This window comes from Ranitomeya imitator, chromosome 2 (assembly GCF_032444005.1).
Source record: "Ranitomeya imitator isolate aRanImi1 chromosome 2, aRanImi1.pri, whole genome shotgun sequence".
NCBI lineage: Eukaryota > Metazoa > Chordata > Amphibia > Anura > Dendrobatidae > Ranitomeya > Ranitomeya imitator.
The window spans coordinates 405,495,659-405,639,837 of record NC_091283.1 but is presented as its reverse complement, the minus strand read 5'-3'; the positions used below and the strand labels follow the sequence as shown (position 1 = coordinate 405,639,837).

The 144,179-nt window shown below is 45.4% G+C and overlaps 1 protein-coding gene across 5 annotated transcripts; it reads right to left on the bottom strand.

The window, feature by feature from the left end:
* Window positions 1-45,729: 45,729 nt before the first annotated feature.
* LOC138664194 (uncharacterized) lies at window positions 45,730-118,401 on the bottom strand. 5 transcript variants are annotated; one of them, XM_069750680.1, is made up of 9 exons: window positions 118,208-118,398; window positions 115,957-116,206; window positions 106,859-106,956; window positions 71,019-71,123; window positions 69,536-69,835; window positions 60,528-60,797; window positions 50,840-50,965; window positions 50,534-50,569; window positions 45,730-48,620 (listed from the first exon to the last, which is right to left on the bottom strand). In XM_069750680.1, exons 4-9 carry the CDS (start codon window positions 71,083-71,085, stop codon window positions 48,577-48,579), a joined length of 843 nt encoding a protein of 280 aa, XP_069606781.1. In that variant the 5' UTR covers window positions 71,086-71,123; window positions 106,859-106,956; window positions 115,957-116,206; window positions 118,208-118,398; the 3' UTR covers window positions 45,730-48,576. The 5 variants fall into 5 exon arrangements, with proteins under 5 accessions (XP_069606781.1, XP_069606779.1, XP_069606778.1 ...); XM_069750678.1 differs by lacking the exon at window positions 106,859-106,956 and having other exon boundaries at window positions 118,194-118,397; XM_069750677.1 differs by lacking the exon at window positions 106,859-106,956 and having other exon boundaries at window positions 118,208-118,397.
* Between the last annotated feature and the right edge of the window lie 25,778 nt (window positions 118,402-144,179).

The following is a 144,179-nucleotide window of genomic DNA, read 5'->3' as shown; positions in this document are numbered from 1 at the left end:
AGGAGCTTCCTATGTGGGCTGCGTGAACTGGTAGTCAAGGCTGGTTCTGTAGTGCCAGTAGGCCCAGCTCCCCCTGTAGGACTGTTGGGGTTCGGTAACTGCGGCTGCCTCGCGGCCTAGCTGTTCTCTCCTCTCCTGTGGACCTTGGGGTCCACCACCTGGTTCCAGCACCGTCAGCTGGTTCCGGGCCGAGCCTTTGGCTTAGGTGCCTCCTCCTGGGTATCCGAGTTCCGCCAACGCCAGGCGGTCCTTGGTAGTGCTTTTAAGCGCGGGCACCTACAGCTTAGTAACCGGGTTCCAGCACCGTCAGCTGGTCCTCGGTCGTGCCATTGGCTCTTGCACACTGGGGCAACGCATCCGGGTTCCAGCACCGCCAGCTGGTTCTCGGCAGTGTTTTTGTCACAGGTACTCCCTCGTGCCAAGCCTGGTTTCAGCACCGTCAGCTGTTTCCGGGTTGTGTCAAGCTCACTGAGACACCTATGCTTGCCTCGTCGTGGTGCGGTCGGGTTAGCCAACTCCAGGGTGCCTCCAGTTTAGGAGCTTCCTATGTGGGCTGCGTGAACTGGTAGTCAAGGCTGGTTCTGTAGTGCCAGTAGGCCCAGCTCCCCCTGTAGGACTGTTGGGGTTCGGTAACTGCGGCTGCCTCGCGGCCTAGCTGTTCTCTCCTCTCCTGTGGACCTTGGGGTCCACCACCTGGTTCCAGCACCGTCAGCTGGTTCCGGGCCGAGCCTTTGGCTTAGGTGCCTCCTCCTGGGTATCCGAGTTCCGCCAACGCCAGGCGGTCCTTGGTAGTGCTTTTAAGCGCGGGCACCTACAGCTTAGTAACCGGGTTCCAGCACCGTCAGCTGGTCCTCGGTCGTGCCATTGGCTCTTGCACACTGGGGCAACGCATCCGGGTTCCAGCACCGCCAGCTGGTTCTCGGCAGTGTTTTTGTCACAGGTACTCCCTCGTGCCAAGCCTGGTTTCAGCACCGTCAGCTGTTTCCGGGTTGTGTCAAGCTCACTGAGACACCTATGCTTGCCTCGTCGTGGTGCGGTCGGGTTAGCCAACTCCAGGGTGCCTCCAGTTTAGGAGCTTCCTATGTGGGCTGCGTGAACTGGTAGTCAAGGCTGGTTCTGTAGTGCCAGTAGGCCCAGCTCCCCCTGTAGGACTGTTGGGGTTCGGTAACTGCGGCTGCCTCGCGGCCTAGCTGTTCTCTCCTCTCCTGTGGACCTTGGGGTCCACCACCTGGTTCCAGCACCGTCAGCTGGTTCCGGGCCGAGCCTTTGGCTTAGGTGCCTCCTCCTGGGTATCCGAGTTCCGCCAACGCCAGGCGGTCCTTGGTAGTGCTTTTAAGCGCGGGCACCTACAGCTTAGTAACCGGGTTCCAGCACCGTCAGCTGGTCCTCGGTCGTGCCATTGGCTCTTGCACACTGGGGCAACGCATCCGGGTTCCAGCACCGCCAGCTGGTTCTCGGCAGTGTTTTTGTCACAGGTACTCCCTCGTGCCAAGCCTGGTTTCAGCACCGTCAGCTGTTTCCGGGTTGTGTCAAGCTCACTGAGACACCTATGCTTGCCTCGTCGTGGTGCGGTCGGGTTAGCCAACTCCAGGGTGCCTCCAGTTTAGGAGCTTCCTATGTGGGCTGCGTGAACTGGTAGTCAAGGCTGGTTCTGTAGTGCCAGTAGGCCCAGCTCCCCCTGTAGGACTGTTGGGGTTCGGTAACTGCGGCTGCCTCGCGGCCTAGCTGTTCTCTCCTCTCCTGTGGACCTTGGGGTCCACCACCTGGTTCCAGCACCGTCAGCTGGTTCCGGGCCGAGCCTTTGGCTTAGGTGCCTCCTCCTGGGTATCCGAGTTCCGCCAACGCCAGGCGGTCCTTGGTAGTGCTTTTAAGCGCGGGCACCTACAGCTTAGTAACCGGGTTCCAGCACCGTCAGCTGGTCCTCGGTCGTGCCATTGGCTCTTGCACACTGGGGCAACGCATCCGGGTTCCAGCACCGCCAGCTGGTTCTCGGCAGTGTTTTTGTCACAGGTACTCCCTCGTGCCAAGCCTGGTTTCAGCACCGTCAGCTGTTTCCGGGTTGTGTCAAGCTCACTGAGACACCTATGCTTGCCTCGTCGTGGTGCGGTCGGGTTAGCCAACTCCAGGGTGCCTCCAGTTTAGGAGCTTCCTATGTGGGCTGCGTGAACTGGTAGTCAAGGCTGGTTCTGTAGTGCCAGTAGGCCCAGCTCCCCCTGTAGGACTGTTGGGGTTCGGTAACTGCGGCTGCCTCGCGGCCTAGCTGTTCTCTCCTCTCCTGTGGACCTTGGGGTCCACCACCTGGTTCCAGCACCGTCAGCTGGTTCCGGGCCGAGCCTTTGGCTTAGGTGCCTCCTCCTGGGTATCCGAGTTCCGCCAACGCCAGGCGGTCCTTGGTAGTGCTTTTAAGCGCGGGCACCTACAGCTTAGTAACCGGGTTCCAGCACCGTCAGCTGGTCCTCGGTCGTGCCATTGGCTCTTGCACACTGGGGCAACGCATCCGGGTTCCAGCACCGCCAGCTGGTTCTCGGCAGTGTTTTTGTCACAGGTACTCCCTCGTGCCAAGCCTGGTTTCAGCACCGTCAGCTGTTTCCGGGTTGTGTCAAGCTCACTGAGACACCTATGCTTGCCTCGTCGTGGTGCGGTCGGGTTAGCCAACTCCAGGGTGCCTCCAGTTTAGGAGCTTCCTATGTGGGCTGCGTGAACTGGTAGTCAAGGCTGGTTCTGTAGTGCCAGTAGGCCCAGCTCCCCCTGTAGGACTGTTGGGGTTCGGTAACTGCGGCTGCCTCGCGGCCTAGCTGTTCTCTCCTCTCCTGTGGACCTTCGGGTCCACCACCTGGTTCCAGCACCGTCAGCTGGTTCCGGGCCGAGCCTTTGGCTTAGGTGCCTCCTCCTGGGTATCCGAGTTCCGCCAACGCCAGGCGGTCCTTGGTAGTGCTTTTAAGCGCGGGCACCTACAGCTTAGTAACCGGGTTCCAGCACCGTCAGCTGGTCCTCGGTCGTGCCATTGGCTCTTGCACACTGGGGCAACGCATCCGGGTTCCAGCACCGCCAGCTGGTTCTCGGCAGTGTTTTTGTCACAGGTACTCCCTCGTGCCAAGCCTGGTTTCAGCACCGTCAGCTGTTTCCGGGTTGTGTCAAGCTCACTGAGACACCTATGCTTGCCTCGTCGTGGTGCGGTCGGGTTAGCCAACTCCAGGGTGCCTCCAGTTTAGGAGCTTCCTATGTGGGCTGCGTGAACTGGTAGTCAAGGCTGGTTCTGTAGTGCCAGTAGGCCCAGCTCCCCCTGTAGGACTGTTGGGGTTCGGTAACTGCGGCTGCCTCGCGGCCTAGCTGTTCTCTCCTCTCCTGTGGACCTTCGGGTCCACCACCTGGTTCCAGCACCGTCAGCTGGTTCTCGGCAGTGTCTTTTGCTCTTGTACCTTCTGCTCCCCATCCTGGTTCCAGTACCGTCAGCTGGTTCCGGGCAGAGCCTTTGGCTTAGGTGCCTCCTTCTGGGTATCCAAGTTCCACCAACGTCAGGTGGTCCTTGGTAGTGCTTTCAGGCACGGGTACCTCCTGCTTAGTAACCGGGTTCCAGTAACGTCAGCTGGTCCTCGGTAGTTCCATTGGCTCTTGGACCTTCGGCTACCCATCCGGGTTCCAGTACCGTCAGCTGGTTCTCGGCAGTGTCTTTTGCTCTTGTACCTTCTGCTCCCCATCCTGGTTCCAGTAACGTCAGCTGGTTCCGGGCAGAGCCTTTGGCTTAGGTGCCTCCTTCTGGGTATCCGAGTTCCGTCAACGTCAGGCGGTCCTTGGTAGTGCTTTTTAGCACGGGTACCTCCTGCTTAGTAACCGGGTTCCAGTAACGTCAGCTGGTCCTCGGTAGTTCCATAGGCTCTTGAACCTTCGGGTAGCCATCCGAGTTCCAGTTCCATCAGCTGGTTCTTGGCATTTTCTCAGCCTTCTTGTACCTTCTGCTACATTTCCAAGTTGAAGACCCTAACGTCGACGACCCGGAAGACCACCACGATGACGACGACACGGAAGACCACCCCGATGACGACGACGACGACGGCGGAGACGACGACGGCGGAGATGACGACACTGGAGACGACGACCCTGGAGACGACAACATGGAAGACCGAGAAGCAGAAGAACAAGAGGCTGCAGAACAAAGAGCAGAAGAACATTAAGCATAAGACTTAATATCAGAGCAAAAGATATTATCTAAATTATATGCAGAAGAAGACTAAGCAGTGTATGGGGGTGAGTCCGTTCCTCCTCGTGGTGCCCCTGGATAAAGCCTGATGCTGCAGGCCAAACTGAACGCGGACAAATGTAACTTTTGTGACTGGCAGAACGGAAGGTGTAATCTTCAAACTTTTATAGATAACAACTACGGGAATGCCTGTCACAAATGAGAATATGATGAAGAAGTAGAATAGGAAGAATAATAACAGTGGAATAAAAAGAATATGTAGAATAAGAAGAATAATAATAGTTGAATAAAATGAATATGAAGAATGTAATAAAAAAAAAAAAATAGGTAGAAGATGAAGAAGAAGATGAATAAGGTGAAGAAGTTGATGTCAAAGATGCTGATGATGATGAAGATGAAAGTGTGGGAAAAGAAAAAAAAAAAGAAAAAAAAGAAGGGGAAGGGCGTGGAATAGTGAAACATCAATATCTGACAAAATAAAAAAAAAATTTACATAGTCAATATCTTTGTCACTCCGAACGTCTTAAAAAAAAACAAAAAACATGCTATTCTATTTGATTGGGATAAACCTCTATGACTTTAATGTCTCCGCCACCTCCCCAAATACATCCGGCATTATTCTTAGTTGTTTTCCTTCATGTAGAATGAACCTACAAGGAAAGAAAGGGTTTATTTTAATTCCGATATTTTGGTCCCATTGACTTGCATTGGGATCGGGTATCGGTATCGGCGATATCCGATATTTTTTGAATATCGGCCGATCCAAACCGATACCGATACTTTCCGATATCGGAAGGTATCGCTCAACACTAGTCAAGATAGATAAGTGGATCTGGCAAGATTCAAATTTGCCAAATCCAACAGAATTTACTGGGAAATTCGATTTACTGCAAATTATGCCTGAAAATTGAATGTGCTCTGGGGTCTACAAAGACCCTATGGCGTAATATTTGTAATTTGTAGAAAAAGACCAAAAAAATAAACAACCAAATATCACCTCACAGGTCACCTCGCTGTTCATTGTCCGGTATATATACATGGTTGATTGCTGTCCGTAACCATGGAGACACATAGGTCTGCGGGAGAGCTGTAGATGCAAAATGGTAAAGTCACTTAATTTTATCGAATTACAAAAATAAAAATGTAGTGAAAGTGGACATAGCCTTTAAGGATTGGAAGTCTGGATAAAGTAATGTTACGTGTATGAGCTTGGTTAAATGGGTAAAAGATGTATCTGGATTCTAGTTGCTGAGTGTTGCGCTTTGAATATGGTTATCAGGCTGCAGTACCCTGCAGTGCTGCCACATATAGAGAAATAAGAGTCTTCGGGCTGTTAGAAATATGCAGAAAAATTGTTTTATTGTCATAACATTTTTGCTAGAATTAGACAGTGTAACAGCAAGTTATATACAATGCTGTTAATGCTGCCTCTAGCAACCAATCAGAACTCTGCTTACATTTTTCCAAAGCAGTTAAAGAGATGAATGCTGAGCTTTTATTGGTTGCTATGGTCAACAGAGACCTATTTTCTTTTATTCAGTCCACTGAGGCCTACAACACTTACAGTAAGCCTTGCCATTTTGAATTGTGAATGTGGGTTCACTCATGGTATTATAGAGTGCAGTCATTATTTGGGCTGTTGTAGCGGACGTGTCAGCTCACCCGGTTTTAGCAGGAGTCATACATTTTTTTAAGGCACCTGTTAAATAGTTGTTTTCCAACATCATGACTACATTTTTTTGTCTAACAAACAGGCAATCCCCACATGTATTCAGGCTGTCTAGCAGCTGCATCGACATAAACTAAATCTCCAAGCATGCCAAAATACTCGGAGACCACCCAAGACTCCTCCTGATCACTTTTGCTTCCTTTACTCCAGATCTCGATATCCACTGCCTTGGTCTCCACTTACATCAGGGACTCCCACATCACATGGCTCTGCTGACTAGTCTGCTTCTCTTGAACACTGGGCCTTATCTCACTTTTTGACAGGAAACTGTCTCTGTCCCTGGACCTTACCCCTTCCCACTCTGGGCTAGTCCCAATCATTAACCAAGTTGGATCACAGTCTTAATAATATTATACGAGATCAATTTTACATTAGCTCACAGCTGTCTCTTCTATTTGTACAAAAACCATAACTTTATTAAACAAATATCAAAAACAAATAAATACTAAGCGAATCACATCATACCATACAAGTGATGAAAACAACAGGGGAGGTGCCTACCCCTATACTGGCCTACCTATCAGCAGAGGTTGGCACCTTAAGTGTGCAGGTGTTGGGGTTCCAATCATTAACCTTAACTTTCCATATTGTTTGTCAACCTACAAAAAGTCATCACTAATAATGCATGTCACAATACACATTACAGATCATAACAATACGCGTGTCTTCAAGGGGAACATGGGCAAGATGTCCATCTTGTTACAAGTGTGTCATCAAGTGTGTGTACAGAGCGCACAATAGGGTGATACCCTATGGAGGGAGAGTAGGAGAGTGCTGGTTATGCTCACCTGATGTAGTTGTGATAGGCACAACTCCTATGTAGGCATGAAGAAAACTAGCTCGTGCTGCCCTGTGGCTCGTAGATAAATCCTCCATAAAGGATATTGGATACAGTTGTATGAACACATAGGTGGGTTGCACTGCTGGAGTGAATCAATTCTTCAGAAATGATGATGTGGAAAAGGCTTATTCACAACGCGTTTCAACCCCATGTCGGCGTCTTTTTCAAATGAAAAAATGCTACAGTACGTGCGGCAAAGACTGCACAGCGAGCTATAGAGAGTGTGCAAAGAAGAATGGGCAAACATTTCAGTCTCCCGTTGTGCAAAGCTGGTGAAGACATGCTGTACCCCAAAATACAAATACAGTAATTACAGCAAAAGGTGGTCCTACAAAGTATTAACTCACGGGGGGCAAAACACAAATGCACGTCACAATTTTCAGAGTAATATTTTTAAAATAATTAGGAAACCATGTATACTTTCTCTTACATGTCATAAATACTTGCCACTGTGTGTAGGTATAGCACATAAAATCTCAATAGAATACATTTAAGTTAGTTGGTGTAAAGTGAAAAAATATGGAAAAGTTCACAGGGTATGAATACTTTTTCAAGGCACTGTATGGTTGCAGATTTGCTGCGTTTGTGTGTGATAGGGACATTTGCTGATTTGACTAATTATAATTTCTATCCTGTAAACTTCCTTTTCTTTTTATTGTACAACTCTGTCATGTTGTGCATTTGTCACATGCTGTGCGTCTTCCATAATATTTGATATATGACTGTTGCACCATCTACCGTATTTTTCTGACCATAAGATGCACTTTTTTTCCTCCAAATTTGGGAGGAAAGTTTGGGTGCGTCTTATGGTATGGATGTAGCATGTGGGGAGGGGGGCAGCAGTGAGTGGGATCACACTGTTATCCCACTTCAGGATGTCCCCGCTGCCGGAATCAGTGCTGGGGAAACTGTTATGGTCCGGTGACCTTGGAGCTGCATGAGAACTTTCACTGGAGAAAGTGGCCACTATACTGACCACAAACCTGAACTTAACACCGCACCTAGAAGTAGCCGTGGAGTGTACCTAACACACCTAGACACCTCGTCACAGCCGGAGGACTAAATACCCCTAAAGATGGGAATCGGAATACTATCTTGCCTCAGAGAAAATACCCAAAAGATAGACAGCCCCACACAAATATTGGCGGTGAGTCGGAGAGGAAAAAACATACACAGGCAGAAAACACAGGATTTAGCACAGGAGGCCACTCTAGCTAGATTGGACACAATAGGACAGAGTTCTGTGCGGTCAGTATTAAAACCCTTCAAAAAATCCACAGCAGAATATACAAAAAACTTCCTACATCTAACTAAAGATGTAGGAGCCTATATCTGCAACTCCAGTGAATCCTACAAACAGAGCAGGAATAAACTGAAACAAGCACACAGCAGTGTTCCACAGATACAAAAACAAAACACTTATCTTTGCTGAATTTGGCAGCTAAGCAGGTGAGGCCAGGCAGAGATCCAATACTTCCAAAGAAACATTGCCAACTGGCAAGGGCTAATGAATCCTGCACACTTAAATATCCCAGTCAGAACAGCAATTAGCAGATACACCTGGCCAGGACGGTGACTCAGAGACAACTGCATTCCCACCTACCACCACTGGAGGGAACCCAAGAGCAGAATTCACAACAGTACCCCCCCCCCCCTTGAGGAGGGGTCACCGAACCCTCACCAGGACCTCCAGGACGATCAGGATGAGCCAGATGAAAGGCACGGACCAAATCAGCAGCATGGACATCAGAGGCAAAAACCCAAGAATTATCCTCCTGGCCATAACCCTTCCATTTGACAAGGTACTGACGCTTCCGCCTCGAAAAACGGGAATCCAAAATCTTCTCAACAACATATTCCAACTCCCCATCAACCAACACAGGGGCCGGAGGATCAACAGAGGGAACAACGGGCTCCACATATTTCCGCAACAAACATCTATGGAAGACATTATGGATAGCAAAAGAGGCCGGAAGCACCAGTCGAAAAGACACCGGATTAATAATCTCAGAAATCCTATAGGGACCAATAAACCGAGGCTTAAACTTAGGAGAAGAAACCTTCATAGGAACATGACGGGAAGACAACCAGACCAGATCCCCAACCCGAAGCCGGGAACCAACACACCGACGACGGTTAGCAAAACGCTGAGCCTCCTCCTGAGACAACACCAAATTGTCCACCACATGAGCCCAAATCTGCTGCAACCTGTCAACCACAGAATCCACACCAGGACAGTCAGAAGGCTCAACCTGCCCAGAAGAAAAACGAGGATGAAAACCAAAATTACAAAAGAAAGACGAAACCAAAGTAGCCGAACTAGCCCGATTATTAAGGGCAAACTCGGCCAATGGCAAAAAAGCCACCCATTCATCCTGATCAGCAGACACAAAGCATCTCAAATAAGTCTCCAAAGTCAGATTAGTTCGCTCGGTCTGGCCGTTTGTCTGAGGATGAAATGCAGAAGAAAAAGACAAATCAATGCCCAGCCCGGCACAAAAGGCCCGCCAAAACCTAGAAACAAACTGGGAACCTCTGTCGGACACAATATTCTCCGGAATACCATGCAAACGGACCACATGCTGAAAAAACAACGGAACCAAATCAGAAGAAGAAGGCAATTTAGGCAAAGGCACCAAATGAACCATCTTAGAGAATCGGTCACAAACAACCCAGATAACCGACATCCTCTGGGAAACAGGAAGATCGGAAATAAAATCCATAGAAATATGCATCCAGGGCCTCTCAGGGACTGGCAATGGCAAAAGCAACCCACTAGCACGGGAGCAACAAGGCTTGGCCCACGCACAAGTCCCACAGGACTGCACAAAAGAATGCACATCACGCGACAATGAAGGCCACCAAAAGGACCTACCAACCAAATCTCTGGTACCAAAAATGCCAGGATGACCAGCCAACACGGAACAGTGAACCTCAGAAATCACTCTACTAGTCCATCTGTCAGGAACAAACAATTTCCCCACAGGACAGCGGTCAGATTTGTCAACCTGAAATTCCTGAAGAAACCGTCGTAAATCAGGGGAAATGGCAGAAAGGACCACCCCCTCTTTCAGAATACCGACCGGCTCTAAGACCTCAGGAGAATCAGGCAAAAAACTCATAGAGAGGGCATCAGCCTTAATATTCTTAGAACCCAGAAGATACGAGACCACGAAATCAAAACGAGAAAAAAACAAGGACCATCGAGCCTGTCTAGGATTCAACCGTTTGGCAGACTCGAGGTAAATCAGATTCTTATAATCGGTCAAGACCACAATACGGTGCTTAGCTCCCTCAAGCCAATGTCGCCACTCCTCAAACGCCCACTTCATAGCCAACAACTCCCGATTGCCGACATCATAATTGCGTTCAGCAGGCGAAAACTTACGGGAAAAGAAGGCACACGGTTTCATTAAGGAACCAACAGGATCCCTCTGAGACAAAACAGCCCCTGCCCCAATCTCAGAAGCGTCAACCTCAACCTGAAACGGAAGAGAAACATCCGGTTGACGCAACACTGGAGCAGAAGTAAAACGACGTTTAAGTTCCTGAAAGGCAGAGACAGCCGCAGGGGACCAATTCACCACATCAGCGCCCTTCTTAGTCAAATCAGTCAAGGGTTTAACCACGCTGGAAAAATTAGCAATGAAACGGCGATAAAAATTAGCAAAACCCAAAAATTTCTGAAGGCTCTTCACAGATGTGGGCTGAATCCAATCATGAATGGCCTGAACTTTAACCGGATCCATCTCTATAGACGAGGGAGAAAAAATAAAGCCCAAAAAGGAAACCTTCTGCACCCCAAAAAGACACTTAGACCCTTTCACAAACAAGGCATTGTCACGAAGGATCTGAAATACCATCCTGACCTGCTGCACATGAGACTCCCAATCATCGGAAAAAATCAAAATATCATCCAAATATACAATCAAGAATTTATCAAGATAATCCAGGAAGATATCATGCATGAAGGACTGAAAAACAGATGGAGCATTAGAGAGTCCGAATGGCATCACAAGATATTCAAAATGGCCTTCGGGCGTGTTAAACGCAGTTTTCCATTCATCACCCTGTTTAATACGAACAAGATTATAAGCCCTCCGAAGGTCAATCTTAGTAAACCAACTAGCTCCCTTAATCCTAGCAAACAAATCGGAAAGCAAAGGTAAAGGATATTGAAACTTGACCGTGATCTTATTCAAGAGGCGATAATAAATACAGGGTCTTAAGGAACCATCTTTTTATGCAACAAAAAAGAACCCCGCTCCCAACGGTGAAGAAGATGGCCGAATATGTCCTTTCTCCAAAGACTCCTTAATATAGCTCCGCATGGCGGCATGTTCAGGTACAGACAGGTTAAAAAGTTGGCCCTTAGGAAACTTACAGCCTGGAATCAAGTCAATAGCACAATCGCAGTCCCTGTGCGGTGGAAGGAAACTGGACTTGGGCTCATCGAATACATCCTGAAAATCAGACAAAAACTCCGGAATTTCAGAAGAGGAAAAGGGGCAATAGACATCAGAGGAACATCATTATGAACCCCCTGACAACCCCAACTAGTCACAGACATGGACTTCCAATCCAAAACAGGATTATGTACCTGTAACCAGGGAAAACCCAGCAGGGACACACATGACTTCCCCAGCGCTGATTCCTGCAGCAGCTGGGGAGATCCATGTGTCCGGGGGAGAGGAGGCAGCAGCAGCAGCAGGGTCCAGTGGAGAGGAGATCACTGTACCTTCCTGGGCTGGAGCTGAGTGCTGTGCAGTGTGCACAAGGAGGACCTGTGATGTCAGAAGTGGGCGGGCTGGAGCATCACATGGCAGCACAGAGCCCTCCCTCTTCTTGACATCATCACAGGTCCTTCAGACTCCAACACTAGAATCTGCTGGCTTCCATTACCTGTGCTATGGAAAGGCAACAAGAGGGAGGGCTCTGTGTGCAGTCATGAGATGCTTTTACCTCACCACAGTGTGGCTGGCTGCCACAATTAAGAGGTTAGTCTTTCCAAAACACAATAAAGCACTCTGCCACTCCTTTGGTGAACTATAACTCCCAGCATGTCATAGGATTTGCAGGACATGCTGGGAGTTATATTTCTCCCATTGGATTTTAAAGCAGCACTCCAGTGTTATTTTGCAGTGCTGGAGTGGTGCTTTAAATATAAGCCCTGTGCCCCCCTTCTTACACTCACCCTCCAGCATCTTCATATAGTATTGTACAGACACCACACTGGTCCCACAGCTTCCAACATAATAACATACTATTATATGTGATGTTATTATATATAATAGTATGTTATTAAATATTTTACCACATTGCTCATCAGTGTACAACAAAGTTTGACTGGCAGAGTGAGACGCCCTTGATGCAACATGGAGTATCCAAACTCATTAAAGTCGTAAGGTTCACTAAAGGGTCAGACATTGATTTATAGGGTAGGTACTTACCTTAGGTGGTATTTGCACATGCCGGCAATAAATTTATAAAAGCAATTTGTCACTAATGAAAAAATTGCCAATTTTCACTTGGATTAAAGTGGGTTTCTACTGCTATTACAAGCCCTTCTTAAATACTGTATTCCTCAATGTAAAGTAAAAATAGCAAATACTCATGTCTCACACCATTGACGTACTGAGGATGTTGATGCCAGTTTTTGCTATACCACGTGAGCACTGTAACCAGTCAGCAGTTGCTGATGGTCTGTTTTACTCACACTTCCTTTGGATAAAACTCATACGTCTGAAGGAAGTGCAAGAACTGCAGCCTATTACTGGCTGCTTTCCATTACATAATGATGTGATTTTACGCGGGCTTGCGTTGTACCCTCCTTGGCCTCATGAGATACTGAAGTCTTGGCTTAGCGTGAAGAGGCTCAGGGACTGAGTGCTTGTGTCAATGATAATAAGATAGAACTAAAAAAAAAAAAATGCTTTAACAATGGCCAAAGTAACATTTAAACATTTAACATTTAAAAGATACAAGTTTATTAGTGATGAGCGAATGTACTCGTTGCTTGGGTTTTCCCGAGCACGCTCTGGTGACCTCCGAGTATTTATGACTGCTCGGAGATTTAGTTTTTATCGTGGCAGCTGAATGATTTACAGCTACTAGTCAGGCTGAGTGCATATGGGGGTTGCTTGGTTGCTAGGGAATCCCCACATGTAATCAACCTGGCTAGTAGCTGTAAATCATTCAGCTGCCACGATGAAAACTAAATCTCTGAGCAGTCATAAATACTTGGAGATCACCCGAGCGTGCTCGGGAAAACCAGAGCAACGAGTACACTCGCTTATCACTAAAGTTTATTAAACATTTCATATAAAAGAATAAAAAAAGCAGACAAATTACCACAGGTATCAAGGGAAGAAAGGTGGGTACACCCAGAAAAAATGGTGGTGGAAAAAACCTGGTAAGCCCCCCCCCCCCCAAAAAAAAGAAATATATATATATATATATATATATATATATATATATATATATATATATATATATTACTAGCTGAAGAGCCCGGCGTTGCCTGGGCATAGTAAATATCTGTGGTTAGTTATAGCACGTCACTTCTCTTATTTTCCCATCACGCCTCTCATTTTCCCCCTCACATCTCTCATTTTCTCCCTCACACCTCTCATTTTCTCCCTCACTCCTCTCATTCCCCCCTAACACTTGTCATTTCGACCTCACATCTGTCATTTTCCGATCACTACACTATTTTCCCTCACTCCTCTCATTTTGCACTCACACCTTTTCATTTTCACCTCACACCTCTCATTTTCACCTCAGTATATACATGTTTGTCATCTCCCTTATATATAGTATACACCTGTATGTCATCTCCTGTATATAGTATATACCTGTATGTCATCTCCTCCTGTATATAGTATATACCTGTATGTCATCTCCTCCTATATATAGTAAATACCTGTATGTCATCTCCTCCTATATATAGTATATACCTGTATGTCCTCTCCTCCTATATATAGTATATACCTGTATGTCATCTCCTTCTATATATAGTATATACCTGTATGTCATCTCCTCCTGTATATAGTATATACCTGTGTGTCATCTCCCCTGTATATAGTATATATCTGTGTGTCATCTCCTCCTGTATATAGTATATACCTGTATGTCATCTTCTATATATAGCATATACCTGTATGTCATCTCCTCCTGTATATAGTATATACCTGTAGGTAATCTGCTCCTGTATATAGTATATACCTGTGTGTCATCTCCTCCTGTATATAGTATATACCTGTATGTCATCTCCTCCTGTATATAGTATGTACCTGTATGTCATCTCCTCCTCTATATAGTATATACATGTGTGTCATCTCTCCTGTATATAGTATATATCTGTGTGTCATCTCCCCTGTATATAGTATATACCTGTGTGATCTCCTGTATTAGACCTCGTTAACACGTTATTTGCTCAGTATTTTTACCTCAGTATTTGTAACATAAATTGGCAGCCTGATAAATCCCCAGCCAACAGGAAGCCCTCCCCCTGGCAGTATATATTAGCTCACACATACACATAATAGACAGGTCATGTGACTGACAGCTGCTGTATTTCCTATATGGTACATTTGTTGCTCTTGTAGTTTGTCTGCTTATTAATCAGATTTTTATTTTTGAAGGCTAATACCAGACTTGTGTATGTTTTAGGGTGAGTTTCGTCTGTCAAGTTGTGTGTGTTGAGTTGTGTGTGGCGACATGCATGTAGCGACTTTTGTGAGATGAGTTTTGTGTGGCAACATGCGTGTAGCAACTTTTTGTGTGTCGAGTTGCATGTGACAGGTTAGTGTAGCAAGTTGTGTGCAGCAAGTTTTGCGCATGGCGAGTTTTGCACGTGGTGAGTTTTATGTCTGGTGCCTTTTGAGTATGTGCAAGTTTTGTGTGAGGTAACTTTTGCATGTGTTGCAAATTTTGTGCATGTGGCAATTTTTCCGCGTGTGCAAGTTTTGCGTGTGGCGAGTTTTCCATGAGGTGAGTTTTGCACTTGTGGCGAGTTTTGCGTGAGCCTAGTTTTTGCATGTGGCGAGTTTTGTGCGTGGTGAGTTTTGAGCGGCGACTTTTGTGTTTCGACTTTTATGTGGCGAGGTTGGTGTATGTGTGGTGAAATGTGTGCTGAGGGTGGTATATGTGTTCAAGCACGTGGTAGTGTGTGGCGCATTTTGTGTGTGTGTTCATATCCCCGTGTGTGGTGAGTATCTCATGTCGGGGCCCCACCTTAGCAACTGATTGGTATATACTCTTTGGCGCCATCGCTCTCATTCTTTAAGTCCCCCTTGTTCAAATCTGGCAGCTGTCAATTTGCCTCCAACACTTTTCCTTTCACTTTTCCCCATTATGTAGATAGGGGAAAAATAGTTTGGTGAATTGGAAAGCGCGGGGTTAAAATTTCACCTCACAACGTAGCCTATGACGCTCTCAGGGTCCAGACGTGTGACTGTGCAAAATTTTGTTTCTGTAGCTGCGACGCCTCCAACACTTTTCCTTTCACTTTTTTCCCCATTATGTAGATAGGGGCAAAATTGTTTGGTGAATTGGAAAGCGCGGGGTTAAAATTTCACCTCACAACGTAGCCTATGACGCTCTCAGGGTCCAGACGTGTGACTGTACAAAATTTTGTTGCTGTAGCTGCGACGCTTCCAACACTTTTCCTTTCACTTTTTTCCCCATTATGTAGATAGGGGCAAAATTGTTTGGTGAATTGGAATGTGCGGGGTTAAAATTTCACCTCACAACGTAGCCTATGATGCTCTCAGGGTCCAGACGTGTGACTGTGCAAAATTTTGTGGCTGTAGCTTCGACGCCTCCAACACTTTTCCTTTCACCTTTTTCCCCATTATGTAGATAGGGGCAAAATTGTTTGGTGAATTGGAAAGCGCGGGGTTAAAATTTCACCTCACAACGTAGCCTATGACGCTCTCAGGGTCCAGACGTGTGACTGTGCAAAATTTTGTTTCTGTAGCTGCGACGCCTCCAACACTTTTCCTTTCACTTTTTTCCCCATTATGTAGATAGGGGCAAAATTGTTTGGTGAATTGGAACGCGCGGGGTTAAAATTTCGCCTCACAACATAGCCTATGACGCTCTTGGGGTCCAGACGTGTGACTGTGCAAAATTTTGTGGCTGTAGCTGCGACGGTGCAGATGCCAATCCCGGACATACACACACACATACACACACACACACATTCAGCTTTATATAGTAGATTTTTTTTTTGTATGGCTAGTGTCTGAGAATGCAGACACTAATGATGGTTAGTTAGTCAATTTTACATGTGTACATAAATAGTTACCATATTACATACGATATTAATCCAGTGTATTCGTTATAAAATTGAGCGAATACCTTCTCACTCCAGAAAAGTAAACAAATATAGGAAAAGTGTAAAAAGGTACATGATAGCACCAATCACATCACACAATGCCCCATAGTTATAGCAGTATAGTGATAAGTATGCATATAATATACTAAATATATCAGACAACGCAACAAAACGAGAGACCTGAAGTATAACACATGGGCATCAAAGAGAAGAGGTATAGTTGCCTAGGAATGGTAAATGGGGACCCACCACACCCGACGCGCGTTTCGCTGGAAATGCTTCGTCCAGGGATGGTTGGATACTGGCCAGATACGCATTTATAATTTCGATAGCCAATCAGCTTACTTTCAGTTCCCACTTACTAGTTGTATAGGTTTTCTGTCAGTTTCCACTTCCTTACCTGCCGTGCTGAAACAGTACATCAATGGAGTACTATATATCGGCGGAGACATTTCCTGCACATTCTACTTTAATATACAGGATGCGCTGACAAGGATACCGAAAAATTCACAATATTTTATTGTAATGGGTGAAAAAAATTTTTTATATGACTTAAAATGTCTAATTTTTTTTAGATATTATTAATATGCACTTTCTAATATATATTTGATTAATATTTGTTTATATATTGGGTTTGTTCTGATATCACATGAGCAATTTATATATTATTTCTCTAGTAACCTGTTTTGATTATGATGTTATCTTTGTCATTATTAATAATCTCTTTTGTAAGTATAACTCGTATTATGGTATTCTTTAGTTTTATTTTCAATGTTTCCACAGTAATAATGCTTTTTGTGTTTTCCCACCTACTTTGTGTGACCATTTGATGGACATCCTCACTGTAGTACTTTATTCACTTATTTTGCACCTTTATACTTACCGTACGTTTACTGTTAAAAAACTGTTGTTTTTTCGTTAACTTCTGTTAAATAATCCACCCTTATTTATACGTTAGTCCTTTTAAATATAAAATGTAGGAACTATGTTAATTATTCACTATTATAATAATTATGAATGTGGAATGTGTTATATATGATAGGTTCTGCTATATTCCATGCCCAACCTGTGATTATTTTGTTTAGGATAAAAGTAATCATACTTGTTTTTTCTCCAAGAGCGCTTGGTATAGTCTAATTTAACTACCACACAGCCCATGATGACTGATAACTGAGGAGTGGAAACACAATTTGACCGGCACTGTGATCAACATCAGTGATGCCACCTGGTAACCATGAAATGACGTATCGAGAATTCTCACTCCGGTCACATGATGGCGCACTATTGCAGCACACTTCTTCTGCCACGACGCTTGGTACGTCTCCTCTTCTTGGATACCTGACGCTAATTCCTAGCGATAACAACACCGCCGCATCACTTCCGGTGGTGACATTGTGGTACTTCCTGCCAACAGGGCCCTTTCTTGGATACCAAACACTAATTCCTGTAACTATAACAACGCCGGCACATCACTGCGCGTAGTGACTTTGTGGTACTTCCTGCCGGCGAGCCCATGTGATTCGATTACTTAGGTTATGGCGTCAACCCCGCCCTACATACCAGCACATATTGGTGGTCTAACTAAGTGGGAACAGGGGACACCTGACTGAAAGTAAGCTGATAGCTATCGGGATTATAAATACCCATCTGGCCAGTATCCAACCATCCCTGACGAAGCATCTCCAGCAAAACGTGCTTTGGGTGTGGTGAGTCCCCAGTTACCATTCCTAGGTAACTATGCCTCTTCTCTTTGATGTTCATGTGTTACACTTCAGGTGTCTCATTTTGTTGCATTGTCTGATATATTTGGTATATTATATGCTTACCACTATGCTGCTATAATTATATGGCATTTTGCAATGTGATTGGTGCTATCAAGTACAGTACAGATTAAACCAAACGTTTGGACACACATTCTCATTTAAAGATTTTTCTGTATCTTCATGACTATGAAAATTGTACATTCACACTGAAGGCATCAAAACTATGAAATAACACATGTGGAATTATATACTTAACAAAAAAGTGTGAAACAACTGAAATTATGTCTTATATTCTAGGTTCTTCAAAGTAGCCACCTTTTGCTTTGATGACTGCTTTGCACACTCTTGGCATTCTCTTTATGAGCTTCAAGAGGTAGTCACCGGGAATGGTCTTCCAACAATCTTGAAGGAGTTCCCAGAGATGCTTAGTACTTGTTGGCCCTTTTGCCTTCACTCTGCGGTCCAGCTCACCCCAAACCATGTCGATTGGGTTCAGGTCTGGTGACTTTGGAGGCCAGGTCATCTGGCGTAGCATCCCATCACTCTCCTTCTTGGTCAAACAGCCCTTACACAGTCTGGAGGTGTGTTTGGGGTCATTGTCCTGTTGAAAAATAAATGATGGTCCAACTAAACGCAAATCGGATGGAATAGCATGCCACTGCAAGATGCTGTGGTAGCCATGCTGATTCAGTATGCCTTCAATTTTGAATAAATCCCCAACAGTGTCACCAGCAAAGCACCCCCACACCATCACACCTCCTCCTCTATGCTTCACGGTGGGAACCAGGCATGTAGAGTCCATCCGTTCACCTTTTCTGCGTCGCACAAAGACACGGTGGTTGGAACCAAAGAACTCAAATTTGGACTCATCAGACCAAAGCACAGATTTCCACTGGTCTAATGTCCATTCCTTGTGTTCTTTAGCCCAAACAAGTCTCTTCTGCTTGTTGTCTGTCCTTAGCAGTGGTTTCCTTACAGCTATTTTACCATGAAGGCCTGCTGCACAAAGTATCCTCTTAACAGTTGTTGTAGAGATGTGTCTGCTGCTAGAACTCTGTGTGGCATTGACCTGGACTCTAATCTGAGCTGCTGTTAACCTGCGATTTAAGAGGCTGGTGACTCAGATAAACTTATCCTCAGAAGCAGAGGTGACTCTTGGTCTTCCTTTCCTGGGGCAGTCCTCGTGTGAGCCAGTTTCTTTGTAGCGCTTGATGGTTTTTGCCACTGAACTTGGGGAAACTTTCAAAGTTTTCCTAATTTTTTGGACTGACTGACCTTCATTTCTTAAAGTAATGATGGCCACTCGTTTTTCTTTACTTAGTTGCTTTTTTCTTGCCATAATACAAATTCTAACAGTCTATTCAGTAGGACTATCAGCTGTGTATCCACCAGACTTTTGCACAACACAACTGATGGTCCCAACCCCATTTAGGCTACTTTCACACTAGCATTTTTTTCAATACATCGCAATGCGTCGTTTAGGGGAAAAAACGCATCCTGCAAAGTTGTCTGCAGGATGCGTTTTTGCCCCATAGACTAACATTAGTGACGCATTGCGATGCATTGACACATGTCGCAACCGTCGTGCGATGGTTGCGCCGTGTTGTGCCAGTCCGCCGGGAGCAAAAAGCGTTACATGTAATGTTTTTTGCTGCCGACGGTCCGCTTTTTCCGACCGCACATGCTCGGCTGGAACTCCGCCTCCACCTCCCCGCACCTCACAATGGGGCAGCGGATGCGCTAGAAAAATGCATCCACTGCCCCCGTTGTGCGGTGCTTTCGCTGCTTGCGTTGGTGCGCGCAACGTTGCATAGCGAAGTGCAGTGCACGACGCAATGTGAAAGAAGCCTTATAAGGCAAGAAATCCCACTTATTAAACCTGACAGGGCACACCTGTGAAGTGAAAACCATGACATTAGGTATTCATGATGCCCGTGAGTTTCGCTTAAATTGACCAATACCTTAATCACTAGTATCTACTTACTTCCCACACTGTCGTGGCCCCCACCCCAATAATTACACATAAAACATTTGTTTGGATAAATTTGGCCACAGCAGCCATCTTTTATTAACATTTAAACATAACAGTTTATAAATATTGAAACCCCAGGGAAAGGCGGTCCTCGAAGCCCCAAGAGTCAACCAACTCGTATCCAATCTCCCAAATTTGGCCTCCAGGTCGTGTCCCTGCCCCCAGCCGCTAGGCACCAGCTCAGAGACGTTTAAAGACTCGCCCGGCCAATATCCGCCAAAAATCCCACATCCCCAGTCTTCTCGACTGTATAACCACCAATTCTCTAAGCCACACCAGGGGGAGTCCAGGATCTCACACATCCCCCCCCCCTCCAAGCCGCCATTTCTTAGCACCACCAACTTCGAGGACCTCTTTCCCCCCCCCCGCCTTGCTGCCGCGACGAAGCATAACTAATTCGCTTCTAGCGCCACGAATCTAACCCTCGCTGCCTTCACTAAAATTAACCTTAAAATTCCTAAACTGTCATCCAAACCAGTAATTACCCCATTCAAAAAGGGAGGGTGGGAGCTTGCTATCTAATTCAGAGGGGCACCAAAATGGTTGCTCCTCTAAGATGGGTGCCCCCTTTTATAATCAACCCCCCCCCTTATCGCCCCCACCTTCCTGCCCCCCTTTGCCCTCAGCCAATCCATAATCCCCAATTCAAATAGTGCCCTCACCTCACTCCACAATATTGCCCCCACCTTTTCGCTCACCCCCTATAGGCCCATTCAACCTTGTCATGTCGTCCTCCCTCAAAGGCCTGCGGCCTATTCCGTCCTCACTTGACATTAGGTATTCATGATGCCCGTGAGTTTCGCTTAAATTGACCAATACCTTAATCACTAGTATCTACTTACTTCCCACACTGTCGTGGCTCCCACCCCAATAATTACACATAAAACATTCGTTTGGATAAATTTGGCCACAGCAGCCATCTTTTATTAACATTTAAACATAACAGTTTATAAACATTGAAACCCCAGGGAAAGGCGGTCCTCGAAGCCCCAAGAGTCAACCAACTCGTATCCAATCTCCCAAATTTGGCCTCCAGGTCGTGTCCCTGCCCCCAGCCGCTAGGCACCAGCTCAGAGACGCTTAAAGACTCGCCCGGCCAATATCCGCCAAAAATCCCACATCCCCAGTCTTCTCGACTGTATAACCACCAATTCTCTAAGCCACACCAGGGGGAGTCCAGGATCTCACACATCCCCCCCCCCCTCCAAGCCGCCATTTCTTAGCACCACCAACTTCGAGGACCTCTTTCCCCCCCCGCCACCAACACCAATGTCCTGACACCTCAGACATTTGTGTCCCGCCACACCAGCAGCCCTTTTTCGATGCCCTCCTGCACCGCAAGACACCATAAATCTAGACCGATAGCATTCAAGTGTACTCCATCCTTTCTCCAATATTCACCCGTTCCTGACTCCAGATCCAAATGGCGAATTACCAGAGCCCCATTCCGTACCATAAAACGTGAAATTGCCCTATTAACTTTTATTCTGGCCCTGTTGATACCCTGCACCGACCGTGCTCCGAACCAAAGTTTCCTAGGAACAATATCCGACCAGATTACTAATAAATGCGGGAACATAGCCCACAACCTTAAAACATCAAATTTGATGTCGTTGATCAGTTCTCTACAAGGGCGTTTACCAAGATCGTTGCCCCCCAAATGAATCACCAATAAATCCGGCACCCGGTCCAAACGCCCAAACTTATGAAATTCTGGCAAGAGCTGTTTCCAGTACATTCCACATTTTCCAATCCAACGTATGGTCGCTGATGACTTTTCCACACCGAGCTGTCTCCCTTGAGGGCGAACGTCCGCTCGCATCGCTGCCCAAAATACAAACGAATGGCCCATAATCCATGCAAGTAAAGGCCTTTTTCCTGAAAAGAAAAACAACAAACCAAAACATAGTAATCGCAAAGCACGACCCGGTGAAATCTTCCCCCAACTCAAAACACCCTTCAGACCAAGGACGGGCGAATATAAGACCTAAACCTCATGGATTCCCAACGGCCAATCCTCCGCACCACGTCCTCCCCTAAACCTCTTCTTGCCGCTTCCGTAGCTGCACCTATCCTAAATGAGTGACCCGAAAATTTCTCTGCCGAAATACCTCCTCGCGTCAAACAGCGCTTAAAGATGGTGACAAACTGATACCTAGATAAAAACGATCCATCCCCGTGCAACAACAGTGGCTCATCATCCCAAACCTTCCCCTTCGAAAACTCCCTAAAACATAATACAGGGCACAATGGGGAACCCAACACCTCAAATAGCACAATTTTACACCCTTTACCAGCCAAATCAGTTTTTGATTGACGCAGCCAAATAACGAGTTTATCCCCGTGCAAAACTACATCCCGACCCAGCAGCCCCCACTTTTTATTCTTAGAGGGGCTGACCAGCTCACCCAAGCGAAACGCCCCAAAGAATGCCAAAGCAAATGCCAACTTAAACAAAACCACCTCCGGTTGATTAGCACATATCCTTGGTAATTGTTCGCCTAACTGCAATAAAATCTCGTATGAAACAGGGCGTCGACCATCTAAGCTTTTCCAACCCTTACGCCACCCCTTCATCACCTGGAGGACCATAAATGATTTAGTGACGTCATGTAACCCCCTGAATCTAAAACCAAATGCTAAACCAGCCAAAAATTGATTAACTCTAGATACCGACCAACCTAAATCCCATTTCTGACCTAAAAGCAACAGCAATTTCTCGTCGTCATGCATATCCGATCCCAGCGACAAGTCCCAAACCACCCAAATATCCCAAGCCTTAACATAGTGCGACCAAGTTCCTGGCGCCAATGACCTAGACAGTAACCCTCTTACTGCCCCAACGGAAGCTTCCATAGTTCCTCCGGGCAAAACACTCGTACGAGATCCACTTGAGACATGCCATCTGGAACCCGATCCCACTGTGGATGAAAAATAGCATCACCAGTTAATGATTCATTAGACGGCCGAAATTCCACAGTGACCCATAAGTTAAACCGTAGACCCAACCAAACCATATGCTGCAAAACTCTTAGCAACGCTGAATCCGCGGATGATAGTGAATTTAACGCTCTCACCGCGCCTTCCGATTCACAACCGAAACAAATCTTCCTGTTACAGACCTCAGATCCCCATAAAGATAAAGCAACAGCAATGGGAAAAACCACACACAGCAATCGGTTTACAGATAAACCGTTTTCCACCCATGAAGGCGGCCAACGACACGCCAACCAACTTCCTCGAAAGACCAAACAAAAACCCTGCTTGTCCACTGGGCCGATCTTAAAACCCAAATCCTCCGCAGGCACCACCGGTGCAATCCATAATGACTTCCCGTTATAATAATCCAGAAAAAGCATCCATACTTTCAGATCATCCTTTAAGGCCTTTCGAAGCCTGATAAAATGAGACGGGGATCGAACTCCTACAGTAGCCAAAGACAACCTGCGACAAAAAGCCCTCCCCATTGGCATGATACGGCATGCAAAATTCAACATCCCCAACAATGATTGCACCACATGCAACGTCACCTTTTTTGACTCATAGACTCTCTTCACGTCCAGTCTCATGCTCACGAGTTTATCCATAGGTAACCGGCATTCCATTGCAACCGTATCTATCTCGATGCCTAAAAAACTCAAAGATGTTACCGGACCTACCGTCTTGTCAGCGGCTAACGGAACGCCGAACACTTGACACACTTTTCCTTTCACCTTTTTCCCCATTATGTAGATAGGGGCAAAATTGTTTGGTGAATTGGAAAGCGCGGGGTTAAAATTTCACCTCACAACGTAGCCTATGACGCTCTCAGGGTCCAGACGTGTGACTGTGCAAAATTTTGTTTCTGTAGCTGCGACGCCTCCAACACTTTTCCTTTCACTTTTTTCCCCATTATGTAGATAGGGGCAAAATTGTTTGGTGAATTGGAACGCGCGGGGTTAAAATTTCGCCTCACAACATAGCCTATGACGCTCTTGGGGTCCAGACGTGTGACTGTGCAAAATTTTGTGGCTGTAGCTGCGACGGTGCAGATGCCAATCCCGGACATACACACACACATACACACACACACACATTCAGCTTTATATAGTAGATTTTTTTTTTGTATGGCTAGTGTCTGAGAATGCAGACACTAATGATGGTTAGTTAGTCAATTTTACATGTGTACATAAATAGTTACCATATTACATACGATATTAATCCAGTGTATTCGTTATAAAATTGAGCGAATACCTTCTCACTCCAGAAAAGTAAACAAATATAGGAAAAGTGTAAAAAGGTACATGATAGCACCAATCACATCACACAATGCCCCATAGTTATAGCAGTATAGTGATAAGTATGCATATAATATACTAAATATATCAGACAACGCAACAAAACGAGAGACCTGAAGTATAACACATGGGCATCAAAGAGAAGAGGTATAGTTGCCTAGGAATGGTAAATGGGGACCCACCACACCCGACGCGCGTTTCGCTGGAAATGCTTCGTCCAGGGATGGTTGGATACTGGCCAGATACGCATTTATAATTTCGATAGCCAATCAGCTTACTTTCAGTTCCCACTTACTAGTTGTATAGGTTTTCTGTCAGTTTCCACTTCCTTACCTGCCGTGCTGAAACAGTACATCAATGGAGTACTATATATCGGCGGAGACATTTCCTGCACATTCTACTTTAATATACAGGATGCGCTGACAAGGATACCGAAAAATTCACAATATTTTATTGTAATGGGTGAAAAAAATTTTTTATATGACTTAAAATGTCTAATTTTTTTTAGATATTATTAATATGCACTTTCTAATATATATTTGATTAATATTTGTTTATATATTGGGTTTGTTCTGATATCACATGAGCAATTTATATATTATTTCTCTAGTAACCTGTTTTGATTATGATGTTATCTTTGTCATTATTAATAATCTCTTTTGTAAGTATAACTCGTATTATGGTATTCTTTAGTTTTATTTTCAATGTTTCCACAGTAATAATGCTTTTTGTGTTTTCCCACCTACTTTGTGTGACCATTTGATGGACATCCTCACTGTAGTACTTTATTCACTTATTTTGCACCTTTATACTTACCGTACGTTTACTGTTAAAAAACTGTTGTTTTTTCGTTAACTTCTGTTAAATAATCCACCCTTATTTATACGTTAGTCCTTTTAAATATAAAATGTAGGAACTATGTTAATTATTCACTATTATAATAATTATGAATGTGGAATGTGTTATATATGATAGGTTCTGCTATATTCCATGCCCAACCTGTGATTATTTTGTTTAGGATAAAAGTAATCATACTTGTTTTTTCTCCAAGAGCGCTTGGTATAGTCTAATTTAACTACCACACAGCCCATGATGACTGATAACTGAGGAGTGGAAACACAATTTGACCGGCACTGTGATCAACATCAGTGATGCCACCTGGTAACCATGAAATGACGTATCGAGAATTCTCACTCCGGTCACATGATGGCGCACTATTGCAGCACACTTCTTCTGCCACGACGCTTGGTACGTCTCCTCTTCTTGGATACCTGACGCTAATTCCTAGCGATAACAACACCGCCGCATCACTTCCGGTGGTGACATTGTGGTACTTCCTGCCAACAGGGCCCTTTCTTGGATACCAAACACTAATTCCTGTAACTATAACAACGCCGGCACATCACTGCGCGTAGTGACTTTGTGGTACTTCCTGCCGGCGAGCCCATGTGATTCGATTACTTAGGTTATGGCGTCAACCCCGCCCTACATACCAGCACATATTGGTGGTCTAACTAAGTGGGAACAGGGGACACCTGACTGAAAGTAAGCTGATAGCTATCGGGATTATAAATACCCATCTGGCCAGTATCCAACCATCCCTGACGAAGCATCTCCAGCAAAACGTGCTTTGGGTGTGGTGAGTCCCCAGTTACCATTCCTAGGTAACTATGCCTCTTCTCTTTGATGTTCATGTGTTACACTTCAGGTGTCTCATTTTGTTGCATTGTCTGATATATTTGGTATATTATATGCTTACCACTATGCTGCTATAATTATATGGCATTTTGCAATGTGATTGGTGCTATCAAGTACAGTACAGATTAAACCAAACGTTTGGACACACATTCTCATTTAAAGATTTTTCTGTATCTTCATGACTATGAAAATTGTACATTCACACTGAAGGCATCAAAACTATGAAATAACACATGTGGAATTATATACTTAACAAAAAAGTGTGAAACAACTGAAATTATGTCTTATATTCTAGGTTCTTCAAAGTAGCCACCTTTTGCTTTGATGACTGCTTTGCACACTCTTGGCATTCTCTTTATGAGCTTCAAGAGGTAGTCACCGGGAATGGTCTTCCAACAATCTTGAAGGAGTTCCCAGAGATGCTTAGTACTTGTTGGCCCTTTTGCCTTCACTCTGCGGTCCAGCTCACCCCAAACCATGTCGATTGGGTTCAGGTCTGGTGACTTTGGAGGCCAGGTCATCTGGCGTAGCATCCCATCACTCTCCTTCTTGGTCAAACAGCCCTTACACAGTCTGGAGGTGTGTTTGGGGTCATTGTCCTGTTGAAAAATAAATGATGGTCCAACTAAACGCAAATCGGATGGAATAGCATGCCACTGCAAGATGCTGTGGTAGCCATGCTGATTCAGTATGCCTTCAATTTTGAATAAATCCCCAACAGTGTCACCAGCAAAGCACCCCCACACCATCACACCTCCTCCTCTATGCTTCACGGTGGGAACCAGGCATGTAGAGTCCATCCGTTCACCTTTTCTGCGTCGCACAAAGACACGGTGGTTGGAACCAAAGAACTCAAATTTGGACTCATCAGACCAAAGCACAGATTTCCACTGGTCTAATGTCCATTCCTTGTGTTCTTTAGCCCAAACAAGTCTCTTCTGCTTGTTGTCTGTCCTTAGCAGTGGTTTCCTTACAGCTATTTTACCATGAAGGCCTGCTGCACAAAGTATCCTCTTAACAGTTGTTGTAGAGATGTGTCTGCTGCTAGAACTCTGTGTGGCATTGACCTGGACTCTAATCTGAGCTGCTGTTAACCTGCGATTTAAGAGGCTGGTGACTCAGATAAACTTATCCTCAGAAGCAGAGGTGACTCTTGGTCTTCCTTTCCTGGGGCAGTCCTCGTGTGAGCCAGTTTCTTTGTAGCGCTTGATGGTTTTTGCCACTGAACTTGGGGAAACTTTCAAAGTTTTCCTAATTTTTTGGACTGACTGACCTTCATTTCTTAAAGTAATGATGGCCACTCGTTTTTCTTTACTTAGTTGCTTTTTTCTTGCCATAATACAAATTCTAACAGTCTATTCAGTAGGACTATCAGCTGTGTATCCACCAGACTTTTGCACAACACAACTGATGGTCCCAACCCCATTTAGGCTACTTTCACACTAGCATTTTTTTCAATACATCGCAATGCGTCGTTTAGGGGAAAAAACGCATCCTGCAAAGTTGTCTGCAGGATGCGTTTTTGCCCCATAGACTAACATTAGTGACGCATTGCGATGCATTGACACATGTCGCAACCGTCGTGCGATGGTTGCGCCGTGTTGTGCCAGTCCGCCGGGAGCAAAAAGCGTTACATGTAATGTTTTTTGCTGCCGACGGTCCGCTTTTTCCGACCGCACATGCTCGGCTGGAACTCCGCCTCCACCTCCCCGCACCTCACAATGGGGCAGCGGATGCGCTAGAAAAATGCATCCACTGCCCCCGTTGTGCGGTGCTTTCGCTGCTTGCGTTGGTGCGCGCAACGTTGCATAGCGAAGTGCAGTGCACGACGCAATGTGAAAGAAGCCTTATAAGGCAAGAAATCCCACTTATTAAACCTGACAGGGCACACCTGTGAAGTGAAAACCATGACATTAGGTATTCATGATGCCCGTGAGTTTCGCTTAAATTGACCAATACCTTAATCACTAGTATCTACTTACTTCCCACACTGTCGTGGCCCCCACCCCAATAATTACACATAAAACATTTGTTTGGATAAATTTGGCCACAGCAGCCATCTTTTATTAACATTTAAACATAACAGTTTATAAATATTGAAACCCCAGGGAAAGGCGGTCCTCGAAGCCCCAAGAGTCAACCAACTCGTATCCAATCTCCCAAATTTGGCCTCCAGGTCGTGTCCCTGCCCCCAGCCGCTAGGCACCAGCTCAGAGACGTTTAAAGACTCGCCCGGCCAATATCCGCCAAAAATCCCACATCCCCAGTCTTCTCGACTGTATAACCACCAATTCTCTAAGCCACACCAGGGGGAGTCCAGGATCTCACACATCCCCCCCCCCTCCAAGCCGCCATTTCTTAGCACCACCAACTTCGAGGACCTCTTTCCCCCCCCCCGCCTTGCTGCCGCGACGAAGCATAACTAATTCGCTTCTAGCGCCACGAATCTAACCCTCGCTGCCTTCACTAAAATTAACCTTAAAATTCCTAAACTGTCATCCAAACCAGTAATTACCCCATTCAAAAAGGGAGGGTGGGAGCTTGCTATCTAATTCAGAGGGGCACCAAAATGGTTGCTCCTCTAAGATGGGTGCCCCCTTTTATAATCAACCCCCCCCCTTATCGCCCCCACCTTCCTGCCCCCCTTTGCCCTCAGCCAATCCATAATCCCCAATTCAAATAGTGCCCTCACCTCACTCCACAATATTGCCCCCACCTTTTCGCTCACCCCCTATAGGCCCATTCAACCTTGTCATGTCGTCCTCCCTCAAAGGCCTGCGGCCTATTCCGTCCTCACTTGACATTAGGTATTCATGATGCCCGTGAGTTTCGCTTAAATTGACCAATACCTTAATCACTAGTATCTACTTACTTCCCACACTGTCGTGGCTCCCACCCCAATAATTACACATAAAACATTCGTTTGGATAAATTTGGCCACAGCAGCCATCTTTTATTAACATTTAAACATAACAGTTTATAAACATTGAAACCCCAGGGAAAGGCGGTCCTCGAAGCCCCAAGAGTCAACCAACTCGTATCCAATCTCCCAAATTTGGCCTCCAGGTCGTGTCCCTGCCCCCAGCCGCTAGGCACCAGCTCAGAGACGCTTAAAGACTCGCCCGGCCAATATCCGCCAAAAATCCCACATCCCCAGTCTTCTCGACTGTATAACCACCAATTCTCTAAGCCACACCAGGGGGAGTCCAGGATCTCACACATCCCCCCCCCCCTCCAAGCCGCCATTTCTTAGCACCACCAACTTCGAGGACCTCTTTCCCCCCCCGCCACCAACACCAATGTCCTGACACCTCAGACATTTGTGTCCCGCCACACCAGCAGCCCTTTTTCGATGCCCTCCTGCACCGCAAGACACCATAAATCTAGACCGATAGCATTCAAGTGTACTCCATCCTTTCTCCAATATTCACCCGTTCCTGACTCCAGATCCAAATGGCGAATTACCAGAGCCCCATTCCGTACCATAAAACGTGAAATTGCCCTATTAACTTTTATTCTGGCCCTGTTGATACCCTGCACCGACCGTGCTCCGAACCAAAGTTTCCTAGGAACAATATCCGACCAGATTACTAATAAATGCGGGAACATAGCCCACAACCTTAAAACATCAAATTTGATGTCGTTGATCAGTTCTCTACAAGGGCGTTTACCAAGATCGTTGCCCCCCAAATGAATCACCAATAAATCCGGCACCCGGTCCAAACGCCCAAACTTATGAAATTCTGGCAAGAGCTGTTTCCAGTACATTCCACATTTTCCAATCCAACGTATGGTCGCTGATGACTTTTCCACACCGAGCTGTCTCCCTTGAGGGCGAACGTCCGCTCGCATCGCTGCCCAAAATACAAACGAATGGCCCATAATCCATGCAAGTAAAGGCCTTTTTCCTGAAAAGAAAAACAACAAACCAAAACATAGTAATCGCAAAGCACGACCCGGTGAAATCTTCCCCCAACTCAAAACACCCTTCAGACCAAGGACGGGCGAATATAAGACCTAAACCTCATGGATTCCCAACGGCCAATCCTCCGCACCACGTCCTCCCCTAAACCTCTTCTTGCCGCTTCCGTAGCTGCACCTATCCTAAATGAGTGACCCGAAAATTTCTCTGCCGAAATACCTCCTCGCGTCAAACAGCGCTTAAAGATGGTGACAAACTGATACCTAGATAAAAACGATCCATCCCCGTGCAACAACAGTGGCTCATCATCCCAAACCTTCCCCTTCGAAAACTCCCTAAAACATAATACAGGGCACAATGGGGAACCCAACACCTCAAATAGCACAATTTTACACCCTTTACCAGCCAAATCAGTTTTTGATTGACGCAGCCAAATAACGAGTTTATCCCCGTGCAAAACTACATCCCGACCCAGCAGCCCCCACTTTTTATTCTTAGAGGGGCTGACCAGCTCACCCAAGCGAAACGCCCCAAAGAATGCCAAAGCAAATGCCAACTTAAACAAAACCACCTCCGGTTGATTAGCACATATCCTTGGTAATTGTTCGCCTAACTGCAATAAAATCTCGTATGAAACAGGGCGTCGACCATCTAAGCTTTTCCAACCCTTACGCCACCCCTTCATCACCTGGAGGACCATAAATGATTTAGTGACGTCATGTAACCCCCTGAATCTAAAACCAAATGCTAAACCAGCCAAAAATTGATTAACTCTAGATACCGACCAACCTAAATCCCATTTCTGACCTAAAAGCAACAGCAATTTCTCGTCGTCATGCATATCCGATCCCAGCGACAAGTCCCAAACCACCCAAATATCCCAAGCCTTAACATAGTGCGACCAAGTTCCTGGCGCCAATGACCTAGACAGTAACCCTCTTACTGCCCCAACGGAAGCTTCCATAGTTCCTCCGGGCAAAACACTCGTACGAGATCCACTTGAGACATGCCATCTGGAACCCGATCCCACTGTGGATGAAAAATAGCATCACCAGTTAATGATTCATTAGACGGCCGAAATTCCACAGTGACCCATAAGTTAAACCGTAGACCCAACCAAACCATATGCTGCAAAACTCTTAGCAACGCTGAATCCGCGGATGATAGTGAATTTAACGCTCTCACCGCGCCTTCCGATTCACAACCGAAACAAATCTTCCTGTTACAGACCTCAGATCCCCATAAAGATAAAGCAACAGCAATGGGAAAAACCACACACAGCAATCGGTTTACAGATAAACCGTTTTCCACCCATGAAGGCGGCCAACGACACGCCAACCAACTTCCTCGAAAGACCAAACAAAAACCCTGCTTGTCCACTGGGCCGATCTTAAAACCCAAATCCTCCGCAGGCACCACCGGTGCAATCCATAATGACTTCCCGTTATAATAATCCAGAAAAAGCATCCATACTTTCAGATCATCCTTTAAGGCCTTTCGAAGCCTGATAAAATGAGACGGGGATCGAACTCCTACAGTAGCCAAAGACAACCTGCGACAAAAAGCCCTCCCCATTGGCATGATACGGCATGCAAAATTCAACATCCCCAACAATGATTGCACCACATGCAACGTCACCTTTTTTGACTCATAGACTCTCTTCACGTCCAGTCTCATGCTCACGAGTTTATCCATAGGTAACCGGCATTCCATTGCAACCGTATCTATCTCGATGCCTAAAAAACTCAAAGATGTTACCGGACCTACCGTCTTGTCAGCGGCTAACGGAACGCCGAACCTGCTTGACACACTCTCCATTGAGTGAAGCAAAATTGAACAGTCAGCGGACTGCGCTGGACCCACAAACAAAAAATCATCCAGATAATGGATGCAAGATCGGAGTCCGGATACATCTTTTACCGTCCATTCCAAAAATGTACTGAACAATTCAAAATATGCACACGACAGGGAACAGCCCATTGGCAAACAACGATCCACGTAGAAACCCCCATTCCAGAAACACCCCAACAAATGTAAACTATCCGGATGACAGGAAGCAAACGAAAAGCGGCCTCAATATCGGTTTTTGCCAATAAAGCCCCCTGTCCACAATGCCTAACCCACTCCATAGCTGTATCAAACGACGTATAAAGAACCGAGCACAACTGTGGATCAATGCCGTCATTCACTGACAAACCTTTTGGGAACGAAAGATGATGGATTAGCCTAAATTTGTTAGCCTCCTTTTTGGGCACCACCCCCAATGGAGAAACTCTCAATCCCTCCATAGGGAGAGACTGAAATGGGCCGGCCATTCTTCCAAGTGACACCTCCTTATTCAATTTATCCGAGACCACTTCGGGAAAATCGTATGCCGATTTTAAATTCTTTTTGGACCACTGCACCTTAACGTCCACAAAAGGTATTGAAAAACCATTCCTAAAACCATTTCTCAAAGTTGACGCTGCCTTTTCATTAGGATATCTACTTAGGAACCGCTCCATCTCTGCCAGACGCACTGGAGTCACCCCTTTTGTCAAATCCATCTGACCCTTTTTGTTTCCCTCCCCTAAAGCATCTTGCAGCTCCATGGGTACCTCCGCATGATGAACATTCGTGCTTAAATTTACACTTTGCCCCAAACCTGCATGTCCCTTCGTTGAAGGCAAAACACAGTCCCTTTTGCATAACCACCGAGTGCCCTGACTGTCCTGAACCCCCGGTGCCCCCAAGAAATGACTGAGAACCCTGACTCGGCCTGACCGGTGCTGTCACTCTCATCCACAATGAAATATCCTTGTGATCCCACCGAATATTTGGACGCACCGCTTTACGCTGACGAAACTGTTCATCGTATCTAATCCACCCTTGACCCCCATAAACCCTGTACGCCTCCCCAATGATATCTAAATAGCAAAACAAGGGTGCACAAGTTTCTGGCGATTTCTCCCCTATGACACTAGCAAAAATCGCAAAAGCATGTAACCAGTTAGAAAAAGTACGCGGGATTAATCTAAACCTTCTCTTCTCTTCGTCCTCTTTTTTGGAATCATCCCTACGGGCTTTATCTAAATTGAAGCGCTCTAAAGGGAGCAGGGAAAATATTTCAACATACTCCCCTTTCCAAATTCTCTCTTTCACCTCAGGTTTCAAATGCGCGCCCAAAGGCCCCTCAAAACACACGTACACCTCCCCCTTAGCCGAATCATCAACCCAAACTAATTCATCCTTCTCTTTAGTCCCACTTTCCGCTGTCGCCAAGCTTCCCTGCTGGACTCCTTCACAACTACCAACTGATGCCAACCCCGGTGCCAATGGAGCCCCCTGCGAAATACTAGATCCTGGCCCATGTGAATCGACGACTCCCTCCGCCCCCGGGACCCCCCTCTCCCGAACGTTCCCCAACCATGCCGATAACAGCGATGATTCAATCTGCCTACCCCTCGCCTCCCACATTTGGAACAAATCTTTCAACCCTTGCATTAAAATACCCGCACCAACACTAACCCCCCCTACAGAAACCTCCCCTCTACATGAATCAACACTAGGAGCTAGTGAAGGTAATAAAAAAGGTAAAACGGCACTCTCACCTGGCTGCCTGGGCGCTGTGATCCCAGCAGCCGCAGATCCCGGGTCCAGATGCGCTCCTACAGTCCGTGCTCCTCCGTGTCCGTGCGGGCTTGATGATCCACGAACTTCCATGGGCCAGTCCTGAGATGTCGCTGCGTTGATAGGACCCACTGGGTGGTCCCGATCCACGGATGCTGCCCGCGATGATTCAAGGCGCGCAGCGGGGCGCTCTGTCAACCCGCCCCCGCTAGCTGCCTCAGCCCCCCCATACCCGAATGTCCTCGGCCCCTCCGCAGCTCCTGTCTGTACTCCCCTCTGACTATAATCCCAGGGATCCACATTATCTGCAGTGCTTCCAGCACTGCAACGGTTACTAGCAGCAGCAGCCAGCGAGTGGGCGGGGCTAAACCGGCGCCCATCACTGACCGCTCTGCACTCAGGGGCCTGTGCTGCTGCCGCCTGAGAGTCTCTCATACCACGCCGAGCGGCCGCCCGGATGGATGGGCTCGCCGCCGCTCCTGTCTCAGGCTCCTGCCCACCGGCCGTCCCCGGTGAGTACGCTGACCTCCCGCACCGCGCCGCCGGTTGAGGCACCCGTCGCACAGGCCCCCGCCCGCCCCTCTGCAGTACTTGCCGACGCTGAGCCGAGCCCGTTCCAGGCTGGGCACCGGCCGCTCCTCTCCCTGGATCCGGCAACGCTGGCGTTCCTTCCGATGAAGGGGAGGCCGACACCTCCCCCCGCTGTAGGCCCCGCCGACTGGTGGGATTCCTCCCGGCTCCCTGGCAGCACCCGCTAGAGCCACGGTCTGCTGCCGGAACCGAAGGGTCCTGTTATGAAAGGCAATTCAGAATCACAATGGACATGGAGGTCAGAGCACATACAGTGAACTGACAATAACCCAAAATAATAGAACGAGCTCTGAGACGTGGGAACTCTGCAGACCGCAATCCCTAAGCCTATCAAACCACACTAAAGGTAGCCGTGGAGCGCTCCTGACCAGAACCTAGGCGCCTCGTCACAGCCTGAGAAACTAGCTAATCCTGAAGATAGAAAAATAAGCCTACCTTGCCTCAGAGAAATTCCCCAAAGGAAAAGGCAGCCCCCCACATATAATTACTGTGAGTAAGATGAAAACACAAACATAGAAATGAAACAGATTTAGCAAAGTGAGGCCCGATTAGCTGAACAGAACGAGGATAGGGAAGATAACTTTGCGGTCAGCACAAAAACCTATAAAAAACCACGCAGAGGGGACAAAAAGACCCTCCGCACCGACTAACGGTACGGAGGTGGTCCCTCTGCGTCTCAGAGCTTCCAGCAGGCGAGAAAAACCAATAAAGCAAGCTGGACAGAAAAATAGCAACAAAATAACATAAGCAAAACTTAGCTTTGCAGAGCAGCAGGCCACAGGAATGATCCAGGGAAAAAACAAGTCCCACACTGAAACATTGACAGGAAGCATAGATCAAAGCATCAGGTGGAGTTAAGTAGAGAAGAAGCTAACGAGCTCACCAGATCACCTGAGGGAGGAAACTCAGAAGCTGCAGTACCACTTTCCTCCACAAACGGAAGATCCCAGAGAGAATCAGCCGAAGTACCACTTGTGACCACAGGAGTGAACTCTGCCACAGAATTCACAACAGGGTCCCCTGAGGGGCTCCTCATACGGCGCCGGGCCCTGGGGGTGACCTCGGGGCTCAGGCGCTCCGGAGGCCAAGACCTCCGAGGCCGGCGGCCCTCCGTCATTATAGTAGCTGACCCGGCTCCCCCTTCAGGAAGCAGGCCTTGTAGCGACGCCTGCAGCCAACCTGCGCCCCTAGTTCTAGCTGCATCACGAAGATGCTGAAAAATTGCCTCAACCTCCATCTGAATCTCTCTCCCACAGAGCTTGCTATCTAATTCAGAGGGGCACCAAAATGGTTGCTCCTCTAAGATGGGTGCCCCCTTTTATAATCAACCCCCCCCCCTTATCGCCCCCACCTTCCTGCCCCCCTTTGCCCTCAGCCAATCCATAATCCCCAATTCAAATAGTGCCCTCACCTCACTCCACAATATTGCCCCCACCTTTTCGCTCACCCCCTATAGGCCCATTCAACCTTGTCATGTCGTCCTCCCTCAAAGGCCTGCGGCCTAGTCCGTCCTCACTTTCCCGGTGACTACCTCTTCAAGCTCATCAAGAGAATGCCAAGAGGGTGCAAAGCATTCATCAAAGCAAAAGGTGGCTACTTTGAAGAACCTGGAATGTAAGACATAATTTCAGTTGTTTCACACTTTTTTGTTAAGTATATACAGTAATTCCACATGTTAATTCATAGTTTTGATGCCTTCAGTGTGAATGTACAATTTTCATAGTCATGAAAATACAGAAAAATCTTTAAATGAGAAGGTGTGTCCAAACTTTTGTTCTGTACTGTACGTTTTTACACTTTTCTACTATTTGTTTACTTGTCTGGAGTGAGAAGGTATTCTCTCAATTTACTGTAAGCATCACAATAAATAATACACTGGACTAATATCGTATGTAATATGGTAACTATTTATGTACACATGTACAATGGACTAACTAACCATCATTAGTCCCTGCATTCTCAAACACTAGCCATACAAAAAAATGTTAAAATAAAAAAATCTTTTTTGGAGGTCTTGCCAGTAGTGATGAGCGAATATACTCGTTACTCAAGATTTCTCGAGCAAGCTCGGGTGTCCTCCGAGTATTTTTTAGGGCTCAGAAATTTAGTTTTTATTGCCGCAGCTGAATGATTTACATCTGTTAGCCAGCATAAGCACATGTGGGGATTCCCTAGCAACCCGGCAATGATGAGAGCATTATACTGCCTCTGTACAAATCCCTAGTTAGACCGCACATGGAGTACTGTGTCCAGTTTTGGGAACCGGTGCTCAGGAAGGATATAATGGAACTAGAGAGAGTACAAAGGAGTGCAACAAAATTAATAAAGGGGATGGGAGAACTACAATACCCAGATAGATTAGCGAAATTAGGATTATTTAGTCTAGAAAAAAGATGACTGAGGGGCGATCTAATAACCATGTATAAGTATATAAGGGGACAATACAAATATCTCGCTGAGGATCTGTTTATACCAAGGAAGGTGACGGGCACAAGGGGGCATTCTTTGCGTCTGGAGGATAGAAGGTTTTTCCACCAACATAGAAGAGGATTCTTTACTGTTAGGGTGGGGAGAATCTGGAATTGCTTGCCTGAGGAGGTGGTGATGGTGAACTCAGTCGAGGGGTTCAAGAGAGACCTGGATGTCTTCCTGGAGCAGAACAATATTGTATCATACAATTATTAGGTTCTGTAGGATTACGTAGATCTGGGGATTTATTATGATGGAATATAGGCTGAACTGGATGGACAAATGTCTTTTTTCGGCCACACTAACTATGTTACTACTTACCAGGTTTTTTCCACTACTATTTTTTCTGGGTGTACCCACCTTTGGTTCCTTGATATCTGTGGTAATTTGTCTGCTTTTTTTATTCTTTTATATGAAATGTTTAGTAAACTTGTATCTTTTAATTGTTACTTTGGCCTTTGTTAAAGTGTTTTTTTTTTAGTTCTACTCATGTTCTTGCTTTATGGCTTAGTGCATAGGATAATTTTGGTGTGTCAATGATAATAATGTGCAGCAAGGACCGAACAGGTGGTGAGGAAAAAAGGTGTCGGAGGTGAACGGTAGAGTGAGCATTGTTTTTTTTATATTTTATGTCTTATACTTATTGTGCTCTGGGATAAATTCCTCTTCAGATCCACACAAATAGACTATTTCGAACATTTGCCTGATCCGCTGATGTTACAGCCTCTCATCAGCAAAAATAATTTCCGAGGTCAAAGATGCATCTAAATATTAATGGAAATCTAAGATCATGGATTTTACTAATACGATCTTCTCACATATATTTGAGACCTATCCAAATTTTTTTTTGACCTTTTAGTAAATAAATATTGAGGACAAGATTTCTTAAGTATATGAAAACTTGTGCAGCCAGTTAGACAACGCTAGAGCTCTACTTAGCTACTTAAGGTTCATTTGTCAGGATGCCAATGCTGACTCTTATACATTTCTGAATAACTTAAAAAATGTCAAAAAGCATATACCTGTTCTGTTGAATGTTTATAATTACAGAGCACACAGGGTGACAACCACAAATCTACATAGTCTTGTGCTTTCAGTAAATGATATTAGGCCTTTCTCAAACCAATCATCTTTAACCCTCCCTACAGTAGGCTAAGCCTTGTACATTCACTCCCTGACGAAGCGGCAGCGAAACGTGCGTTGGAGTGATGTGTGCGGGGGCAGCGGTGCGTCATACCGGTTGGTATTTGCGGCTGCTCTATTTACTATTTTGTCTCCCTGTTCATAGTATTGCACCTTTATCAGAAGAGTTTTTAAGCACTGGCACTTTCCTAATGGATACCACTATTATTTTTTTGGTTACATATATATGAATTTTTTCTACACGTGTATATATATATATATATATATATATATATATATATATATATATATATATAAAACGTAAAAATTGGAACAGCACAATGCTCACCGGTGGGTGCCTGGCCTCCTGGGCAGAATGGTCCACTCATCTGCCCACATAAATACAAAAATCAGCAAATGAAGGCAGCACTCCAAATCCTCATGCAGGTAAAAATGTGACTTTTATTGAACCCACATCTCTGTGCGACGTTTCGGCTCACACTGAGCCTTTTCAAGCCTTCATTTGCTGATTTTTGTATATATATATATATAATATATATATATATATATACATATACATTATATTCCCTTCCTTATATGTGCACTTTTGCTGTTCATGAATTGTTTATGGATAATATTGCACTTTATTTAATTATTTAGCAATAGTGTGTTATATTCACATGAATACATTTAATATATTTTTAATACCAGTCATCATTTAAAAAAAATACTAGAACTCCTAATATCTAACATCTTTATATATATATACTAGCTATTGAACCCGTTCTACGCCCGGGTGGCGAGCATTTATATTGGTATATGGTCTCCATCCTGGTATGTGCTGCTCCATCCTGCGTCCCCATCCTGTCATGTGCTGCACCCATCCTGCGTCCCCATCCTGTCATGTGCTGCACCCATCCTGCGTCCCCATCCTGTCATGTGCTGCACCCATCCTGCGCCCCCATCCTGTCATGTGCTGCACCCATCCTGCGTCCCCATCCTGGTATGTGCTGCACCCATCCTGTGTCCCCATCCTGTCATGTGCTGCACCCATCCTGCGTCCCCATCCTGGTATGTGCTGCACCCATCCTGCGTCCCCATCCTGTCATGTGCTGCACCCATCCTGCGTCCCCATCCTGTCATGTGTTGCACCCATCCTGCGTCCCCATCCTGGTATGTGCTGCACCCATCCTGCGTCCCGATCCTGGTATGTGCTGCACCCATCCTGCGTCCCCATCCTGGTATGTGCTGCACCCACCCTGCGTCCCAATCCTGGTATGTGCTGCAATCATCCTGCGTCCCCATCCTGGTATGTGCTGCAATCATCCTGCGTCCCCATCCTGGTATGTGCTGCAATCATCCTGCGTCCCCATCCTGCGTCCCCCATCCTGGTATGTGCTGCAATCATCCTGCGTCCCCATCCTGGTATGTGCTGCAACCATCCTGCGTCCCCATCCTGTCATGTGCTGCACCCATCCTGCGTCCCCATCCTGTCATGTGCTGCACCCATCCTGCGTCCCCATCTTGGTATGTGCTGCACCCATCCTCCGTCCCCATCCTGCGTCCCCATCCTGGTATGTGCTGCAATTATCCTGCGTCCCCATCCTGGTATGTGCTGCAACCATCCTGCGTCCCCATCCTGGTATGTGCTGCACCCATCCTGCGTCCCCATCCTGGTATGTGCTGCAATCATCCTGCATCCCCATCCTGCGTCCCCATCCTGGTATGTGCTGCAACCATCCTGCGTCCCCATCCTGGTATGTGCTGCACCCATCCTGCGTCCCCATCCTGGTATGTGCTGCAATCATCCTGCGTCCCCATCCTGGTATGTGCTGCAATCATCCTGCGTCCCCATCCTGGTATGTGCTGCAACCATCCTGCGTCCCCATCCTGGTATGTGCTGCACCCATCCTGCGTCCCCATCCTGGTATGTGCTGCACCCATCCTGCGTCCCCATCCTGGTATGTGCTGCAATCATCCTGCGTCCCCATCCTGGTATGTGCTGCAATCATCCTGCATCCCCATCCTGGTATGTGCTGCAATCATCCTGCGTCCCCATCCTGGTATGTGCTGCAATCATCCTGCGTCCCCATCCTGCGTCCCCCATCCTGGTATGTGCTGCAATCATCCTGCGTCCCCATCCTGGTATGTGCTGCAATCATCCTGCGTCCCCATCCTGGTATGTGCTGCAACCATCCTGCGTCCCCATCCTGGTATGTGCTGCACCCATCCTGCGTCCCCATCCTGGTATGTGCTGCACCCATCCTGCGTCCCCATCCTGGTATGTGCTGCAATCATCCTGCGTCCCCATCCTGGTATGTGCTGCAATCATCCTGCGTCCCCATCCTGGTATGTGCTGCAACCATCCTGCGTCCCCATCCTGCGTCCCCATCCAGGTATGTGCTGCAACCATCCTGCGTCCCCATCCTGGTATGTGCTGCACCCATCCTGCGTCCCCATCCTGGTATGTGCTGCACCCATCCTGCGTCCCCATCCTGGTATGTGCTGCACCCATCCTGCGTCCCCATCCTGCATCCCCCATCCTGGTATGTGCTGCAATCATCCTGCGTCCCCATCCTGGTATGTGCTGCAATCATCCTGCGTCCCCATCCTGGTATGTGCTGCAATCATCCTGCATCCCCATCCTGGTATGTGCTGCAATCATCCTGCGTCCCCATCCTGGTATGTGCTGCAATCATCCTGCGTCCCCATCCTGCATCCCCCATCCTGGTATGTGCTGCAATCATCCTGCGTCCCCATCCTGGTATGTGCTGCAATCATCCTGCGTCCCCATCCTGGTATGTGCTGCAATCATCCTGCGTCCCCATCCTGCGTCCCCCATCCTGGTATGTGCTGCAATCATCCTGCGTCCCCATCCTGGTATGTGCTGCAATCATCCTGCGTCCCCATCCTGTCATGTGCTGCAATCATCCTGCGTCCCCATCCTGGTATGTGCTGCAATCATCCTGCGTCCCCATCCTGGTATGTGCTGCAATCATCCTGCGTCCCCATCCTGGTATGTGCTGCAATCATCCTGCGTCCCCATCCTGCGTCCCCCATCCTGGTATGTGCTGCAATCATCCTGCGTCCCCATCCTGGTATGTGCTGCAACCATCCTGCGTCCCCATCCTGTCATGTGCTGCACCCATCCTGCGTCCCCATCCTGTCATGTGCTGCACCCATCCTGCGTCCCCATCTTGGTATGTGCTGCACCCATCCTCCGTCCCCATCCTGCGTCCCCATCCTGGTATGTGCTGCAATTATCCTGCGTCCCCATCCTGGTATGTGCTGCAACCATCCTGCGTCCACATCCTGGTATGTGCTGCACCCATCCTGCGTCCCCATCCTGGTATGTGCTGCAATCATCCTGCATCCCCATCCTGCGTCCCCATCCTGGTATGTGCTGCAACCATCCTGCGTCCCCATCCTGGTATGTGCTGCACCCATCCTGCGTCCCCATCCTGGTATGTGCTGCAATCATCCTGCGTCCCCATCCTGGTATGTGCTGCAATCATCCTGCGTCCCCATCCTGGTATGTGCTGCAACCATCCTGCGTCCCCATCCTGGTATGTGCTGCACCCATCCTGCGTCCCCATCCTGGTATGTGCTGCACCCATCCTGCGTCCCCATCCTGGTATGTGCTGCAATCATCCTGCGTCCCCATCCTGGTATGTGCTGCAATCATCCTGCGTCCCCATCCTGGTATGTGCTGCAACCATCCTGCGTCCCCATCCTGGTATGTGCTGCACCCATCCTGCGTCCCCATCCTGGTATGTGCTGCACCCATCCTGCGTCCCCATCCTGGTATGTGCTGCAATCATCCTGCGTCCCCATCCTGGTATGTGCTGCAATCATCCTGCATCCCCATCCTGGTATGTGCTGCAATCATCCTGCGTCCCCATCCTGGTATGTGCTGCAATCATCCTGCGTCCCCATCCTGGTATGTGCTGCAACCATCCTGCGTCCCCATCCTGCGTCCCCATCCAGGTATGTGCTGCAACCATCCTGCGTCCCCATCCTGGTATGTGCTGCACCCATCCTGCGTCCCCATCCTGGTATGTGCTGCACCCATCCTGCGTCCCCATCCTGGTATGTGCTGCACCCATCCTGCGTCCCCATCCTGCATCCCCCATCCTGGTATGTGCTGCAATCATCCTGCGTCCCCATCCTGGTATGTGCTGCAATCATCCTGCGTCCCCATCCTGGTATGTGCTGCAATCATCCTGCATCCCCATCCTGGTATGTGCTGCAATCATCCTGCGTCCCCATCCTGGTATGTGCTGCAATCATCCTGCGTCCCCATCCTGCATCCCCCATCCTGGTATGTGCTGCAATCATCCTGCGTCCCCATCCTGGTATGTGCTGCAATCATCCTGCGTCCCCATCCTGGTATGTGCTGCAATCATCCTGCGTCCCCATCCTGCGTCCCCCATCCTGGTATGTGCTGCAATCATCCTGCGTCCCCATCCTGGTATGTGCTGCAATCATCCTGCGTCCCCATCCTGTCATGTGCTGCAATCATCCTGCGTCCCCATCCTGGTATGTGCTGCAATCATCCTGCGTCCCCATCCTGGTATGTGCTGTAACCATCCTGCGTCCCCATCCTGCGTCCCCATCCTGGTATGTGCTGCAACCATCCGGGGGCCTGAGCAGGCGGGGACACCGGCGCGCTGTGGGGGTCAGGTGCCGGTATCGCCGCCAGCTCAGGCCCCCCAGCACTTCCTATACTCACATGTCTGTCCCGTTCCAGCGCTGCGCGCCGCCATCTTCCCGGTCTCCTGGCTGTGACTGTTCAGTCAGAGGGCGGCGCCGGCGCGCATTAAGCGCGTCATCGCGCCCTCTGAACTGAAGGTCACAGACCGAAGACCGGGAAGATGGCGGCGCTCAGCGGTGGAACGGAGGACAGGTGAATATGGCCGATACTCACCCTCCTGGCGGTCCCTGCTTCTCTGTTGGAGATCGCGGTGTGCGTTCAATGTGAACGCATACCGCGATCTCCCGGGAGCGTCACTCTGTGAGGCCCAGACTGTCTATAGAGGCTTCGGACAGAGTGACGCTCCCAGCGTTATATTATAGATATATATATATATTTGGATATATATTTTTTATTTTTTTATTTTTTTTATCAATTGGTCTGACGTACCCTGCCCTCTGCATACAGGTCTTATTATTTTTCTTTGTATTTTGGTTTTTTAAGTATTTTAATAAAATTCCTTGCTCTTGTTATATTTTTTCTTATGTATTGTTGTGTCATTTTTGCCTTATATGCTAATAAAATAATATAACTTTTACGTGCTTGATGAATACTTTCTTGGGTTTATATTTGATTTATATTCATTAATTTTATATTTATTAGATATTTTTTGTATTTCTTTTCTATGTAGGATTAAGCTTTGTACATTGCCTGTGACATGCATGCTGCTGCATTAGGCACTGTCCGGAGCCTTTACTGTGCATTAGCATACAGGAGGCAAAATGAACCTGATAAAAGTGGCAGGACTGGCTGACCAGGTAATGTATATTGGGGTGTCATGACTTTTCCCTGTCAGGCAACAGAAGAATAAAGCCATTAGACTTAAACATGCCTTATCCTTTTGTTTTCAAGGAAGAACAGTTGCAAATAGAGGTCTAGCAGCATCTTCCTCCCCTCTCTCCATTTTGAACATATTTGTCCAACACCAATCTAAAGAGTATAACCATCAGTAGATATGTGGTTTTCCAGCTTCTGGCTCACAATTTGTGAAAATATCTTTAATTATAGCTTCTGTGATCTAGTTTCTCCCCAGTTGATATCTGGACGATGTATCAAAGCTACTGCCTACAGGCAGCAATCTTACAGTCAAAATGGAGAACGTATAGGCTTAAAAACAATTACGAGGTGGTTTTGAAGTTGAAGCAATATCATAATGAGGGGGTTAATAAAGCGGTCATAAACTCATAATTATTTCTTGTAGCTGCTTGAGCTTCTCTTCAAGATGAGGACAAGTGACTACTGCCTCATGGTGTTGTGTTACCTTCGCGTAGGTCAACGCTGCAATCCTACAGGTTAAACTAGAGGAGTTTGAGATCTTTTTATGCCCCATCTCCAGGACTGGAGCAAAAGCACCCAATTTTAAGTGACGTTTACATAAACTCTTCCTCTTTTGCTCCCATGGGTCTTTATTTTGGCTCATATTTAGGAGGAGACATCATATGTGACTTTCTGGTCTTTTGGGCTGCTCAGTAAGAGGAGGAACTGGGAAAGGGGCACAAGATCAGAAATCAAAACTTTACAGACCTCATGCACGCAGGGGGAGAGCAGTTACGTGATAGGCTTACAAATTATCCTCCAGGGAAGAACGCTATTAGTTGCATAAAAATAGTCTGCTGATTGAATTAAATATGACTTTGAAAGACCGGATAAGCTCTTTAGCGTAAGCAGGATATTTAACCAGTTTCCTGAAAAGAGGAGACAATGCAGAATATCTGCTGCTGAATAATATTGTGGACCTAATATCATTGTTATTCATAGTTCTACAGAAATGTCAAAAAATGATGTGAAAATTGAAAATGAAAGAGGTTGTAATTAGCTAAAGTACTTGTGTCTAAGGGTATGAAAGTTTTTTTCTTAATATAGATGTTGGGTGATTTTCCATTACATAACTGATAACTCAGACAATTTGAAGTTTTACAATAATGTATACTCCGTGACTACTTTATGATATAAATGTCATGATCTAGGTCAGGGTTTGCTTCTTGCTTTTCTTTCCCTGGCCTAGTTATGGTGGGGTTAACCTTTCCTGCCTCTCTTTGGTTCGTGGGTGGCTATTTATTGGTGACATTTCTGGTAGTTGTGTCAGTGATAGTTCCAGCCTCTGGCTTGAGCAGCTTACCCATATGCCCTACTGATCCTTCTGCCTCTGACTACCCGTATTTGTGCCTGACCTGTTCCCTACCCCTAAGTGTGTCTATGGTGATTTTCTACAGTGTATGACTCAGCTTGAATTCTGAACCCTGCCTCCAGCTTTCTGTCTCTGTTACTACGTTTCCCGTCTGGCTTTGACTCTTTGGCTCGTACCCCGACTATGTCTTCTGTCTGACGTTTTGGATCCCAAGCTCCCGTCTGGTTCTGATTTTTGGCTTGTCTCTTACCACGTGCATTTGCTGTGACCTCTGGTACTTTATCTTCCTGTTTGTTGCTGACTGGCCTGTCTGACTACTCTGCCACCTCCTAGTGGCGCTCTGTGCTTTGCACTCTGGTGCTACACAGTTAGTGCTACCTTTTATCCCTTACCTACTCCCCCTGGTGGAGGTTACGTGCAACTGCCTTGCAGTTGCATTACAGTAAAACAGCTCTATTGCACTGACCAACATTATTCCTGCCCTCAGGACCACCATGGTAAAATCCTTCAAGAATGTTCTAAATTTTTTTCTGAAATATCAGTACAGTCCTGGCAATTTCAGGACAGTTGGCAATGATGCAATAAGAAAAAAACCCTAGTCATAGCCACCATCAGTGATGGAAAAAAAACAGTAAAAGGCATCTGTTAAAATGGATAGTCCCATGATATCCAAAAGCTCATGATAAAGCAACTCTTTTATTCTCTAAAAGTCATTGCCGAAAGTGTTGGCACCCTTGAAATTATTCCATGAAAGTGAAGTATTTCTCCCAAAAAATTATTGCAATTACACTTATTTTGTTATACATACAGTATGTTTAGTTACTTTGGAACAACATAAAAAAAGACGAGAAAAAAAGGCAAATTGTACATAATTTCACAAAAAAAACCAAAGATGGGCTGGTCAAAATTGTTGAGACTTTTTTAAAATTGTGGGTAAACAACTTTGTGATGCTCATTCAATCTCGTTTGTGCCTGTGGACCTGAGAACCAGAATTGTTGAAAAATGTCAACAATCTCAAGGTTGCAAGTCCATCTCCGAAGATCTTGATGTTCCTTTGTCCACGGTGCTGAACATAATCAAGAAGTTTACAACTCATCACGCTTGTAGCTAATTTTCCTGGACGGCAGAGAAAAAATTGATGACAGTGGACCCCTAACCTATTGAGCCCCTGTGTGCAGAGGTTGTACCGATGGTATGTCCACCCCTGGCCACTGTGATTTTTAAGGAAATGTGAAGACGAAAAAAATGAAAACACATAAAATACTTAACTTTATTCAATACAATTCATATTCAATAGAAAAAAATATACGCAAACATTTAGGATGTGAGATTGCAAACATACATGTGCATGATTATACAAATTCACTATACAGTATATACACTCGTATATTAAGTGCTCAATATTAATCATTTACCCGTAACCTGTTTGATATTTGACTTATTTTAGGAGACTTTTTCTAATTTCTTACTATTTTTGAAAAAAATAATGTTCCTAAATTTTTTATAGACATTTTTCCAGAGTACTTCTTTACACAAAAATTCACATTTTGGGATTCCTATACTTATATATCCTGTGCCTGCTACCACGTGCAAACTTTCAGGGTTATTTACAGTGGAATAACTATATTGTCCTATTACATGATTTAAAGATTTGTCTGCCATTTCTTGTTCTTTGGGAGGCGGCTGGCTGACAAATCCTTTGCAGGCATTCATCAAAACAATGTATATCTAGTAGTGATGAGCGAATGTGCTCGGATATGACGTTGTCTGAGCATGCTTGTGTGCTAACCGAGTGTATTCAGCGTGCTCGAAAAATATGTTCAAGTCTAACTAAAAGGCAATCCCTACATGTGTAAAGGCTGTCGAACAGCCGTGAGACATGCAGCCGCGGGGACTCGAACATATTTTTCGAGCACTCAGTTAGCTCCTTAGCATACTCGGATAATGCCTTATCCGAGCACGTTCTCTCATCACTAACATCCATTAAAAAATGTATATGTTAACGTATACCTTTTTATAACATGGGACCTTTGAGCTGATGGATGGCCGATAGATGGCATCCATTGGATATATTTTATGGCATGAATCTCTAGATTAGTCAGGTTTAGAAACAAATTAAGTAAAGCATGTCTGTAGGTCCTATTATAAGCATCCATGAGCTTGTACGCTACAATAACAGCAGTGGTGGGCATACAATTGGTGCAACCAGTACAGCTACACAGGGGCCCAAGAGATAAAGGGACCATTTCCATCTCGAAAGGAGCAAGCAAAGACACTTAAAGGGGCCCATGAACTGTTCTTGTACAAAAGCCATTTTCAGCCCGTGTCCAGCACTGAATAACAAGGTTGTGTAGCTACACTATTTGCATTTCATCCACAGTGAGAGTGAATGGTTGCGTTACCTAATAGTGTAACACACTAGTGATGAGCGAGTATACTCGTTGCTCGGGTTTTCCCGAGCACGTTCGGTGATCTCCGAGTATTTCTTAGTGTTCGGAGATTAAGTTTTCATCACGGCAGCTGAATGATTTAGAGCTATTAGCCAGCTAGATTACATGTGGGGATTCCTTAGCAACCAGGCAACCCCCACATGTACTCAGGCTGGCTAGTAGCTGTAAATCATTCAGCTGCCGCAATGAAAACTTAATCTCCGAACACTAAGAAATACTCAGAGATCACCCGAGCGTGCTCGGGAAAACCCGAGCAACGAGTATAATCGCTCATCACTATAACACACCAATGCACTACGCTATTAACTGTGAACGCCAGCTACATCTGTTAGTTCATGAGACCCAAGGCTACACCCTTTATAAATTCATATTATTTAATATTAAAATGTAAGATACTTTTTTTAAATCTTGCGATACATGACATTGAGTTACATAACATACGTGACTTTAGTTTATAAAACCATTTCATGGCATACAGATACTGTACATAATATGCAATTGAGGCAAGATTCTCTAATTTTATGGGAAAACATACATCTTATGAATTAAGACCAGCAGACACTAGATGTATTGCCAAATATGAAAACTAATGCAAAACTAAGGCATCATAATGTAATACTTTATACTACTTTGATGCCCCACTATTCTATGTATGATGGCAGGTAGGTACTAAATGAATATTTGCTGATCAGCCTGATTCACATTAATAAAAATGAGCTGACACTCCTGACACAGCCCATGAACAGAAGTAACAGTGTTTCTGGGGAAAAAAAGGAAATTCCTTTTTTTTTCAAAAAATACCGGACCTACCCCCAATTTATCAGATTGAGCAGTTTGACACATTTCTGCTGGGTATGTTGGAAGATTTGATGGTAGTATTCTATTTTTTTCGTTATGGAGATATGGTGGAGGTGCTTTCTTTTCAAGTCAGGAGGCAGATAAGCTTAAAGTAGCTCTTCAATGAAAATAAGTTATCACCTATCCACAAGATAGAAGATATCTTGCTAATTGGACCTCCCCGACCAGAAGAATAGGAGGCTTTTTTCCCTGATGGAGATGAAGGTGCAGGACAGGGGCTCTCTGAAAAAGCTGAGGTTAAATGAAGAGCTCAACAGCCTCATAGGGAATGAACGGAGTGCAGGTCGCATTTGCGCACTGCTACACATCCTAACAGGGACAAAAAGTCTCCCATTCTGCCAATTGATGCAGATCTCAGCACTTGGACCACCACCAGTCAACAAGTAGATAGGTGAAAACTGTTTATTTCAAAGGACAGCCCCCTTAAACCATCGGATTACTAAAGAGGGTGGATGAAGGTGACTCCTTTAGGTAACAAATTTAAAATATATCTTTACAAAAAGTAGAGATGTATCAACTTCATGGAATAGGTTGCACCATTTAAGATCACCAGTCCTATGACTTTCTTTAGTCCAGTGTAAAGTGCCCATTTTCTACCAACTTAACATGGGTCACACATGGTATTTTCTTAAAGTAACCATGATTCTTCTTTGATTCTGCACACGTTATTTCTCTTATACAGTTTGTGGTTGCTATGTGGATCATACAATGTGAGGGGCTATGAGGACCATCATACCATGTATGGGTGGCTGTGAGAACCATAATATTGTGAGTATGGGGGGGCTGTGGGGGCCATCATACTGTCGGTGGTATGGGTGTATTCTCTTCTTGCGGGACTTCTGTTTAAAAAGAAAAGAAAATACCATTAGGAAAGTGATATATAACCCGAGCTGCCTCATGGGTGACACAGAGTATTGTATGGTAAGATTCATTGATCACATATAACCATATTTTTTTTCAATGATCCCGTCTTGACAGGTGTTCTCCATTATTTGAAGGATTTTTGGAAAATCCTCCAAACCAGACCTGAGCAAAATGTGGGCCACATCCAGTACTTTGGTTGTTCCTGTATGTCCCTTGGAACAGAATAGCCCTCAGAATAAGATAGCCAAAGGACTGCACTATTCGGTTGCCCTCCACTGCCCCATGTCTCAATTTCACCAGTATCTGCATTTTTAGGATGCAGATATTGATGATTATAATTATGGAGCAGGCAGTACAGGCTCCTTCTTCCACTATTTAGCATGTGTAACTGAGTCGTGGGCAGGAGAAGCGATGACGTCACTAGATGGCATCTATTATACGGAGCCTCAGTGCACACAGCAAAGACCCGTGAATAGCGCCAGGGGAACATGAGCAAGGTTAGTATATATTTTTTCTAATTGTCAGTAGCTTAAGGGTGAATATGTGAGATCATTATACTGTGGGATGGGTGTGCTGAGGTCTGTGCATAGGGCTGCTGTGAGGACCATCGTACCATGTATGGTGAGCTGTGAGTACCATCATACAGTGTGTGGGGCACTGTTAGGTCCATTATACTGTGTGGGGGGGCTGTGATGAGTGTAGCACCATGTGTGGAAGGCTGTAGAGACTGTTATACCATGTGTGGGGTCTGTGAAGACTGTCATACTGTGTGTGGGGCTCATTATATAGGCTGTGGGGGTCAACCTATTGTGTGGGAGACTGTGTGGTCATCATTAAAGGGAAGGCTGAGGGGATCATACTTTTTGAGTGGCTGTGAGGACCATCATACTGTGTTTGTGGGCCTGTGGGGTTTATCACTCTTTGTGTTGGGGGACTTAATGTGAGGGGCTATGTGGATCATACAATGTGAGGGGCTATGAGGACCATCATACCATGTATGGGTGGCTGTGAGAACCATAATATTGTGAGTATGGGGGGGCTGTGGGGGCCATCATACTGTCTGTGGGGAGTTGTAAGGGCTACCATACTGTGGGCTGTTGTGGGAGCCATCAGACTATGTTTGGAGGCTATGGGGGCCATCACACTGTGTTGGGTGTCTGTGAGAACATCAAACTGTGAGTGGGGGGCTGTGAGGTCCATCACACTGTGTTGTAGACTGTGTGTGGGGGAGGACTGTGGGGATATCATACTGTTTGGGGGCTTGTGTGAGCATCATATTGTGTTGGGAGAGCTACTGATTCCGGTACAAAGACTAAATAACATGAGCATATGATTTATAAACTTTTTAAAAATCAGTAAAATTATATGGTTCTGATTAGCTGTTACTGGTAAGAACACAAGGTACAATAAAATCTCCCCTCAGGAGAATTAACTACCTATCCTTGCTCCAAACAATGGGGCATTTAGCATTGGACTTTAAAGCTGGGGTCATAAATTGTCTGGCTTACCCTTACAAAATTGGCTGTCTACCAGGGCTGGACCTTGACCAATTAGGTGAACAGCCATGGCCGATGTAAATGTAGGATGCCAAAAGTAAGTTTTTAGAACCTAATAATTGATATTGTCTCATCTTTCCACTACTAAAGAGACGTAGCTTTTAATTATTTTAATAAAGCCTTAAAAATATTTCCCATTAATCTAAAAATTTACATGTAAATTTAAGTTTTTGGGTCATCCACATATGTCAATTTGGTTGTTTTTCTTAGTTATATGGGTTTTTGAGAAATCTATATATTCCCATCTGTGTGCTTACTGTAATGTGGGGTCTTTTTTGCCCCAGTTTTTCTTTGGGAAGGTGAAAATTAATTTTATTAACTGTGGTACTCACCTTGCCCCAGGAGGGATGCTATTGAAAGACGTTGAGCTAGAAGGAATTAAAATACTATGTGAATGATATATAATAGTTATAATAAAGCTCGTAATTTTATTTTTGTTTTTTTAGTGGATTTTACTTTTTTTTTAATCAATCTGATTGGTCAGGTTGCTTGGCATTAAACCTCATAAATCAGGTATTGATGGCCTTACCTAAGGGAGGGCCATTCATTTTATAGAAAATTTCTTAAAATTAATGAAAGCTTGTTGGTATAACAGTTTAAATCATTTCAAAAATTTGTGAACTGTAGAATATATTTACCTCTCATAATGATCCCATTTCGCCTTTTTATTAAGTAACCAACTGCAGCAGCAACCAAAACAACAACTACAAATATGGCGACTATTGAGACAGTAGAATTCTTGCTGTTTAATGGGGATAGTATTGCTGAAAAGAAAGGTTCAGGTTGTTTAATACATTTTTCTATTCACTGTAGTCCATTGGTCTTAATAGTAAGAGACTATTTGATAGGCTACGTGCACACGATGCGGATTTTGCTGCGGATCCGCAGCGTTTCCGCAGCTGCGGGTCCGCAGCAGTTTCCCATGAGTTTACATTACAATGTAAACCTATGGGAAACAGAAAACGCTGTGCCCATGCTGCGGAAAAAAACGCGCGGAAACGCAGCGGTTTACATTCCGCAGCATGTCACTTCTTTCTGTGGATTCCGCAGCGGTTTTACACCTGCTCCAATAGAAAACCGCAGTGAAATCCGCACAAAAAACGCGGTAAATCCGTGATAAATCTGCAGCAAAAACGCAGCGTTTTTGCCCTGCAGATTTATCAAATCCGCTGCGGAAAAATCCGCAGAGGACCATTCTACGTGTGCACATAGCCATATGGTTATTTGTTCACCACTTCTAATACTTGAGTATTGTATGGTAGTGTGGCACTTAGAGATGTGTGGATATTTTGAAATTTGAATTTTTATATTTCCCTAAATTTTCCCTCAAAAATTAGATTTGCGGTGAGTAAAGTTGTGTGAATCTCAATACTGGAAAGCTTGTAATTGTTCAGAAAACACATGGGGAGAGTAGAAAGGACCCTGCAGATCTGCTGACCATAAGAGATTACACACTACTAGAGAAAGATTGTGAGAGGACCCTGCTGATCATAAGAGCTTGCATTCTACAGGAGAAAGAAAGCACCACACTGATAAGAGCTTACACTCTACAGGAGAGAGAGATAAAGAAAGAGGTGATACCGCTGACCATAAAGGCCCCTTCACATTAAGCGACGCTGCAGCGATACCGACAACGATCCGGATCGCTGCAGCGTCGCTGTTTGGTCGCTGGAGAGCTGTCACACAGACCGCTCTCCAGCGACCAACGACGCCGGTAACCAGGGTAAACATCGGGTAACTAAGCGCAGGGCCGCGCTTAGTAACCCGATGTTTACCCTGGTTACCATCCTAAAAGTAAAAAACAAACAAACAGTACATACTTACCTACAGCCGTCTGTCCTCCAGCGCTGTGCTCTGCACTCCTCCTGTACTGTCTGTGTGAGCACAGCGGCCGGAAAGCAGAGCGGTGACGTCACCGCTCTGCTTTCCGGCTGACCGACGCTCACAGCCAGTACAGGAGCAGTGCAGAGCATAGCGCTGGAGGACAGACGGCTGTAGGTAAGTATGTACTGTTTGTTTTTTTTTACTTTTAGGATGGTAACCAGGGTAAACATCGGGTTACTAAGCGCGGCCCTGCGCTTAGTTACCCGATGTTTACCCTGGTTACCAGTGAAGACATCGCTGGATCGGTGTCACACACGCCGATCCAGCGATGTCAGCAGGAGTCCAGCGACGAAATAAAGTTCTGGACTTTATTCAGCGACCAACGATCTCCCAGCAGGGGACTGATCGTTGGTCGCTGTCACACATAACGATTTCATTAACGATATCGTTGCTACGTCACAAAAAGCAACGATATCGTTAACAATATCGTTATGTGTGAAGGTACCTTAAGAGCTTACACTCTACAGGAGAGAGAGGACCCCGCTGACCATAAGAGCTTACACTCTACAGGAGAGAGAGGACCCCACTGACCATAAGAGCTTACACTCTACAGGAGAGAGAGGACCCCACTGACCATAAGAGCTTACACTCTACAGGAGAGAGAGGACCCCGCTGACCATAAGAATTTACACTCTACAGGAAAGAGAGGACCCCCCTGACCATAAGAGCTTACACTCTACAGGAGAGCGAGAGGACCCCACTGACCATAAAAGCTTACACTTTACAGGAGAGAGAGAGGACCCCACTGACCATAAGAGCTTACACTCTACAGGAGAGAGAGGACGCCACTGACCATAAGAGCTTACACTTTACAGGAGAGAGAGAGGACCCCACTGACCATAAGAGCTTACACTCTACAGGAGAGAGAGGACCCCGCTGACCATAAGAGTTTACACTCTACAGGAGAGGGAGAGGACCCTGCTGACCATAAGACCTTACACTCTACAGGAGAGAGGACCCTGCTGACCATAAGAGCTTACACTCTACAGGAGAGAGAGGAGCCCGCTGACCATAAGCGCTTATATTCTACAAGAGAGAGAGAGAGAGGACCCTACTGACCATAAGAGCTTACACTCTACAGGAGAGAGAGGACCCAGCTGACCATAAGAGCTTACACTCTACAGGAGAGAGAGGACCCCACTGACCATAAGAGCTTACACTCTACAGGAGAGAGAGGACCCCGCTGACCATAAGAGCTTACACTCTACAGGAGAGAGAGGACCCCGCTGACCATAAGAGTTTACACTCTACAGGAAAGAGAGGACCCCACTGACCATAAGAGCTTACACTCTACAGGAGAGGGAGAGGACCCCACTGACCATAAGAGCTTACACTTTACAGGAGAGAGAGAGGACCCCACTGACCATAAGAGCTTACACTCTACAGGAGAGAGAGGACCCCGCTGACCATAAGAGCTTACACTCTACAGGAGAGAGAGGACCCCGCTGACCATAAGCGCTTACATTCTACAAGAGAGAGAGAGAGAGGACCCTACTGACCATAAGAGCTTACACTTTACAGGAGAGGGAGAGGACCCCGCTGACCATAAGAGCTTACACTCTACAGGAGAGAGAGGACCCCGCTGACCATAAGAGCTTACACTCTACAGGAGAGAGAGGACCCCACTGACCATAAGAGCTTACACTCTACAGGAGAGAGAGGACCCCGCTGACCATAAGAGCTTACACTCTACAGGAGAGAGAGGACCCCGCTGACCATAAGAGTTTACACTCTACAGGAGAGGGAGAGGACCCTGCTGACCATAAGAGCTTACACTATACAGGAGAGAGAGAGGACCCCACTGACCATAAGAGCTTACACTCTACAGGAGAGAGAGGACCCCGCTGACCATAAGAGCTTACACTCTACAGGAGAGAGAGGACCCCGCTGACCATAAGAGTTTACACTCTACAGGAGAGGGAGAGGACCCTGCTGACCATAATAGCTTACACTATACAGGAGAGAGTGAGGACCCCACTGACCATAAGAGCTTACACTCTACAGGAGAGAGAGGACCCTGCTGACCATAAGAGCTTACACTCTACAGGAGAGAGAGGACCCCGCTGACCATAAGCACTTACATTCTACAAGAGAGAGAGAGAGAGGACCCTACTGACCATAAGAGCTTACACTTTACAGGAGAGGGAGAGGACCCCGCTGACCATAAGAGCTTACACTCTACAGGAGAGAGAGGACCCCGCTGACCATAAGAGCTTACACTCTACAGGAGAGAGAGAGGACCCTGCTGACCATAAGAGCTTACACTTTACAGGAGAGGGAGAGGACCCCGCTGACCATAAGAGCTTACACTCTACAGGAGAGAGAGGACCCTGCTGACCATAAGAGCTTACACTCTACAGGAGAGAGAGGACCCACTGACCATAAGAGCTTACACTCTACAGTAGAGAGAGGACCCCGCTGACCATAAGAGTTTACACTCTACAGGAGAGGGAGAGGACCCTGCTGACCATAAGAGCTTAAACTATACAGGAGAGGGAGAGGAACCCACTGACCATAAGAGCTTACACTTTACAGGAGAGGGAGAGGACCCCACTGACCAAAAGAGCTTACACTCTACAGGAGAGAGAGTACCCTGCTGACCATAAGAGCTTACACTCTACAGGGAGAGAGGACACCGCTGACCATAAGCGCTTACATTCTACAGGAGAGAGAGAGGACCCTGCTGACCATAAGAGCTTACACTCTACAGGAGAGAGAGGACCCTACTGACCATAAGAGCTTACATTCTACAGGAGAGAGAGAGGACCCTGCTGACCATAAGAGCTTACACTTTACAGGAGAGGGAGAGGACCCCACTGACCATAAGAGCTTACACTCTACAGGAGAGAGAGGACCCCGCTGACCATAAGAGCTTACATTCTACAGGAGAGAGAGAGGACCCTGCTGACCATAAGAGCTTACACTTTACAGGAGAGGGAGAGGACCCCACTGACCATAAGAGCTTACACTCTACAGGAGAGAGAGGACCCCGCTGACCATAAGAGCTTACATTCTACAGGAGAGAGAGGACCCCGCTGACCATAAGAGCTTACACTCTACAGGAGAGAGAGGACCCCGCTGACCATAACATAGTAACATAGTAACATAGTTAGTAAGGCCGAAAAAAGACATTTGTCCATCCAGTTCAGCCTATATTCCATCATAATAAATACCCAGATCTACGTCCTTCTACAGAACCTAATAATTGTATGATACAATATTGTTCTGCTCCAGGAAGACATCCAGGCCTCTCTTGAACCCCTCGACTGAGTTCGCCATCACCACCTCCTCAGGCAAGCAATTCCAGATTCTCACTGCCCTAACAGTAAAGAATCCTCTTCTATGTTGGTGGAAAAACCTTCTCTCCTCCAGACGCAAAGAATGCCCCCTTGTGCCCGTCACCTTCCTTGGTATAAACAGATCCTCAGCGAGATATTTGTATTGTCCCCTTATATACTTATACATGGTTATTAGATCGCCCCTCAGTCGTCTTTTTTCTAGACTAAATAATCCTAATTTCGCTAATCTATCTGGGTATTGTAGTTCTCCCATCCCCTTTATTAATTTTGTTGCCCTCCTTTGTACTCTCTCTAGTTCCATTATATCCTTCCTGAGCACCGGTGCCCAAAACTGGACACAGTACTCCATGTGCGGTCTAACTAGGGATTTGTACAGAGGCAGTATAATGCTCTCATCATGTGTATCCAGACCTCTTTTAATGCACCCCATGATCCTGTTTGCCTTGGCAGCTGCTGCCTGGCACTGGCTGCTCCAGGTAAGTTTATCATTAACTAGGATCCCCAAGTCCTTCTCCCTGTCAGATTTACCCAGTGGTTTCCCGTTCAGTGTGTAATGGTGATATTGATTCCCTCTTCCCATGTGTATAACCTTACATTTATCATTGTTAAACCTCATCTGCCACCTTTCAGCCCAAGTTTCCAACTTATCCAGATCCATCTGTAGCAGAATACTATCTTCTCTTGTATTAACTGCTTTACATAGTTTTGTATCATCTGCAAATATCGATATTTTACTGTGTAAACCTTCTACCAGATCATTAATGAATATGTTGAAGAGAACAGGTCCCAATACTGACCCCTGCGGTACCCCACTGGTCACAGCGACCCAGTTAGAGACTATACCATTTATAACCACCCTCTGCTTTCTATCACTAAGCCAGTTACTAACCCATTTACACACATTTTCCCCCAGACCAAGCATTCTCATTTTGTGTACCAACCTCTTGTGCGGCACGGTATCAAACGCTTTGGAAAAATCGAGATATACCACGTCCAATGACTCACCGTGGTCCAGTCTATAGCTTACCTCTTCATAAAAACTGATTAGATTAGGAGAGAGAGGACCCTACTGACCATAAGAGCTTACACTCTACAGGAGAGAGAGGACCCCGCTGACCATAAGAGCTTACACTCTACAGGAGAGAGAGAGGACCCTGCTGACCATAAGAGCTTACACTTTACAGGAGAGGGAGAGGACCCCACTGACCATAAGAGCTTACACTCTACAGGAGAGAGAGGACCCCGCTGACCATAAGAGCTTACATTCTACAGGAGAGAGAGGACCCCGCTGACCATAAGAGCTTACACTCTACAGGAGAGAGAGGACCCCGCTGACCATAAGAGCTTACACTCTACAAGAGAGAGAGAAGACCCTGCTGACCATAAGAGCTTACACTCTACAGGAGAGAGAGGACCCTGCTGACCATAAGATCTTACACTCTACAAGAGAGAGAGAAGACCCTGCTGACCAAAAGAGCTTACACTCTACAGGAGAGAGAGGACCCTACTGACCATAAGAGCTTACACTCTACAGGAGAGAGAGGACCCCGCTGACCATAAGAGCTTACACTCTACAGGAGAGAGAGAGGACCCTGCTGACCATAAAAGCTTACACTTTACAGGAGAGGGAGAGGACCCTGCTGACCATAAGAGCTTACACTCTACAGGAGAGAGAGGACCCCGCTGACCATAAGAGCTTACACTCTACAGGAGAGAGAGGACCCTGCTGACCATAAGAGCTTACATTCTACAAGAGAGAGAGAGGACCCCGCTGACCATAAGAGCTTACAGTCTATTGGAGAGAGAGGACCCTGCTGACCATAAGACCTTACACTCTACAGGAGAGAGAGGACCCCGCTGACCATAAGACCTTACACTTTACAGGAGAGAGAGGACCCCGCTGATAAGAACTTACTCTCTACAGGAGACAGAGAACCCAGCTGAGCAAAAGAGATTGCACACTACAAAAGAGAGGACCTCGCTGATGATAAGAGCTTACACACTACAGTTGAGAGAGTGTGAGAGGATTCCCCTGGCCATAAGAGCTTGCGTTCTACAGGAGAGAGAGAGGACCCCGCTGATCATAAGAGCTTACAACCTACAGGAGAGAGTGGGAGGACCTGTTGACCATAAGAACTTATACTCTACAGAAGAGAGAGACTTAGCCAGTGCGTATGGTGATGGATACTGTGCTCCACTGGCATCTGCTGATGTCTGATGGCCCAAGTACAATCCACCACTGTACAAGATATTATAATCCACAATCCACTGCTTCAGCAGTGTTGGACATGGTGCCAGGCTAACTTGTTTTTGTGAACAGTTAAACGAATTTCAAAATATTCAAACTGTGATTTTTAGGAAATTCAATTCAAATTTGATCTTCCAAAGATCAATCCCTCTCATCTCTAGTAACAATGTTACTTATTGTGTCAAGCACTGCGCAGTTTATGAATTTTTTAAATTTAGGCAGCTGTATGGAAGTATTATTTGTTTATTATTTGGCACTATAATTTGGACACCATATTGTAGTATGTTTTAACTTAGGTACTGTTTGATATGGTTATTTTGCACTTTATGTAGATATTCGAGCACTGTATGGTATTATTTGCATAGACAGTCTGTGAAATCACTAATTGTATAACATATCACTTTAAGACTAAGTTCACACTGGGCGTTTTTGCTGCGTTTTTTTATGCTATTGTTCAGCTGCTTTTTACAATACCAGCAAAACCTATGAGATTTAAGAAATTTGCATGTTTTTTTGGACATAGAGCGTGTCACGTCTTTCAACGTAGTATCATTTTTTGCAGCGTTTTTTGCTGCAGAAAAGTCAATGACAGCAGGATGAGACCTCACAGCTCTGCTACATGTAGATGGAAGGCTGCATGGTTGATGGTTACATGATGCGACCATACAGCCGGTCATCCAGCAGAGACACTGAGCAGCGTCTTCTATCGCTGCTCAGTGTCTCGCGGAGAACTCTTATGACCTTCCTGATGGTACCCCGATGCCTCCCCATTACTAATCTCTGGGCTTGATGACACTTGACAATACAAAGGTGACCTCAAGCCCCCCAACTATTACCTCACTTGCCACTGCATCAGGGCAAGTGGGAAGAGTGAGGCTAAGTGCCAGAATTGGCACATCTTAGGCTACGTTCACATTATCGTTTTGCGGGGCTGCGTCGGGCGCAGCCACGGGGACGCATGCTCTATGCGCCCCTATATTTAACGGGGGGGCGCATGGACATGCGTTGTCTTGCGTTTTGTGATGCACGCGTTTTTTTGGCGCAACAGAAAACGCTGCATGATGCAGTTTTTTCTGCGCCAAAAATCATGAAAAAATTAACGCATGCATCACAAAAAGCTGCGTTTTGCATGCCGACGCAGCACCGCACAACGGAAATGTGAACGTAGCCTTAGAGATGCGCCTTTTCTGACAAAGACCGTGTTGTGAGGTCGAACTGCTTGGTGCTGGATTAAAGTCCACAATTTTTCTTGAACTGAAATGCTGCCTGATTTTTTTCTATCTATCTATCTATCTATCTATCTATCTATCTATCTATCTATCTATCTATCTATCTATCTATCACCTATCTATCTACTTATCTATCCCATATCTATCTATCTATCTATCTATCTATCTATCTATCTATCTATCTATCTATCTATCCCATATCTATCTATCTATCCCATATCTATCTATCTATCTATCTATCCCATATCTATCTATCTATCTATCTATTCCATATCTATCTATCCCATATCTATCTATCCCATATCTATCTATCTATCTATCTATCTCATATCTATCTATCTATCTATCTATCTATCTATCTATCTATCTATCTATCTATCTATCTATCTATCTATCTAAGAAAAAAAGAGAATTAGAGCAGCACAAAGAAAAAGTCTGGGTGCAGAGCCCCCCAGGCAAATACCAAACCTCAATTATAAAAAAGAAAAATTTGAGGCAGCACACCGTTTGTAGTGAAAAAGAGCTTATTTAATCAGCCCAGAAAGCGACGTTTCGGTCCCAACAGGAACCTTTCTCAAGCCGGCTTGAGAAAGGTTCCTGTTGGGACCGAAACGTCGCTTTCTGGGCTGATTAAATAAGCTCTTTTTCACTACAAACGGTGTGCTGCCTCCAATTTTTCTTTTTTTAGCTATCTATCTATCTATCTATCTATATCTATCTATCCCATATCTATCTATCTATATCTATCTATCCCATATCTATCTATCTATCTATCTATCCCATATCTATCTATCTATCTATCTATCTATCTATCTATCTATCTATCTATCTATCCCATATCTATCTATCCCATATCTATCTATCTATCTATCTATCTATCTATCTATCTATCTATCTATCTATCTATCCCATATCTATCTATCCAATATCTATCTATGAATCTATCTATCTATCTATTCCATATCTATCTATCTATCTATCTATCTATCTATCTATCTATCTATCTCAAATCTATCTAACAGTGTCGCTGTCATCTTTATATCTACAGTATCTATCTATTCTATGTGTATATACTATATGTAATCCATCTGTTCTTTCCTGCCAGCTCACACTGTGATTTTACTGTATACGGCTGCTGAATTGCTGGCTTTTCAATGGACATCAGTGTGTAAAAATCGTGCAGCACTTGCATTGTCTGAAAGCTAGGCGATTTTTTTTTTCAGTCGGATCGTGATCTACAGGTATGGTTCTACAGGAAGTGTTTTTTTTTCTCTCGGGGCACTAAACTTTATTAGCATGCACATAGAGACGCATGTTAGCCCAAAAACCGCATGAAAAAAAATCACCAAAAGCGCAACAGAAAACGCACCAAAATATGCGCTTTTGCTGCAGCTTTTTTCCTGCCAAGAAATCAGGTTTTGCTGCAGAAAAAAACACAGCAAAAATGTCCAGTGTGAACTTAGCCTTACAGTGTATAGTAGTGATCTCAGCATTAATATTTTAACAACTATATTATTTGGCCAATGGATGACACTGCTTGGACACCATAGTATGGTATAAACAAAAGATATCACATAGGAATCATTAAATGTATGTTTGTGTCTAGTTTTTTATGTCTCCTCACAAGACTCACGTCACAGAACAAGCACATTGTAGCGGTATTCACCTGATGTTGTTAGGAAGCATACTTCTTTCTCTTTATGTATACCATCTGAGGCAGCACAGCATAGCTGGTTATCTTCCATCTCAATCTCCTCCGTCAATTTCAGAGTACTTGTTAACTTATAACTTTGAGTTAATATTTTGGTTGCTTTGGCCATCTTGTACACATATCTATGATTATTCCTCCAGATTATTGATGAATTACTTTCACTTTCTACTTCACATACAAGCTCTTTTGTTTCAAGGATTTCAGAAATCTTTGGCTCACACATACCTGGGGAGAACAATGAAATATATAGACATGTTAGATAACTTGCACTGGGGTACTGCCAGGGGTACAGTCCTTCTGTTTTCCCTGCTTTTTTAAGAAAAATACAAACTTTCCTGAAAAATCCAGGAGATTCCCCGAAAAAGGGGGAGGCCTGAACTCTTGTTAGAGTTGGCAAATCTCCCAAGTGTATGCTAAAATCTCCCAGATAATGTGTTTTCTATTTGTCACCGGTTCTTGTACATTCTTGTGGCCCTTGAGTGAAAAGGCTTGGTGGACTGCAATACTCAGTCTAGCCCCCAAACGTTGCTATTGTTGCAAATGAGGGTGACAGGTGTCCAGGCAAGCAAGCAGAGAGTAATGGTGAGCATTGCGGTGGTGAGATCTGTCTCGCAATGTTGGTGGGAGACAACAGGGCAAAAGTCCATAAGAAAGGTGCTTGCACCAAGGAATGTTTGTGTGAGTTTCTAGGAGGCCCAAGCGATACTGCACAAAGAGAGAGGCTTGGGTATTTCTACCATGAGGGGACCGCTGAGATCAAAGAAAGGGAGGACTATAAGGCCCAGGGTCACACGACCGAAAAAATTGGCTCGATTATGGTAGTGACACTCGTCTCAAACTCTGATCCGAGTTTGATCACAAGATCAGTTTACTGTGATGTGATCATCTCAAACGAGAGAATTGCAGCACACGTGCTGAGGAGACTGAGAACCTAAATTTTCCATCTTCTTCATTGTCTGTGTCTGCGTAAATCGTTTTTCACACACCCATAGACTTGAATGGGTGCATGTCATCTGATTTGTGGAACAAATTGCAGCAGCGATTTGGTCTGTGGAAAAAAATTCAGATCTGCAATGCCTCGTTGTATTACATTGTTCCAAGGGCTATCCAATAAAACATCAAATAGCACTTGTCCGAGTTATACACTTGTGTGAGTTCATTTTAATTACCGTATATACTCGAGTATAAGCCGACACGAGTATAAGCCGACCCCCCTACTTTTGCCACAAAAAACTGGGAAAACTTATTGACTCGAGTATAAGCCTAGGGTAGGAAATGCAGCAGCTTCCGGTGAATTTCAAAAATAAAAATAGATGCTCCATATCGTTCATTATGGCCCCATAGCTGTGCCATATAGTGCTCTGCACCATTCATTATTGCCCCAAAAGATGCTCCATATAAAGCTGTGCCACATATATTGCTCCATACCGTTCATTATTGCCCCATAGATGCTCTGTATAAAGCTGTGCCACATATAATGCTGCATACCGTTCATTATTGCCCCATAGATGCTCTGTATAAAGCTGTGCCACATATAATGCTGCAAACCGTTCATTATTGCCCCATAGATGCTCTGTATAAAGCTGTGCCACATATAATGCTCCATATTGTTCATTATTGCCCCATAGAAGCTCCATATAAAGCTGTGCCACATATATGCTCTGCATCGTTCATTATTGCCCCATAGATGTGCCATATAAAACTGTGCCATATAGTGCTCTGCACCGTTCATTATTGCCCCATAGATGCTCCTTATAAAGCTCTGCCATATAGTGCTCTGCACTGTTCATTATTGCCCCATAGATGCTCCTTATAAAGCTCTGCCATATAGTGCTCTGCACCGTTCATTTGTGCCCCATAGATGCTCCTTATAAAGCTCTGCCATATAGTGCTCTGCACCGTTCATTTGTGCCACATAGATGCTCCTTATAAAGCTCTGCCATATAGTGCTCTGCACCGTTCATTTGTGCCACATAGATGCTCCTTATAAAGCTCTGCCATATAGTGCTCTGCACCGTTCATTTGTGCCCCATAGATGCTCCTTATAAAGCTCTGCCATATAGTGCTCTGCACCGTTCATTATTGCCCCATAGATGCTCCTTATAAAGCTCTGCCATATAGCGCTCTGCACCGTTCATTTGTGCCCCATAGATGCTCCTTATAAAGCTCTGCCATAGAGTGCTCTGCACCGTTCATTATTGCCCCATAGATGCTCCTTATAAAGCTCTGCCATATAGTGCTCTGCACCGTTCATTTGTGCCCCATAGATGCTCCTTATAAAGCTGTGCCATATAGTGCTCTGCACCGTTCATTTGTGCCCCATAGATGCTCCTTATAAAGCTGTGCTACCGGTATATATAATGCTGCAATAAAAAAAAAAATGCCATACTCACCTCTCTTGCTTGCAGCTCCTCAGCGTCCGGTCCTGGCGTCTCTCCGCACTGACTGATCAGGCAGAGGGCGGCGCGCACACTATATGCGTCATCGCGCCCTCTGACCTGAACAGTCAGTGCAGAGAGACGCCGGGAAGATGGAGCGACGCCCGGCGTGTGGAACGGGGATAGGTAAATATGACATACTTACCTGCTCCCGGCGTCCCGCTCCTTCTCCCGGACAGCTGGTCTCCGGGTGCCGCAGCCTCTTCCTCTATCAGCGGTCACCGGCACCGCTGATTAGAGAAATGAATATGCGGCTCCACCCCTATGGGAGTGGAGTCCATATTAATTTCTCTAATGAGCGGTCCCACGTGACCGCTGAACAGGGGAAGAGCTGCGGCACCCGAAGTCCGTGGGACTGCAGGGACAGCGCCAGGATCGCCGGGACTAGGTGAGTATGCCTCAGACCTCTCTCCCCCTCACCCGCCGACCGCACCGCAGACCGTGACTCGAGTATAAGCCGAGAGGGGCACTTTCAGCCCAAAAATTTGGGCTGAAAATCTCGGCTTATACTTGAGTATATACGGTACTAGATCTTGAAATAATAATAAGTTCCACAATTAGATGTGTTTAAAACAATGTTCCTGTGCTGAGATAATCTTACGAATGTGCCCCTGTGGTGTACTGTGTAGTGGCTGTGTCTGACCCTGCAGGAATATGGTCTGTTCATACCACATCTCCTGGGCAGGGGAGGAAGGAAAAGAGAGTATACAGACACTACAGCAGGGCATCACAAATGATTTTTTCTTTGATGTAAAAGAATGTTTAAAACAGCCGGGGAAATTTTTCACCTCTAAGGCTGCCATCACACTAGCGAGTTTTACGGACGTAAGAGCGCAGAAAATACGTCCGTAAAACTCGCCAAACAAACGGCACAGTTATTCTCTATGCCCCTGCTCCTATCTGCCGTATTTTACTGATCTGTATTATACTGGCCTCTACGGCCGTAGAAAGTCGCAGCATGCTGCGTTTGTCACCGTACTGCGCAAAAAATGCGCCAATGAAAGTCTATGGAAGCCAGAAAAATACGGATCACACACGGACCAGCAGTGTAACTTGCGAGAAATACGCAGCGGTGTTAGAGAGAAAAGCCGGCAATTCAGTGCGGTGTACAGTAAAATCACACTGACAGCTTACAATAGAATAGGTAGAATAAATGTGGACACATAGAATAGGTATATATATATATATATATATATATATATATATATATATATATATATATATATATATATATATATGTCAGTGAGACACATATATGTATATATATTATTACTTCATACAGCGCTAGATAGCTTTAAAGCCGGTAATTCAATTGCCGGCTTTTGCTCTCTCCTTCCTAAACCCGACATGATTTGAGACATGGTTTACATACAGTAAACCATCTCATATCACCTTTTTTTTGCATATTCCACACTACTAATGTTAGTAGTGTGTATATGCAAAATTTGGCAGTTCTATCTACTAAATTAAAGGGTTAAATGGCGAAAAAAATTGGCGTGGGCTCCCGCGCAATTTTCTCCGCCAGAGTAGTAAAGCCAGTGACTGAGGGCAGATATTAATAGCCTGGAGAGGGTCCATGGTTATTGGCCCCCCCTGGCTAAAACCATCTGCCCCCAGCCACCCCAGAAAAGGCACATCTGGAAGATGCACCTATTCTGGCACTTGGCCACTCTCTTCCCATTCCCGTGTAGCGGTGGGATATGGGGTAATGAGGGGTTAATGCCACCTTGCTATTGTAAGGTGACATTAAGCCAAATTAATAATGGAGAGGCGTCAATTATGACACCTATCCATTATTAATCCAATACTAGTAAAGGGTTAAAAAAAACAAACACATTATTAAAAATTATTTTAATGAAATAAACACAAAGGTTGTTGTAATATTTTATTCAACGCCCAATCCAGTCACTGAAGACCCTCGTTCTGTAACAAAAAAAATAAAATAAACCAACAATATCCTTACCTTCCGAAGATCTGTAATGTCCAACGATGTAAATCCATCTGAAGGGGTTAAAATATTTTGCAGCCACGAGCTTTGCTAATGCAACGTTGTTCGTGGCTGCAAAACCCCGGGGAATGAAGGTAAAGTAGGTCAATGACCTATATTTACCTTCATTTGCGGTGAGGCGCCCTCTGCTGGTTGTCCCTAGATCGTGGGAACTTTCCTAGAAAGCTCCCAGGCTCGAGTTCATATGAGGACAACCAGCAGAGGGCGCCTCTTATGAACTCGAGCCTGGGAGCTTTCTAGGAAAGTTCCCACGATCTAGGGACAACCAGCAGAGGGCGCCTCACCGCAAATGAAGGTAAATATAGGTCATTGACCTACTTTACCTTCATTCCCCGGGGTTTTGCAGCCACGAACAATGTTGCATTAGCAAAGCTCGTGGCTGCAAAATATTTTAACCCCTTCAGATGGATTTACATCGGTGGACATTACAGATCTTCGGAAGGTAAGGATATTGTTGGTTTATTTTATTTTTTGTCACAGAACGAGGGTCTTCAGTGACTGGATTGGGCGTTGAATAAAATATTACAACAACCTTTGTGTTTATTTCATTAAAATAATTTGTAATAATGTGTTTGTGTTTTTTTAACCCTTTACTAGTATTGGATTAATAATGGATAGGTGTCATAATTGACGCCTCTCCATTATTAATTTGGCTTAATGTCACCTTACAATAGCAAGGTGGCATTAACCCTTCATTACCCCATATCCCACCGCTACACGGGAATGGGAAGAGAGTGGCCAAGTGCCAGAATAGGCGCATCTTCCAGATGTGCCTTTTCTGGGGTGGCTGGGGGCAGATATTTTTAGCCGGGGGGGGCCAATAACCATGGACCCTCTCCAGGCTATTAATATCTGCCCTCGGTCACTGGCTTTACTACTCTGGCGGAGAAAATTGCGCGGGAGCCCACGCCAATTTTTTCCGCCATTTAACCCTTTAATTTAGTAGATAGAATGGCCAAATTTTGCATATACACACTACTAACATTAGTAGTGTGGAATATGCAAAAAAAAGATGATATGAGATGGTTTACTGTATGTAAACCAGGTCTCATATCATGTCGGGTTTAGGAAGGAGATAGCAAAAGCCGGTAATTGAATTACCGGCTTTAAAGCTATCTAGCAGGGGCGTAACAACTGCGGTCGCAGGGGTCGCGACTGCGACGGGGCCCACAGTGTTTTCAGGGCCCGCCCAGTCCAGCAAACAAGTAGCAGGGGAAGGAGACAAGTCACGCACGCATCCTGCTGGCCACGCCCACAGCTTCCCCAGACTTTCAGCAGTGTGCGGCGAGTGGGCGTGTCCGTGAAGGACATGTGACCTAGCAGAAGGGCTGTGCGTGTCACTGACTGAAGCTGGAGAGACGGCAGGCATTAGCTGGTGAGTGATGTGCTGCTTGCACCTGACACACACACACACACACACACACACACACACACACACACCTACCTGTTCTATGCGCACAGGACCTGTGATGAGGTCACAGGAGGGGAGGAGTCAGGGGTCACATGATCAGTGGCCTCAGTGTATGCACTATGCAGGACTCTGCTGTGCTTGATTGTCATGGTGCTGAATGAGGGGATGTTTATGTAACAGAGCCGTGTGTGTACAAGGTGTACAGAGCGGAGCCGTGTATGTATGTAGTGGAGCAAGGTGTACGGAGCGGAGTCAGGTGTGTACAAAGCTGAGCCGTGGGTGAAAGAGGTGAGCGGATTCGTGTATGTATGGGGTGTATGGAGTGGTGCTGCGTGTGTAAGAGGTGTATGGAGCGGAGCCGCGTGTGTAAGAGGTGTATGGAGCGGAGCCGCGTGTGTACAAGGTGTAAGGAGTGGAGCCGCGTGTGTACAAGGTGTACGGTGCAGAGCCGCGTGTGTACAAGGTGTAAAGAGCACAGCCGCATGTGTACAAGGTGTAGGGAGCGGAGCCGCGTGTGTACAAGGTGTAGGGAGCGGAGCCACGTGTGTACAAGGTGTAGGGAGCGGAGCCGCGTGTGTACAAGGTGTACGGAGTTCTCGGAGCGAAGCCGTGTGTTCAAGGTGTAGGGATCGGAGCCGCGTGTGTACAAGGTGTAAGGAGTGGAGCCGCGTGTGTACAAGGTGTACGGTGCAGAGCCGCGTGTGTACAAGGTGTAAAGAGCGCAGCCGCATGTGTACAAGGTGTAGGGAGCGGAGCCGCGTGTGTACAAGGTGTACGGAGCGGAGCCGTGTGTGTACAAGGTGTACGGAGCGGAGCCGTGTGTGTACAAGGTGTACGGAGCGGAGCCGTGTGTGTACGGGTTCTTGGAGCGAAGCCGTGTATGTACGGGCTGTACACGGCTGTGGGCAGAGCCCAGCATGTGCACTGTCGGGGAGTATTGCGTGTACTTGCCAGTGTCAGAATGTGCAGTGCGTATGCTCCAGAACCAACCAGTACACCCAATACACCCCCACACTGCACAGGTCTGGAAATGACGCACTGCAGCGTCATACCAGGAAGAAACAGCACACAGAGTTCAAACGCCGGGAGTGCGCTTGGAATTAGAGCGAGGGAGGACATATTACTATAGGGACATGTTAGTTATAAAATCATTTTTCTCAGCGAGTACAGGGCAGTATTAGGTCAGACTACACAACATTGCAACACGACTATAGTGTGCGAAATGAATAGGGAAAATGTGAATTTCGGTGGGAAATATTTTGGCGCGGGGGGGCCCCATTTGAAAGTTCGCATCGGGGCCCCTCACTTTGTAGTTACGCCACTGCTATCTAGCGCTGTATGAAGTAATAATATATATACATATATGTGTCTACTGACATATATATATATATAGACAGTATATATATATATATTTTTTTTTTAAACTCATGGATCCCTTGTATAGCCGTATGTTGGTTTTGCAAGCCTACGAGAAAAACACGCAGTACGGATGCCATACGGATTACATACGGAGGATGCCATGCGCAAAATACGCTGATACACCCTGCCTACGGAGGAGCTACGGACCACTATTTTGGGGACTTTTCAGCGTATTACGGCCGTAATATACGGACCGCATTGTCTTACGCTGAGAGTGACTCCAGCCTAAAGCAGAATCAGCTGTGATCCCGTGCTGTCCTGTCTGTATCTTCTTTTGCTTTCTCCCCTGCCCGGGAGCTGTGAAATGATCAGACCATGTCCTGTATGGTCAGACACAGAAATTACATAGTACACAGAAGGGACACATATATAAGATTATCCCAACAAAGAAACATTTTTTTAAACACGTCCAATGTGGAACTTATTATTATTCCAAGATTTATAGTTTGGTGAGCGGACTTCTGTGTCCCATGAGGAATGGTTATAGGATCTGGGAATGTATGGCTTGCAAAAAATGAAGACTAAGAGGAGACTTAATAGCTGTCCACATATATCTGAAGGGATGTCACAATGTAGAGGGATCATCCTTGTTCTCATTTGCACATGGAAACACGAGAAGCAATGGAATGAAACTGAAAGGGAGAAGATACAGATTAGATATTAGAAAAACCTTTTTGACAGTGAAGGTGATCAATGAGTGGAACAGGCTGCCACAAAGAGTTTTCCTTCAATGGAAGTCTTCAAACTGAGGCTGGACAGACATCTGTCTGAGATGGTTTAGTGAATCCTGCATTGAGCAGAGGGTTGGACACAATGACCCAGGAGGTTCCTTCCAACGCTAACATTCTATGATACTATCATTAAAATCAACTTGTTTTGTAGGACAAGCCCTTGAGAAAGACTGCACACATACACCTCAATGTAAAAACAACCTGCTGTGCACATTCATTTTTTTTTTATATCTTTTAACTGCTCCACTTTTGTAAAGGTGTGAAGCTGTTAAAAAGGAGTGATTGATCCATTCTTCAGGACACTCACTAGTGGAATAAAACAAAAGCCGGTGGTAAAGCCTATGACTACACAAGGAGAAAGACACACACAAAAAAGATGCTTCAAGAACAAGTGACCCAGCTTTTTTTTTTTTGAGAAACTCATTAGGTATGTGGATATTTTAAAAAGGTCACCATGTGGTTAGGGGTTGCCTTGATTTTGCTAGCCTTATTAGGGAGAGTAAATCTGAGATCTAGAGAGGACCCAGTAGACCCAGTCTCATAGCATGGAGAACTCATTAGACTTGGCTGGCACTTATGTACAAACACCAAATGCTTATGGAAATTATCAGTTTTTCTATGAGGGCAGCATTTTCTAATTCACGACCAGCTCCACCCTCGCCTACTGTATCCTCACCCATCCCTTGTAGATTGTGAGCCCTCGCGGGCAGGGTCCTCTCTCCTCCTGTACCAGTTGTGACTTGTATTGTTCAAGATTATTGTACTTGTTTTATTATGTACACCCCTCCTCACATGTAAAGCGCCATGTAAAAAATGGCGCTATAATAATAAATAATAATAATAATTCTATGGGAGGCAGTACTTTCTAATATGCACGGCTAAAAGGTCATATGGCCCAAGTAGAGGGCCAAACAAACAAATTCTTCTTATTACTATAGTAAAACAAAAATTCTTACCAGAAACTTTGAAACCAATGTATTGTGTTTGGAATCCTGAATCTGCAGACAGATGCAGAACATATTTGTACATATCAGAAAACGTAACTTCGGAGATGGTCACCATCACTTTGAAGTCTGTCCATTCAATGGAAATCTTTCCATCTGGCTTCTTCTTTGCAAAGAAATCACTTTGAAGAAATGTATCATTAGTGTCTTCATTTTCTACACTGATGTTCACAAGCTTGTCGTTCAGGTCATAAGTGATGGTCACGGATTCTCCACATGGACAAATCTCATTACTGCAAATAACTTTAAAGGCTAGTAAAAAGGAGGAGAAGGAGGATAAATGTTAACATCCTAATTGTTGAACCCTCAGTCCAATTTTTTGTCAGCACGTTATAGAGCTGTGTAGACTGATATATGTTTTTGTTCAAAAATGTAGTACAGATGGTAATTTGTTCATAAAATATTTGCTTATTCACAGTTTAGGAGTCCAGTAGGTGGTCCTACACAGTGACTGACAGTCCACTGGACTCCTAAGCAAAGAATACTCAGAAGTTTAAATTAACTTACTATTTCTACTAAAACTTTACCAAAAACAGATATATAATATTTTCAGTGAATTTAGCTCTTACACATGGTGTTTGGTGGTATGTTAATCATCATAGGTTCCCTTTAAGTTTGTGCTGCATAGAAGAAGTCAGACAGTACTGTACTTTTGGGTTTACAGCAGCACAAACATTTACAACATATCTTACATGAGTAAGGATCTCATGCGCATGCTCTTCACAGATATAGTTGATTTAGTAAGGGTCTCATGTCCAGATCTTCAGTGTACAAAGTACTAATGTCTCCTCCAGAAGGTTGAAAACTGTCTCTCTAATGCCCCCCTGTAGGTGGGTACAGTACCTAGTAAGTCAATGCCCAAGATTTGAAAAAGCTATGTCAGAAATTTCTGCTCCTCCCCAGGACAGGGTTGGGTTCTGGTTGGCTGTGTATCAAGGCCTTCTGAAAAGTCAAACACGAAATTACAGAATAACCCTGTATAGAAGGAGCTATGGAGTTTTCTTTATTCTGGTGAGGAGGAAAATTTCAACCCATTAAGTATGAAAATGGGACATTTAATTGGGCATGGGCATTTTTTTTTTTAAATCATCTAAACAGTGCCAACCCAACATGTCCCAAGAGTAGTGCTGTGTGAATGTGTCACCAAACATTGTATAGAAAATTAAAGAGACACTCCAGCTAGTAATATAGAGGATCAGCAGGATCAGGGCTCCCAAAAAGCTATACCAGATCTACCTCATTTTTAGATACAGTATGTCCCCCTGCATAGGTTCTAATATTATCAAAATTTTACACCATTATTATAACATGCCCATGTATTGTTCCATGTCTGATTATGCACCAGATGCAAAATTAGTTCCCATGAGACACCTGGCGCAACCACATGGTACCCCAACCTCAGCACCTTCTATAGCTGTTCTAGAAGCATACTTACGATCACGGCAGGATACTCCATGGATGACGAGCAATAGCACAAGTGATCTTGTTTGACCCCAAACCATTTCAGATGTTTGTTGTTTTTTTATTTGTAGACAAGGACCTACAGAGAGAACAAAAAAAACCCACAAAACATTTCAGTGATGCTGCACAGGACAAAATGTAAATACTTTGAGTAGACTTGAACAATGGGTGAATATTAGTGATGGTATTAGCACATAACTAACATTACTTACTGAGCGTATCGGGGGCCCACTGAGATCAGGGTAAATAAGTAAGAGGGTGCATAGAGATAAGGAAACACACCTAAGTGAAAAATAGTTTAAGGGTAAATACAACACTGACAAGTTTAGACAGAAAGAGAGTGTGTGTGGCATGTGACCATCTGGACCATTCACAGTCATTGAGTGAGTGCACCAGCAGAATAGTGAGTGCAGCTCTGGAGTGTAATACAGGATGTAACTCAGGAGCAGTACAGGATCAGTAATGTAATGTATGTACACAGTGACTGCACCAGCAGAATAGTGAGTGCAGCTCTGGAGTGTAATACAGGATGTAACTCAGGAGCAGTACAGGATAAGTAATGTAATGTATGTACACAGTGACTGCACCAGCAGAATAATGAGTGCAGCTCTGGAGTATAATACAGGATGTAACTCAGGATCAGTACAGGATAAGTAATGTAATGTATGTACACAGTGACTGCACCAGCAGAATAGTGACTGCAGCTCTGGGGTATAATACAGGATGTATCTCAGGATCAGTACAGGATAAGTAATGTAATGTATGTACACAATGGCTGCACCAGCAGGACAGTGAGTGCAGCTCTGGAGTATAATACAGGATGTAACTCAGGATCAGTAGAGGATCAGTAATGTAATGTATTTACACAGTGACTGCACCAGCAGAATAGTGAATGCAGCTCTGGAGTATAAAACAAGATGTAACTCAGGATCAGTACAGGATAAGTAATGTAATGTATGTACACAGTGACTACACCAGCAGAATAGTGAGTGCAGCTCTGGGGTATAATACAGGATGTATCTCAGGATCAGTACAGGATAAGTAATGTAATGTATGTACACAATGGCTGCACCAGCAGAATAGTGAGTGCAGCTCTGGGGGTATAATACAGGTTGTAACTCAGGATCAGTATGAAGATAAGTAATTTAATGTATATGCAGCGCCCCAGAGTCCTGGTCGTTGCAGTAATGTCGCTCTGCCGCTAAGGAGGGTGATGTTATGTCTGATTGCACTAAAGGAGTTCACCTGACCAGGTATCACAAGCACACATCACACTTCACACTCTGGCCACTATGGGGAGCAAAAGGCACTATGTATTAGGCCACTCCTCACACTGGTAAAACTAGGGGTCGGATAGGAAGTTAGAACAGAACGCAGCCTGGGAGAGTCCAGGGAGGACCTGTCAGGGGTGGGTTCCTGACAGGGGCCTAGCAGAACGAATAGAAAGCAACGGAACCGCGCCTGCACTACCTTGCGGCAGTATCCTAAGAAAGGACAAGAAGAGAAGGATATTGTGGAAAGTGAGAAACGAGATCAAAGCACAGAGGAGAGCCAGTAGGAGTCATACCTTGAGAACGGCAACATGCTACTGAGGCGCGTAGCCGGTGACCGGAACACCGAGGAAGTAACTGACTTTATGCCTTACTTCAAATACCGCAGGACAGTTAATTATAGGTTGGCTGTCTACCATATATCACCTAAGCAGACATAGGGTGCAAGCGTCGAGAGTGGCATCTCTAGGGTCCCAGAATAGCTCTGAGCCTTCCCGTCAAACGGATGCGTCCTATCCAGATAAACTTGGGGGACGGAGAGAGAGAGAGAAAGAGAAAGAACGAGAACAGAAGTTGTGAGGACTATCCCGAATGCTCAGCAGGGAAGAACTACAACACACAGGCGCTAGTGGTAGGCAACGATTTCCACCTGCAAAGGGAACTCTGGATGTGCCTTCGGACCGGCTGGTCTCAGACAGCCCAGTTGACAGTGCTCTGGATTGAGGGTCCCGAAGTCTTCAGTTAAAGGTAAAGAGACTGCAACCCTGTGTCCTCGTTATTAACTGCGCCTCACACCATCGCCACCTACACTACTGGGAAGCCCTGGGGATATACTTCACCTGTGGGAAGGTATACCATCTAGCTGCCATCACATCACCCCAGTGGACCCCAAGCAGCGTCGGTCGACCTGACCGAATACCACAGGTGGCGTCACGAAACCTTAGCCGACTTTCATCACCCCTCCTATTGGATGCCCCTTAGCAGGGTCACAGACCGGGTCCAGCCACCGTGACAACCCCAGAACTGAGACAGAGAGGACCGGTACCGAGTAACCTGCGGCCCTGCATCTGGGGGCGCTCCATATACACTAGCCAAGTCTACCAGGATATATATCCTATGTCTATTATGAGACTGTTATTACAATATCTAAAATTGTAGGTTTTATTGACTTCTGCTTCTAGGTAATATTTTAGTCTTTGACCTGAGATATATTTTCTGAGACTCATCAAAATATACAGCATATTATACACCATAATAGTTCACTAACATATTTCCTAGTAAATTCCTCCCCAATGTATGGATATTAATGAGTGTTTTCATATGGTGGTCTCCTTTTTGGCTAATAAATGTAAACTAGGAAATATACTTTATGAGATTATCCCTGTTATTGAAGGTTCTAGGGTGCGATAAATGCCTTTTCAGCTCCTACTTTATAATTACTAGCCTCCACTGTATCTACATTGTATTAAACGGTTAATCATCACCACCTACACTACTGGGAAGCCCTGGGGATATACTTCACCTGTGGGAAGGTATACCATCTAGCTGCCATCACATTACCCCAGTGGACCCCAAGCAGCGTCGGTCGACCTGACCAAATACTACAGGTGGCGTCACGAAACCTCAGCCGACTTTCATCACCCCTCTTATTGGACGTCCCTTAGCAGGGTCACAGACCGGGTCCAGCCACCGTGACAACCCCAGAACTGAGACAGAGAGGACCGGTACCGAGTAACCCACGGCCCTGCATCTGGGGGGCGCTCCAACTTGGCGTCACGAACAGGATCGTACTTAAGCCTGAAGAATTGGGTCATGTATGCCTTGGAACTGTGTTGGAATTGTGCTTGAACTGTGATATATTGCAAAGACTGTGTATTGTTACTTGCCGCAAAGATTCCCGCCAAAACCGCCGCCATTGCCACGCCACGAGGAGCACAGGAGAAGAAGGAGGGAGTGCTATGGGAGGAGATCGCGAAAGCGGCGCCAAATGCAGCGACCGCCCCCTCCGACTACGGCTGCAAGATGACGATCTCAGGAATGCAGGAGCTTAAACCCCAGAGAATGGAGGAGCCTCGTGTGTGTGCCGCCGCAGATCAAGAAGTAGAGACGGCGACCAGCAGGTACCTGAACCGCGACGAAGTAGCCCAGGACCCCCTCAGCCCACCGGAGGCGAATCAGAGCCTACCGCTACTGGAGGCGTCAGACCTCCCGACTCCAAGCGTGGGGTCGGCGACGGCGAAGAAATGGAAGTCAGAGCTGTGCAAGAAGATCGCACAGGGAGAGCCGTGGTCAGAGCCACAGCAGACTCCAGTGTCAAAGTCAACGGAGCCGATCGACATCGGTGGAACCACATCAGACGCACGTACCAAAAGCGACCCTGCCCCACCGACCGATCCAGCTCCAGCGACCGCTCCCCGTCCCATCTATGACTGGTCTCCTGCTGCTGAGATTGTGGTGGCAGCCCTTTACGCCATGAAGGGGATACTGCCCCCGCTACCGACCTCTATGGGCGAGCCGTTAGACCTGAGTCAAGAGGGGGTGATCTTTGAATGGGATGCGCCAAGGATCCAACTAGACGGGTCCAGACAGGAGGGCTCTTATGTCGTCGGGCTCACCTGGGAGCAGTATCGATGAAGCTTAATTTCACAGTGGAAAGACCGAGAACGAACAGAACAGTCTGCCCAACCAGAGGTACGGAAACCCATCATCAACTGCTGCCCTGAGAGTTTGGTGAAACAGGGGATAGTGCTGGCCTTCCACCTGAGAAGGGGTTGTGGCTTTATACTGGAGCCAGGGCTGCCGACTGAAGTCTTTGTGACTAGCTGTAATGTGAAACCCCAGTCCCACAGCGTACCTCCAACCCGAAACTTGTACAGAGGGGACCATGTGACTTACACTCGCCACTGGAGTGAGCGGGGATGGTATGCCAAGAGAGTCAAACGGTGCACACTTGTGGTAGCGCTGTCTACGGTTACGACCAAAACTCGTGACGGTACTCCGCCGACACTCGAACCCGCGGGACCCCGTACTACCACCCCTGCGTGTGGCGTCCTGCTTGCGGGGTCTGCCTCTAGCACTGCCATTCGTATCCGGGCTACTATGCTTGAGAGACAATCCAAAGACGTCAAGACAGTATCGGATGAGAGCACGGAGCCAGACCTTCACCGGTCGGGAAGTGGTCACTACCGGCTGATGTCTTGTCACCTGCTATAGAAATAAACCTCGAAAACCTGACATATTTTTATAGTTAACTAACGGTTTCCTGCTCCTTTTGCTACTTGAACCCGTCTAGGGTTAATCCTTAAAGGGGTCCCTTCGTTTACCCGGGATCCCTATTGTTTTATATTTTCTCTTTTGCACAAGTTCATCACTCTTTAAAAAGACTGCCGAATCATGGACGGTGAATGATTCACAAACTGTGTTGTATATAGTTCGCACCCTCTTAAGGGTGCTCTCTACTGGTTTTACAAGGAAAGAAGACTTTGCGAAGACACGATTCCAGATGACGACGTGGAAGTTTCTTGAGTCTTGCAGTTCCTTAGTGACTTGTTGATAACTGTTTGAACTACCTCAGAGAAGACTGATTTCCCCTCTTAAAGGGAATGTTATTTGTTGCCTTTTTGATAATGATGCCTTAAGTAGTAAGATAGTGATAATGTTTGCATAGTAGATGCCATGTAGCTGGAAGAGCTAGAAAGTGAACCCATAGGGGTTAGTGAGTCTGAGAACCATAGAGAGATGGTTGCTGTGGACTTAGAAGAAAAGAGGCACTAGGCCCGGACGAATAGCCAGGCGGTCCTGCATCTGTGTGAAGTTAGAAGAAGTAAAGAAAACGTTAGATTTGTACTGTAATGTTTTGTAGTAGGCCTTTAGTGGGTTCAGCTTATACGCCCTTAAAGGAGAAGTTAAATTATTGTTCAAAGATTTGCACTTAGTAGAATACCCGGCTGGGTAATAAGAATTGTTTATAGTCTGTAGAATAGAATGTTATTTAAAATATTTAAACATGTTTCTGTTTGTAACGTTCAAGTGACCTCACCTCCCATAAAGGGAAGTATTGTAATGTTTAAATTGTTCAAAGCATTTAAAAATGTTGTATGTCCTTTTCTAATAACTATTGTTGTTCTTTTCCCAGTCTGGGAGTACTGGATTTAACCGGGGGGAGTGCAGTGCCCCAGAGTCCTGGTCATTGCAGTAATGTCGCTCTGCCACTAAGGGTGATGTTATGTCTGATTGCACTAAAGGAGTTCACCTGACCAGGTATCACAAGCACACATTACACTTCACACTCTGGCCACTAGGGGGAGCAAAAGGCACTATGTATTAGGCCACTCCTCACACTGGTAAAACTAGGGGTCGGATAGGAAGTTAGAACAGAACGCAGCCTGGGAGAGTCCAGGGAGGACCTGTCAGGGGTGGGTTCCTGACAGGGGCCTAGCAGAATGAATTGAAAGCAACGGAACCGCGCCTGCACTACCTTGCGGCGGTATCCTAAGAAAGGACAAGAAGAGAAGCATATTGTGGAAAGTGTGAAACGAGATCAAAGCACAGAGGAGAGCCAGTAGGAGTCGTGCCTCGAGAACGGCAACATCCTACTGAGGCGCGTAGCCGGTGACCGGAACCGAGGAAGTAACTGACTTTATGCCTTACTTCAAATACCGCAGGACAGTTAATTATAGGTTGGCTGTCTACCATATATCACCTAAGCAGACATAATGGGCAAGCATGGAGAGGGGCGTCTCTAGGGTCCCAGAATAGCTCTGAGCCTTCCCGTCAAACGGGTGCGTCCTATCCAGATAAACTTGGGGGACGGAGAGAGAGAGAAAGAGAAAGAACGAGAACAGAAGTTGTGAGGACTATCCCGAATGCTCAGCAGGGAAGAACTACAACACACAGGCGCTAGTGGTAGGCAACGATTTCCACCTGCAAAGGGAACTCTGGATGTGCCTTCGGACCGGCCGGTCTCAGACAGCCCAGTTGACAGTGCTCTGGATTGAGGGTCCCGAAGTCTTCAGTAAAAGGTAAAGAGACTGCAACTCTGTGTCCTCGTTATTAACTGCGCCTCACACCATCGCCACCTACACTACTGGGAAGCCCTGAGGATATACTTCACCTGTGGGAAGGTATACCATCTAGCTGCCATCATATCACCCCAGTGGACCCCAAGCAGCGTCGGTCGACCTGACCGAATACCGCAGGTGGCGTCACAAAACCTTAGCCGACTTTCATCACCCCTCCTATTGGACGCCCCTTAGCAGGGTCACAGACCGGGTCCAGCCACCTTGACAACCCCAGAACTGAGACAGAGAGGACCGGTACTGAGTAACCCGCGGCCCTGCATCTGGGGGCGCTCCATATACACTAGCCAAGTCTACCAGTATATATATCCTATGTCTATTCATGCACTACTCTAAGTATTTAAAAAATTATGAGACTTATTACAATATCTAAAATTGTAGGTTTTATTGACTTCTGCTTCTAGGTAATATTTTAGTCTTTGACCTGAGATATATTTTCTGAGACTCATCAAAATATACAGCATATTATACACCATAATAGTTCACCAACATATTTCCTAGTAAATTCCTCCCCAATGTATGGATATTAATGAGTGTTTTCATATGGTGGTCTCCTTTTTGGCTAATAAATGTAAACTAGGAAATATACTTTATCAGATTATCCCTGTTATTGAAGGTTCTAGGGTGTGATAAATGCCTTTTCAGCTCCTACTTTATAATTACTAGCCTCCACTGTATCTACATTGTATTAAACCGGTAATTATGGGGGGTGAGTAGGACTGTTGTGGGTTCTATCGAAAAGAGAAAAGAAAGCTCCTCATAGCATCATCGAAGAGCCATAGGTTGCAGTATGGGTCTCTCACCTTAAGGCTGCCGTCACACTAGCATTATTTGGTCAGTATTTTACATCAGTGTTTGTAAGCCAAAACCAGGAGTGGAACAATTAGAGGAAAAGTATAATAAAAACATATGCACCACTTCTGAATTTATCACCCACTCCTGGTTTTGGCTTACAAATACTGATGTAAAATACTGACCAAATACTGCTAGTGTGACGGCAGCCTAACTCTTCTGAACCAGCATGGATATCTGGAGAACTGGGAAAAGTCCCAACTAAGTCCATGTACCAAAATAATTCTTGGTATGATGGACCCCATATTCTTGGGCTCCATAATAAAGTTTGCAGACATGACTCTTTGTCTCCAGACAGAATTCTGAATCTGAAAACAGCACTGAAGAATGCAATTCGTCATCCATATCTGTCAATAAGACCAGTCATGAAGCTGCTGGAGATATTAACATCTTCAATAGAAGCTGTCCACTGAACACAAGCCCACTTCAGGAAAGTTCAATATAATATTATTCTCCAGTAGTCCAGACATTCTATTTGTCTTGATCAGATGATTAGACTCCATTATGAGACAATCCAAAATCTAACAGGGGCTAAAGCTAAATTTCAGAGCAGGAATTTTTCAGGCCATGTAAGGGCCAAATAGATACACCAAAGATGGAAATCTCAAGATTGATCCATCTCTTCACATCTCATAGGAATCAGTCTGGCTTTGCATTGCTTACAGAGTCTTCTTTACAAACAGGAGGATCTAGTACAAAAGGTCAATCTATCTGTGTCCTTCTACATGAACAAGTAAGTTGGGCTAAGGAGCAAATCCCTATCCAAAGAATGTGCTTGAACCTCCTACATAAACAAGTAAGTTGGGCTAGGGAGCAAATCCCTATCCAAAGAATGTGCTTGATCCTCCTACATAATCAAGTAAGGGGGGCTAGGAAGCAAATCTCTATCCAAAGAATGTGCTTGAATAATGTCTTGGGCAGTGACATATCATAGGGACACCGAATATGAGAGAGGACAGTTTGGTTAGGAATATTATCAGACCACAAGAGACCAGTTCCAACTCCATCCGTAGATATTATTGGAACCATATTCAACAGTGAGATTCCAAGTTTTTGCTCTTTCCAAAAATTGGACAATTCTATAGCCATATACAGTCTAGCCATCTATTGGGTAGACCAGTTCATTTATCTGTTCTCTCCATTTCTCTTCAGTCCAAACATTCTGCAGAAAATCAAGAAAGGGCAACAACCATCATGGTTGATCCCTTTTGGCAACACATGGCTAAACTCCCTCTCTAATTCAATATTTGGATTGAGGATAAATGATCTGCTTATGTAAGAGAATGTACTGTATTTTACCCAGACACAGCTCGTCTTCAGCTCACAGCCTGGAAACTGAAAGGAAGAGTTTAATCAACTCAGACTTCCCAGAAGAAGCAATTTCCACCATTCTTGGTGCTCATTGTCCCTTTACTACTAAAATATATAGTGGAATTCAAAGGATTTTTCCTGCTTGTTATTCTGACAAGAAAATTTCCACACTTATGATGCCAAATGTTCTTCAACTCTATATAGAAGGATTTAATAAAGGCCCTAATGTAAGTGTAATACTCAAAATTCAGTTTTCTGCGATTTACTTTGCATTTCCTGGAAATTTGCCAGAACTATTTGGTCACAAAATTATTTTAAGCCATGCCCAACCTTCGTCTAGCAAATAGCAATTCATTTTTCAACTCCTGGTGGTTGAGGACTACGTTGTTTTACAATGTGTGAATGTGTTTTATATTAAACTATAGTGTGGTAGTATGTTTATAGGTCAGCAGATGGCAGTGTTGATTTAATAGTCATCTTTGTGTCACAGTCTCTGTGGGGTTGTATAGAGGGTTAAATGTAAGTCCGGCCCAGACTGGAGTTTGTGGGTTAGTGACAGGAATAAGAAGTTCAAGCAGTTAAATGGGTTTTCCACTACTAGGGCAACTCCTTCTTGATCAAAATGTTTGCCCCTCTCAAAAAATAATAAAACCTATATTCACCTCTCGTGCCAGCGCCATTCTCACAGTGTTGGCACTCAGAGTTCTCATGCGGTGTTGTGACACTTGAACATCAGTGCCCCCAATCAGCACTGGCATCACTGTCCCCTTCTTCCGATGTTTTGAACATGAAGAGGACGTCCGGGCAGCAGCTAAACTCTGACTTCCTCTTCCTGCTTAAAATATCCAAAGGCAGGGACAGCAACGCCAGCAGTGATTGGTGCCGATGTCACATATCACAACACCGAAGGACAGCCCCGGTAGAACTCGCGGGAACAGTGCTGACATGGGAGGTGAGTATACGCTTTATTATATTATTGGGGCCAAGCGAGGGATATGAGAAGTTGTCTAGTGTTAGCAAGGCAAGTACACAATACCCTCAGTAAAGAAGAAGATCATTCTTGGGTGTATGGAAATTAGGGACAAAGGAAGCAAGTGTCCTCAACAACATTGTTGGCAGTGTTCTACCAGACACAGGCAAGTTGGGGAACCTACAGTGAGAGAAAAGAGGAACATCTCTAAGAGACTTGGTGAGAATGGCTCTAGTACTGGACTGGCCTGAGTGCTGCAGTCAGTGAAACGGTGTCAGTGGGTCTGGGCACGTATAGAAAAAAGATAGTGGGAGAATCTCTCTTTACTTCTGTTTCCAAGGAAAGATTGGTCTGAGTGCAGTTCCACAGCCAAACCGTCGACCCGGGTAGCGCTACACTAGTAATATGGAGGTCCTTTGCTTATCCCCTTAATGACGGAGCCAAATTTTTGAAATCTGACCAGTGTCACTGTATGTGGTAATAACTCTGGAATGCATCAACAAATCCCAGTGATTTTGACATTGCTTTTTCGTGACACATTATACTTTATGATAATGATAAATTTAGGTCGATATGTTTTGTGTTTATAAAAAATATCAGAAATTTGAGAAAAATGTCAAAAAAATTAGCAATTTTCAAACTTTGAATGATTATCCCTTTAATCCAGATAGTCATATCACAGCAAAACATTCATAAATAACATTTCCCTCATGTCTGCTTTACATCAGCACAGTTTGTAAAATTTCATATTATTTTGTTAGAATTTTAGGATGCTTAAAAATGTAGCAGCATTTTTTCTTTTTTTCAAAATTTATTTTTTTAGGGACTTATCCATGTTTGAAGTGCTTTTAGGGGTCCTATATATTGGGAAATCCCCAAAAGTGATAACATTTTTAAAACAGCACCCCCCTGACCTATTGAAAACTGCAGTCAGGTAGTTTATTAACCCTTCAGGTGATTTTCAGGAATAAAAGCAAAGTGGCATAACAGGAATGAAAGTTTGTATTTTTACCACCTAAATGCCGCTGACTTCTGAACAGGTTACAACAGTCATCAGACTCTAAGGCCGCTATTTGGTCATGAATTGCCATGGCAAACATCAGGACCACAAAATCAAGATCTGAGGAAGAGGAAGACCCCACACTCTGTTAACCATTTATATGATATAATCACTATTGACAGCAGCATGTAAGGGGTTAGGCAAGGTTCACATTACGTTAACAGCAGCCTGTTCAACACATGCGTTAACAGGCAGCTGTTAACACAATTCCGACATTCCATCACGCTAGCGCAGCTAGAGCTAGTAGATGCTCTGTCTGCACTAGCAGTGACGTACCTGGAAACAGTCTAGCCCGCGTCCCAGGGTCCGTCACTCAATGACGGCACGTCACTAGCGATGCATTCGACATAGGAATTAATGGCAGCGTTAACGGACTGCGTTACACCGCGTTATGCCGCGGTGTAACGTAGTCAGTCTAACGGACGCCTGCAACGCAATGTGAACCCAGCCTTAAACAGTTTTGGACGGTGCAAACACTGATCGTGGCTGATGCAGCAAGATGTCAGCTATAGTGTACAGCCAACAGCTGCTGGATTGTCACCTGTATGGGGAGGCTATTCTCTTATATCTCAGGTCAGTTAAAAGACGTATTGGCGGTCATTAAGGGGTTAAACTGTAAACTTTTAGCAATGTTTATCCAGTAGTAACATGCCTCTGGTGCAGAAGTGAACAATCCTGCTACCTTTCTATGCCGGCCGTTTGAGTAGTAAAATGTACTTTGTTTTTTAGCAAACTGTTTGGTTTCCTTGTCATGGGAATGGTGGCATCAGGTGCCACATAGACTGTGGCATGGAACAACCTGAAGGTATCTAAGGTAACCGCATCACACACACCCAATGACCCTGTTTTTCTGTAACGTGCCGGGTTGTTGGACTAATGACACTTGCCTACGGCTACCGCCCTGGACACGTTTACAGATTTATCATTAGTTGTCAAATAGCTTCTCCTTCCATCATCTGAAGCATAGGGAGATGGTAGGTTAAGTTGTCTTTCTTGAAAGGCAGCATTTTTGTGACAATTGCTTCAGCAAGATGGTGAAAGCGCTATCATCTAAAGCCACTTATTTTAGAGATTTTAAAGATAGTCTGGGGGTGAGAACCATAAGTCACTTCTTGTCAGAGATGTATTCTGATCTTTGAATTATTTTTCTAGGTCTTTATTCCTTTGACTTTCAAGATCAGTATGTTCATTGGTTGGATGTACAGTAAGGAGAACAATCCTTATATACTGAGGAGAGGAGGCCAGCCTGAAGAAAGGAGAAGCTTTATTCTTTTAGGACTTTGATCTCAATAAAGGAAGAAAAGTATGCACATCTACAGCTACTTCTCACAAAATTAGAATATGATCGAAAAGTTAACTTATTTCAGTTCTTCAATACAAAATGTGAAACTCATATATGATATAGAGTCATTGCAAACAGAATGATCTATGTCAAGTGTGTATTTCTGTTAATGTTGATGATTATGGCTTACAGCCAATGAAAACCCAGAAGTCCTTATCTCAGTAAATTAGAAAAAATAACAAAAAAAACCTGCAAAGGGCTCCTAAGCGTTTAAAAAGGTTCCATAGTTTGTTTCAGTAGGCTTCACAATCATGGGGAAGACTACTGATTTGTCCAGAAGGTAGTCACTGACACACTCCACAAGGAGGGTAAGCCGCAAAAGGTCATTGCTAAAGAAGCTGGCTGTTCACAGAGTGCTGTATTCAAGCAAATTAATAGAAAGTTGAGTGGAAGGAAAAGTGTGGTAGTAAAAGCTGCACAAGCAACCGGGATAACTGCAGCCTTGAAAGGATTGTTAGGAAAGGGGCATTCAAAAATTTGGGAGAGATTCGCAAGGAGTGGACTGCTGCTGGAGTCATTGCTTCAAGAGCCACCACACACAGCCGTATCCAGAACATGGGCTACAAGTGTCGCATTAATTGTGGCCACTCATGACCAATAGACAATGCCAGAAGTGTCTTACCTGGGCCAAGGAGAAAAAGAACTGGACTGTTGCTCAGTGGTCCAAGGTGTCATTTTCAGATGAAAGTAAATGTTGTATTTCATTTGGAAATCAAGGTCCCAGAGTCTGGAGGAAGAGTGGAGAGGCCACAATCCAAGCTGCTTGAGGTATAGTGTGAAGTTTCCACAATCAGTGATGGTTTGGGGAGCCATGTCATCTGCTGGTGTAGGTCCACTGTGTTTTATCATGACCAAAGTCAGCACAGCCGTCTGCTAAGAAATTTTAGAACAATTCCCTCTGCCGACAAGCTTTTGTATATGGATATTTCATTCTCCAGCAGGACTTGGCACCTGTCCACACTGCCAAAAGTACCAATATCTGGTTTAAAAACAACAGTATCACTGTGCTTAATTGGACAGAAAACTCACCTGACCTTAACCCCACAGAGAATCTATGGGGTATTGTCAAAAGGAAGATGAGAGACACCAGACTCAACAATGCAGATGAGCCAAAGGCTGCTATCAAGCAACCTGGGCTTCCATAACGTCTCAGCAGTACCACAGTCTGATCGCCTCCATGCCACGCCACATTGATACAGTAATTGACACAAAAGGAGCCCTGACCAAGTATTGAGTGCATTTACTAATATACATTTCAGTAGGCCAAAATTTGTATTTTAAAATAATTTTTCCAGCTGTGTTATAAAGTATTCATATTTACTGAGATAATGACTTTTGGGTTTTCATTGGCTCTAAGCTGTAATAATCCAAATTAACAGAAATAAACACTTGAAATAGATCACTGTTACTGTGTGTAATGACTCTATGTAATATATGAGTTTCACTTTTTGTATTGAAGAACTGAAATAAATTAACTTTTCGACCATATTCTAATTTTGTGAGAAGCACCTGAACATTGGCTTAGGTGGATCAGCACTATAAGGCCCATCTTCTGCTCTTCAGATTAAGGCCCATTCCACATCAGCTTTCTAGGCTGAATCTGGTAATCCATCTTTGAACTAGATTTGTAAAGCAGTAACTTTGTTGTCTCCGCTTAACTTCACCAAATACTGCAGCCTGGACATCGAGCCTGCAGAATGTCTTGCCTGTGCCAAAATGGAGATGGAAAAAGCTGGTTCCTTTCTCTCCTGTTAAGGTTCTTATTGCTTCTCAAATACCTTTGTGTGATGCCTAAAGAACACACAGAAATAATATTTTCCTGTCCGAAATTTCCTTTTCCTGTAGTCCAAAGGCAAGTCAACTTTCACTTCTTAAATACATTTATTTATGCTGAGCCTAACACAATAGTGTCAGGAATCTTCTTTCATTTAACAGTGTTATTTGTCATTACTCATTAATTTGCATTCCTAATTGTTCTGTTCCTCCCTAGCTTAACCCTTAGTCTGCTGCCTCTTTCTTGGTACAGGCAAATATTATAGTTGTCTATTAGTAGTTGTATTCTTGTACGCAGGGGCAGTATTCTAGTAATTATATTTTTGTACATAAGAGGCATTATTATAGTCATTATAGTCCTGTACTTTGGGGCAGTGTTATAGTCATTATATTCCTGATCATATGGGAAGTATTACAATAGTTATATTCTTGTACATAAGAGCAGGGGCTGGCTGGCACTTTTCAGCCTTGGGGGCAATCACAAGGCAGTGGCCCTCGAGTTACGGTGGCCCTCCTTTTCCCTGTTTACCTCTGGCCATTGCATTAAAGCAGCAGACATAACAGCCTTTAAAAACAGGCTGGTACAGAGATATGGGAGCAGTACCGAGCTTACTACAGAGATATGGGAGCAGAACCGAGCTTACTTCAGAGACATGGGAGCAGAACAGAGCTTCCTACAGATAGGAGCAGAACAGAGCTTCCTACAGAGACATGGGAGCAGAACCGAGCTTACTTCAGAGACATAGGAGCAGAACAGAGCTTCCTACCGAGATATAGGAGCAGAACAGAGCTTACTGCAGAGATATAGGAGCAGAACAGAGCTTACTGCAGAGATATAGGAGCAGAACAGAGCTTCCTACAGAGATATGGGAGCAGAACCGAGCTTACTTCAGAGACATGGGAGCAGAACAGAGCTTCCTACAGAGATATAGGAGCAGAACAGAGCTTCCTACAGAGATATAGGAGCAGAACAGAGCTTACTGCAGAGATATGGGAGCAGAACGGAGCTTACTACAGACATATGGGAGCAGAACAGAGCTTACTACAGACATATGGGCGCAGAACCGAGCTTACTACAGAGCAATATAATATAGTAAAATATATAGATGAATTAGAAATGGCGACACACGCAAACGTCATCTGCATTAGTAATACATGCACCATTACATAATTAGTTGTAGGCTGGGTTCACAAGAGTGAAGTTTACATTCTGTATACACACCACAACCTCCAGCCTAGCGGAGGGTATCCCTCCTGTGAACCCAGCCTGACGGGGACAACCCCTTATAAATGGAAGTTTGCTCCTCTAAACCATGCAATCACTGCCAATCCTCCAACCGTAAGTGGTGAATTTCCAGAGCTGGGAAATGGGAGTTCAATATTAGAACACGTCAACTTCGGTTCCCGTCCCGCCTCAAGGAAGTATGGTAGACAGGTGTGATAAGACTATTAGAAAAACTACTGCTACACACACGGAAGTACATACTGGCAGAAGTGTGAGGGCATTAGTGCCTGTGTATGGACATGTCAGAGGCTAGAGAGAAGAAAGCTTGGTCCCTCTTAGCTTCTGGCAATGTTTTACCTCAGCTCACATTTGGGCCATACCATTGTAAAACAGATAGACACATTTACCCACTGACCCTACTATTCATAAGGAACTGCTGTCTACCCCTTAGTTGCCCACTGTATATAGTCAGTGTGGGAATGTGGGCTACAGAACAACACAGGGCGATGACACTGCTACCTGAACCCCTCAGCTGCCCCACAATATGCAGGGAGTAAAGGTACCGTCACACTCAGCAACGCTGCAGCGATATAGACAACGAGCCGATCGCTGGAGCGTCGCTGTTTAGGTCGCTGTAGAGACGTCAAACACAGCAGCTCCAGAACAATGCAGAGCGATCCAGTGACGTAACAGGGACTCACTTCTCGTTCTCGCTGATTGTTAGCTCCATGTCAAACAGCCGGAGGGTACAGATCCGACACACATATAGGGGCCCTATTCTCATTGCTGGCGTTGTTGCTTTTGATGTCAAACATGACGATACACGCCGACCTGGCGACGAAATAAAGTTCTGGACTTCTAGCTCCGACCAGCGATGTCACAGCGGGATCCTGATCGCTGCTGCGTGTCAAACACAACGAGATCGCTATCCAGGAGGCTGCAACGTCACGGATTGTTGTCGTTCTCTTTGCAAAGTTGCTGAGTGTGACAGTACCTTAAGTCTGTGCCATGGAATTGTGCAAACAAAACAGTTTAGTCATTTGCCATCTGGCAAGTTTTGTTGTGGTGGACACATTGTCAAGACTGTGGGGGAGGGAAGAGAGATTATAATGCTAACTAGAGCACTTACTTTGCAAACAGACCTAACAATGAATGTATTGTATTAAGATTGCACCTTCCCTATAAAAGTTGTTGATTACTGTGGGTTTCAAAGAAGATTGTTGTTTTTGTACTGAAGTATTGCAGGTAATCACATGCAGCATATATGGGGAATAAAAGATTAAGTGAAAACTAAAAACAAAACAAAAAACTTACAAAATAAAAACAAAAATAAAAAGTTTGAATTTCCCCTCTTTTCCCTCATCCCAAAGAAAAAAATAAAGGAAGAAATAAATGAAGAAGATTTGCATTATCACTGAATCTGTAAAAGTCCAGTGGATCAAAATATAAAACTATTTATAGGCTTTAAAAGAAAAAAAAATCGAAACATTGGAATTATATACTATATATATATACAGTGGGGCAAAAAAGTATTTAGTCAGTCAGCAATAGTGCAAGTTCCACCACTTAAAAAGATGAGAGGCGTCTGTAATTTACATCATAGGTAGACCTCAACTATGGGAGACAAACTGAGAAAAAAAAATCCAGAAAATCACATTGTCTGTTTTTTTAACATTTTATTTGCATATTATGGTGGAAAATAAGTATTTGGTCAGAAACAAACAATCAAGATTTCTGGCTCTCACAGACCTGTAACTTCTTCTTTAAGAGTCTCCTCTTTCCTCCACTCATTACCTGTAGTAATGGCACCTGTTTAAACTTGTTATCAGTATAAAAAGACACCTGTGCACACCCTCAAACAGTCTGACTCCAAACTCCACTATGGTGAAGACCAAAGAGCTGTCAAAGGACACCAGAAACAAAATTGTAGCCCTGCACCAGGCTGGGAAGACTGAATCTGCAATAGCCAACCAGCTTGGAGTGAAGAAATCAACAGTGGGAGCAATAATTAGAAAATGGAAGACATACAAGACCAATGATAATCTCCCTCGATCTGGGGCTCCACGCAAAATCCCACCCCGTGGGGTCAGAATGATCACAAGAGCAGTAAGCAAAAATCCCAGAACCACGCGGGGGGACCTAGTGAATGAACTGCAGAGAGCTGGGACCAATGTAACAAGACCTACCATAAGTAACACACTACACCACCATGGACTCAGATCCTGCAGTGCCAGACGTGTCCCACTGCTTAAGCCAGTACATGTCCGGGCCCGTCTGAAGTTTGCTAGAGAGCATTTGGATGATCCAGAGGAGTTTTGGGAGAATGTCCTATGGTCTGATGAAACCAAACTGGAACTGTTTGGTAGAAACACAACTTGTCGTGTTTGGAGGAAAAAGAATACTGAGTTGCATCCATCAAACACCATACCTACTGTAAAGCATGGTGGTGGAAACATCATGCTTTGGGGCTGTTTCTCTGCAAAGGGGCCAGGACGACTGATCCGGGTACATGAAAGAATGAATGGGGCCATGTATCGTGAGATTTTGAGTGCAAACCTCCTTCCATCAGCAAGGGCATTGAAGATGAAACGTGGCTGGGTCTTTCAACATGACAATGATCCAAAGCACACCGGCAGGGCAATGAAGGAGTGGCTTCGTAAGAAGCATTTCAAGGTCCTGGAGTGGCCTAGCCAGTCTCCAGATCTCAACCCTATAGAAAACCTTTGGAGGGAGTTGAAAGTCCGTGTTGCCAAGCGAAAAGCCAAAAACATCACTGCTCTAGAGGAGATCTGCATGGAGGAATGGGCCAACATACCAACAACAGTGTGTGGCAACCTTGTGAAGACTTACAGAAAACGTTTGACCTCTGTCATTGCCAACAAAGGATATATTACAAAGTATTGAGATGAAATTTTGTTTCTGACCAAATACTTATTTTCCACCATAATATGCAAATAAAATGTTAAAAAAACAGACAATGTGATTTTCTGGATTTTTTTTTCTCAGTTTGTCTCCCATAGTTGAGGTCTACCTATGATGTAAATTACAGACGCCTCTCATCTTTTTAAGTGGTGGAACTTGCACTATTGCTGACTGACTAAATACTTTTTTGCCCCACTGTATATATTAGGGGGGTTTGCAGTGCCTCCCTAATATATACATTAAAACGTAATCAACACATCTAATATATAAAGCTGAATGTGTGTGTGTGTGTATGTATGTATGTATGTATGTATGTATGTATGTCCGGGATTGGCATCTGCACCGTCGCAGCTACAGCCACAAAATTTTGCACAGTCACACGTCTGGACCCCGAGAGCGTTATAGGCTATGTTGTGAGGCGAAATTTTAACCCCGCGCGTTCCAATTCACCAAACAATTTTGCCCCTATCTACATAATGGGGAAAAAAGTGAAAGGAAAAGTGTTGGAGGCGTCGTAACTACAGCCACAAAATTTTGCACAGTCACACGTCTGGACCCTGAGAGCGTCATAGGCCATGTTGTGAGGTGAAATTTTAACCCCGCGCTTTCCAATTCACCAAACAATTTTGCCCCTATCTACATAATGGGGAAAAAGTGAAAGGAAAAGTGTTGGAGGCGTCACAGCTACAGCCACAAAATTTTGCACAGTCACACGTCTGGACCCCGAGAGCATCATAGGCTATGTTGTGAGTTGAAATTTTAACCCCATGCTTTCCAATTCACCAAATAATTTTGCCCCTATCTACATAATGGGGAAAAAAGTGAAAGGAAAAGTGTTGGAGGCGTCGCAGCCACAGCCACAAAATTTTGCACAGTCACACGTCTGGTCCCTGAGAGCGTCATAGGCTATGTTGTGAGGCAAAATTTTAACCCCGCGCTTTCCAATTCACCAAACAATTTTGCCCCTATCTACATAATGGGGAAAAAGTGAAAGGAAAAGTGTTGGAGGCAAATTGACAGCTGCCAGATGTGAACAAGGGGGACTTAAAGAATGAGAGCGATGGCGCCAAAGAGTATATACCGTACAGTTGCTAAGGTGGGGCCCTGACATGGGATACTCACCACACGGGGATATGGACACACACAAAATGCGCCACACACTACCACGTGCTTGAACACATATACCACCCTCAGCACACATTTCACCACACATACACCAACCTCGCCACATAAAAGTCGAAACACAAAAGTCGCCGCTCAAAACTCGCCACACGCAAAACTCGCCACATGCAAAAACTAGGCTCACGCAAAACTCGCCACAAGTGCAAAACTCACCTCATGGAAAACTCGCCACACGCAAAACTTGCACACGCGGAAAAATTGCCACATGTACAAAAGTTGCAGCACATGCAAAAGTTGCCTCACACACAACTTGCACATACTCAAAAGGCACCACACATAAGACTCGCCATGCGCAAAACTCGCCATGCGCAAAACTTGCTGCACACAACTGGCTACACTAACCTGTCACATGCAACTCGACACACAAAAAGTTGCTACATGCATGTTGCCACACAAAACTCATCTCACAAAAGTCGCTACATGCATGTCGCCACACGCAACTCAACACACACAACTTGACAAACGAAACTCGCCCTAAAACACACACAAGTCTGGTATTATCCTTCAAAAATAAAAATTAGATTAATAAGCAGACAAACTACAAGAGCAACAAATGTACCATATAGGAAATACGGCAGCTGTCAGTCACATGACCTGTCTATTATGTGTATGTGTGAGCTAATATATACTGCCAGGGGGAGGGCTTCCTGTTGGCTGGGGATTTATCAGGCTGCCAATTTATCTTACAAATACTGAGGTAAAAATACTGAGCAAATAATGTGTGAACGAGGTCTAATACAGGAGGAGATGACACACAGGTATGTACTATATACAGGGGAGATGACACACAGATATATACTATATACAGGAGAGATGACACACAGGTATATACTATATAGAGGAGGAGGTGACATACAGGTACATATATATACAGGAGGAGATGACATACAGGTATATACTATATACAGGAGGAGATGACACACAGGTATATACTATATACAGGAGCAGATGACCTACAGGCATATACTATATACAGGAGGAGATGACATACAGGTATATGCTATATATAGAAGATGACATACAGGTATATACTATATACAGGAGGAGATGACACACAGATATATACTATATACAGGGGAGATGACACACAGGTATATACTATATACAGGAGGAGAGGACATACTGGTATATACTATATATAGAAGGAGATGACATACAGGTATATACTATATATAGGAGGAGATAACATACAGGTGTATACTATATACAGGGGAGATGACACACAGCAGGTATATTATATATACAGGGGAGATGACATACAGGTATATACTATATACAGGAGATGACATACAGGTGTATACTATATATAAGGGAGATGACAAACATGTATATACTGAGGTGAAAATGAAAAGGTGTGAGTGCAAAATGAGAGGAGTGAGGGAAAATAGTGGAGTGATCGGAAAATGACAGATGTGGGGTCGAAAGAGGAGTGAGGGAAAATAGTGGAGTGATCGGAAAATGACAGATGTGAGGTCGAAATGACAAGTGTTAGGGGGAATGAGAGGAGTGAGGGAGAAAATGAGAGGTGTAAGGGAGAAAATGAGAGATATGAGGGGGAAAATGAAAGATGTGATTGGGAAAATGAGAGGCGTGATGGGAAAATAAGAGAAGTGAGGTGCTATAACTAACCACAGATATTTACTATGCCCAGGCAGCGCCGGGCTCTTCAGCTAGTGTGTTTCTAAAATTGTATCAATGGAAACTGAAATTTGCTGAACTAAAACATGGCTTAATAGATGCAAAAATGGATATATAAATGGTGACACAAACCATTTCTTTTTTTTTCCTTTTATAAATTTCAGATTTTTTTTTACAAAAAATAATAACACTAAGCTTAAAGATATATTATACAGTATATTATAAAAAACAAAAGCTACAAAACCAGGCCGAAATTCCTTTTTCTCTCACCATTTCATTTTTTTCAGTAGATTATGTAGTAAAATGAATGGTGTAATTCAAAACTACAACCTGTCCTGAAAAAAAAAAAAATCAAGCTCTCATACTGCTATGTTGATGAAAAAATAGAAAAAAAGTTAGGACTCTGGGAAGAAGAAAATTAAATTGATTGCGGAGGGAAGAGTCGTAAGATTACGCTGCAGATATAATTAGAGCCTAGTGATCTACATTATATCCTCACGATTATAAATTACCATACTTTTTGGACTATAAGACGCACTTTTTGCTTCATGGGCGTGGAAAGGAGTGATTTATTTTTCTTTAATAGGCGACATGCTGTTAGCCTCAGCAGCCGGCTTCTTGCAGCTGCCGGGCGTTCGAGTGTGCCAGATACTTAAGGCGATGAATATTCACTGCATTCCACTCCCATAGGCGATGAATATTCTTTCCTTTAGTAGCGAGGGGGGGACATGTGAAAGCCCGGCAGCTGCAGTAAACCGGAGGCTGTGGTGGACACTGTGCTAGTTAAAGAACAATGAATACTCACTGTGCTGCACATAGTTGAGACGTGTAGAGCATTGAGTATTCCGGCAGCTGTCCTCTGTGGCTTGTTAGCAGCGCATGACTTCCCTGCCATGCATGGGGGCCAATCATACTAGGATAAGGATGAGGCCATGCATACCAGGACAGAGATGGTGTCCCTGTATATCAGGATAGGGATTGGGACCATGCATACCAGGAGGGAGATGCGGGCCATGCATACCAGGATAAGGATGGGGCCATGCATAACAGGACAGAGATGGGGCCCTGCATACCAGGATCGGGATGAGGGGGCCATGCATACCAGGATAGGGGTATAGGAGCCGTGCATACCAGGATAGGGGATATTAGGTATAGAATTGACCACATTTTTTGCTTCAATTTTTTTCTAATTTCCTCCTCTAAAACCTAGGTGTGTCATATGGTCCAGTGCATGTTATACTCCGAAAACACGGTATGTAATGAGTCAACATAAAAAAAAAAGAAAAATTAAACATTTTATCTAACTTCAATTTAATAAGCCAATGGGCAAACTCAAACTTTGTTTCCCTTTTTGTGCTGATATCAGTCAGCCAAGACTGAATTGTGATGACCGGTCATTCTTACGGTATACACAACATAATAAAAGGAAAAGCTGACTCCAGCAACAGATCGTTTCGATAAGGTAACATAGCAAATGGGAAAATACTTTCTGTTATTTATTTACATTCTGTCTGAGTTATTGATGCCCGTACGCCTGAGTAAGCTTTCACTGTACATGTACTTTTCCATCTCCTCTTTGTAATGTTGCTTGCATCAATGGGTCACCTATTATAAAGCTTTGCAATCATATCATTATTGGATACATACACTGGTAGGTACATAAACGTTCATGCATTGTCTCCTTTTATAAAAATACACCAGGTGCCAAGAGGAGGCGAAACTTGAAACTCCAATTAAAAAATGTGTAACAGAGCTCACCTCTATAAAACTGGTGTTGTCTACCATCAAATCTAGTTACTCCTCTACTGATTCATTATAACAGAGAAAGGTTGAACCTGATGGACATATGTCTTCTTTCAACCTACAGTTGAAAGTGAAGGTTCTGGAGTGGCCATCTCAGTCTCTTGACCTCAATATCATTGAGCCACTCTGGGGAGATCTCAAGCACGCAGTTCATGCTAGACAGCCCAGGAATTTACAGGAACTGGAGGCTTTTTGCCAACAAGAGTGGGCAGCTTTACCATCTGAGAAAATAAATAACCTCATCCACAACTACCACAAAAGACTTTAAGCTGTCATTGATTTTAGAGGGGGCAATACACGGTATTAAGAAATGGGGTATGTGAACTTTTGATCAGGGTCATTTGGATGTTTTGAGTTGTCATTATGATTTAAAAAGAGAAACACAGTAGTTTGACAATAAATGGCTTCGCCCAACCACTAACCATGAGTGGAGAAAAAGTTTTGGTGTTATCATTCATATTCTCTGAAAAAAGGCCAAGAAAGCAAAAAGTCTGCTGGGGTTTGTATACTTTTGAGCACAACTGTATGTAAGATACAGCAGGTGCCAAATAAAATCCCACTTATTACTCTGTGCCACCTATGCCTCGAGAAGCTATCATCGACAAGACATCTACGCAATGCTTACTGAAACCTATTACATCCAATTACAAGTTGATATTTAGGCAGGGTAAACCATTGGTGAACTGGCACCCTTTATATTAATACCAGGACTTGGGTGGAATTGCTACCTTTGTACCCTTATACCCTGGTGCCAACCAAACCCTTGTCCTCTTATTGTTGTGGCAGCTCCAGTGTTGGTGAGGGGGTAGCTCCGGTGGTAGTGAGGAGACAGCGGGGTTATTCCAGGCTGTAGGCTTTCTTGAATAGGTGTGTTTTCAGGTTCCGTCTGAAGGATCCGAATGTGGGTGATAGTCGGACGTGTTGGGGCAAAGCATCCCAGAGGATGGGGGATATTCAGGAGAAGTCTTGGACGCGATTAGGTGAGGAGCGAATAAGTGTGGAGGAGAGAAGGAGGTCTTGGGAGGACCGGAGATTACGTGAGGGAAGATATCGGTAGATTAGGTGAGAAATATATGGAGGAGACAGGGTGTGGATGGCTTTGAAGGTCATTATCAGTAATGTGAACTAGGTACATTGAGTTTCCATTAAAACAAATTGTGTAAATATTTAGATGTTGGCAAGCTGGCTTCTACTGTATCAGTGAATTTTAGTCCAAATCTTTAGGTCTACAGTCTATCAAGCACAAATATTAGTGGTGATTCAAATCAATTCACAGGATCTGACTGAGTGGTCATTTCAGTAATCTCCTGATGTCAGATAGGAGTCCTGTGAACTGCCACTTCTTACGTCACGGCATTCTTGGCTCTTTTGAATACCCATCCTGACGTCAACTCAATGTTGCAGTGAAAAGCACATGTGATGATGCACCAGGCCGTGGATGCTTGTAGGTAGTACTAGGTTCTAAAACCTTCCATCTGATGTCTACAAATTACTGATGTGGCCACTAATAATAATAATATTATTTTTTATTTATACAGCGCCAACATATTCCGCAGCCACTGGACAAGATCCTACAAATCAATTTGCACCAATTCTACCCAGTATCTAGATTTTGGTGTCTATTCACTGCCATTTCCTCAGAAATTCTTTATTACCAGATACAGATGGATCTGGATAAGTTGGGAACTTGGGCTGAAAGGTGGCAGATGAGGCAGATGAGGTTTAACAATGATAAATGTAAGGTTATACACATGGGAAGAAGGAATCAATATCACCATTACACACTGAATGGGAAACCACTGGGTAAATCTGACAGGGAGAAGGACTTGGGGATCCTAGTTAATGATAAACTTACCTGGAGCAGCCAGTGCCAGGCAGCAGCTGCCAAGGCAAACAGGATCATGGGGTGCATTAAAAGAGGTCTGGATACACATGATGAGAGCATTATACTGCCTCTGTACAAATCCCTAGTTAGACCGCACATGGAGTACTGTGTCCAGTTTTGGGCACCGGTGCTCAGGAAGGATATAATGGAACTAGAGAGAGTACAAAGGAGGGCAACAAAATTAATAAAGGGGATGGGAGAACTACAAAACCCAGATAGATTAGCGAAATTAGGATTATTTAGTCTAGAAAAAAGACGACTGAGGGGCGATCTAATAACCATGTATAAGCATATAAGGGGACAATACAAATATCTCGCTGAGGATCTGTTTATACCAAGGAAGGTGACGGGCACAAGGGGGCATTCTTTGCGTCTGGAGGAGAGAAGGTTTTTCCACCAACATAGAAGAGGATTCTTTACTGTTAGGGCAGTGAGAATCTGGAATTGCTTGCCTGAGGAGGTGGTGATGGCGAACTCAGTCGAGGGGTTCAAGAGAGGCCTGGATGTCTTCCTGGAGCAGAACAATATTGTATCATACAATTATTAGGTTCTGTAGAAGGACGTAGATCTGGGGATTTATTATGATGGAATATAGGCTGAACTGGATGGACAAATGTCTTTTTTTGGCCTTACTAACTATGTTACTATGTTACTATGTATGTTACTAGTGCCTTGCGAAAGTATTTGGCCCCCTGGAACTTTTCAACCTTTTCCCACATATCATGCTTCAAACATAAAGATACCAAATGTAAATTTTTGGTGAAGAATCAACAACAAGTGGAACACAATTGTGAAGTTGAACGAAATGTATTGGTTATTTTAAATTTTCGTGGAAATTATTGAAATCTGTTTCATCCTAAGAGAAATTGATTGCAGATTTAAAAAGTGTCAATTATCAAAATGGTATCCATTTTATCTCTACTTGCAAACCCTCTTGAAATGTCAGGGAGGCTTCTGCAAAAGAGAGACACCTCCTACAGTTCTGGAAGAGTTGGAAAATCTCCTGGACCATGATGAAACCTTGAGGAAATAAGAGTTTTACATGGGTTTTTTGTATCCCGGCTTATTAGGAGGACCAGGTCTAAGGGGTAAGGTTTCTCCTTGTGGAAAGTGACATACCAGCTCTGGCTTGTCAAGGTAAAGAGGCTTATTCGCCATGCAATGCTCCTCTGGGAAATTGAATATGCAAATTGCCTCTTCAGAGAAAAAAAGGACTTGAACTCTATAGCACCACCTGTTGGAAGTAGCAATCCTACAAGTCACAATCAACCCTTTTACGAGTCGTTGGCAGGGTTGGAGAATATGAAAAGTGAGGTGGCAGAACGGACATGGAGGAGTGTAGAATAGGCTTGTTGGAGTCAGAGCAGCTTAAAATTCCTGGCAGGGCTCTTTGGTTTATGTAATACTGACTGGCTTCACGATGCCAACTTTCAAAGTTGGAAAGCATGTAACCATTATTCTATCCTTAATGCATTGACCCTGTTTTTCATTGCTCCTGTATTTGCACAATTTATCACCCGTCACCATATCTCGTTTCTGACAGGTCCTACCTTTTCTCGGAAGATCTGTCACATATTTAGTAAAGGTGTGTCATCATCATTATAGTCTATCTTGGTTTTCACAACAGAGTTTATCTGGGTCATGTAAGGTAATCATGCCGTGCACATAGGACCTCGAGGGTCCATTTGAAAACTCTGCACTGGGGCCGCGGAGCTTCAAGTTACACTTTTGCTAATTATTTCTCATGTGGATACAACAGGTGCCAATAAAATCTGCGTATTACTCAATGCCACTTGTGCATTGAGACAATTTATTTAAGAAAACAACTATGAATTTTTCATTGAGTCCTATTGTAACCAACCATAAAACGTTGGCAGGTTTCAAAGGGGCAAATTGGCGACTTAGCACCCATTATATTAGTGACGATACTTTATACTTAACGCCTTGAGCTTGTATTTCTTTGCCATTGATCACCATTGATCATCATGGCCCATGCCTATCTTTACTTTGAAGACCTGCAGGATATTTACTAAAGGTGTTGGCAACTTGGCACCAGTTATATCAATAGCTCATTTTCGATTCCTTATGCCTTCAGCTTGTTTTCCTTTGCTCTTATTTTTATTTACTACCTGCCTATTGCCATATCTCATTCTTACCCATTCCTACCTTTTTTAAAAAAACCTGCCAGATATTTACTAAAGGTGTGGCAGCATCAATATACCGGTAATTCCTTTAGGATATCTAGATTTCTTTCTACAGTTACTAGCACTGAGTATGACAAACTAAGTAGACCACAAAAAGTTTTGATGCCTTACTAGATTCTCAGATTTGCAAGAAAAAGTGGAAAAAATCTCGAGGAAAGTGGGGCCTGAGGTCTCCACACGAAGTTGGGGACGTGGTGGCCACCATCATAATTCTTACTCATTGTAAACCCAGTGAAAAGACAAGAAGTTCCTTAGAAATCAATGTTCATAAATGACCCTAAGTCAAAATTGACTATGCCTTAGCTCATCTGTAAATGCTTACCTCCTGCTGGTTCAGTGGTTGACCATCAATGCTGCTAGTTTAGTGAATGTGGTGCTCTAGCTAGTAGGAGATTCTAATGAGTAGTAAATATGCATGAAGGGCAGGTCTTGTCTATTATAGCAATTATCCCACACATCGGAACTGCCCAGAGTGCCAAAAATTACATATAAAAAATTCCCCTAGGTGCCCACATAAAGGTAGGAAAGGTTCCCAGGATATTTCAATGCTATGATGCAACCAGCTCACAATGTAGGATCATGGAGTAATAGTGATAATATTACATCTGCATTATTTTTGGCAATGTATCATGTTGTTTAAGCGGTGTATGGCTGTATTAGTTGGGCACTATTTGGTAATTTTAATAATTGGGCAATGTATAGCAGCATTGTTTTACGATACATTGGCTATATTATTTGGGGGACTATTTGGTCATATTATTTAGAAACTGTAGCAGAAGGGCAATGTATGGTAGCATTATTTGGGGATTCTATGGCTGATTTGTTTGGATTCTATTTGGGAATTGTAGTAGTTGGACAATGCACAATAAGTTAGTATCTATCTACAGTATATAATCATCTAAGGGGTACTTCCGTCTGTTTGTCTGTAACGGAAATCCCGCGTCGCTGATTGGCACAGTCAGGCCGCGAATTCGCCTCTTCCTACTCTCCATCAGTGCCCCCCAGTCAGCGCTCACACAGAGTTAATGGCTGCGTTACACCGCGTTATGCTGCGGTGTAATGCAGTCCGTTAACGCTGCTATTAACCCCATCTGACCAACTTTTTACTATTGATGCTGCCTATTTAGCATCAATAGTAAGATCTAATGTTAAAAATAATAAAAAAATAAAAAATCATTATATACTCATCTTCCGGCGCCTTTCCCGCTCCTCACAATGCTCCAGCCCATGCATTGCGGTCTTGCGCGATGATGACTTAGCGGTCTCGCGAGACCGCTACGTCATCATCTCGCAAGACCGCAATGCATTCTTGGGACCGGAGCGTCGCGAGGAGCATCGCTAAACACCTCACCTGGATCCGGGGGCTGCCAGAAGGTGAGTATATAACTATTTTTTATTTTAATTTTTTTAACAAGGATAAGGTGCCCACATATATATATATATATATATATATATACTACGTGGGCTGTGTTAGATACTACATGGGCTGTGTTATATATTGCATGAGCTGTGCTATATACTGCGTCTCTGTGTTATATACTGCGTGGGCTGTGCTATATACAACGTGGCTGTGCAATATATTATGTGGCTGGGCAATATACTACGTGGCTGTGTTTTATACTGCATGAGCTGTGCAATATACTACGTGGGCTGTGCTATATACTATGTAGCTGTGCAGTTTACGTGGTTGGGCAATATACTACGTGGCTGTGCTATATACTATGTGGCTGTGTTATATACTATGTGGCCTGTGTTATATACTACGTGGCCTGTGCTATATACTACGTAGCTGTGCAATATACGTGGTTGGGCAATATACTACGTGGCTGTGCTAGATACTATGTGGCTGTGTTATATGCTATCTTGGCTTTGTTATATACTACAAACCTGTGTAATATACTACTTGGGCTGTTATATACTATGTGGGCTGTGCTATATACTGCGTGGGCTGTTTTATATACTACATGGGCTGTGCGATATACTGCGTGGGCTGTGTTATATACTGTGTGAGCTGTGCTATATACTACGTGGCCTGTGCTATATACTATGTGGGCTGTGCTATATACTACGTGGGCTGTGCTATATACTACATGGGCTGTGCTATATACTTCGTGGCTGTGCAATATGCTACGTGGGCTGTTATATGCTACGTGGGCTGTTAAATGCTACGTGGCTATGCTATATGCTACGTGGGCTGTGTTATATGCTACGTGGGCTGTTAAATGCTATGTGGCTATGCTATATGCTACGTGGGCTGTGTAATATACTACGTGGCCTGTGCTATATGCTACGTAGCTGTGCTATATGCTACGTGGCTATGCTATATGCCATGTGGGCTGTGTTATATACTGCGTTGGCTGTGTTATATGCTACTTGGCTGTGGTATATTTCTCTGCTGTATCTGTGCATCATGAATCGTGGTATGTGTTAAAGAGGGGGGCCCACTGAGACTCTTTTGCCCGGGGCCCTCAAAATCCTGGAGCAGGCCCTAGCTTGACTGATTGTTCATAGCCGGCCAGGCGTGACCAATCAGCGACTGGCGCATTCCGGCTGCGAATTGGCGTGGAATTTGAACCACGCTTCGCTAATTGGTCACTCCAGACCGGCCGAATCCTGTGTATAAATTGCATTATTCTGAAAACTTCATAAATAAACTACATACAGTGGGGCAAAAAAGTATTTAGTCAGTCAGCAATAGTGCAAGTTCCACCACTTAAAAAGATGAGAGGCGTCTGTAATTTACATCATAGGTAGACCTCAACTATGGGAGACAAACTGAGAAAAAAAATCCAGAAAATCACATTGTCTGTTTTTTTATCATTTTTTTTGCATATTATGGTGGAAAATAAGTATTTGGTCAGAAACAAACAATCAAGATTTCTGGCTCTCACAGACCTGTAACTTCTTCTTTAAGAGTCTCCTCTTTCCTCCACTCATTACCTGTAGTAATGGCACCTGTTTAAACTTGTTATCAGTATAAAAAGACACCTGTGCACACCCTCAAACAGTCTGACTCCAAACTCCACTATGGTGAAGACCAAAGAGCTGTCAAAGGACACCAGAAACAAAATTGTAGCCCTGCACCAGGCTGGGAAGACTGAATCTGCAATAGCCAACCAGCTTGGAGTGAAGAAATCAACAGTGGGAGCAATAATTAGAAAATGGAAGGCATACAAGACCACCGATAATCTCCCTCGATCTTGGGCTCCACGCAAAATCCCACCCCGTGGGGTCAGAATGATCACAAGAACGGTGAGCAAAAATCCCAGAACCACGCGGGGGGACCTAGTGAATGAACTGCAGAGAGCTGGGACCAATGTAACAAGACCTACCATAAGTAACACACTACGCCACCATGGACTCAGATCCTGCAGTGCCAGACGTGTCCCACTGCTTAAGCCAGTACATGTCCGGGCCCGTCTGAAGTTTGCTAGAGAGCATTTGGATGATCCAGAGGAGTTTTGGGAGAATGTCCTATGGTCTGATGAAACCAAACTGGAACTGTTTGGTAGAAACACAACTTTTCGTGTTTGGAGGAAAAAGAATACTGAGTTGCATCCATCAAACACCATACCTACTGTAAAGCATGGTGGTGGAAACATCATGCTTTGGGGCTGTTTCTCTGCACAGGGGCCAGGACGACTGATCCGGGTACATGAAAGAATGAATGGGGCCATGTATCGTGAGATTTTGAGTGCAAACCTCCTTCCATCAGCAAGGGCATTGAAGATGAAACATGGCTGGGTCTTTCAACATGACAATGATCCAAAGCACACCGCCAGGGCAACGAAGGAGTGGCTTTGTAAGAAGCATTTCAAGGTCCTGGAGTGGCCTAGCCAGTCTCCAGATCTCAACCCTATAGAAAACCTTTGGAGGGAGTTGAAAGTCTGTGTTGCCAAGCGAAAAGCCAAAAACATCACTGCTTTAGAGGAGATCTGCATGGAGGAATGGGCCAACATACCAACAACAGTGTGTGGCAACCTTATGAAGACTTACAGAAAACGTTTGACCTTTGTCATTGCCAACAATGGATATATTACAAAGTATTGAGATGAAATTTTGTTTCTGACCAAATACTTATTTTCCACCATAATATGCAAATAAAATGTTAAAAAAACAGACAATGTGATTTTCTGGATTTTTTTTTCTCAGTTTGTCTCCCATAGTTGAGGTCTACCTATGATGTAAATTACAGACGCCTCTCATCTTTTTAAGTGGTGGAACTTGCACTATTGCTGACTGACTAAATACTTTTTTGCCCCACTGTACATATTCTAGAATACCTGATGCGTTAGAATCGGGCCACCATCTAGTTACTTTATGTTTATATGGCTGTATTATATAGATATTATGTAGCTATATCGTTTGGAAATTATTATAGTTGGGCAAAATATGGCAGTATTATTGCAGATTATATTACTTGGGTATTCTGCAGCATTTGGAGGAGCAGGTCGTAGTAGTTGAACAAAATATGACAGCACTATTTTGGGATTGTGTGTCCATCTTAATTAGGAGATGCATGAAGTATCATTTACACATGGTATGACAGTATAATTTAGTGGGTGTTTATCAAAATCATTAAAGGAGATAAATGGCTAACTACCTAATTTTGGATCTTCTGTGGAGTGTAATATTGTATCTATGTGTTGCAAGGAGTTGAGAATTAAATGTCAGTTTTGTCAGTGTATAGTAGTATTGTGTCACTCTACACAATATTATTTTGTGATTATGTAGTCATTTAACAAAGTATGAGCATTAATATAATTAGTGCTGTAGAGTATGGCACATTCTATTCAAATGTTATCTTTAGATTCACACTGCAAATTATATTTTAAGGACCAGAGCTGCAATCATATAGATATGTACAGACTGTTTATACATTTTACTTTTATCTTTTTTTATCTTTTTTTCAAGAATTATATTCCCATTATAATCTAATCATAGTCATTGGTAATACAATCTGCTGGTGCAGTCACTGTATACATACATTACATTACTTATCCTTTACTGATCCTGAGTTACATCCTGCATTATACTCCAGAGCTGCACTCACTATTCTGCTGGTGCAGTCACTGTGTACATACATTACATTACTTATCCTGTACTGATCCTGAGTTACATCCTGTATTATACCCCAGAGCTGCACTCACTATTCTGCTGGTGCAGTCACTGTGTACATACATTACATTACTTATCCTGTACTGATCCTGAGTTACATCCTGTATTATACCCCAGAGCTGCACTCACTATTCTGCTGGTGCAGTCACTGTGTACATACATTACTTATCCTTTACTGATCCTGAGTTACATCCTGCATTATACTCCAGAGCTGCACTCACTATTCTGCTGGTGCAGTCACTGTACATACATTACATTACTTAACCTGTACTGATCCTGAGTTACATCCTGTACTATACCCCAGAGCTGCACTCACTATTCTGCTGGTGCAGTCACTGAGTACATACATTACATTACTTAACCCGTACTGATCCTGAGTTACATCGTGTATTATACCCCAGAGCTGCACTCACTATTCTGCTGGTGGAGTCACTGTGTACATACATTACATTACTGATCCTGTACTGAACCAGAGTTACATCCTGTATCTCTTTTTATTATAAAAGTACAAAACAAAACTTACAGGCAAAGCTTACAGACAAACTCAATAACAAAACAAATTATTTACAATCCCCAAAAAGTCCAATGTCCAGCAGATTTATACAAACAAAATGTTCCTCCATTTCATTAATACCCCCAGCAAGGGAAGAGACCTCAACCTATATCCTTTTTCCCCCTCATACACACATACCCACGCATTCATCCCTAGAAAAATAAACAAGTCGGCCAACTGCCCTAAACAAAGTAAATAGGCCACCTGGCCGAAACTTAATCATATATTTTTATATATTTTTTTTATTTTATATTTTTTTTTTATAATTTTTTTTTTCCTTTTTTTTTTCCCCTCCTAAACTATACCACCACCATTCCGCCAAAGGTCCCACAAAAGTTTGTGGCCTATCACACCAGGTCCCACGAGAGTTTGTGGCCTATCACACCAGGTCCCACCAAAGTTTGTGGCCTTTCCTATACAGCAAGGTCCATAAAAGTTTATGGCCTTTTTTCCTCTTCTTGGCATCCCGCCGGACGTCCATTCTCCAAAACCCATTCCCCCACCCCCCAAGAAACCCCCCACCCCACCTAAACTAAATCCCCCTACACGTATCATAATACACATGTAACATATATATACAACCTTATAATAACATATCAATAATAACATAATAATAATAACCACTACACACCTTAACCATGACCAAAGAACAGGCCCAAGTTCAATGCTTGCAAGCCCTATACCCAGGTTACCAATTACAAAACAAAAATCTGTAAGTGAGGGTTACAGCCCAGCACCAGGAACTGGAGACCAGAGGCTCTCACCCTAATCTACTGCACATCACCCTGACCCTCCCTAACAACACAAAAGAGAAAATCCTGTCCCTATAGCCCTACCAATCTCTCCCTACCTGCCCCTATCTGTCCCTCACTGACCCTCACTACCAACCTAATACTAACTACCTGTCCCTAAAGACTGTCCCTATCTGTCCCTCCCTGTCCCTACACATCTATCTGACCCTACAAAATAAAAATAAAAAGATAAAAAAGACTAACTCAACGCTATCACAGGCACACAGAACCTAACTCTCCCTAGGGCACATTAAAGGAGAAACCCCTCCATAGAAGAGAGGCCCTCCCTGCACCCAGCCTCTCAAACTCCAGCACGCGCACTTTTGCCAGGTCACCCAGGATGTTCCTAATCACCTCTTCCCTGGGGAGGACTTTCCGCTGAGTAGACACTAGACACTAGACACCGTGCATTCCACGTGTGGAACCTAGTTACTAAACTAACCAAGAAAACAGTGCCCCGATCTCGGCCACCAAGGGACCTGAATGCCCCATAGGCCCACTCCGCATAGGAAAGGCCTGCCAGCCTGGGCCAGCCAATGGAAGCACCCACCCTGCTATAGACCTCTGTATTAAAGGAACACCGAAGCAGGAAATGCTCCATGCTTTCAAGCATGCCGCCACACTCCTCGCGGGGACAATCCCGGTCATCAGAGCGTCTGCACTTCAGGTTGTCCCTCACATACAGCTTCCCATGGAAGCAGCGCCAAGCCAAGTCCCAAAACTTCAAGGGGATCCGCTTAGAGTTCAATAACCCGAGCCCCATCTCCAGATCCCAGCTTGGGCAATCCCTGAGCGCCAGGGGCTTCTGAAAGTGGGTCAACAGTACCCTATTGTCAAGAAATCTTCTCAACATGGTCCTGATCTCCCACACTCCCAGACCCCACCGACGGATCACCTTCAGAACTGGGGTAGCATAAGCCGGAAGATGCCCATGAGGTGTACGAAGGTCCTTCACCTGCCCTCCTGTCTCCCATTCCTGGAAGAAAGGCCGAAACCACCCCCTACAGGAGAATACCCACAGAGGAGCCCTCTCTAACCAGAGGTTGGCGATGTTTGCCTTAATAAAGGTGATTATTAGAAACACCACTGGGTTGACCATACCCAACCCTCCTAGTCTCCTCGTGCGGTACGTGACCTCCCTCTTGATTAGGTTCAGCCTATTTCCCCATAATAATTGGAAAAACAGGCTGTAAACCCATGTCCAAAGAGGCTCTGGCAAGATGCAGACGGTGCCCAGATATATTAGCAAAGGAAGCAAATAGCCCTTGGCAAGACTAACCCTTTCCCTTAGGGTCAAAGACCAACCCTTCCACTGATTCACCTTCTGAGCGGCAATCTTAAGTCTGCCCTCCCAGTTTTGCTGGGGATAGTCCCCCGGGCCGAAACTGATGCCTAATATTTTTGCTGTGGCCTGAGGCCCTGGAAGGGTGTCCGGGAGATCAAAACTTGGATCTCCCCCTCCCAGCCAGAGACTCTCACACTTGTCCCGGTTGATCATGGATCCGGATGCCACCGAGTAGCGTTCAACCTCAGACATCACCCAATCTGCCTCCTCTCTCGAGGATACAAAAAGGGAAACATCGTCAGCGTACGCCACTACCCTCAAGGCGGCCTCAGGATCCGCCTGGTCCATCCCGACTCCCACCAACGGTCCACGCTCCACCCTCCTTAAAAGGGGGTCGATCGCAAACACGTATAACAGTGGGCTCAGAGGACAGCCCTGGCGGACACCAGACCTCACCTCAAAAGGGTGTCCGACCCAACCGTTCACGAGCGGAAAAGTCTCTGCCCCATTGTATAAAACTCTCAACCAATCAACAAACCTCCCAGGCAGACCATATCTCAGAAGGACGGACCAGAGGTACTCATGGTTAACCCGGTCAAAGGCCTTCGCCTGATCTAAGGACAGCAAGTACCCCTTCCAGTGACCTGCCCTGCCCTGCTCCACTGCCTCCCGGACACCGAGCACAGCACTAAATGTACTGCGGCCTGGAACAGAGCAGTGCTGGGCCCCCGAAAGGAGCCGGGGCGCAAACTGCACCAACCGATTAAAAAGCACCTTTGCCAGAACCTTTCGGTCCGTATTGAGAAGCGCTATGGGACGCCAATTCCCAATACGGGACGAGTCTTTACCCTTTGACAGGATAATCAGGGCTGACTTCCTCATTGAACTGGGCAGAATGTCCGAGGAGAGACACTCATTAAACATCTCAGTCAAGAGGGGGACCAAAGAGTCCCTAAAAGTCTTGTAGAACTCGGATGTTAAGCCATCCGGACCGGGCGACTTTTTGGGCCGGAGCCCATCAATCGCCCGTCTCACTTCCTCTTCCCTGATTGATTCTGTCAAAATATGAAGAGAGGGGTCATCCCCTGGCTCAGGGATGGTTTCAGTCAGGAAAGCCGACATCTCATCTCGATCAGGATCCCTCCTCCCCAAGAGGTGCAAGTAGAAGGATCTGACCACCTCCAGAATCCCCGATTTGGATCTGTTCAGGGACCCCATACTGTCAATCAGTCCTCTCACCATCTTACAATTCACTGACAACCTGCAGTTTCTGTAAGGGTCGGGTGAGCGGTACCTCCTGAAATCCCTCTCAAAAACCAAGGATGTGTGCCTATCATACTGGCACCCCTTGAGCAAGGTCTTCACCCTGGAGATTTCCTCTCGGTCCCCTCCAGTCGAGACGAGCTGCTCGAGTTTCCTCCCCAGCTCCCGATACAGGCGGTACCTGTTCAGGCCCCTGAGGCTCAAGAGCTGACGGAAGAACCCCGCGACCCTTCTTTTGAAGATCTCCCACCACTCAGACTTACTGCTACAAAGACCCAAGAGAGGTACCTGGCTCTGAAGAAATTCCTCAAAGGACTGTCTTACTTCCGCCTCTTCCAGAAGGGACGAATTCAGCTTCCATAGGCCTCTCCCCATGCGGGGGGTCTCTGTAACATTCAAAGTAAAGAAAATGAAACAGTGATCGGAGAACTTCACCTCAACAGCGGACACTGCAGAAGAGACGGCTTCCTCCTTTAAAAAAAACCTATCTATCCTAGACCTACTGCTTCCCCTAAAAAAGGTGAAACCCCCGTGACCTGGGGTGTGCCGGATGTGGACATCCACCAGGCGAGCTTCGCTTACTATGCTATTCAAGGCTACGCTATCATAAGCCAGCCGGTCTCCGGGGCCTCCCCTATCACGGAGTCTGGTTACAGTATTAAAATCCCCATCGAAGACCACCTGCCGGCTTGTAAAAAGATAGGGCTTGATCCTCAGGAAGAGACATTTACGGTCCCACTTAGATTGTGGGCCATAGATATTGATGAGCCGAAGCTCCTGTCCCCTCATGAAGACGTCAAGGACTAAACATCTCCCCATTTCTACCTCAATCACCCGTCTGCATTCCACCTCCACGGTCTTAAAAAGGACCGCTACCCCGCTATACGGCTCGGCCGCAAGAGACCAGTATGAGGGCCCACTCATCCATTCCCTCTTTGCTTTGTAGATGGACCCCAGGTCCGTTAGTCTGGTCTCCTGCAAAAATAAAATATCAGCCTCAACCCGGGTGAAAAAATCAAAGGCCGTAAATCTAGCCGTATCTGACTTTATGCTGGCAACATTAATTGACGCCAGAGTCAACGGGGTAGGTTCCGCCATCATGGGTGATTGAGTTAGATGGCTTGTTTTTTAACCGTACCCCCTGATTTCCTCTTCCCCTCTGAGGAGGAGCCCGACTCACCCCTCCTCTTTAAAGACACCGAGGTGTCCATATCCTCCTTTACAGTACTGGACTTCCCAGAAATAGATTCCTCGCCCCTGGACCCCGAGGTAGTCCCCCCCCAGAGGAGTGTGAATCCCCCGGAGGACAGACCTCACCATTCCCCGAAGGCACCCCAGATGTTGCGTCCGGCCCCTCACCCCCGACCTCCGACACAGCAGAGTCATCGAGGGCTTGGAACCGATTGGAGAGGGGGATCAGAGGGGAGTCGGCGAGCCCTTCCGTAGGCACCCCAGTGGCCAGGGGGGGCTTAGATTTTTTAGCCTTGTTCTTCTTCTTCTTCCGACTCTTACCGGTACGATTGTCACCCGTTTTCTTAGGCTGCTCCACCACCTCTTCATCCAGACTTTCATACTGGGAAGAGTTATCAGAAGCAGCCAACTCCTCCCTCTCCATCCTCCGGATCTCCTCGCTCACCGCCTTCTCCCCCAGGGCCTCAGAGGCTTCGGCTGCCGCGTCCAGGCTGGGGGCAGTCATCACCCCAGTTGCCTGAGGCTTATCCTGCCCCCTGCCCTTACGGCGCCTCACCTGTTGCCACTGGTGGGCAGATGTACCAGCCTCGCCTTTCCTCACTGACCCCTCAGCTCCCCTCAAGCCTCCACCCTCAGCCCCAGCAGAAGCTGCACCACCAGGGACCCCCCCCCCCCGGGTCTCCCCCCTGCCGGGCCAGAGATGGTGCTGGAAAAGGAACGGGGGCAGCGGCTATACGGGTGACCTAGGTCACCACACAGGTGACACCTAATGTCACCACAGGCTGCGGCAAGATGGCCTACCCCGCCACACAAGGCACATTTCTGCACCTTGCAGCCTGCGCTGAAGTGGCGGGGATCACCGCACCTGTGGCAGACCTTCGGTTGCCCCTGGTAGAAGATCTGGATTCTGTCCCTCCCCAGAAATGCTGAGGAGGGGATGTGGGTGACCGTACCTCCTGAAACCTTCAACTTTACCATGAAGGTCCAGCCCCCTGACCAAATGCCAAACTGGTCCCTATTTTTCTTAGGGACCTCGGTGACTTCCCCATAACGGGAAAGCCACGTCATTATGTCGACCCCAGAAAGTGACTCGTTACTTGTCAGAACGGTCACCCTCTTTACACTATTTTGACGAGACACCGCCTGCACGGCAAAGTCTCGCCAGCCGGGCTCCCCCTTTGCCAGTTCAAAATTCGACCAGAAAAGCTCCAAGCCCTCCGGCCGAACAAAGCTGACATCGAAGAAGGAGGTGCCAAACGGATGAATCAGGGCAAAGATGTCCGTTGCCCTGAAGTCCATCTTCAGAAGGAGCTCCACAACCCTCGCCCTTGGCGGGCACGCTTCACTGCCCCTCCACCGAAGACGGACCACATTCCGCCAGGCCACCCCCTGCCCGGCTGTCGGGAGGGACCAAACCATTTCCCCTTCCCTTTTATCTTAGAAGGCAGCCAGGCCGTGTCTATCCAGCCAAAAGGCCAAGTCCACCACTCTTCCCTCTACTTCGATCGTCCGTTCTCCCTTTTTGAGGGCCTCCAGGAAACGGCGCCGCAAGACGCTATCCCTGAGGTCCAGAGGCGAGGAAACCCCTTGATTAGACCCCGAGGCTCCAGCCACCACCCCCGAATAACTCAGAAGACCTGTGGCCGGGGGGGCAGATGGACCGGCCCCCTCCCCCCTTCTCCCACTACCATCAGACACCGTACTCACACTTGCCACGATATTCACACTTGCCACTTCAGACGCACTGCCACTCGCATCCTCAACCACAGACACTTCCATACCCGCATCCTCCTCATCCACTCCATCAGTCACCGCACTCTCACTCACATGCACACTGGGGTCAGTATTATTTTGCCTCACCTTTTGGGTATTTCCAGGTTTTGTTTTCCCACTGCTACCGTCACCTACTGGTGGCATCTTCCCTGCTGGGGGGTTTGGAACACACAGTGCTGCTGTCCCTTTTAGAGTCCTGCTGCCATTGGGTTTAAGCAGCACTGTCTTACCTTCCACCACAGCAGGCACAGAGCTTCCTCTCTCACTGGCAGGTAGGAAGTCAGGTGCAGACCCACCTCCAGCTCCATCCTGCCTTGTGGCCGGAGCCCCCACCGCAGGTAAGCCCCCCGACACAGGGGACCCCGCCAGTCAGGCGCCCTTGCTGCTATCTGCTGCAGCTGCAGTTCCTGCACCATTGCCGACCGCAGCTAAGACCATTTTTTTTCTTTTGCTTTGGAAGCCACGACCCCAGCCTCCAGCCGCACAGGACAGCTATCCAAAGCTGCTCCTACATGGGCAGCGGGTGCCGAGGAGGCCACGCCCCCTGAGACCGGCCGCAGCGGGACCCCCAGAGCCAACCCAGAGCTGGATCCACCCCCAGAAATCCCCCCAGCGGTACCAGTCCCCCGAGGCACAGCACCCCCCACCACCACACCCTGGGCCACAAACAGCCTGGCCACAGCAACTCCAGCGGATGGCCCCAGGCTAGGCCACTCCCCCTCAGCATCCACCAGCGGCGGTGCCCCCAATGCAGGAGACCCCGACTTCACCGCAGACCCTGCCAGGGGAGCTTCCACCATTTTCTTTTTATGAGCCTGCTCTGCTGGAGCCGCAGGCCCCTGCCCCTTTACTTTACTAGGTGCCTGGGTCTCCAGAAGCGATCCAGCTTTAACGGATCCGTAAGTGGGGGACCCAGACACCTCAGCGCTCACCGCCGGAGATGCGGTCCCGGCTGTCACTCTCCTGCCCACCACTGGGCCGCCCTCCACATCATGCTCCATATCAGACACATCACTACCCCCTCCATTACCACAAACAGAGGCAGCGCTCTGCGTGTCATGGCCTGTAATCTCCCCGCTCCCTCGCCGCGGACCCACAACAGAGGCCGAGCCGGGGTGGGTAGCGGGTGCCGCACAGCGGGACCGGGGGGCCCCAGAGAGGGGGACATACACGAATTTCTGCACAGTAGATGTTTTCTGCTTATTCCTTTTCTTAGCCTTTCTCTTCATCCCCCTCCTGGTTGCCTCGTCCTCGCAGATCTCATCCCCGAACCTCAGCTGGTTAAAACGGACCGGGGACTCGATCTGCCGGATCTGCTGCATGACGAGGCAGCCCCCCTCACTGCTACTACTCCCACCATCCTCATCCTCCCCCTCGCTCCCGCTGTCCCCTGAAGGGCCAGAATCTGACGGGAGAGCCACCTGCTCGGGGGCTATCCCGCTATGCGACGCCTGGAGATCTCTTACCAGGCCACCAGGTGGTGGGTAGGGCACGACCTCCTCCTCACATTCCTCTTCCTCATCATCCTCCTCTACCACCTCCTCCACCACCTGGCCGGAGCTCCGTGACCCCTCCAGAGCCCCACCGGCCATGGCTCTGAACCGGTCATCGTTCTCCAGCTTTTCACGGAAGGGCCCGCTGCCATCCAGGATCTCACATCTCCGGCTTTCCAGGTCTTGTATGGATTTCTTGATCTTCTTGACCGCGGCGGATAGCTCGGCCTTCTTATTGCCGGAGGCCCTGTCAGACCTCTCCTTAGCTACCCTCAACTCCCCCCAGAGGGATTTTAGCTTCCTTGAGGCGTCCTCATACTCGCAGAGGTGCGCATGGATGCGGGAACCATAGACCAGGGCGGATTCTCTAGCCGCCTTGGTGCCCCAACCAAGAGGCACCGCTGCAGCACCCCTGCTCGTACTCGGCCTACCTCCGAGGGAAGGAGCCGCCGCGGCCTCAGGGGTCCTCCGGGTCTTCATGTTGGATCCTTGGCCAGATCTTGTGGCCCTAGCCGGAGTTGGAGTCCTCCCACCCCCCGCCGGCTTGGACCGGGAGGTGGGAGCCGGGGGCCCAGCCCCGGAGGCCAGTCCCAAAATGAGCTTTCTTTCCTGGGAAGGGGGCAGACAAAAAGTCCTGGATGGAAAACTTTACCTCCCTTCCCAGGAGCTCTCTCTAGGCAGCACACAGAGCACACGGCAAACAGGCTCCGCCTATTCCTGTATTATACCCCAGAGCTGCACTCACTATTCTGCTGGTGCAGTCACTGTGTACATACATTACATTATTTATCCTGTTCTAATCCTGAGTTACATCCTGTATTATACCCCAGAGCTGCACTCGCTATTCTGCTGGTGCAGTCACTGTGTACATACATTACATTACTTATCCTGTACTGATCCTGAGTTACATCTTGCATTATACCCCAGAGCTGCACTCACTATTCTGCTGGTGCAGTCTCTGTGTACATACATTACATTATTTATCCTGTACTGATCCTGAGTTACATCCTGTATTATACTCCAGAGCTGCACTCAGTATTCTGCTGGTGGAGTCACTGTGTACATACATTACATTACTTATCCTGTACTGATCCTGAGTTACATCCTGTATTATACTCCAGAGCTGCACTCACTATTCTGCTGGTGCAGTCACTGTGTACATATATTACATTACTTATCCTGTACAGAACCTGAGTTACATCCTGTATTATACTCCAGAGCTGCACTCACTATTCTGCTGGTGGAGTCACTGTGTACATACATTACATTACTGATCCTGTACTGAACCAGAGTTACATCCTGTATTATACCCCAGAGCTGCACTCACTGTTCTGCTGGTGCAGTCACTGTGTACATACATTACATTATTTATCCTGTTCTAATCCTGAGTTACATCCTGTATTATACCCCAGAGCTGCACTCACTATTCTGCTGGTGCAGTCACTGTGTACATACATTACATTATTTATCCTGTTCTAATCCTGAGTTACATCCTGTATTATACTCAGAGTTGCACTCACTATTCTACTGGTGCAGTCACTGTGTACATACATTACATTACTTATCCTGTACTGATCCTGAGTTACATCCTGTATTATACTCCAGAGCTGCACTGACTATTCTACTGGTGCAGTCACTGTGTACATACATTACATTACTGATCCTGTACTGATCCTGAGTTACATCCTGTATTATACCCCAGAGCTGCACTCACTATTCTGCTGGTGCAGTCACTGTGTACATACATTACATTATTTATCCTGTTCTAATCCTGAGTTACATCCTGTATTATACTCAGAGTTGCACTTACTATTCTACTGGTGCAGGCACTGTGTACATACATTACATTATTTATCCTGTTCTAATCCTGAGTTACATCCTGTATTATACTCAGAGTTGCACTCACTATTCTGCTGGTGCAGTCACAGTGTACATACATTACATTACTTATCCTGTACTGATCCTGAGTTACATCCTGTATTATACTCCAGAGCTGCACTCACTATTCTACTGGTGCAGTCACTGTGTACATACATTACATTACTGATCCTGTACTGATCCTGAGTTACATCCTGTATTATACTCCAGAGCTGCACTCACTATTCTGCTGGTGCAGTCACTGTGTATATACATTACATTACTTATCCTGTACTGATCCTGAGTTACATCCTGTATTATACTCCAGAGCTGCACTCACTATTCTGCTGGTGCAGTCACTGTGTACATACATTACATTACTTATCCTGTACTGATCCTGAGTTACATCCTGTATTATACTCCAGAGCTGCACTCACTATTCTGCTGGTGGAGTCACTGTGTACATACATTACATTACTGATCCTGTACTGATCCTGAGTTACATCCTGTATTATACTCCAGAGCTGCACTCCTCACTATTCTGCTGGTGCAGTCACTGTGTACATACATTACATTACTTATCCTGTATTGATCCTGAGTTATATCCTGTATTATACTCCAGAGCTGCACTCACTATTCTGCTGGTGGAGTCACTGTGTACATACATTACATTACTGATCCTGTACTGAACCTGAGTTACATCCTGTATTATACTCCAGAGCTGCACTCACTATTCTGCTGGTGGAGTCACTGTGTACATACATTACATTACTGATCCTGTACTCAACCTGAGTTACATCCTGTATTATACCCCAGAGCTGCACTCACTATTCTGCTGGTGCAGTCACTGTGTACATACATTACATTACTTATCCTGTACTGATCCTGCGTTACATCCTGTATTATACTCCAGAGCTGCACTGACTATTCTACTGGTGCAGTCACTGTGTACATACATTACATTACTGATCCTGTACTGATCCTGAGTTACATCCTGTATTATACCCCAGAGCTGCACTCACTATTCTGCTGGTGCAGTCACTGTGTACATACATTACATTATTTATCCTGTTCTAATCCTGAGTTACATCCTGTATTATACTCAGAGTTGCACTCACTATTCTACTGGTGCAGTCACTGTGTACATACATTACATTACTTATCCTGTCCTGATCCTGAGTTACGTCCTGTATTATACTCCAGAGCTGCACTCACTATTCTGCTGGTGCAGTCACAGTGTACATACATTACATTACTTATCCTGTACTGATCCTGAGTTACATCCTGTATTATACTCCAGAGCTGCACTCACTATTCTACTGGTGCAGTCACTGTGTACATACATTACATTACTGATCCTGTACTGAACCTGAGTTACATCCTGTATTATACTCCAGAGCTGCACTCACTATTCTGCTGGTGCAGTCACTGTGTATATACATTACATTACTTATCCTGTACTGATCCTGAGTTACATCCTGTATTATACTCCAGAGCTGCACTCACTATTCTGCTGGTGCAGTCACTGTGTACATACATTACATTACTTATCCTGTATTGATCCTGAGTTACATCCTGTATTATACTCCAGAGCTGCACTCACTATTCTGCTGGTGGAGTCACTGTGTACATACATTACATTACTGATCCTGTACTGAACCTGAGTTACATCTTGTATTATACCCCAGAGCTGCACTCACTATTCTGCTGGTGCAGTCACTGTGTACATACATTACATTACTTATCCTGTACTGATCCTGAGTTACATCCTGTATTATACTCCAGAGCTGCACTCCTCACTATTCTGCTGGTGCAGTCACTGTGTACATACATTACATTACTTATCCTGTATTGATCCTGAGTTATATCCTGTATTATACTCCAGAGCTGCACTCACTATTCTGCTGGTGGAGTCACTGTGTACATACATTACATTACTGATCCTGTACTGATCCTGAGTTACCTCCTGTATTATACTCCAGAGCTGCACTCACTATTCTGCTGGTGCAGTCACTGTGTACATACATAACTTATCATGTACTGAACCTGAGTTACATCCTGTATTATACCCCAGAGCTGCACTCACTATTCTGCTGGTGCAGTCACTGTGGACATACATTACATTACTTATCCTGTACTGATCCTGAGTTACATCCTGTATTATACTCCAGAGCTGCACTCACTATTCTGCTGCTGCAGTCTACAAGGAAAGCCAATACAATGTACTGTATGAAATGGTTGATACCAGAGAACACAGTGCATCTGTGTTAAACATATACATATTTGACGAGTGGTGGATTTGTAGCATTAGTATACAGAAACTCTTAAAGGGAATCTGTCAGCAGGATTTTATTCCCAAACTATTTACATGTGCATGTGGGGCTTTAAAGTAATAGAGCTGGAGTGACAGAAGCTGCAGATCTACCATACACTGATTTCTCAGTTATGGAGGAACGGACTGGCCATGTTAAGGTATTTCTGGACTTGTCTTTGAACGAGTTACGTGTGCTTATAAATAGTTTGAGGGGAGATATCCTGCTGACAGATTCCCTGTGAGGGTCTGTCGTTTCCTGGGGAAGCTGGGTGAAGAGCATTATTATGCATCGTCACAGCTTTCCAGGATCATTATAAAATATTATTCCGCACTGCCATCCTAGTACACAGCCAGGAAGACTTTGGAACTAACATATTTTCAGCCATGTTGCTTTTAACCAGCTGTCACAAATCACAGAAACAAATATGACCGAGGGTGTCGTGCCATCCCTAAATGTCTTCTTACAGCTGACATAGTATTTAGTCACTTTGTATTTGCAAAAAGGGGAGTCCTAAAATGTCAAATTGTCCACAAAATGCAAACTTGAATAAGAACAGCTGATAACAGATGTCAATAGCTCGCATGCAGAATATCTAGGGATTAGTGGACTAGGAGCACGGTCAGCTCTCGGGGTGAGTATTATTGGATACCAATAAGCTGATCTTCCAATAACCATATTGTGAAGACTCATACTGAGCTGCGGCTAATCTCTGCAGGTTTAGTGTCCTCACCTCAAAGTCATATTCCATGTATCTTACCTGAGATGTGTGTGATCAGTGCAGGCGAGAGGACGTGGGATTTACTTCTCCCTTGTGGGGTCTGTTGCAGAGTGCAGGATTACACAGGAGCTCTGCAGGGGATAAAGTCCCGTCACCAGACTGGTTTGTGTTCTGAAGTCCTCGGAGTATTAAATATGGTAATAATACTTTCACTTTCCTCTTGATTTTAATCACAGTGTACCAGCCCTCATATATTGCTGTGGAATTCAGTCTGGGACTTTCTCCTGTCCTACGGCATTTAGAAATGGAAAGTTGTCACATTCTAACCGAAACACTGCACCTCACAATGCCTCCATAGAGGCTGTAACCCCAAATTCTCCCAAATCCACAGATAACCCTATACATTTCTTAGCTATGGAAGCCCTATAATTACCTCAAGAATAGATGCTCCATAAGACGTTCCCCCTAAAAGGTTTACATATGCGCCCCAGCCAGAAATATGTCCATAAGTTCTCAGCCAAGAAGAACATAGAATGTAAAGGCCCCTTCACATTAAGCGACGCTGCAGCGATACCGACAACGATCCGGATCGCTGCAGCGTCGCTGTTTGGTCGCTGGAGAGCTGTCACACAGACCGCTCTCCAGCGACCAACGATGCCGGTAACCAGGGTAAACATCGGGTTACTAAGCGCAGGGCCGCGCTTAGTAACCCGATGTTTACCCTGGTTACCATCCTAAAAGTAAAAAAACACAAACACTACATACTTACCTACCGCTGTCTGTCCCCGGCGCTCTGCTTCTCTGCACTCCTCCTGTACTGGCTGTGAGCACAGCGGCCGGAAAGCAGAGCGGTGACGTCACCGCTCTGCTTTCCGGCTGACCGACGCTCACAGCCAGTACAGGAGGAGTGCAGAGCACAGCGCTGGAGACAGACAGCGGTAGGTAAGTATGTAGTGTTTGTGTTTTTTTACTTTTAGGATGGTAACCAGGGTAAACATCGGGTTACTAAGCGCGGCCCTGCGCTTAGTTACCCGATGTTTACCCTGGTTACCAGTGAAGACATCGCTGGATCGGTGTCACACACGCCGATCCAGCGATGTCAGCAGGAGTCCAGCGACGAAATAAAGTTCTGGACCTTATTCAGCGACCAACGATCTCCCAGCAGGGGCCTGATCGTTGGTCGCTGTCACACATAACGATTTCATTAACAATATCGTTGCTACGTCACAAAAAGCAACTATATCGTTAACAATATCGTTATGTGTGAAGGTACCTTAAGTCCGCAAGGACATACTCCTCTCCCCTCTGTATCAGTCTGTCAATGTAAACCTGCTTACTGTAATCGATATCTATAACCTTGTATGTAACTCCTTTCTCATGTACAGCACCATGGAATTAATGGGGCTATATAAATAAATAATAATAATAATAATAACATTTCCATAAATGGAGATGACTCATGACCAAAAATGTCCTCAACCGCCAACCCTTATAAGCGACTCGGTCATGGATACCTCCTAACCCCAGCTACAAATGCGATTTTTAGCATCCCAATTGGAAAAGTGGTATTGAGTATATCGCTCAAATGATCCTCTAAAATATCTAGCCACAATACTGCCCATACCTTTGCCTTCAAAGTGACACAACCCTCCATGTGGGTCAGTCACAGGTATAAGGACCTCAGTAAGAGATGCAATTATAATAAGTGATTAATCTATAGATACCCCCATAGTTAGCTTAGCCATAAATACTCCCAAATGGAAATGTGCTCATAAGTGCCTCAGCCAAAAATGCCCCTTTAAAAGTTCACAGCATAAAAGTGCCTATAAGTGGCCCAGACACAGATACCTCCAGATGCATCCCAACGTCAGCCACAAATGCCCCCTTAACATCAGATGTAACCACACATGCCACAGCCGCATTTGCCTCCTCCATGGGTACTTTGGTCATAGAGATTTGCTCCAAGCCTTCGCCATAGATGTCTCCATAAGCAATCCAGTCATGGTAGCTTCATAAATGCACCATAAGTACCTCAGACACAAATGTCTATGTAAGTGCCTCATGTAGATAAACCTCCATAAGGGTCTCAGCCATAGCTGTGCCACAAGTGTCCCTGACACACTTGCCTTAATGTATGTCTCACATGTACCACAGCCGTACACTCAGTACCCGACCCATAGATGCTCCGTAAAGTGTAAAGGTGAGGTGCTAAGTGCACCTCTACACTAGTCCACACATCTACACTCAACTTCTTGCTGCCACTAGGAGATTCTTACTCTGAGGAACACACCAGTACTCGTATGTGCACTCGGGTCCATGGCATCAAACGTGTCTTCTTCTTGCCTGCTGGATACAGAGTTCCATGGTTCGGTTGGGGCGGACACAAATTGAAACGGATCCCTGTGCCGGAACGGTCACTGAAAGTATTGGACGTGGAAGTAGCCCCCAAGGGCAGGTGGTAAAGGTATGTCCGCCCTTGCGTCTAGGCTACACTTACTAATTTGAAGAGTTAATTAATGAACGTACGATCCTTGGGAAGGTAATAGTCATGCAGATGTTATCCGAATATTCAATTGTGTTTTTTCCTGCAAATAGAACACTCCTTACTACGCTCTGGGGATTAGTGACACATAAAATGAAAAACAAAACTGATTTAAAAAGGTTGCACAACAAAAGTCAAATTTATGTCATATTTTCCAGACAAGAAGATAAATTATCCTTAATTCAGAATGATATTAAATTGGATCTGCCCTGTATTTTACACTACAAACTATTTTACACTACAAACTATTTTACACTGCATTAATAAGTAGATCTTCTAGTCTAAATGAGACGGATCTCCTTGCTCTGAAACTTTGAGTCAGAATAATTACATCAATATTTATGAGAGTTTAAAGGGAACCTGTCACCCCCCCTCAGGCGTTTGTAACTAAAAGAGCCACTTGTGCAGCACTAATGCTGCATTCTGACAAGGTGGCTCTTTTAGTTGTGCTCCCTGCACACTCTGAAATAAACTCTTATAAAATGTGCCCCCTCATACCCTGAAATCATCCCGGGGGTGGATCTTTCCCCCCTAATCAGACGCAGCACAGCCGTCTCTCCAGGCCTGTGCACGCCGGGCGCCTCCTCCTCTTGCTGTAAGTTCAAAGGGCAGCGCAACTGCGCATGCCCGGAAAAAAATACTTACAGCGCAGGTGCCAGGGACGCTAATGAAGCAAGAGGGGGGTGACAGCCCGAGGGGGTAACAGGTTCCCTTCAAACTCAACCTGCACCCCCAAAGCCTCATTGATACGGATTTCAGTATCCCTCTACCCTGCTAATGAATGTTCCACCATCTAGCTTGATTGACATCTCCACAGTGTCCCTCCTCCCTGCTGTTGCTGCTGAATCTCAGCCCGCCTATCCTTATGGACAAGCTTCTCAGTGTCCCTTCTAAATCCTACTACTGAATCTTTTCCATCTTTTGTGACTGAAAAGTTCTTTAGCGTCCCTCCTCCCTCCTGCTGAACCTCCAGCTCCCTGCTTAATTGACAGCTCCTCAGTGTCCCTCCTTCCTGCTGCTTCTGAGATCTCCCACTGCACAGTGTAAGTGCAGCGCCCCAGAGTCCTAGTTCGTTGCAGTAATGTTATTCTTCCACCAGGGGGAGTGATATTATGTCTGATGGCACTAAAGGAGTCCACCCTGCCAGGTATCACAAACCATACACCACACTTCACACTCCAGTCTACCAGGGGGAGCCTTGCTCCTATCTATTAGGGCACTTCTCACATTAGGGTAAAACTGGTGGGTTGGATAGAAAGTTAGTCAGAAGCTGACTGGGCTTGGCCCAGGCAACACCTGTCAGGCAGACAGCGAGAAAGGAGGAACACCACAAAGCTGCAGACAGAGGGCCCCAGACAGGGGTGGGATCCTGCCAGAGGCCTAGCATGAGACAGAAAGACACGGAGCTGCGCCTGCCCCACGTGCGGCAGCATGCTAAGAAAGGACAAGAAAGGAATTGTATTGTAGAAATTGAGACACAAAGTCATAGCACAAGGAGAAAACCAGAAGGAGTTCTGCCCTGACAGAGGTTGCCTCCTTCTGAGGCGCGTAGCCGGTGGCCGGAACACCGAGGGAGTAATAGACTCTACGCTTTACTTCAGAGACCGGCAGGACAGTCAATTCCAAGTTGGCTGCCTGACCTACATACCTAAGAAGACACGGTGGCAAATTGTGGGGGTCGAGGCGTCTCTAGGGTCCCTATAAACAAGCCTCAGGCCATCAGTCATATGGGTTGTCCTATCGACACCATCTGGGGGACAGAGAGGAAGAGATAACATCTAGAACATCTACAAGAGTTGTGAGGACCTTACCGAGTTGCTCAGCAGGGAGGTACTACAACACCCAGGCGCTAGTAGGAAGGATACTGAATTCCACCTGGATAAGGGGACTCTAGATTTGCCTTCAGACCGACCGAACTCTGCCTACCCTGTGGTCTGGTGCCCTGGACTGTGGATGTTGAAGCCTTCAGTAAAGGTAAAGAGACTGCAACCTTGTGTCCTCGTTATTCACTGCGCCTCACATCGTCCACCATCTACCAACTACACTCTGGGAAGCCCTGGGGACATACTTCACCTGTGGGAAGATATACCATCTAGCTGCCATCACATCACCCCAGCGGACCCCTGAACAGCGTCGGTCACCCTGAACCAATACCACAGGTGGCGTCACGAACATTATCCCTTTTAAAGACCTTTCCCCCCTTATTCTACGGACGTCCCGAGGGCCACGGACCGGGTCAGCCACCGTGACATCCCCCTTGAGAACCGAAGGGCCCGGTACCGAGTTCCCCTAGCCCTTTGGGCGCTCCATAAGCTGCAGCAGTCATTCAGGCTGAGTGGATGGAGACTGAATAGCTGAATGCTATATTAGGCTGTGTGCACACGTTGCAGATTTAATTGCGGATCCCCAGCTTTTTTTTCCACGCGGAATTGCATTAAATCCGCAATGTAGTGCAAGAGTAATGTTAGTCTATGGGAACCGCACACTTGATGTGCACATGCTGCGGGAAAACGAAATGCAGCGTTTTTTTTCCACAGCATGTCACTTCTTTTGTGTGGTTCTGCAGCATATCTGCACCCATTAACTTCCATTATGTGAGTCAAATCCGCAGTAAAACTGCAGATGTAAAAACCATCTGCGGATTTGGTGCAGTGTTGGTATAGATGTAATTGTTCTGGCCTGAAGAATAAAACTGCATTATCCATTTTACCAAACGCGGAATGGTATAAATGCCCCCCCCCCCAAAAGAAATTCATGAATAACTAGTTTTTGGTCATTCTGCCTCACAAAAATCGGAATAAAAATCATCATCAAAAAATGTCACGTGCCCGAAAATGTTACGTCAACTCGTCCTGCAAAAAACAAGACCTCATATGACTCTGTGGACCAAAATATGGAAAAATTATCGCTCTCAAAATGTAGTAATGCAAAAAATATTTTTTTGCAATAAAAGCGTCTTTTAGTGTGTGACAGCTGCCAATCAAAAAAATCCGCTAAGAAACCCGCTATAAAAGTAAATCAAACCCCCCTTCATCACCCCCTTAGTTAGGGAAAAATAAAAAAAATGTATTTATTTCCATTTTCCCATTAGGGCTAGGGCTAGGGTTAGGGTTAGGGCTAGAGTTAGGGTTAGGGCTAGGGTTAGGGTTAGGGTTAGGGCTAGGATTAGGGTTAGGGCAATGGTTAGGGCTAGGGTTAGGGTTAGGGCTAGGGTTAGGGTTACAGTTAGGGTTGGGGCTAAAGTTAGGGTTAGGGTTGGGGCTAAAGTTAGGGTTAGGGTTTGGATTACATTTACGGTTGGGAATAGGGTTGGGATTAGGGTTAGGGGTGTGTCAGGGTTAGGGGTGAGGTTAGGGTTACCATTGAGATTAGGGTTAGGGGTGTGTTTGGATTAGGGTTTCAGTTATAATTGGGAGGGTTTCCACTGTTTAGGCACATCAGGGGCTCTCCAAATGCGGCATGGCGTCCGATCTCAATTCCAGCCAATTCTGCATTGAAAAGTCAAACGGCGCTCCTTCCCTTCCGAGCTCTCATTTGCACCAAAACAGTGGTTTACCCCCACATATGGGGTATCATCGTACTCAAGACACATTGTGCAACAACTTTTGGGGTCCATTTTCTCCTGTTACCCTTGGTAAAATAAAACAAATTGGAGCTGAAGTAAATTTTTTGTGAAAAAAAGTTAAATGTTCATTTTTATTTAAACATTCCAAAAATTCCTGTGAAACACCTGAAGGGTTAATAAACTTCTTGAATGTGGTTTTGAGCACCTTGAGGGGTGCAGTTTTTAGAATGATGTCACACTTGGTTATTTTATATCATATAGACCCCTAAAAATGACTTGAAATGAGATGTGGTCCCTAAAAAAAATGGTGTTGTACAAATGAGAAATTGCTGGTCAACTTTTAACCCTAACAAAAAAAAATTTGCTTCCAAATTTGTGCTGATGTAAAGCAGACATGTGGGAAATATTACTTATTAAGTATTTTGTGTGACATATCTCTGTGATTTAATTGCATAAAAATTCAAAGTTGAAAAATTGCAAAATCTTCTAAATTTTCGCCAAATTTCCGTTTTTTTTCACAAATAAACGCAGGTAATATCAAAGAAATTTTACCACTATCATGAAGTACAATATGTCACGAGAAAACATTGTCAGAATCACTGGGATCCGTTGAAGCGTTCCAGAGTTATAACCTCATAAAGGGACAGTGGTCAGAATTGTAAAATTGGCCTGGTCATTTACATGTAAACCACCCTTGGGGGTAAAGGGGTTAATAGGCTGTCCCATGACATCCTCCGGTGATACACTGCAAGACTTAATCGCTCCTGCAGTGTATCGGAGCTGCCCGTTCGTTTACTGGAGTTCAATGAACTCCGGGATCTCACTTAAAGGGAATCTGTCACCCCGTTTTTTCAGATTGAGATATAAATACTGTTAAATAGGGCCTGCGCTGTGCGTTACAATAGTGTATGTAGTGTACCCTGATTCCCCACCTATGCTGCAAAATACATTACCAAAGTCGCCCTTTTCGCCTGTCAATCAGGCTGGTCAGGTCGGGTGGGCGTGTTACAGCGCTGTTCTTCCTCAGCTTTACGTTGGTGGCGTACTGGTGTGCGCATGTTGAAGTGATTAATCCACTGTGGGCACGTGAACAAGCAGCGTGCGATCTGCGCTATCACCCCCTGTCATCGGTGGGGGCGGCCATCTTCCTGGGCCCGCGCGTGCGCAGATGGAGTGCTCTGCTGCACGGGGCTTCAGGAAAATGGCCGTGGGATGCCGTGCATGCGCAGAAGAGATCGCGGCGGCCATTTTCCCAAAGCCGAGTTTGCATCTCGGCTTTGGGAAAATGGCCGCCGCGATCTCTTGTGCGCACACGCGGCATCCCGCGGCCATTTTCCTGAAGCCCCGTGCAGCAGAGCACTCCATCTGCGCACGCGCGGGCCCAGGAAGATGGCCGCCCCCACCGATGACAGGGGGTAATAGCGCAGATCGCGCGCTGCTTGTTCACGTGCCCACAGTGGATTAGTCACTTCAACATGCGCACACCACTACGCCACCAACAGAAAGCTGAGGAAGAAACAGCGCTGTGAACACGCCCACCCGACCTGACCAGCCTGATTGACAGGCGAAAACGGCGACTTTGGTAATGTATTTTGCAGCATAGGTGGGGAATCAGGGTACACTACATACACTATTGTAACGCACAGCGCAGGCCCTATTTAACAGTATTTATATCTCAATCTGAAAAAACGGGGTGACAGGTTCCCTTTAACGGCACTTGACCTACTGAGAAATTTTCTCACACAGCAGTGTCGCTAAGGCTAGGTTCACATTGCGTTAACAGCAGCCCGTTCAACACATGCGTTAACGGGCTACTGTTAACGCAAGTGCCGATATGTCATATCGCTAGCACATATAGAGCTAGCAGATGCTCTATGTGTTCTGGCAGTGACGGACCCAGAAATGCTGCAGCCCACTTCCCAGGGTCCATCACTCAATGACGGCACATGCGCTAGTGATGCGCCCAATATAGAGCTAAATGGCAGCGTTAACGGACTGCATTACACCGCGTTATGCCGCGGTATAACGCAGTCCATCTAACGGACTGCTAAAACGCAATCTGATCCAAGCCTAAGTGAGAGTCCCGGAGTTCACTGAACTCCGGTAAACTCTCGAGCATGCGCAGTCACACTGCAGGAGCTTTTACTCCTGTAAATGTGTTTTGGAAGCCGTGGAGAGCAGTCACATCTCTGGATGTGACTGTTCTCCATGGCAGATCGTCATGGGACACTCGATAATAATGGACTACGTCGGAAAAGACTACAGCTGATCGAGAGATTTGTAAGTATTGGAAAACATAGCAAGGTGACATTAACCCCTTATTACCCCATATCCCACTGCTATTCGGGAGTGGGAAGAGAGAGGCTAAACGCCAGATTTGGTGCATCTTACAGATGCGCCAAATCTGAGGTGGCTGTGTGCTGGTATTTGTAGCCAGGGTGGCCAATATCCATGGCCCCTCTCTAAGCTATGAATATCAGCCCGCAGCTGTCTGACTTTAAAATATAGGGGGACCCCACGTCTTTTTTTTTCTGGGGTCCTCCTATTTTAATAGCCAGTAAAGTCTACGCAGACAGCTGCGGGCTGATATTCATAGCCTGGGAAGATTAACCCCCTTCCCAGGCTACAAAATATCAGTACACAGTCAGTACACAGTTCCCTTTCTGGACATGAAAATTGGGCGTGAGCCTATGCCTTTTTTTTAGGATTAATAAAAGATATATGTCTTATTGACTCCTCTGCATTATTAACCCGGCTTAATGTGACCTTACAATGGCAATAGTTATTACAACATTTGCCACCGCTACCAGGCAGTGGGAAGAGAGGGACTAAGGCCGGGATCACACATGCGGTAAACACGGCCGATTCTCGCTTGTTAATACCTGGTATTGCCGCCGTTACTCATGAGCGGAGCGTGCGGCCGCAGAGCAATACATGGAGCTGTACACTATGCTCCGGAGTGCATGTGGCAAGGCCGGATATTAACATGCACGACTTGGCCGTGTTTCTCGCATATGTGATCCCGGCCTAAGGGGCATGTTACTGCTGTGCCTTTTCTGTGTTGTCTGTGGGCTGATGTTTTGAGTCCGGGGGTTTTCCAAAACCATGCTACCTTTTTTGGCTCATATCTGCCCTCACTCATCTATTGTATATATATGTATCTAGAATATGCAGTATCTTATATACCCTATATACTCGAGTATAAGCCGACCCGAGTATAAGTCGACCCCCCTAATTTTGCCACAATAAACTGGGAACACTTAATGACTTGAGTATAAGCCTAGGGTGGGAAATGCAGCAGCTACCGGTAAATGTCCAAAGTAAAAATAGATACCAATAAAAGTAAAATTCATTGAGACATCAGTAGGTTAAGTGTTTTTGAATATCCATATTGAATCAGGAGCCCCATATAATGCTCAATACAGTTCATGATGGGCCCCATAAGATGCTCCATATTAAAATATGCCCCATATAATGCTACATAAAGGTTAATAATGGCCCCATAAGATGCTCCATAGACACATTTGCCCCATATAATGCTGCACAAACGTTGATTATTGCCCCATAAGATGCTCCATACAGACACTTGCCTCATGCAAAGCTCCACAAATGTTAATTATGGCCCCATTAGATGCTCCATAAAGATATTTGCCCCATACAGTGCTGCACAAACGTTAATTATGACCCCATAAGATGCTCCATATAGACACTTGCCCCATACAGTGCTGCACAAATGTAAATTATAGCCCCATAAGATGCTCCATACAGACATTTGCCCCATTTGCTGTTGCTGCGATAAAAAAAAAAATCACATACTCACCTCTAGTCGCTCAGGCCCCCGACACTTCCTATATTCATCTTTCCTCAATCCGGTGCCACGCTGATCTATCTTATGCGTCTTCTGCACTGACGTTCAGGCAGAGGGCGCGCACTAACCACAACACCGCGCCCTCTGACCTGCAGAAGATGCTGAAGACAGAGCGGCGCCAGAATGAGGAGAGGTGACTATCGTGCAGCGCTCCCCCACTCCATTATACTCATCTGCTCCAGGCGCGGTGTCCCTGGTTCTCCGGCGCCGCAGCTTCTTCCTGTACTAAGCCGTCACCGTTACCGCTCATTACAGTAATGAATATTCGGCTCCACCCCTATGGAGCCGCATATTGATTACTGTAATGAGCGGTACCATGTGACCTCTCAGTACAGGAAGAAGCTGCGGCGCTGGGGAGCCAGGGACCTGCAGGGACCGTGCCAGGAGCAAGTGAGTATAATTAGACAGCCCCCGCTCCCCTCCCCTGCCGACCCCTGGGCATGACTCGAGTATAAGCTGATAGGGGGACTTTCAGCCCAACAAAATGGGCTGAAAATCTCGGCTTATACTCGAGTATATACGGTATCATAATAATCATCTTTTTTTATATAGCACCAACATATTCCGCAGCGCTTTACAGTTTAACAGTTTCAAACACAACAGTAACAATGTTAACAATAATTAAAGCAAAATAAGACGACCCTGCTCATGAGAGCTTACAATCTACACTGAGGTGGGGGAGATACAAAGTACAGGTGTGTATTTACAATGATGTATTTACAATGATGGTCCAGCCATCTTCAGGGAGTGGGGGAATAGATGGAAGTCATGGGCGGACACACCGCATGTTCAGCCTGTGCAGCTGCACAGGGGCCCAGGAGGACAGGGGGCCCGATCAGCTGCTCAAATATCTTACTCTCTCATAGATCCAGTGGCTTCATCTACACTAAGAGGAGAGGAAGGGGCCCTACCTGAGCCTTTGGCTTCCTCTCCTCTGAGTTGATGCTGCCGCTGGCTCTTTGATATGATGAAGGAGCCCGTGATCCCTGGACACGCCCCCTGGAATCCTTGGACACGCCCCCAGCTTCTCTTCCTGGTGCAGGCAGGAACAGGCTGGTAAGTATGGCTGATCTCAGCCAGTCCTGTCTCCTGCCTCCTCCTCCCTGCCTCTGACTGCTGATGGGACCAGCCTCTGAGCAGTCAGTAGATCTGTCACCTCTGCTGCCTCATGAGCAGTTCTGACAACTGAACTGCTTGTTCAGTGTTCACATGAGAGATCACATCAATCCCTCCTGCCCCCTGTAGCTACCTCCACCTCCTGTACTGAGGGGGCTTTACTGAAAAACTACTGCACTGGCCCTTTCAGATGCAGGAGCTGCAGTGTGAATGCTGCCCGAGTGGCCAGTGCAGCCATTCTTCAGTAAAGACCCCTCAGTACAGGGGTGGTAAGTGGCTACGGGGGGGAGGGGAGGTTGATGTGATGGCCGATGTTCACATGGGTCAGACACCTGACAGAACTTCTCAGGAGGAAGAAGTCTCAGATCCACTGACTGCGGGGAGAACACTCTGCAGCTATCAGAGGTAGTGAAGAGGCAGGAGGACTGGCGAGAGCTGGAGATCTGGCCAGTAAGTGCTGATGGAGGACTGAAGACCCCCAGGATGGAGCTGCTGGAGATGGAAGAATGCGCCTGACAGAGGGACGGCATGTGTAAGTAACAAAATGTGTACAGACTTACTATCACCTATGTGTATTACCATACTTCTGTGCACCTGTTTGTAAAAGTCAATATATAAGTATCTATATCTACTATATAAATGTTTAAGGGGTACTTCCGTCTGTCCTTCTGTCTGTCACAGTTATTCATTCGCTGATTGGTCTCACCAGCTGCCTGTCATGGCTGCCACAGTCCAGAAGAAAATGGCCGCTTCTTACTCCCTGCAGTCAGTGCCTGTCGCCCGCATACTCCCTTCCGGTCACTGCTAACACAGGGTTAATACCGGCGGTAACGGACCGCGTTATGCCGCGGGTAACGTACTCCGTTACCGCCGCTATTAACTCTGTGTGTCCTCAACTTTTTACTATTGACGCTGCCTGTGCGGCATCAATAGTAAAAAAATGTAATGTTAAAAATAATAAAAAAAAAATTAAAAACCTGCTATACTCACCCTCCGTAGTCCGCTGAGCCGCTCGCGCCGGCCGCCATCTTCCGTTCCAGGTTCCAGTGGCAAAGATGCTATGGGAGAAGGACCTGCCATGATGTCATGTGACCGCGACGTCATCACAGGCCCTGCGCTCATACCAACCCTGGGACCGGAAGCTGCCGTGGACTACAAGGGGCCTTCGAAAAGGTGAGTATATGTTGATTTTTTATTTTTTAACCTGTGACAAACCTAGCTGGTCAATATACTACGTAGCTGGGCAATATACTACATGGCTCTGTGCTGTATACTACATCACTGGGCAATATACTACGTGACTGGGCAATATACTACGTGGCTCTGTGCTGTATGCTACGTCGCTGTGCAATATACTACGTGGCTCTGTGCTGTATACTACGTCACTGGCTAATATACTACGTCACTGGGCAATATACTACATAGCTGGGCAATATACTACGTCGCTGGGCAATATACTACGCGGCTCTGTGCTGTATACTACATCACTGGGCAATATACCACGTCACTGGGCAATATACTACGTGGCTGTGCAATATACTACGTGGCTGGGCAATATACTACGTCACTGGGCAATATACTACGTGACTGGGCAATATACTACATGGCTGTGCAATATACTACGTCACTAGGCAATATACTACGTAACTGGGCAATATACTACGTGGCTGGGCAATATACTACGTGGCTGCGCAATATACTACGTCACTAGGCAATATACTACGTGGCTGAGCAATATACTACGTGGCTGAGCAATATACTACGTGGCTGCGCAATATACTATGTAACTGGGCAATATACTACGTGGCTGGGCAATATACTACGTGGCTGCGCAATATACTACGTCACTAGGCAATATACTACGTGACTGGGCAATATACTACGTGGCTGCGCAATATACTACGTCACTAGGCAATATACTACGTGGCTGAGCAATATACTACGTGGCTGAGCAATATACTACGTGGCTGCGCAATATACTATGTAACTGGGCAATATACTACGTGGCTGGGCAATATGCTACGTGGCTGGGCAATATACTACGTGGACATGCATATTCTAGAATACCCGACGCATTATAATCGGGCCACCATCTAGTGTGTATGTATATATATATATATATATATATATATACATATATATATATATATATATATATATACAGTGGGGCAAAAAAGTATTTAGTCAGTCAGCAATAGTGCAAGTTCCACCACTTAAAAAGATGAGAGGCGTCTGTAATTTACATCATAGGTAGACCTCAACTATGGGAGACAAACTGAGAAAAAAAAATCCAGAAAATCACATTGTCTGTTTTTTTAACATTTTATTTGCATATTATGGTGGAAAATAAGTATTTGGTCAGAAACAAAATTTCATCTCAATGCTTTGTAATATATCCTTTGTTGGCAATGACAGAGGTCAAACATTTTCTGTAAGTCTTCACAAGGTTGCCACACACTGTTGTTGGTATGTTGGCCCATTCCTCCATGCAGATCTCCTCTAGAGCAGTGATGTTTTTGGCTTTTCGCTTGGAAACACGGACTTTCAACTCCCGCCAAAGGTTTTCTATAGGGTTGAGATCTGGAGACTGGCTAGGCCACTCCAGGACCTTGAAATGCTTCTTACGAAGCCACTCCTTCGTTGCCCTGGCGGTGTGCTTTGGATCATTGTCATGTTGAAAGACCCAGCCACGTTTCATCTTCAATGCCCTTGCTGATGGAAGGAGGTTTGCACTCAAAATCTCACGATACATGGCCCCATTCATTCTTTCATGTACCCGGATCAGTCGTCCTGGCCCCTTTGCAGAGAAACAGCCCCAAAGCATGATGTTTCCACCACCATGCTTTACAGTAGGTATCGTGTTTGATGGATGCAACTCAGTATTCTTTTTCCTCCAAACATGACAAGTTGTGTTTCTACCAAACAGTTCCAGTTTGGTTTCATCGGACCATAGGACTTTCTCCCAAAACTCCTCTGGATCATCCAAATGCTCTCTAGCAAACTTCAGACGGGCCCGGACATGTACTGGCTTAAGCAGTGGAACACGTCTGGCACTGCAGGATCTGAGTCCATGGTGGCGTAGTGTGTTACTTATGGTAGGCCTTGTTACATTGGTCCCAGCTCTCTGCAGTTCATTCACTAGGTCCCCCCGCGTGGTTCTGGGATTTTTGCTCACCGTTCTTGTGATCATTCTGACCCCACGGGGTGGGATTTTGCGTGGAGCCCCAGATCGAGGGAGATTATCAGTGGTCTTGTATGTCTTCCATTTTCTAATTATTGCTCCCACTGTTGATTTCTTCACTCCAAGCTGGTTGGCTATTGCAGATTCAGTCTTCCCAGCCTGGTGCAGGGCTACAATTTTGTTTCTGGTGTCCTTTGACAGCTCTTTGGTCTTCACCATAGTGGAGTTTGGAGTCAGACTGTTTGAGGGTGTGCACGGGTGTCTTTTTATACTGATAACAAGTTTAAACAGGTGCCATTACTACAGGTAATGAGTGGAGGAAAGAGGAGACTCTTAAAGAAGAAGTTACAGGTCTGTGAGAGCCAGAAATCTTGATTGTTTGTTTCTGACCAAATACTTATTTTCCACCATAATATGCAAATAAAATGTTAAAAAAACAGACAATGTGATTTTCTGGATTTTTTTTCTCAGTTTGTCTCCCATAGTTGAGGTCTACCTATGATGTAAATTACAGACGCCTCTCATCTTTTTAAGTGGTGGAACTTGCACTATTGCTGACTGACTAAATACTTTTTTGCCCCACTGTATATATATTTTAGTACCTGAGACACAGTAGGTAGTAAGTGTAAAGGTAAATACCACTTAAAGGGAACATGTCAGCAGTTTTGGCCGCTATAAGATACGGCCACCACCTTTCAGGGCTTATCTACAGAATTCTGTAATGCTGTAGATAAGCCCCTGATCCGACCTGAAAGATAAGATAAGTTTTATTATACTCACCTGGGGGGGCGGTCCGGTCCGATGGGTGTTACAGGTCAGGGTCCAGGGCCTCCCATCTTCTTGCGATACCATCCCCCTGTTGCTTCATGGCTCCCCGACATCGCACTCCTGCACAGGCGTACTTATCTGTCCTGTTGAGGGCAGAGCAAAGTCCTGCAGTGCACAGGCGCCGGGCCTCGATGCAAGCAGGATGGCGGCGATCATAAAAAGATGGGAGGTGCCGGACCCGGAGCTGTGACACTCATCAACTCATCAGACCGGACTGCCCCCGGGTGAGTGTAATAAAACTTATTTTTCTTTTGCAGGTTGGATCGGAGGCTTATATACAGCATTATAGAATTCTGTAGATGAGCCCTGAAAGGTGGTGGCTGTATCTTATATCTGCCAAACCTGGTGACAGGTTCCCTTTAACGGGGCATTCCTGGGGCCAGAGAAATCGCCAATGCAGCTGCATCGGGCCCAGAAGTGGAGTGCGGCCACTGACACCATCGGATATTTCAGCTCGATCTTCATCCTTGGATGCACATTCAGCTGACATATACTGCAGCGCCGGTGATCCAGTTCCACTGCAGTACGCGCCGCTGACCAATTTGCATCCAGCATCTGACCTCGGTGTGTCCATGACTGGGGGGCATATGGCAGTGGTGACAAGTCAGCTGGCGGCTCTTGCGCTGGTTGCAGAAGAGGACGCTGCGTGGTGTGGGAGCGGAGAAAGGTGAGTAGAATCGGGTTTTTTCCATGTGTTGCAGAAGAACAAGACAAATTCAGAAAGGGGCATGTAGCGCTATGCCTGACATGGTGTCCCCTCCTCCCTCCATGCAGGGACACCAGCTTACTCACCGGCCCATGGCACTGTCTCCAGCATGCTCCTGCCTTCTACCTCCACTATGCACGCTGCACTGTGTGTGTCCTGATGGCATGCCTAGGGTGCATGTGTGCGCACTCCCTTGTTCTAAAAGGGGCAGCACGTAGAGATGGTAAATGCTCAGCTGGGAGACATTTAGTTAAATGTGTGTTCACTTGCAACGTGTCTCCCAGCCAAAAGCGTGGAGACATCTTGTATAAAAAGCACCCTCCTCAGTAGGGAGGTGCCTGAGCAATCCCTATAGTTACAGTATGTTAGGTGGTTGGTGTGTATGCAACTGTATGTTGCCAGGTCCCCCATCCCTAGTCTGATATAGTATCCCATACCCTACCCTGTGTACTGTTATTAGTGCTCGCTTCCTGTGACTGCTTCGGCGGTGTCCGTATTCTGAAATCGCATCTGCGGTACCGGTACCCTCCCGTCCCTTATTACGTAACATCCTCTCTATTTATGTATGGTGCCGTCCTTTATTATATAGCGTCTAGTGATGAGTGAATATACTCATTACTCACGATTTCTTGAGCATGCTCGGGGGTCCTCTGAGTATTTTTTAGTGATCGGAGATTTAGTTTTCTTGCCGCAGCTGAATGTTTTACATCTGTTAGCCAGGCTAAGTACATGTGGGGGTTGCTAGGGAATCCACACATGTACTTATGCTGGCTAACAGATGTAAATCATTCAGCTGCGGCAAGAAAAAGTAAATCTCCGAGCACTAAAAAAATACTCAGAGGACACCTGAGCGTGCCCGAGAAATCTCGAGTAACGAGTATATTCGCTCATCACTAATAGCGTCCTGTTATGTGGAGCGCCGTCCATTATTACACAGTATCATCTCTTGTCATCACCGTCCCTTATATTGAGTATTCTCATTATTTTTGTTATTCACATCGTCTTCTCTTTATTGCATGGTGTCCTCTCCTGTAAAATGTAAAATGACTGCTGAGGGAGCAACATCTGACCAGAAGACCAGTCCATCAGCCGCATCATCACAAAAGAAGCTTTCCCATGCTCCATCAGCCATCATTTCAATTTACAGTTAGGTCCATATATATTTGGACAGAGACAACATTTTTCTAATTTTGGTTATAGACATTACCACAATGAATGTTAAACAAAACAATTCAGATGCCGTTGAAGTTCAGACTTTCAGCTTTCATTTGAGGGTATCCACATTAACATTGGATGAAGGGTTTAGGAGTTTCAGATCCCTAAAATGTACCACTCTGTTTTTAAAGGGACCAAAAGTAATTGGACAATTGACTCCAATGCTGTTTCATGGACAGGTGTGGGCAATCCCTTCGTTATGTAATTCTCAATTAAGCAGATAAAAGGCCTGGAGTTGATTTGAGGTGTGGTGCTTGCATTTGGAAGGTTTTGCTGTGAAGTAAACATGTGGTCAAAGGAGCTCTCCATGCAGATGAAACAAGCCATCCTTAAGCTGTGAAAACAGAAAAAACCCATCCGAGATATTGCTACAATATTAGGAGTGGCAAAATCTACAGTTTGGTACATCCTGAGAAAGAAAGAAAGCACTGGTGAACTCATCATCATCAATGCAAAAAGACCTGGCGCCCACGGAAGACAACAGTGGTGGATGATCACAGAATAATCTCCATGGTGAAGAGAAACCCCTTCACAACAGCCAACCAAGTGAACAACACTCTCCAGGAGGTAGGCATATCAATATCCAAATCTACCATAAAGAGAAGACTGCATGAAAGTAAATACAGAGGGTTCACTGCACGGTGCAAGCCACTCATAAGCATCAAGAATGACAAGGCTAGACTGGACTTTGCTAAAAAAAAATCTAAAAAGCCAGCACAGTTCTGGAAGAACATTCTTTGGACAGATGAGACCAAGATCAACTTCTATCAGAATGATGGAAAGAGAAAAGTATGGTGAAGGCGTGGTGCAGCTCATGATCCAATGCATACCACATCATCTGTAAAACACGGCGGAGGCAGTGTGATGGCTTGGGCATGCATGGCTGCCAGTGGCACTGGGTCACTAGTGTTTATTGATGATGTGACACAGGACAGAAGCAGCCGAATGAATTCTGAAGTATTCAGAGCCATACTGTGCGCTCAGATCCAGCCAAATGCAGCCAAACTGATTGGTCGTCATTTCATACTACAGATGGACAATGACCCAAAACATAAAGCCAAAGCAACCCAGGAGTTTATTAAAGCAAAGAAGTGGAATATTCTTGAATGGCCAAGTCAGTCACCTGATCTCAACCCAATTGAGCATGCATTTCACTTATTAACGACTAAACTTCAGACAGAAAGGCCCACAAAAAAACAGCAAATGAAAACCACTGCAGTGAAGGCGTACGCTGAGCATCAAAAAGGAGGAAACACAGCGTCTGTTGATGTCCATGAGTTCAAGACTTCAGGCAGTCATTGCCAACAAAGCGTTTTCAACCAAGTACTAAAAATGAACATTTTATTTAAAATTATTGAATCTGTCCAATTACTTTTGGTCCCTTTTACAAACAGGGTGGCACATGTTAGGGATCTGAAACTCCTAAACCCTTCATCCAATGTTAATGTGGATACCCTCAAATGAAAGCTGAAAGTCTGAACTTCAACTGCATCTGAATTATATTGTTTATAATTCATTGTGGTAATGTCTATAACCAAAATTAGAAAAATGTTGTCTCTGTCCAAATATATATGGACCTAACTGTATGTCTAACAGGAGTGGATGATATGTAATAAAGAACATGGAAGTATAAATAACAAAAATATTGAGAATCTGATATGTAAGGGACGGTGCTGTACATAAGAGGGAACTATATGATACGGGACAGTGCTATACATAAAGAGAGCACTGTGTAATAAGGGCGGCAATATATATGAGAGAAGACTGTAAAAAAAATATGTGTATCTGTAGCTTGGTCGCGATGAAAGGAGGGGGCCCAGATACATTTCTTGCACAGGGGCCCTAAGCTGTCTGTGTCCGCCCCTGATGGAAGTAGTGAATGGGCTACACACACACAAACATAAAATGACTGATTAGTGAACGTGGTAGGCCGCTCTGAACAAATATGCAACGATGCAAATTGTGGATGGTTCTAATATCTTGGGGAAGAGCATTCCAGAGCATTGGCGCAGCGTGGGAGAAGTCTTGAATTCGGGAGTGGGAGGTACGGATTAGTGCAGAGGTTACTCGAAAGTAATTTGCAGAGCGCAGCGGTCGGCTAGGCCAATAGACTGAAATGAGCGAGGAGATGTAAGGGGGTGCCGCTCTGTGGAGAGCTTTGTGCGTGAGAACAAGTACTTTGAATTGTATCCTATAATGAATGAGCAGCCAGTGTAACGAATGGCGAAGAGCAGATGCGTCCGAGTAACGACTGGCTAGATGGACAACCCTGGCTGCTGCATTAAGGATAGACTGGAGAGGGGAAAGTCGAGTAACGGGCAGGCTAATTAATAGAGCATTGCAGTAGTCCAGATGGGAGTGGATCAAGGCGACAGTGAGGGTTTTTGTTGTTTCCATGGTGAGAAAAGGGCGTATTCTAGAGATGTTCTGTAGGTGTAAGCAGCATGAGAGGGCAAGAGATTGTATATGGGATGTGAAGGAGAGATCGGAGTCAAATATAACACCCAGACAGCGAGCCTACTGCCAGGGCGTTATTATGGTGCCTCGTCAGATTTAAGGAGGTTAGTAGACGGCGGTTGGAGAGGTTGAGAGGTTGAGTTTCAGATAGAGAGCAGACATGATGTCGGAGACTGCGGACAGTCAGTGGCGTTCTGTAGTACAGTGGGAGCAAGGTCAGTGGATGATGTGTATAGTTGTGTGTCATCAGCATAAAGATGGTACTGAAAGCCAAATCTGCTGATGGTCTGTCCAATTGGGGCCGTGTAGAGCGGGAAGAGAAGGGGGCCAAGGACTGAGCCCTGAGGTACCCCGACAGTGAGAGGAAGAGGAGATGAAGTGGAGCCAGAAAATAGAACACTGAAGGAGCGGTCAGAAAGATAGGAAAAGATAGGAAAAAAACCAGGGATTTTGTATGTTAACCTAATAAATATGAGTATGTTATTTAATTACATATTGGTATCCATTCTAGATAAGGACATGCCAGCCATCTGGGACCCGGCCGATGAGGCCTACAAAGACAAATTTGTGAGGGATAACTGCTGGACAAGATTATTCCGGGACCTACTGTATATCCTGATTATGATGGCTACAACAGTGCCCTGCTGCAGAACACAATCATTTTTGAATGGAATGTAATGATCATATATATATATATATATTTTTTTTTTAGATAAAGATGTCGGTGGAGGTCGGTGCGAGATTGTTTCCAAAAAATCCACAACAACCTTGGGAAGAGTGGATCTTCACCGGCCAAAGTGAACTTTACTCTATATGAAGATTTGAGTTTTTGGTCACCAGCAGGACTTTGAGGAGGTGATTTGTTATAAATAATTTGAATGTAGTAATGATGAATATAAATTGATTTAACAGTGAAGACTTCTTTTTCTTTGTTTTCACAGCACTGAAGGGAACATTTCTGCTCCTGAGCCCGCAGACGACGCCAACCAAAAGACGGCAGGAACATCACAGTTTGCAGATGATGGTTCTTCATTTGGCGGACCTGCCTCACAATCTTCCCCAATTGTAGCTGGAACTTCTGCTGCGTTATCTTCAGATTCTGCATCTTCAGGGACGGCATCTGCTTTTGCAGACCAAAATTATGCCACCCCAAACACACAAACATATGTCAATCCGGTGCCATCAACTGAGCCCCCCCCCCCAAAAAAAAAAAAGCAAATCCCAAAAAAATATCATACAACTGAAAGGGTAAATTACCCCAGAGATCTCCTTAACAAGTCAGCCAGGGAAGATTATTTGGATTTATTCGGCTCTAGTATATCCAGTAAGGCTTGGTTAATGGCTCCGGATAGACAGACAAAGTTTATGATCATTGTGCATGCTCTGCTGTCTGCCTTTGAAGACCTTGCACCAATCGCACCAATAGCGGACATGATGGGGATGGGATGGGGGTCACGTAGAGTGTGCGGCCAAAACCACCACCACCACCACCACAATCGCAGCATGACCAGCGTTATCACCGGCCTCCCAGCAATTATTACTACTCTGATTCAGACTCAGAAAGCTTTTGTTATAGCCCTGACTACACTATTTAAAATTAGTTAAAAGTGTCGCAAACAAGTTATAAAGCAGGTCCATGTTATTACAGTCTGCCACACAGTTTATGGTTGCCAACACCAGACCTGGTTCTCTAACAAGAGACAAAGCACCTTATTTCCCTAAAGGCAACATTTTTGTTCTTTATTTAAAGTAAGTTATTTTGAAAAAAGTTGATTTTCAATTTTGATATAAAGTAAGAAATGACTATGTTGGCCATAAAGTGTTTCTACGTTTTTAATAAAGTTATATTTTCAACATTTCATGGCGTATTTAATCTACATTCACATAAGGGGTATATACCATGGCTCTTAGTAAAAATGAAAACTTTTTTACACAACTCTAGAAAATTTCCTGGAGTGCTGATACAAATGTGTTCTGTGACCTATTGAAGACACGAGATTAAAATATCTGCCTAGGCCCACTTCTCCTGACAGGGCCCCGATGAAGCCACTATGGTTACCCTCAGGTCATGCCACCGCAAACACCACCCCCCACACACAACAATTGGCCCTCAGCATCATATAAGATGATCAACCAAAAAGTGATGGAGAAGAGACAGTAATGTGACGCTCTCTCTCCCATCAATCATAATTATACTAATATAAAAATAGCAGTATGATTTAAAAAACAATACAACAAAGTAAGATGAGTAATGTTTTTTAATAAATGAAAATATAATACAAAGTTTTGCACAAAAAATTGAATTATTTTTCTTGGTCTTCGGTTTAGTTTTCTTCCCTTCTCTGCTGGTCCGGCTGCACATCACCGACACAAGAGTATTGCCAGTGTACGGCACCTTGTGGACTCAAAGTAGTCAGCAAAGGTTTCTCTCACACACGTACCAGAGCTGGATGGTCTTCCCTGAAACACGTTGGTCACTGGATTAAATACTGGCTGCTGGTACTCCACATCTACGTCAGTGCTGTAGTCATGAACATAGTTGTGGAGTACACAGCATGCCTTAATCACAGCGTCGACGGCAGGGCTGCCACTAGAAATTTTGGGGCCCCATACTGGCAAAATTTTCGGGGCCCCCTTGAAACTCCGCCCAGGCTCCACCCAGCCCCGCCTCCAGGCTCCACCCCACGAACTGTCCACAGTCCCACCGCTCTCTCTTGGAAAATCTCCTCTTCTCACCTATCACACATTGACAGTTCCCATCACCAGATCACACATATAGCCGGCAGCTTTTGTTTTGGCCAAAAGATTTTTTAAGCCGCCACCATAACACGGTAGACACTTTTGGCCGAGCCCTACTCTGCTGTAACCTATGAAATATTTGTTAAAATATGCAATACAATTTAGGTATATTTTTATTTATTTTTCAATTTTTAAAATGACCTATAATACTACATACAAGGAACAAATACCACAGCACTATGACCCGATGACATATTACCACCACAGTGATCGAATAATATAAAATACAAGGAATACCGCTACACCATGACCAGACCGCATATTACCACCAATGACTGAATACTACAATACTGATCAGTAATAAAAAAAAAAAAAAACCACAATACTATCACCATCAGTGCCATTATGCACAGGAGATCTGTAATTAGTAAGCAGTGTCTGTGTACAGGTAATACAGTGACATTGTTGTTATGAACAGGCAATTCAGAACCACAATGGACCTTGAAGTTCAGAGCACACAAAGTGACCTGACAACTACCAAAAAACATAGGACGAGCTCTGAGACGTGGGAACTCTGCTGACCGCAATCCCTAATCCTATCCAACCACACTAGAGGTAGCCGTGGAGCGCTCCTGACCAGTCCTATGCGCCTCGAGCACAGCCTGAGAAACTAGCTAGCCCTGAAGATAGAAAAATAAGCCTACCTTGCCTCAGAGAAATACCCCAAAGGAAAAGGCAGCCCCCCACATATAATGACTGTGAGTTGAGATGAAAATACAAACGCAGAGATGAAATAGATTAAGCAAAGTGAGGCCCGACTTACTGAACAGACTGGGATAGGAAAGATTGCTTTGCGGTCAACACAAAACCCTACAAACAACCACGCAGAGGGGCAAAAAGACCCTCCGCACCGACTAACGGTACGGAGGTGCTCCCTCTGCGTCCCAGAGCTTCCTGCAAGCAAGAAAAACCAATATAGCAAGCTGGACAGAAAAAATAGCAAACAAAAATAACACAAGCAAAACTTAGCTTATGCAGAGCAGACAGGCCACAGGAACGATCCAGGAGGAAGCAAGACCAATACTAGAACATTGACTGGAGGCCAGGAGCAAAGCACTAGGTGGAGTTAAATAGAGCAGCACCTAACGACTTCACCACATCACCTGAGGAAGGAAACTTAGAAGCCGCAGTACCACTTGTGACCACAGGAGGGAGCTCGACCACAGAATTCACAACAGTACCCCCCCCCCCCTTGAGGAGGGGTCACCGAACCCTCACCAGAGCCACCAGGCCGACCAGGATGAGCCATATGAAAGGCGCGAACAAGATCGGCAGCATGGACATCAGAGGCAAAGACCCAGGAATTATCTTCCTGACCATAACCCTTCCACTTAACCAGATACTGGAGTTTCTGTCTCAAAACACGAGAATCCAAAATCTTCTCCACAATATACTCCAACTCCCCCTCCACCAAAACCGGGGCAGGAGGATCAACAGATGGAACCATAGGTGCCACGTATCTCCGCAACAATGACCTATGGAATACGTTATGGATGGAAAAAGAATCTGGAAGGGTCAAACGAAAAGACACAGGATTAAGAACCTCAGAAATCCTATACGGACCAATGAAACGAGGCTTAAACTTAGGAGAGGAAACCTTCATAGGAATATGATGAGATGACAACCAAACCAAATCCCCAACACGAAGTCGGGGACCCACACAGCGTCTGCGATTAGCGAAACGTTGAGCCTTCTCCTGGGACAAGGTCAAATTGTCCACTACATGAGTCCAAATCTGCTGCAACCTGTCAACCACAGTATCCACACCAGGACAGTCCGAAGACTCAACCTGCCCTGAAGAGAAACGATGATAGAACCCAGAATTGCAGAAAAACGGCGAAACCAAGGTAGCCGAGCTGGCCCGATTATTAAGGGCGAACTCAGCCAACGGCAAAAAGGACACCCAATCATCCTGATCAGCAGAAACAAAGCATCTCAGATATGTTTCCAAGGTCTGATTGGTTCGTTCAGTCTGGCCATTTGTCTGAGGATGGAAAGCCGAGGAAAAAGACAAATCAATGCCCATCCTAGCACAAAAGGCTCGCCAAAACCTTGAAACAAACTGGGAACCTCTGTCAGAAACGATGTTCTCTGGAATGCCATGTAAACGAACCACATGCTGGAAGAACAATGGCACCAAATCAGAGGAGGAAGGTAATTTAGACAAGGGTACCAAATGGATCATCTTAGAGAAGCGATCACAAACCACCCAAATGACTGACATTTTTTGAGAGACGGGGAGATCCGAAATAAAATCCATAGAGATATGTGTCCAAGGCCTCTTCGGGACCGGCAAGGGCAAAAGCAACCCACTGGCACGAGAACAGCAGGGCTTAGCCCGAGCACAAATCCCACAGGACTGCACAAAAGAACGCACATCCCGCGATAGAGACGGCCACCAAAAGGATCTAGCCACTAAATCTCTGGTACCAAAGATTCCGGGATGACCAGCCAACACCGAACAATGAACCTCAGAGATAACTTTATTCGTCCACCTATCAGGGACAAACAGTTTCTCCGCTGGGCAACGATCAGATTTATTAGCCAGAAATTTTTGCAGCACCCGCCGCAAATCAGGGGAGATAGCAGACAAAATTACTCCCTCTTTGAGAATACCCGCCGGCTGAGACAAACCCGGAGAGTTGGGCACAAAACTCCTAGACAGGGCATCCGCCTTCACATTTTTAGAGCCCGGAAGATACGAAACCACAAAGTCAAAACGGGAGAAAAACAGCGACCAACGAGCCTGTCTAGGATTCAACCGTTTGGCAGACTCGAGATAAGTCAAGTTCTTGTGATCAGTCAAGACCACCACGCGATGCTTAGCTCCTTCAAGCCAATGATGCCACTCCTCGAATGCCCACTTCATGGCCAGCAACTCTCGATTGCCAACATCATAATTTCGCTCAGCCGGCGAAAACTTCCTGGAAAAGAAGGCGCATGGCTTCATCACCGAGCAATCAGAACCTCTTTGTGACAAAACAGCCCCTGCTCCAATTTCAGAAGCATCAACCTCGACCTGGAACGGAAGCGAAACATCTGGTTGACTGTTGTGAATTCTGTGGCTGAGTTCACTTCTGTGGTCACAAGTGGTATTGCAGTCTCTGGGCTTCCTCCCTCAGGTGTTTTGGTGAGCTCGTTGGCTGCCTTGCTATTTAGCTCCACCTGAGTCTGTCTTCCTTGCTCCTTGTCAATGTTCCAGTGTTGGATCTGAGCTACTGCATCTTTCCTTGGGCCTGCTGCTCTGCTAGATAAGTGCTTCTAGTTTGTTTTCTGTTTTTTCTGTCCAGCTTGCTATTAACTTTTGCTGGAAGCTCTGAGAAGCAAAGGGGTGCACCGCCGTGCTGTTAGTTCGGCACGGTGGGTCTTTTTGCCCCTTTGCGTGGTTTTCGTTTTAGGGTTTTTTGTAGACTGCATAGTTCTCTTTGCTATCCTCGCTCTGTCTAGAATATCGGGCCTCACTTTGCTGAATCTATTTCATTCCTACGTTTGTCTTTTCATCTTGCTAACAGTCATTATATGTGGGGGGCTGCCTATTCCTTTGGGGTATTTCTCTGAGGCAAGTCAGGCTTGTATTTCTATCTTCAGGCTAGTCAGCTCCTCAGGCAGTGCCGAGTTGCATAGGTAGTGATAGGCGCAATCCACTGCTGCTTATAGTTGTGTGAGGATAGATCAGGTACTGCAGTCTACAGAGATTCCACGTCTCAGAGCTCGTCCTATTGTTTTTGGTTATTGCCAGATCTCTGTATGTGCGCTGATTACTGCACGCTGTGTTGCCTGATTGCCAGCCATAACAGTACAAGGAGCCTACCAATGATTCCCAATAGAGGGAAAAAAGAAATCCTGACATCATTTTTTTTTCTTAGCTCTGTCTTCAGTCTTTTTTTTCCCCTAGACATTAGAGTGCTTCAGGACACAGCTGTGGACATGGATATTCAGGCTCTGTGCTCCTCAATGGATAATCTCGTTGTAAATGTACAAAAGATTCAAGATACTATTGATCAGAAATCGATGCTAGAACCAAGAATTCCGATTCCTGATTTGTTTTTTGGTGACAGAACTAAGTTCCTGAGCTTCAGAAATAATTGTAAGCTATTTTTGGCCTTGAAACCTCATTCTTCTGGTAATCCTATTCAACAGGTTTTGATTATTATTTCTTTTTTGCGCGGCGACCCACAGGACTGGGCGTTTTCTCTTGCACCAGGAGATTCTGCATTGAGTAATGTTGATGCATTTTTCCAGGCGCTGGGATTGCTTTACGATGAGCCTAATTCAGTGGATCAGGCTGAGAAAAATCTGCTGGCTTTATGCCAGGGTCAGGATGATGTAGAAGTATATTGTCAGAAATTTAGGAAGTGGTCAGTACTCACTCTGTGGAATGAATCTGCACTAGCGGCTTTGTTCAGAAAGGGTCTCTCTGAAGCTCTTAAGGATGTAATGGTGGGATTTCCTATGCCTGCTGGTTTGAATGAGTCTATGTCCTTGGCCATTCAGATCGGTCGTCGCTTGCGCGAGCGTAAATCTGTGCACCATCTGGCGGTATTGTCTGAGAGTAAACCTGAGCCTATGCAGTGCGACAGGACTATGACTAAAGTAGAACGGCAAGAACACAGACGTCTGAACAGACTTTGTTTCTATTGTGGTGATTCTACTCATGCTATTTCTAATTGTCCTAAACGCACTAGGCGGTTCGATAGCTCTGCCGTTATTGGTACTGTACAGTCCAAATTCCTTTTGTCCATTACCTTAATGTGCTCTTTGTCATCGTATTCTGTCATGGCGTTTGTGGATTCAGGCGCTGCACTGAATCTGATGGATTTGGATTATGCTAAACGTTGTGGATTTTTCTTGGAGCCTTTGCGGTGTCCTATTCCGTTGAGAGGAATTGATGCTACACCTTTGGCCAAGAATAAGCCTCAGTACTGGGCCCAGCTGACCATGTGCATGGCTCCTGCACATCAGGAAGTTATTCGCTTTCTGGTACTGCATAATTTGCATGATGTGGTCGTGTTGGGGTTGCCATGGCTACAAACCCATAATCCAGTATTGGATTGGAACTCTATGTCGGTAACCAGCTGGGGTTGTCAGGGAGTACATGGTGATGTTCCATTTTTGTCTATTTCGTCATCCATTCCTTCTGACATCCCAGAGTTCTTGTCGGACTTTCAGGATGTATTTGAAGAGTCCAAGTCTGATGCCCTACCTCCACATAGGAATTGTGATTGTGCTATCGATTTGATTCCTGGTAGTAAATTCCCTAAGGGTCGTTTATTTAATTTGTCCGTACCTGAACACACCGCTATGCGCAGTTATGTGAAGGAGTCCCTGGAGAAGGGACATATTCGCCCATCGTCGTCACCATTGGGAGCAGGGTTCTTTTTTGTAGCCAAGAAGGATGGTTCGCTAAGACCGTGTATTGATTACCGCCTTCTTAATAAGATCACTGTTAAGTTTCAGTATCCCTTGCCATTGATTTCTGACTTGTTTGCTCGGATTAAGGGGGCTAGTTGGTTTACTAAGATTGATCTTCGTGGTGCGTATAATCTGGTGAGAATCAGGCAGGGAGATGAATGGAAAACGGCATTTAATACGCCCGAGGGTCATTTTGAGTATCTGGTGATGCCGTTTGGACTTGCCAATGCTCCATCTGTTTTTCAGTCTTTTATGCATGACATTTTCCGTGAGTATCTGGATAAATTCTTGATTGTTTACTTGGATGACATTTTGATCTTCTCAGATGATTGGGAGTCTCATGTGAAGCAAGTCAGAATGGTTTTCCAGGTACTGCGTGCTAATTCCTTGTTCGTGAAGGGATCAAAGTGTCTCTTCGGTGTGCAGAAAGTTTCATTTTTGGGGTTCATCTTTTCCCCTTCTACTATCGAGATGGATCCGGTTAAGGTTCAGGCCATCCAGGATTGGACTCAGCCGACATCTCTAAAAAGTCTGCAGAAATTCCTGGGCTTTGCTAATTTTTATCGTCGCTTC

What these genes read in the sequence shown, in the direction of transcription:
- LOC138664194 (XM_069750680.1), bottom strand. Translation starts at nt 71,085, where the DNA reads ATGGTTTGGGGTCAAACAAGATCACTTGTGCTATTGCTCGTCATCCAT. An exon ending in ATGCTTCCTAACAACATCAG is followed by an intron (nt 50,966 to 60,527) that starts GTGAATACCGCT and finishes CTTTCTTTTCAG; the next exon opens with CAATACTATCCCCATTAAAC. An exon ending in AAATGGGATCATTATGAGAG is followed by an intron (nt 50,570 to 50,839) that starts GTAAATATATTC and finishes AATTCCTTCTAG; the next exon opens with CTCAACGTCTTTCAATAGCA.